The 120286-nt window shown below is 41.0% G+C and overlaps 8 protein-coding genes across 11 annotated transcripts; 3 read left to right on the top strand and 5 right to left on the bottom strand.

Moving 5' to 3' along the window:
• The first annotated feature begins 4856 nt into the window (after nucleotides 1-4856).
• On the top strand, nucleotides 4857-37072 carry evla (Enah/Vasp-like a). 2 transcript variants are annotated; one of them, XM_030718265.1, is made up of 14 exons: nucleotides 4857-4985; nucleotides 20077-20245; nucleotides 23705-23885; nucleotides 29413-29470; nucleotides 30418-30473; nucleotides 31359-32295; nucleotides 33651-33903; nucleotides 34029-34144; nucleotides 34377-34404; nucleotides 35130-35172; nucleotides 35283-35343; nucleotides 35585-35642; nucleotides 35744-35801; nucleotides 35947-37072. In XM_030718265.1, exons 1-14 carry the CDS (start codon nucleotides 4897-4899, stop codon nucleotides 35982-35984), a joined length of 2145 nt encoding a protein of 714 aa, XP_030574125.1. In that variant the 5' UTR covers nucleotides 4857-4896; the 3' UTR covers nucleotides 35985-37072. The 2 variants fall into 2 exon arrangements, with proteins under 2 accessions (XP_030574125.1, XP_030574124.1); XM_030718264.1 differs by lacking the exon at nucleotides 31359-32295 and having other exon boundaries at nucleotides 33704-33903.
• A 576-nt stretch (nucleotides 37073-37648) lies between these two features.
• Nucleotides 37649-42946, bottom strand: degs2 (delta(4)-desaturase, sphingolipid 2). The gene is made up of 3 exons (XM_030718266.1): nucleotides 42745-42946; nucleotides 39423-40165; nucleotides 37649-38815 (listed from the first exon to the last, which is right to left on the bottom strand). The coding sequence occupies exons 1-3, from the start codon at nucleotides 42824-42826 to the stop codon at nucleotides 38672-38674; spliced, it is 969 nt and encodes a 322-aa protein (XP_030574126.1). The 5' UTR covers nucleotides 42827-42946; the 3' UTR covers nucleotides 37649-38671.
• Nucleotides 42947-43779: 833 nt separating this feature from the next.
• yy1a (YY1 transcription factor a) lies at nucleotides 43780-47847 on the top strand. The gene is made up of 5 exons (XM_030719251.1): nucleotides 43780-44397; nucleotides 45356-45506; nucleotides 45707-45767; nucleotides 45948-46106; nucleotides 46375-47847. Exons 1-5 carry the CDS (start codon nucleotides 43899-43901, stop codon nucleotides 46555-46557), a joined length of 1053 nt encoding a protein of 350 aa, XP_030575111.1. The 5' UTR covers nucleotides 43780-43898; the 3' UTR covers nucleotides 46558-47847.
• Nucleotides 47848-49324: 1477 nt separating this feature from the next.
• tpp1 (tripeptidyl peptidase I) lies at nucleotides 49325-55198 on the bottom strand. 2 transcript variants are annotated; one of them, XM_030719590.1, is made up of 13 exons: nucleotides 55117-55198; nucleotides 54611-54685; nucleotides 54149-54288; nucleotides 53883-54033; nucleotides 53455-53576; nucleotides 52734-52903; nucleotides 52405-52603; nucleotides 52090-52278; nucleotides 51552-51621; nucleotides 51231-51351; nucleotides 50948-51109; nucleotides 50507-50632; nucleotides 49325-50280 (listed from the first exon to the last, which is right to left on the bottom strand). In XM_030719590.1, the coding sequence occupies exons 1-13, from the start codon at nucleotides 55125-55127 to the stop codon at nucleotides 50140-50142; spliced, it is 1677 nt and encodes a 558-aa protein (XP_030575450.1). In that variant the 5' UTR covers nucleotides 55128-55198; the 3' UTR covers nucleotides 49325-50139. The 2 variants fall into 2 exon arrangements, with proteins under 2 accessions (XP_030575450.1, XP_030575449.1); XM_030719589.1 differs by having other exon boundaries at nucleotides 54611-54688; nucleotides 55117-55127.
• A 1048-nt stretch (nucleotides 55199-56246) lies between these two features.
• Nucleotides 56247-64499, bottom strand: mis18bp1 (MIS18 binding protein 1). 2 transcript variants are annotated; one of them, XM_030718964.1, is made up of 16 exons: nucleotides 63554-64499; nucleotides 63250-63378; nucleotides 62839-63140; nucleotides 62623-62696; nucleotides 62372-62493; nucleotides 62181-62271; nucleotides 61567-61688; nucleotides 61278-61444; nucleotides 61117-61183; nucleotides 59787-61035; nucleotides 59515-59693; nucleotides 58995-59131; nucleotides 58764-58906; nucleotides 58583-58670; nucleotides 58426-58480; nucleotides 56247-56629 (listed from the first exon to the last, which is right to left on the bottom strand). In XM_030718964.1, the coding sequence occupies exons 1-16, from the start codon at nucleotides 64356-64358 to the stop codon at nucleotides 56529-56531; spliced, it is 3831 nt and encodes a 1276-aa protein (XP_030574824.1). In that variant the 5' UTR covers nucleotides 64359-64499; the 3' UTR covers nucleotides 56247-56528. The 2 variants fall into 2 exon arrangements, with proteins under 2 accessions (XP_030574824.1, XP_030574825.1); XM_030718965.1 differs by having other exon boundaries at nucleotides 58995-59128.
• A 2149-nt stretch (nucleotides 64500-66648) lies between these two features.
• LOC115772234 (serine protease HTRA2, mitochondrial-like) lies at nucleotides 66649-70849 on the top strand. The gene is made up of 8 exons (XM_030718288.1): nucleotides 66649-67321; nucleotides 68415-68619; nucleotides 68743-68937; nucleotides 69100-69132; nucleotides 69976-70084; nucleotides 70205-70274; nucleotides 70361-70456; nucleotides 70568-70849. Exons 1-8 carry the CDS (start codon nucleotides 66870-66872, stop codon nucleotides 70731-70733), a joined length of 1326 nt encoding a protein of 441 aa, XP_030574148.1. The 5' UTR covers nucleotides 66649-66869; the 3' UTR covers nucleotides 70734-70849.
• Nucleotides 70850-71100: 251 nt separating this feature from the next.
• Nucleotides 71101-86774, bottom strand: hif1aa (hypoxia inducible factor 1 subunit alpha a). The gene is made up of 15 exons (XM_030718286.1): nucleotides 86473-86774; nucleotides 77295-77485; nucleotides 76845-76996; nucleotides 76521-76605; nucleotides 75688-75797; nucleotides 74750-74952; nucleotides 74444-74550; nucleotides 74161-74308; nucleotides 73663-74003; nucleotides 73360-73568; nucleotides 73126-73248; nucleotides 72758-72999; nucleotides 72565-72664; nucleotides 72370-72460; nucleotides 71101-72280 (listed from the first exon to the last, which is right to left on the bottom strand). Exons 1-15 carry the CDS (start codon nucleotides 86502-86504, stop codon nucleotides 72117-72119), a joined length of 2298 nt encoding a protein of 765 aa, XP_030574146.1. The 5' UTR covers nucleotides 86505-86774; the 3' UTR covers nucleotides 71101-72116.
• A 5231-nt stretch (nucleotides 86775-92005) lies between these two features.
• On the bottom strand, nucleotides 92006-119826 carry prkcha (protein kinase C, eta, a). The gene is made up of 14 exons (XM_030718287.1): nucleotides 119218-119826; nucleotides 111030-111093; nucleotides 107252-107399; nucleotides 107138-107172; nucleotides 106955-107037; nucleotides 105013-105142; nucleotides 104788-104921; nucleotides 104545-104676; nucleotides 103143-103316; nucleotides 100899-101053; nucleotides 96448-96586; nucleotides 95642-95830; nucleotides 92719-92865; nucleotides 92006-92615 (listed from the first exon to the last, which is right to left on the bottom strand). The coding sequence occupies exons 1-14, from the start codon at nucleotides 119566-119568 to the stop codon at nucleotides 92466-92468; spliced, it is 2031 nt and encodes a 676-aa protein (XP_030574147.1). The 5' UTR covers nucleotides 119569-119826; the 3' UTR covers nucleotides 92006-92465.
• Nucleotides 119827-120286: the final 460 nt, after the last annotated feature.

Below are 120286 nucleotides of genomic sequence, written 5' to 3'. Positions count from 1 at the left end.
TCCATCCCGTGCTTGAGGACTGTGCCATCCAGCGACATGTATTCCCTGGACGATTTTGGGTAAGGCAAAATGACTCATCGGTAATCGTTACCTCTCTGTCTCTTCTCTGTGCTTTCGCAGTTGTGTGAGTAAAGCCAAGATTGGCTTTGGTGTGTGCGGTAATGATGTAGCTTCTCCACTCTGTAGTGTTTCTGTTTAAAGCCTAGCTCAGCTTTCAGACCGCAGAATCTGTTTGGTTCTTGAAGTAGGATTGTTTGTCTGCAAGAAAAACTGTATTTCACCAAGCTTGACATGCTGTTGAATGTGTTGAATTGGGGGGGGGGGGAGGAGCGAGGAAGAATGGGAGAGAAAAATCTCCTCTAGGAGTTGCCGACTTTCTCTCGTCTCCTTCTTTCCACCCCTCTGCCTGTGATTCTTTGTAGCCAGCTGTTGCAGAGAAGTCTTATTGGTTACCCTTTAGCAGTCTTTCATTGGTTCAGTTTTTTCCTGGCCGAAAAGGAATGAGTTTCTTGCTGCCTGTCATTGCATCTGCTCAGCTGCTCACGCTTGTTCACAGGACTGATCCCATCTGACTCGTTGCATGTATGTGTGTGAGTGTGTTTGAGAAAGGAAGTCATGAGGAAAGAGATAGAAAGCACTAATCTGAATGGCTGATTGAGTGAGACTATCAAAGGAGGGTATAGTCCAGTATAATGTGGCCCTGGCAGATTAGAGTGGGTCACGGTAATTTGTTGAAGCTCAAATACAGATGTGGAACCGAGTGGGACAGAGGAGATAACACTGATGGTTTACACTTGACCGCATGCACTCTAGTAATCTCCATCACAGGGAAGACCTCTCTGCATCTCTCACAGTATGTTCACTATATATGACAGGGCCATTCTGATTCCAGTGGGGCAGAAATAAACAGAAACATTGTAGAAAACATCACCTTAAAGTGTGAAATTAAAACAAATGTGTATTTTTTTTCTACCTTCCGGACAGGCCCATGCACATTCCCATTAATGGCATGGGATACAAAGAAAAACACAAGGTCTGCAGGGTTGTATGTTATTCACCGACTGAGAATAATAATAAATCTGGACAGGGTAATGCTCATTCTGTTCTTCCTGTGTTCTCGTTTGTGTAACCTACAAAGTATTTTCTCTCCAAACGGAAGCAGCAGATCCCTTTAAGGATCAGGATTAGTGACGCTGACGAGGACTGGAGATGGTGGAGAGAGGGGCAGGAGGAGGTAGAGTGGTGGGGGAAGGGTAAAATGGTGAAATGTGGGGTTGCTATCCATATTGTACTGTATGTGATCACAGTCAGTTAGCCTGAGGCCCAACTGGCATCTAATGGGTAATGAATAAGTGATGGTATTATGGAGGTCAATGTGCTGATTTTGCTCTCTTTGCTTTTCTTAGTAAAAGTGGATAATTTGCTGGCAGTGCATTTATAGCAAACAACAACAAAGTATCAGAAGATTAAGTCTGAATAGAGATGATATTAATATTATTATATAGTGTGAGTTGATTAGCAATGATGCAGCATTGCAGTGCAGCTTTGACAGCTCTTGATGAACAAAAATAAAGTGTCTCAGAAAACAGCTCAATAATATATAACAAAATAAATGAATCTAAAAATTATATGCAACCTTTGCATATTACAGATAATTATTATTAATTAGGGATGCACTGATATATAGCATGTCTGAACATTGGTATTGAGCTTGTCAACAAGATGACATTAACTTGTGGCAGTGGTCTTTTTTTTTTCTCTGCTCTCAGGGATTGTGTAATGAGCTAAAAGACTTTAATACAGTTAAGTTACTATTTCTCTGGCACAGAAAGAGGAACAACAGCAACTGGTATTTAAGGAGTAATGAATGTTGCGGGATTATAGGGGTTAATGTGGAAACGATATCGACTATCAGGCAGACTGTGCATGTTTTTTGATCATTTTTTATTTTTTATTTTTCGGAAGTGTCTGAGAAAATAATTTAGGCATTCTTGTGTGTATAGACACTACTTCTAATGTACGTATATAAAAACACACCAATCCTGTTATTTTTGGTGGGTTTTGAGATAAATCTATTTCGTAACAAAACAACAGAAAATGGTAGTATTATCATTATTAGAGGTGGGAATCACCAGACACCCCACAATAGGATATTATCATAATAATTCCCTTATTATTGCGATTTTCAACATTTAGCGATATGTGAGTATGATATGATACGAGTATTCCAATAACATATACTGTGATTTATCAACTTTTTTCAACTGCAAATTATGTCCTCAAAGTTAAACTTTTATCCAGTAAAATAAAGTTATCTCACTGGTGCAAAACGAGATTGTCAAGCAAACCAACACTGTCTCTAAAACCTGTTTAGATGTTGCTATAAGACGGAGTCAGTCTGCCACCAGCGTGATATCAGTCTGTAATTGAATGAGGTCAAGTTGGCAATTACGTGCAATCTGTTTCTCATAATCCAGCAATTAACTGTGATAAATCATCAAAAATCACACATCTGTTGCTTTCTACATAGACAGAAATTCACATTTAACGATTGCATTTGTGCTCAGCAACCTTCCTGTTCTACAGGAACATACCCAAAATACAACCAGCTGGCAGCTGAGCCGAGTCACCTGTCTGCATTTATAAATTAGATAGCAGTTATTTGCAATCTTTTGACAATCGCTGAGAGTGATTGCAGTCAATCCAAGTCACACTGCAACCGTTTGCAGAAAGGTTGCCTCCTATCAGCGACCTGTGCAGTTGCCTTGCAATCAGAAGCTGAGCCATTAGCTTGCTCTGAATTAGGAGGCAGCTTGGTCAAGCTAAGTGTGCCCAGTGTTTGGTTTTCAATTTAGCTGATTCAATGCAAGTTTTCTCAGCTAACGGTATCTCAAAATGGTGGTGCGTGACATGAGCCCTCTTGTTCATAGTATTCCCAGAATAGTTTATTTAATAAAATATCGATATTTGGTGTCCCTCTATCGATACAAAATTGCCACACAAAATACAATTCTGTCAATTTCCCCCCCCCACCCCTAATTATTATTGCACTATTATTACTATCTTATCATTTAAAACAAATAATTGCTTCGCTGTGGAATATATTTAATTATAAAATTAATCTTAAATAGGGCACCGGGGGGCTTAGCGGATGAGCACGTGACCATGTATGCCGCGTGGCGGTGCGGGCGGTCCAGGTTCACATCCTGACATGTGGCCATTTACTGCATGTCTTCCCCCATCTTTTGCCCCCACTTTCCTGTCTCTCTCCACTGTACACTATTGATTAAAGCTGTTAAAGGCCAAAAAAAAAGATAAATAGGAATACCCTATAATCACTGAGAATTTATTGTTTGTATACTTTTTCTTCTTTTATCTCTAAGCAACAATGTGACTTGTGTGAAAGCAATGGGATCACATACCCGTGTTACCATCATGATTGATTTTCGATGCACTCACTTTCCCTGCAGCAGTTTAGTTGTTTCCTGCTATCAATTTATAACTGTTAGTGAGGAGGCAGTATCCCCTCCTCGGGGCACAACAGAACCTCGTCTGCCACAGATCGAGCTTGTTAACATTTACCCGGCCGGCCACAGAAACGTCCTGCAGTCCAGCTGGGTCATCTGAGCCACATACGAGCCAACGGTAATTTTGCTTGGCATGGCCGTTACTGTGAGCCCCGAAAAACAAATCGTTGTTGACCGGCACGCCTGTTGAAGCGATCCCTACTGACTGTCGCCCCGGTTTCACCAATGACAACGTGATGCAGAGTGCCCTGTCACGCACCTCGATGGTGTGACTCTGTCGTTTGGGTGGTTTGCTGTCAGAGCAGCATATGATGTCAGCCATTGGAGCTGAGTCCCGTGGACCAAAGAGGTCAAAGGGTAATACTCTGTCATCCTAACACTGGGCTACTGTCAGCCTTAGGTTGTGTGTATTTGTGTGTGTGAACTTGAGAGAGGGATGGTTTATTTGTAGCCTGCAGGAGGGCACAGGGCGGATACAGTCCTCTGCCAGAATCAAACCGGGAACGTTCTCTAGCTCTGGTTTTATTACATCTGGATCGAATAATCTCTCTCCACTCAACAATAACGCTGATACCTTCCAAAACGCCCCCGCCTCTGTTTGCTATCTCACCCAGTGAATCTAAACCAGACCGAGTGTTAGTTTGTGAGTTATTCAATAGTCGTTAATGGACATTTAGCACACACACCTCCTCCAGTTAATGTGCGTGCTGCGTGAGTATTCACCCGCCGCATCTGTCCTCAGAGGTGGAGGACAGTCAATAATAGCTGACCACAGTATAGACCACTGGTTGTTAATTCAGCCTCAGCTTATTTGGGTGGCTATGGCAACAGCAGGCTGGAGTCAGGAGGAGGGGCGGGTGGCGATAGCAGCAGGATCCCCCACACAAACATACATACGCTCAGTAAACTGTAGTGTGTGTGGATTGGGGGGGGTGCTGGTTGAGACGGATATGAGGTAATCTCCCTTGGGTTTTCAGTATGACAATAGCGAAGAGGTTCAATGACAGACACACACTCACACTAGTCTGTTACCGACCGCTGGCTGGTCAGTGACTTCATCTCTGCCAGGCTGTCTGTCAGTCATCTCCTTTGTTCCTGGATGGAGGGATCATCAGACTCAGTTTGGATGCAGCACTAAAAGAACTCTTAACTGTGGGACGTTTTAAATCTCATTTTTGCCTCTAAGTGGATGTTTTTAGCTACTTGTGCAGCTGCTGTTCCTGTGTGCAAATTGTCGCAGGTTTTCAGGAGAGGATTAAACTGCTTTTAATGAGTCAGAGTTTAAATGTAATGTAGCAGCACGAGAGGGAGTTTGTGTTATAACCTGCCGCTGCCGTTGCTGCTTTGCTTTGTTTTCCTTTTGACCAATATGGACATACATCGGTTGCAAGCGCTGCGTTACTGCCTTCCTCAGAGTGTCAGTGACTCAGGATTGTTTTACAGCCACATCGCTGCCAGGTTTGTACTGACACTTTGTTCTACAGTGTGTCTAATCATTTCTACTTCCAGTAAGTGAGCCAGTGGAATTGAACTTAAATGCCAAAGATGGAAAGTAAGAAATAAAAACACTTAAGGATGAGTGAGAAACTCTTAAACACATGTGTGCTTGAAGTCTGATTGTTTGGTCGATGAGGTTTGATTATTATCCGCAAAGAAAGTGCTGCAATATTCCATCAGCACAGGCGGACAAATCTTTCCCTGCTGTATTTTAATCAGAGCTGAAATACTAATCTGTCATCTTAATCTGGCCTCAACAAACTGACACAGAATTGAGGTTATTTTGGATTAGTTATTGCGTGCTGGGATAATTTGATTTTGGTACAAAACTGGAATGAAGCAGCTCTTTGTTTTCACCTTGTGCATCAAAGTGTGAGAAGTTGTGACTGATCTTTTTTTTTGATGACCGTTTGCCTGATTGCAGCTTTTCAGTCAAAGCCAGAGATGCTGCCAGAAAGATGCGGCTCAGTGTGTGACACTGTGCCGAGCATCTTTTTGATTCTAAACACGCTGCAGCTTCACATAGAGCATCTCTGAATAGCAGCGCTCTGTAAGGTCTCTATACATGTTTAATTCACATCAGTATTAAAGACTGCACAGCTTCTGGCTAGAAAGGCAGCCTTTCAGGCCGGTGCCGTTCTCTTTCTCTCTCTCTGTTTTCTCCTGGAGGATGAAAGATAGATGGAAGACATGGAAAAATTGAGGCAAAGGAGATTTGGTCACTGCTGCTGTCCCAAATGAGAGCAGTAGGATCAAACAGCTATGCTCTGTCACAAGGGAGAGGAAGAACCAAAGGGGGGGGGGGGGGGGGGGGGGGGGGTTGATATAAAAATAAAGGACAATGAGGATTTTTATGGCAATATGTGCAGCCGCTGCTTAAAACCGAGCTCCCTTGTAATAGATGCAACTCCTGCTGTGTGTGCTACAACGCTGAACATTGATGTGGGCTGAAAATGCACACCGTATTGTGACTATTCTTCAAAAATCTTCATTAGTTTTGCATGTTTCTCCTGTTTGTACAGTAACGTCTAACTTCACCACGACACACAGGAGTTAGTAGCATGTTGTTGTAACTTTGTTGTTAAATGGATGTTGGCAAGCAGCCTCTATGTGCTTTTCCCCATTCCTCTGGCATTAGTAGTGTGTTATATCCTACCGCCAACCAATAAAAACAAGAGAGAATATTTTTTTTAAAGATTTGTTTTAGCCTTTATTTCTCAATAGGACAGTGGCGCAGACAGGAAAGGAGGGAGAGAGAGCAGGGGAAACAACATGCAGGAAATAGCCCGGGGTGGAATCAGACTCAGGCCGCTGTAGTGGCCTTGTGTCATATGTGTCACCTACTCAACCCAGTGAGCTAAACCAGCACCTGAAACTATATATTTTAAGATAAGAAATAGTTGCATATCTGTTTCCATTTTTTTCTGCTCCAGTATTCTGAAGGTTATATCAAAATTAACCTAAGTGGACAGAGGACTGAAGTGGCAGTTATTGGAAAAAATCTGGGTAGAAACATAAGGACTACACCAAGGACACCAAGTACATAAGATATACAGCAATGTTTTCTATTGTCATATTAAATAAAAAGGATTGTCCTGCATGCATGCATGTAATCACGGAAATGCAGGATTCAAACAGCATCCGCTGCTACTGCAGTGTGTTAGAATTAAAAACAGTGGCGTTCATACAGACTGAACAAGTGGGGCATTTGTCTGAGAACATAAATGTGCTTATGTTCTCAGACAAATGCAGTTTGCATTAATGCCATTAAGAGCACATCACTCTGCTCTGTCTCATTTAGCCTTAGTTGAGGTCCATTTTGCAATATTGCAGCGTATTTGTATATCAGTGGGGCAGGGGTCAGATAAGTACCATGCAGTCTAATAAAAATGGGCACAATGTGGACAACATGATGGGTCAGGGATGTTAAAGCCTATAGATTATGTGAATCGGCTGTGTGCTATTACTGTAAAATAGTCTTAGTTGGCTACTTAGTGGGACTGCGGTGCATTAGCGGAACAGAGTTCAAGAGTCTTTTAAATCCTCTTTATTCTGGTTTTGTGAATATGAAGGCACATTCTGTAATGCTCGATGATGATATCCTTCATATAAAGTCTTGCGCATGTTCATTCACACTGGGTAGTATAACGGGATGTACTTCAGCATATACCATATATTGCAGTGGAAGACTGTTTACTGCACACAAGGACCAACCATTTGTTTTGGGTGCATTCCTTGTATATGTTAAGATATACGAATGTCCAGTTCTGTATTTTTACTCTTGGACTCTGTGAAAGTACTTTACATTTTTCACCTTATTTAATCCTTATTTTTCTTAAACGAGGTCTTGGTGGCACCCCTCTGTCCATCATCTGTTTGTAAGAAGCCAGTTTAGCTCGTCTCCTTTAAGCCACACTTTTTTCATTTGGGCAGGGCTGTTGTGCTCACATATTATTAAGGATATCCACTCTCACTGATATCATACAGAGACAAGAGTAGAAAAAAATGTCTGAAACAGAGTATTTAGGGCAGTCTAAAGCCTGAGCTTCTGACTCACAGGGATTACTTGTGCAAACACTAACCTCATTTTTTAAAACTTTGGCCATATTTGATATGAGCTTCCATATTTATAAGAGCAAATCTGTGACAGCATAAAGGGTCCCTTTAAGAGTTGGATTTGGCATGCTAGTCAAAATGCAGACAGCAAAAAGACTGTAATTATAACTCTGTGACTGTGTGTCACTCTTATTTATTTTTAATGACTGTGCTCCATATAGTTTAGTAGCAGTGTCAGATTACACGCAGCAGTTACTACAACCCCTGCAATCTGGCTTCTATCTCGTATCTCACTGCGTCTTTTAAACAGACTAACTGTGTCTAGTTTGCTGGGTTAACAGTGACCCAACTTCACACTGGTTGTGAGCCATGGAGTTGGCTTGTGCTGTTTTTAGTTCCCCGGGCCTCCTTCCCTGCCTGTGCCTGTGAATGCTACTTTCCCCAATGGAGCAGATTAGAGGTCTTGTACGAGAGTTAAGTCCGGGTTAATTTAGATTTAAGACTGCAGTGAGGTAATGATCAGCCTGCTACGCTCTGCCTCTAATCCAGACAGACCTCTTCCTTCTGTCAGCCAGACCCCTTCACCCACTCAAACACAACACGCACGCACACAGAGGCATCCATTCTCTAATAAATGTATGGCTTTGCCTTGCCCTAAAGCTCTGGGGGTTATAATCCTCATGTTGAGCATAATAATAAAACCAAACTGGATTCTTACTTTACAACCAATCTCTGTGTCCCTGTTTCTGTTGCCGTAAACTGGCCCTTCTCTAAAAATATCTGTTGCTCAATAATGGTTTATGTACAGTACGGCTACCATAATATACTGTGTGTGGGTGTATAATTATGTATTTCTCTTCCTGTTTGGAAAAAAGGGGCAGCACCTCACATCACAGGACAGACTGCCTCAGTCTCAATGAGAAGAAACTGAGAACCGAGTTGGATTTCTGGGTAGTGTGTATCGTGTTAGTTGGCCTGGGTACGTCTCTCTTTATAGTTAGGATTAAACAAATTAGATGGAAAAATTTGCTACAGTAGCTGAATTGTTGGTCTTTGGAGTTTCTGACCTCCCCCACAGCCAAATTTCACATATGGGAGCAAATTCCTCTGCAGGAATAAAACATTTTTCACCTGAGGGCACTGCTATTTATTTCCCAAACATCTCCTAGACACCGACTGTATGTCTTTATTAGGTACAGCACCAACAAGGGATGCATAAAGCTGTGTAATTATCACTTCTGCTGCACATCAAGCCTCTCTGGGTGCTTTTGTCTCTCTCAGCTGGCTTTCGTTGTGCAGGAGGTTATGGGGTTTTTTTTTAAAGCTACTTAATTAGCATGAAATGAAACTCATTAATGGAACAGATTAAGCTGTATTTGTGTAGAGCAACTGTGGCACCTCCAAGTTGCAGTAAATGATAACTGGTGTGATGGTTGTCAGAGTAATTAATTGGGATTTATGGTGACATGAAAAGCTGGGGGAAAGCAGAGGTGTTGAAAATGGCCTTGAGTGTGGTAACATGGCATGTGCCTTCATTGGCCTCCCAAAAAAAAGGTGGATTCTCCTTATATTTAATTAATTTTAGATGAAGGGTTTCCTTTTAAAGGCAAATTCTCTAAGTGGACCAATTATGTGTATGCATCCGTATTATTAAACATCACCAAAGTTTCAGAAGAACCTTAATGAGTCAAAACTTCAAATACACAGTTTTGTTCTGCCTAAATTAAGCATCTGTCTGTAGACAGATTTCATTATGTTTGAGAGGCTCTGCGGATCATCTGCAGAGGAACGTTTATTTGAAGTTTGAGTTTCAGTCACGTTTCAGATTTCATCACAGCACAGAAGCAGCTTTAGTGAAGGTTACAATGATCTTCTTATGGCCTCTGACAGTGGACTCATATCTGTGCTTGTCCTGCTAGACCTCAGTGCAGCGTTCAATACTGTTGACCATAAAATTTTATTATAGAGATTAGAGCATGCCATAGTTATTAAAGATACTGCACTGCAGTGGTTTGAATCATATCTACCTAATAGGATCTCCCTCCCCTCACCCCTAACATGGCAGTTGGCTGCCCCTCCCTGAGCTGGTTCTGCTGGAGGTTTCTTCTTGTTTAAAGGGAGTTTTTCCTTCCCACTGTTACCAAATGTTTGCTCATAGGGAGTTTTCTGATTGTTAAGTTTTCTCTGTATTATTGTAGGGTCTTGACCTTACAATATAAAGAGGCAACTACTGTGATTTGGCTCCATTAAAATAAAATTGAATTGAACTGATTTGAATTAAAGCTTATATTCTATACATTACTTCTTTTTTTTTTTTTTACATAAAGACACTGATTACAGTATAAACACTAACAATAACAGCTTAATGCTGTGTTTTGCTGTAGTTTAACATGGACACTTCTTGCACTTCAAACTGCAGTCCTATCCTGTCATAGATTTTTTTTGTGCATTAGAATATGTAGATCTCTGCTGACAGCCTACTTCTGTGATGCTTCGGTATCCTTTGATAGTGTTTTTGACATTTAGTGTTCACAGAAACAAAGGCCTAACAATCCGATCCACAGTCATGAGCTGGCCGTGCAGGGTCGTGCTCAGTGACTCATCATTTGTTCTATTCGGGTCCCTTCCACTGTGAACCAGCAGGATGAAACAATTACCCCAGATACAAAAGCTAATTGCCATGATAACAGGAGCCCACCCCCTCCCCCCGGTGCTACCCAGAGAGGACGCCTCATGCACCCCACCACCACAACATGTTCCCCGCCTAAAATACATCCCATGAGCTAACCTTTAAGCTGCCAAACCTCAGAGAAATATGAAACTACTGTTTCTAATATGCAAACTCAACACATCATGTATGCACTTAGTATTTTCTGGACATGATCAGTTTGAGGAATCATTTCTGAAAATGGACCGATCTCTGAGGGGAAACGCTCAAATTGTCTAAGTATAGGATTTGTGTGGAGCAGGGTGGGGTAAGGGGGGGTTATATGTGTAATCATGTGTGCAGGGAAGTTCTTTTTAATTCAAAAAAGCCTGGGAGGCTTTTTGTGACATGAGGAAGCGCTCAGTGCAGCTGAAGCCTCAATATCTTTCTTTTTACAAGTTTTTTTTTTTTAAATCACTGCCATTTATACGTCTCTTGTTCTCTTCTGCTATGTTATTCTTTTTCTTCTCACCCCAGCCAGGCTGCCTTTGAGGTGAATTTATTATTCAGCCTCAGCCTACTTATTCCAGAAAAAACAAGGTAAAATGCTCAGATGGGATCTATTGGGCAAATCAAGTCAAATTTTTCCAGGAAAGAACTAGAATAGTACTTTACATTCAGAGTACTTTTTTCTCAGCACCGATACAAATACACTCAGTAACCACTTTACTAGTTATGCCTTGGAGGTACTGGGTTGGACTGCCTTTAGCTTTCAGAACTGCCTTAATTCTTTGTGGCATCGATTCAATAACATGCTGGAAACATTCCTCAGAGATTTTGGTCCATCTTGACATGATGGAAGAAGCCATCAGAAGATGGGGACACTGTGGTCATAAAGGGATGGACATGGTCAGTGACAATACTTAGGTAGGCTGTGGGGTTCAAATCCTCAATTAGTGCTAAGGGGCCTAAAGTGTGCCAAGAAAATACCCCCCACTCCTTTACACCAGCAGTAGCCTGAACCACTGATAACACGGTAGGATGGATCTATGCTCTCATGTTAGTTACACCAAATTCTGACCATATCATCCAAGCGACGCAGCTGAAATTGAGACCAGCCTGTGTGGTACCAACAATCTTGCCACATTCAAAGTCACATCAGTCATTTTTCTTCAGCAGGTCATCTGGGCCATGTCTACATACCTAAATGGTTTGAGTTGCTGCCACGTGATTGGCTGATTCATAAACGAGCAGCTTGACAGGTGCACCTAGTAGAGTGGTCAGTGAGTGTGTATTGACAGTTAATGGAAAATATGACTCTACAGGCCTTTAGCGCAGCATTTTTTAGCTGGATACTTTTATCATTAGCCTGTTGATGTGTTTTAAAAAACATGCAATATTTCTTTTTTATTTATGAGTTGGTAGTAGTCAAGTGCTTATGTATTTTTAAAGATGTAGTCAATAGAATACATAAGAGAGAAAATAGCAGGTTTAAAGCTTCAGACAGCTGGAGTGGCCTGGAGTCTGAAACTGCCCAAATGATCAATCCACTATAGTTCGTGGAAGCTTTTTCCACCTTAGTGAAATTGCTTTCATAATCCATAATCAATGCTTTTCATTTAACCTGCATGTAAAAGGTCACTTGCAATGATGACCCCACAGTGAAATATTACCTGACTCTGCAGGTCCTCTGAGCTCTATGCAGTTGAGAGGAATTAGAGACATTTGTGTTTTTTTTAAATTTTAACATGTCACATAAATACAGTGCAGATGTGACATTTTAAAAAGCAGACTGCTATATAAACAAAAACGACTGCTGCAGCCATATTATATGTCACAAAAATGTGCCAAAATAAAATCAGTCTTTCAGGAACGTACTCTCTGGTCTATGTGGGCTGTCTCTGTTACATAAAATGAGCCTGGCTCCTGCATTATAACTTGCTACTGCCAGCCCAAATTCTCCTTTAATAAACAGTGTGGAAAGAGAATTACCACTGTTTATATTACAGTTTTTGTATGCTACTCTTTGTGTTGTTTAGTCACTTTTCCTTTAGTAATGCTAAGGGAAAATCCCATAGAACATGTAGAAATGTTCACATAGTATGTTACATTTCACCATTCATGGGCAGAAAGATAGCATTGAAGGATTTTCTTTCCTTCTCATATTTCTTGAGGCCTGCATTTAAGATCACAAGTCTGCCTGAATCTCATTATCAAGCACTTTGCAGAGGGATTTTTAGCTCATCCAGTCAAAGGACTGATGATACACCTAATATAGTTTCTTACATATGGATATTTCCATAAAATATCTAATGTAAGTTATTCTTTCCATTAACTTAGCTTTATTATTTGTATAGCACTATTCTTCACACCTGCAAACCAGCCATCCTGTCACAGTCCTGGGTTAGTTGCCCACTGTTTTGAGTTGCGGATCTTGAGGTTATATTGTTTGTATATTCTCTTGTTAAGTAAATTTTGTTCTCAGTTCTTAGTTCTCCCTCTGTGTCTTCCCCCAGTGTAATGTTCCCTTCCCTCTGCTGTCTTGTCTCCCATGTTTTGTTCATTCATGTGTCTATTTCCTGAGTGTCCTGCCTGCCTTGTGTTTCTGTGTCTGGTTTGCTCTCCATCTCTGTGCCCTCGTGTCTGTCTTGTCTCTCTGTGTTTTGTCTTTGGTGGCCCCTCTGTTTAGTCAGTCTCTTCTCCGAACTGTTTATCTTCTGTTTCTGTGTCAAATTCCCATGTCTTAGTCCTGGTCTCTGTGTTTACTTCCTGTTTCACTCTGGTGGGTTTTTGTCTCTTGTACCTTGTTTCTATTTTGACATCTCTCATTTGTCCTGATTTGTTCCCACTGTGTTTCCCACCTTTTTCTTCTTCCTTTATTACCTTGTGTATTTATTGTCTGCGTTTCTCATTGCCCTTTGTTGCATTGTCCCTTATCCACTCTAGGTAGTGTGTTTTCTGGTTCCGAGTTTCCCTGAGATTTGCTTCTGTTAAGCTTTCCAAGTTTCCTTATAGCTAATAAGTAACCAGCAATAAAGCTTAAGTTTAAATTAGTCTTGAGAGTCCTTCATTCGTGTCCACATCCTGCCTGCCACGCTGCCTTACCCTGACACATCCATTTTCTACTGCTTGTATCTTCAGTCTTATTCATTCAGTCACTACCCACAGCTCGTGGCCTTAAATGGGGGTGGTAACGTAGATCGACCGCACCTGCAGCACACACACACACACACACACACACACACAAGTTCCTTTGTCCACAAAGCTTCTTTATAAGTTTTTTTAAAATAAGTATTGCTTTAGTATAACCTTCAGTATTCTGCTGTCCTCTCTACAACTTTGAACATCAGTTTGATTCATCACATTAATTTTAATGTCACTGATTTTGAGATTTAGCAATAGCTGACCTTTTTCAGATTATGCCATATCGCCTGCTCTCCGTTCATCACAAACACATAGTCACGGCCTCTCCTCTGTGTCATCTCTCACTCAGTCATCTTTGTTTTCTGCCTGAAAATCCACCAGGTCGCTTTTTTTAAGGTGAGCTATCGTCCTAGTTTTCAACTTTGAATTTTTATTCTAAGATTCTACTTACAGACCAAAATAATACTTATTCTAGAAAAAAAAACAGCAGTGTTTGCCTGGTCTGCTGTGCTTTTTTCCTTCGCTCACATATGGCACAGACATCCATCCATTTTATATGCACATATATCTTCTTTGCAAGCTAGATGGTCATAGAAACCTGTGCAGTTTTAAAGACAAACAAAAGCAAACCTGTAAATCTTGGGTTTCATGTTTACGTGAAATACCATAATGCTGGTCTGGCTGGTGATAATAACCAAAAATGTACACATTTGACCTATAATTTTAAAACGGACACAAGGACACAGTATGTGTATTGGCTTCTTTGGTCAATAATTTAAGATCCCAGTTTTAATACGCATTCTTCCCTACTGGTTTACCTGCAGGCTGATCATTTAACCTCAAAATGCTGCCTTCATAGTAATTCATTTATATTTTAAGTATATATATATATATATATATATATATATATTCCCCACTCACCCTGCGGGTGTCTTCTCAGGTCCTCTACCAGAGACCTGGAAGCTTGAGGGTATCTTAGCCATTCCCAGGACTGCGCTCTTCTGGACAGAAATCTCAGATGTTGTTCCAGGAATCTGCTGGAGCCACTCTCCCAGTTTAGGGATCACTGCCCCGAGTGTTCCAATTACCACGGGGACCACTGTTGCCTTCACTGTCCACATCCTCTCTAGCGCCTCTCTGAGCCCTTGGTGTTTTTGAGCTTCTCGTGTTCCTTCTTCCTGATGTTGCCATCACTTGGTATTGCAACATCTGTCACTACAGCCTTCTTCCTCTGCACTTGTCCACCACTACTATGTCCGGTTGGTTAGCCATCACCAGTTTGTCCATCTGTATCTGGAAGTCCCACAGGATCTTAGCTTGGTCATTCTCAGCCACTTATGGGGGTGTATCCCATTTTGACCTTGGGACTTCCAGGTCATACTCGGCACAGATGCTCCTGTATACTATGCCAGCCACTTGGTTATTGCGTTCCATGTATGCCCTGCCTGCTAGCATCTTGCACCCTGCTGTTATGTGCTGGATTGTCTCAGGGGCACAGCCTGCACCTGGGGTCTTGCCTGGTGTGGTAGACCCCAGCCTCTATTTTTATGCTCAGAGCTTGTTCCTGTGCTACCATGATTAGTGCCTCCGTGCCGTCTGTCAGTCCAGCTTTGTCCAGCCATTGGTAGGATTTTTCTATATCAGCCACTTCTTCTACCTGCCGGTGGTACATGCCATACAGAGGCCTGTCCTTCCGTGATGGTTCCTGTTCTTTCTCCTCTTCTCGCTCGGGTTTCTGCTGCCCGAGGTACTCAGTAAGCACATGATCCTTTGTGGCCATTTTCCTGATATATTCATGGATCTTTGTTGTTTCATCTAGGATTGTGGTTCTGACACTCACTATTCCTTGGCCTTCTTCCTTTCACTTAGCATAAAGTCTCAGGGTGCTGGATTTGGGGTGAAACCCTCCATTCATGGTAAGGAGCTTTCTTGTCTTGATGGCAGTGACTTCTATTTCCTCCTTTGGCCAGCTTATTATCCCAGCAGGGTAACTGATGACCAGTAGGGCGTAGGTGTTGATAGCCCGGATCTCGTTCTTTCCATTCAGCCGACTCTTCAGGACTTGCCTTACTCTCTGCAGGTACTTGGAGGTTGCAGCTTTCCTAGCAGCCTCTTTATGGTTTCCATTTGCCCTTTGGGATTCCAAGGTACTTGTAGCTGTCCTCAAAGTAATGAGGACTACCTTCCCTCTCTTTGTTAGCGTCTGACCACACTTCTCCAGTACAAATGACATTCCAATGTCATTGCTGTAGATCCTAGTGGTGTGGATCAGTGAATCGATGTCTCGTTCACTCCTGGCATACAGTTTGATATCATCCATGTACAGGAGATGGCTGACAGTTGCTTAATTCAGCAGTTGGTATCCGTAGCCAGTCTTGTTAATAATTTAGCTGAGGGGGTTCAGGCCTATACAGAACAGCAGTGGAGACAGAGCATCTCTTTGGTAAATCCTCAACTTGATGGTGACTTTTGCAATTGGCTTGAAGTTGGCCTCTAGTGTTGTTCTCCACATGCCCATTGAATTCCTCTTGTTAACAGAAGGTTTAAACAACAGGTTGCTGTGCTCACAGCCAGAGTTGTATCCCTGAGATGATCATAGTAAAGATATCCTCTCTCTTTGACATCATGAAGATCTTTAACTAGAAAAAGAAATGTCTGGAAACAAACATTTAGAGTTTGAAGCCTGAGCTTATGTTTACAGGGATTACTTGCACAGAGGCTGAGCTCATTGTTTGAAACTTGTTTAATATGAGCATCTTCTATCAGTCATGTTCTCCATATTGTCCTTTGTCTCTTTGTTCCTTGCCATATGATCTAGAGTGCACCACCCCCCCAAATAGTAGATCACACAGAGAAGCATTCAGCACACTGTCAGAAGTGGTGAAAGCTCCTCTGCGATGGTTCTAATTCACACTTTCATAGCCTAATAGTCCTCCTGTTTTTCCCTTTTTTTTTAAATTAACATCCCATGATGTGTTGATTGAGCAACATACTGTGTGTCAAGATCAACTAGACAAGACAGACAACGCTTTTTTTGACTTGTTAAAGAGAACTGAAACCATCCATACCTCTGGTACAAACTGCTCCAGAAATAGGGTCTGTTTTTGTAAGAAGATCCATCACAGAGATGCAGTCGCCTCCCTCTTCCCCTCCCTGGTTTTCCCCAGTGAGACTGTGGTGGTCTGTCAGGTCTCTGAAGTGGAGAGATGTGTCTGTTATGTGATTAGAGGGTCTGTTAAATGTATTTAGAGGCCCAGGAAACGTGGAGTTTGTACTTATCCCGCATCGTTTTGCATTTAGAATAGCTTCTCCAGATTATAAAGAGTTGACTCTAAGTGTAAACTTGGCTTAGCAGACACTGAATTCATTATATTTTCAAATTAAAACAGTGTATTTGTATCATTTTAAATGCCAAGGAATGTGGAGGTTAAAGAGGAATCACTGCATCATTCATTGTCATCAAATACACAGATAAACCACCTGCCCAGTATTGAGTAGCCCTCATCATGCGCACTGTGGAGTGTGGAAAACATAATTTCAGTTCTCTGCCGGTCTTGTACATTTGGCAACAATTGACAATTAAAGTTGAGTTGAAAACAGCTCTGACCCATCAGGGCATGAATATGGGATCCTTTTGGTCCTCTTGGTTGTGGGCTGAGACCTCTGTTGTTCAGGTTTAAACCCGAACAACAGTGGAGACAGTGGCACAAATTTGTGGCACATTCACTTGGATGCCAGGACTCCTGGTTTTCCCTGGAGATCATTGCAGTGCACTGACACGATGGGTGTTATTCAGTGGTTTCTATTTTAACTGATAAAACTTAAATTTTCTTTACTGAATTGCTTTTTGTTTCAGATTTGTGCTATTTTGGGGAAATTCGTATTTCCGTCATCCCGCTTGAATTTCCTGTTTCATTTTGAAGTTCCTGTTTGTCCCCAGATGGAGAATTTTTTTGTTATGTAACCATTTTCCTGGCATCAGCACTCACTTTTGTCTTAGTTTTACCCAGGCGTGTCACATGGTGATATTGTTCCTGGTTAACTCTGCAGCAGTTGTGCAGTGAGGAGAGATGGATATTTGACAGAAGGAGGGAGGTTGTAACCGTGGGAGTCCGTCTGTCAAGTGAGTTTTAAAGGGTCCTCCCTCAGGAACGACATGATGTGCTGCTCAGTTTGTTCAGACATTTTTGCACTAAAGTGATGCACTCTACACAGCTGTCACGTGTCAAGCAGGTTCTTTTATTTTGACATTCTTATATAAAAGGTTTCTAATGGATCGGAAAATATTTTGATTATATTTTACAACACTGAGAATATTTCTTATTGTCACAACATATTTACCAGAAAACATCACTTACTTCTTTGAATTGGAGTACATTTTCTGAATAATATAGGAGTTTGGTGCATGGGTGAATCCAATAGAAACGCTGCTATCTCATCACTGCTGAGTTATTTGAGGCTGTTCAGACAACCACAGGGGAACCGGAGAGCAGCTGATTGCAGGAAAGTAAGAGGAAGCCGGCTGAGACCGAACGTTGTGTTAGTGCTGCTCTGGGGGGTCTCTCAGGTGTCATGCTGCCTTCCTCCTGCAGAGCTGCACATTGACGGAAAGGTTGTCAGAGGAGGGACGCATATGTTGGCATTTCATTGCTGAGGTCCTCGGGGCCTTGGAAAAAACCACAGCTCCTAATGAATGCTGTGAAAGGCAACCTCATGTATCTCCTTAGTTATCTGTCATATTTAGTAGTAATTTAATTGTTGTAAAGTACCCTGTCTATAACATTATGCCATATAATCTATTTCAGTTCAGCGACACTTTTAAATAGGGAACACATCTGATTATTTTTGTGATTCTTTGTCTATTTTTTGTACTCTGAGTCATTCGAAAGTCTCATATTATTGTCTATGTTAATATAGAATTATATATTATTTAATTGTATTAAATCACATCCAGATGGCAGCAGATCATGACAAACAGTAAACCTAAAAGCAGCAACAGTTTTTTCATCAATCCATTTTTTTTTTTTTTGAAAGGACAAAAGAGGCTGGCGCACGCTGAATAATTCACAGCCTTTAATTGTGAGCAGCTGTGTCAGGGGCTGAGAACGTCGACGTTATTGCCGATTGATCCACTTGCCGGTCAAAGGTTGAGTGCCATTGAATGACAAGCTGTATTTAGTGTCACCCATAGACTGTATATAAAAGATGGGCATAGCCAACATGATAAGCTATTTCTGAAATTAGATATTATGAGCAAGGGGGTCAATCTGACTGAGAAGCAGGTCATACAGCAGGAACTGATCAACCACCAAGTAGCCGCTCGTTAAAGCATACGCTGCTTTATTGTGTGTCTTCTGAATGAAGCCATGTTATGTTGTATTAAATTAGACTTAAAACTAATGATTGAGATGATAAACTGATTAAGGAAATGTTTACTGAGTTCATACATCAAGTGAGAACCAGGGTCATTTTTCAATAAACTTCTCCACAGTCCGATTTATTTTACAGCTGTAGAGGTCACCCCCTGCTGGCCATTAGGAATATAGGTTTAAGGCACTTCTGCGTTGGAGTCACTTTTCAGACCCAGATGCAATCAGGGGCCTCTTTTATAAACTGCACGGGCTATGATACCTGTCTGTGATATGTGAGAATTTGCTGATTTCCCTGAAATTCCATGATTTTTCATGAACTGTCGCAGAGATTAAGGTGTGGGAATGGAGGTCACTGTGCACATCAGCAGCACTGTTCAGTTTTCTTTCTTCAGCCCTCACACCTTCAGCCTGTTAATGTGAGCCTGCCTTCCAGAGAGCATCGGTCCCTGAGGTGTTAAAATTGAAAATTAGAGACGCAACGACCATCTCGAAGTTCACCTCACCTGTTCTTTTCCTCTCCACTGGCTCGTATGTGCTTCCACGCTGTGGCAATTTTAGCACTTTTAGGAAAACATACTGCTAACGTCACGGCGGTTGCCACACATAAAACGCTGCGTTAAACTTTTGCAGAGCTGCATCTCCTGAAGCTGATAATTTTGTGATGTGACTTGTGTAAACCACATAAGTCAGTGGCCAAATGCGTCTCTGCGTTGAAGTAATTTCTTTTCAGTTCTGTGGTCGTGAACACGGTTATTTAATGCTCACTGGTAGCTGTGTGTCGTCTGACTTTTCATTAGCTTTTTACCAAATGAGTCTCCAGCTGGCAACATGCGTGCCGATCAAACATGTGTTTTTGACACAGTGTGTCATTACCCAGCACACCACACACACACACAGACACACACCCTTCTGCACTGATGCCTCTTTTTTTCTTTTTTGATGAAACTACACCACAGTAAAGCCACAAGGGAAAGGGGAATTTTCCATGGTTTGTAGATTTTAAAAACAGCAATGCACCCTTTACTCAGCACAGGCAATCTGTCAGATTCCTACAGTGGCCAAATGTTAGTCCTTAAGTGGTAACTGAAGAAAGGTGTGGCTCACCAGTCCCTGTGGCCCTCAGTTTGCCAGAAAATTATACAGTAGCTCTGTTTCATTGGTTTTATTTTATTGACTGCCGTCATATTTGCTTTTATGGTCAACACTGACAGTATAAAGGGTAAAATGAAGCGGTTTTTGTATGTGTATATTCCTTTATATTCCCGTTATAGGAAACAGTGTGATGATGTTTACCTGGACTTCTTGTGCTCTCTCCGTCCCTCTTGTCTACTAGTGAACAGAGTATCTGCCAGGCGCGGGCCTCTGTGATGGTCTATGATGACGCCAGTAAGAAATGGGTGCCCATCAAGCCTGGGCAACAGGGCTTCAGCCGCATCAACATCTACCACAACACTGCCAACAACACCTTCAGAGTGGTGGGCGTTAAACTGCAGGACCAGCAGGTGAGAGACGTGCCAACATTCGTGTCGTATAACCCCCAAACAGCTCGAGCTTGAACCACCGAACTTGGTGACTTTTCCTAAAATTTAATTTAATTAATTAATTTAAATTCCTGGAAACAACGTCATAATGAGTCAAGTTCAGTACTTTTGATGTTTCTGTGGTAACGACTTTTTGACAGGCATGGTTTACAAAATTAATGTTATTTACAGATTTTGTTGTTTAATTGCATTTTTATTACATTAACAATATTTTATGTAATTTTACTTTGTTAATTAAAGTAATTAATTAAGGGAACTGATTCAAATGATTTATTCTAATTTGATAACTACATGGAATTATGAATGACAAAATCCAAGATGGTGGATAATATGTTTATCTTGGGTACATTGATCCTCAAACGCCACGACTACCCTGCATGATTTGATTGAAAAACATTCTAATATGAACAAATAAAGCTTTAGTCCATTTTAATGGTATATATTGAAACATACATATTGATAGAAAAATCGCAGATCCAAGATGACAGCAACCATAACGGCAAAGATATTCCTAAAAATACTTTAGAATTTTTTTCTGACAGAAATACTAAAAATATTTTTGAGTGCGTACAATAGACACCGACACTTTATCAGACATGTTTTCTTGGATACTTCTGACTGTTAAGGGAGTATTGTACTATGACAATTTCAACCAATAAAACCATATTGATGACTTCATAATGATGTCATTTTCATTACAACAAAACCAAAGTAATTGTAGTGATTTATTATTGGGAATACATCATTCCCTGAAAATTTGGTGATATTTTAAATAAAACCCAAAACAGCCCAGTCTGGATAGAGTTAGATCACCTTTCTTCTCCATTCTGAAGCTCAGTTTGAACGTGCCTAAATACACTGAGTTGCTGCCATGTGATTGGCTGATTAGATATTTGTGTTAAGAAGCAGTTGTACAGGTGTATCTACTATAATGGCCAGAGAGTGTTTGTAATTTAATTTACTGCTGCTTCTTATACTAAACAAATAGATGCACTATTTTGAACAGGTATTACAGTCTATTCAATCAGTAACTGCTGATGCATATTCAGGTCTATCATCCATTTGATTGACCAGCTAATCAATATAAAACCTGGGAACTTTTATTCAGAGTGCTAACAATTCATCCAGGACAAGACTTCTTGCTTCATGCAGTTGTCATTGTTTACAAATGCACGTACATTTTTTTTTTTATTTTTTATAAAAGCTAAAAAAAACCTCATCAGATAATAGCTGATGGTTTCTAGATTGCATTTCAGAAAATGCCATCCCTCTTTTGCTCTGCACATGCGCTGTTTAACTGCATGCAACTAACACCTGCTGACGCATAATTGGTCAGAATTCAAACTACAAATACACATCAAACCAGAGAGCTTCAGGTACAAAAAAATCTTGTCCCTTTCTCACAGGTTCTACATATTCATATGCATTATAAAGATCCCATTCTTTTATTGGGTTCTTAATAAACTCAATCAATAGTAATTGCTTCAGAAATAAGGTCCCATTTAAAAAACAAGCACTTATAAAATAAAAAATATAACAGTATAACAGTTTTGTCCTACAAAGAGACAGCTGTACGGCTCAGACATTAGTCCACAGTGATTACGTTTTCATAGTAATTAAGCCTGCAAGAATATTATACATAACATTTCTTAGTATGGTTTCCCTTGCACTATAACTTCAGTGTTTAATCACCATTATAAGCTTGGAGCATCAAGTCCCTGTAAGCTTGCTTTTCTGTAGTTTGGCCACAAGTGTGCAGTATAGAGAGACAAACACCGTGCAGGATTGCGCAGCAGTTTCTTCTTCATCTGTCATTTGATATGGAATAAAATGCCTGAGATGTGTGATCTTGTTAAAGACACTCAGATTATTACCAGACAATTTAAAATCAGAAAGTCTCGGGTATTTTTCAGCTTAAGTTCAATAGATCATAATAACTCTTCCTGGAATTATATTGGATATTGTGCTGCATATTTTACACAGAGGGAGCAGCTGCAGACCAGCACTACAAGGACATTTGCATAGTTAACATGGTTCGCTAAAGTTTTAACAAAGATGCATTTAGTATTGCAGAAGAGGAAACAGTCCTTCTAGAAGGACTTTGTTTAATACTTTCAGTTCCTCAGTCACATCATCAGTTAAAAGAGAACTGCAGACAAAATAAATATCATTCATATCAATATCAGTATCACCCCAAATTAGACAATAACAACTTTCAGTCTTTAATAGAAGAAGTGATAGGTTTTTGCCTCTATATTTGTTTACAGTTTCCTACACACACACACATGCGCGCACTGCTCAAAAAAAAAAAAAATTTAAAGGAACACTCTTTATTCAGAGTATAGCATTAGGGAAATTAAACTTCTGGGATGCTGATGTGGTCAGTCAAGTAGCAGAGAAGGTTGTTAGCCAATTTAATCATCCCTGATCCAGATCTGGGATCATCTCATTAGGAGCACACCCTGATGTTGTCTGGCATGCATACAAGCACGTGGGGGACGTACAAATTACTGAGTACCATTTTGAGTTACTCCAGTGAAATGCGGCATCCTTTGTTTCACTTTGATTTTCGGGGTGTCTTTGAATTCAGCCCTCTGTAGATCGATAATTTTCATTTCCATCAAACAATGTGGCATCCTTTCATTCCTAACACATTACTCAGTCCGTATCAGTATAGATATCCAGCAGGGTTTTTTCCCATTGAAGTCTAATGTGTTTTCAAGGTGTTCCTTAAATTGTTTTGAGCAGTGTTTATACACAAGTCAGCAGAATTCCTCATAAAACATTTTCACTATATGCTGGCTGTGACTCTGTACATTATCCAAACTGCCAACCTCACCAGCTTTGTCCTCATTGATTGATAAAAAGAGAATGAACAGATGACACCGAGTTGATAGCTGTGGATCATAATGCCAATAAAGTACTTTACAAACTAACAACATAGTTATTCCAGCAAGGATGAACTCTTTATAATGTTAGTGGGGCTTACTGCCTTCATACAAAGCAGATAGGTGTATATTACTTAAGGATTTTGCAGGCATATGTACATGTTCAGCATTACTGAATGCTCATGTGCTCATCACACCCATCCACTTTCTGTTGAAACCCCATGGGAGGGAGGGAGGGAGGGAGGGAGGGTGGCCCTAAAAGAGGAGCTGATAAAGCTTTTTCAGCCAGGATGAATTGAAGGGCTTCACCAAGGCCAGCATAAGATAAATAAATTGAATTCTAAGTCATGCAAAAGTACGCTAGTAGAGTCCAGTAATAAAACATCAGGAGCTGGAAATTAGAGTAATAGGTCCCTTTGAACAATAATAAGTTATAACCTTGTCAGAACTGAGCCTTTTGATTGGCAAATATTGAGTTTTTGTCTTTTGTCCACATTCACGTACACTGGTGATGTTTCTTCTTCCATTAAAGGTGGTGATCAACTATTCCATAGTGAAGGGCCTGAAATACAATCAGGCCACCCCGACCTTCCATCAGTGGCGTGATGCTCGGCAGGTCTACGGGCTGAACTTCGCCAGTAAGGAGGAGGCCACCACCTTCTCCAACGCCATGCTGTTCGCCCTCAACGTCCTCAGCTCACCTGACGGTGGAGGTGAGCATTTGTCACGTGTGGAATACGCTTTTGATCACCGTTATCCTTGTTTCTGTTGATTTAACCATTCACTCCATTACCTTTTTATTATTCACATTCCATTCCATTAAAAACAAATATCCTGATTTTGTGTTTCACTTCCCGGCAGGCCGAGACATTCTCTGAATGCTTGATTCAAATTGAATCGCTCATCTCTCCACAGTGAAACGGGAGATGAAAGTTTTTGAGCCGTTAGCTGTTGGTGTTGGAGACCTCTAATGTTTTAAGTGGAACTTCACGAGGATTTTGGGTCAGACTTCAGTCAGCTGTCTTCAGTTGTTCATCTGTGATCAATTTACATCTATTTTTATCTCAAAGGAATGTCAGGTTACGGCAGTGAAATGATGCAGCTTGTTTTCAGCTCGTTTTCATTACCCAGACATTCTTCAGTGGAAAAGATTTCCACAGACAACATAAGCCTGTTTAAGATAAAATGCATGGAAAAAAGCAAGATAATATTTATAGCTGATTTTACAGTACATCGAAATTCACTGCAAAGGTCATGTCAGTAGTAGAGCTATACTAAGCTCTACTACACCCTGCTGGTTAATATTATGTACTGCATGTACATGGTCAACAGTAAGCCAAACGCTGTGAATTGATTCCCTGGACTGGATATTGTTTATTATTTTAAATTCATATGTATTTACAAATATATGTCCAATTTTCTTCTATCCAGTGTCACAGAAGCCCAGATCCGGTTCTGGATCGACTCCAACAATGTATTGCTTTAAGTTGGGCCAAGCCTCACTTTGGGTAAAATTTCCATGCAGATTCATCCATGACGATTTGAGCAGCAAATAAAAAGAAGTTAAAAAGCAAACACAGAAAAAACAAACTGATCACGTAATCTTCTTGGCAGAGGTAAAAATAACATCAAAGGACTGCTGGTTGCTGTCTGCACTTTGAGATTTTTTTACTGCTTTCTAAGCAAAAAAATAAGATAACAGCTCTGCACAGCTGAGAATCAGGATATTTTACTTGTTTGTACATCGAGACTGAATAAATTCAATTTAAACCTGAACTGGACTTGACGCTAAACTCACGCCTACTTCTGGCTTACTAAATAGCCTCTGAGCATCTCTGGTTACAAGCTACTTATAAGCTCTGTGTGTGTGTGTGTGTGTGTGTGTGTGTGTGTGTGTGTGTGTGTGTGTGTGTGTGTGTGTGTGTGTGTGTGTGTGTGTGTGTGTGTGTGTGTCTGTGCATAGATACAGTGGAGAGACCGAGAGAGAATATCTGTGAGTGTTTAACTGCGCTGTCATCCCATCCCATCCTTGTGACCCCCCCCCCATTGGTGGCTAAAATATCTCGTAGGGAGCCTAAATGTCGTACCCCATCGTGCTCATGTGGCAGCTCTCCTTTTTTTGGGTGCATTTGGATGTGGGATCATGGGCCTCAACATGCGAGGCATCTCTGTTCATGGGACACATATCTGTACTCACTCGGCAGTGTTGTTTGTGCTTATCCCTTCTGAAAGCTTTCATGCTGATACTCTAGTGTCACGTAGTACTGATAGCCAGTAGGCAGTGGAAACAGTGAACTTGGAAAGTTTCCCACCATGATCGCCCCAGAGGTTTCACCTGGTGTCCTCAGACAGGTTTCTTCAGCTATCATCATCCTCAGTAAGTGTCGTACTGCTGAGAAAAACATCCAGCCGTTGTGCATGTTGTCTTTGATGATGTCAGATTGTTGGACACATGGAGGGAAGTTAAATATACACCATTGCCTTTCCATTTGATGAGAATTGCATGGTTCAGATGTTAACTGTGCTTTGTGTTCCTTCCTCATGTTTCATGTTAAACATCCAACACGTTCAGTTATTCAGTTATTTGCTCAACTTCTGTAAATTCTTTCTTTGTCTGTCAGTTGTTAGATTTTCCCTCTGAACTTCTCAGGTTGCTCCAGTTAAATAACTTTATGAGTCTCACAATTGCATTGAGTATTTCACATAAATGGAACTGTACCTTCGATTTATCTTATTACCCTCTGAAGGAGTGCGCAGAAAAGGAGACTTTAAAACCAGTTACACATTGAGCCGGTACACCAATAAAATGTTACATTTACTTGATTGTGAAGTAGACACCAGAAGACGGGCCATTACATGAAAACAGCTGGACAGGGCTATAAAGTACACGGTGCTGGGCTGTGAGCACATGTCCCACTAAAGGATGTTGGGACATCACGCCTCCTTCATGGAGTCTGATTCTGACAGTTTGGTCAGAAACATGCACACGATGGAGGCCATTCTTTCCAGGGCTCTGTCAGTGATACTCCAGTTCCTCCCCTCACAGAGGAGATGATACTGGTCTTGCTGCTGGGTTGATGCCCCTGCCCAGCTCTCTTTGTGTAATGGCCTGCCTCCTGGTATCTCTTCCCCACTCTCCAGACTGTGCTGGAAGACACAGCATACCTGAGGTTTCTCTGACTTTGTGTTATATTGTGAGGATCAAGTATTTTTTTCTGAGCCAGTGCATTTGAATGAGTTACAAATCAGGAAAGGGGAAGCAGGATCTCATCCCGTATAATGACAATAAAGGCATTCTATTCTATTATACTTTGTAGAGGGACACAAAATATTATGATCTGTGATGAATTCGGTAAATGAGACTGGCCATCTAAGCTGTCTTACGAGAAAGCACACATCAAAATTATAATCGCAATATTACTTTTGAGTAATTTATTTGTGATGGTGGCGGAAATAATTGCGATGATTCATCTGTCTGTTTTTGTCACCTTGTGGCTACATCTTCTGTGTGGTAGCTCTTGTTTGTAATTTTGTTAACTTTTTATCACTCCAGTAAAAAGGCTACAAGCCTGGTCAGGCCCTCACTTCCCCTGGGCTTCGTATTCTTTCTTTGCCCTCACCATGACAACAGCTGGAAGCATATACAAAGCTTTGTGGCAACAGCAGAAACACAAACAAACCCACGTTTACACATATTCATGGACACACAAACAGCACCGCACAGCACGGCGTGATGAGTGTCTCTTTAACATCTGCATCATTACTGTTTGTTGAAGGGTTGTGAAGTGTTGATATTGTGTTAATTGGCTTGTGTTTAATGATTGACTCCCTGAAGTCTCACTTAAAGAAAGTGCGTACTGTAGTCGTTGGCATGTGCGTAAAGGAAAGTTTCGTCTGTGCTTATAGCTGCATCCTGGTAATCTTAATTAGTTTTCATAGATATGGCATTAAAAACATGAAAAGTGTTTTCTTCCATCAGCGTCCATCATAATTATTCTGACATGCGAGCTTAGCAGCACTTTCTTATTATTCAACTATTGTCGCCTCTTTCAGAGAGAGCAAAACGGTTTCCATGCTTTTAACTCTCTCTATATTTGCTAAACCCTCTGAATATTTGCTAGATTTAATGTGAAGCTTTGCTGCAGAGTAGATAATTACCTCGAGATAACAAGCTGAATTCATGGGAGTGCCTGAGATCAAAGGAAACAAGATGTCTTCGAGGCATTGCTTCCGTGTTCTGTGCATCTTGTTAAAGCTAAAGAATTCAACAAATCTTTTTAGATTTGGCAACATAAATGTTAGCTTGTTGTTTCCAGCAAGTGAATCTTGCATATAAAATTTTTCTTCACTCATACGCCAGATTACTCTCACTGGCCACTTTGTTAAGTACACCTGCTCTACTGCCCGTTAATGCACATATCTGATCAGCGACTCGGTGCATTTAGCCATGTAGACATAGCCGAGACAGGCATGTTCAAATCGAGCATCAAAATGCAGAAGATAAGTTGGTGAGAAGGCAACAGCAACTCAAATAAACACTGGTTACAACCAAGGTATGCAGACGAGCATCTCTGAATGCACAACACATTGAACCTGGAAGCAGATGAGCTTCAGCAGCAGAAGACCAAAGCAGGTGCTACTCCTGTCAGCTAAGAACAGGAGACTGTATACAAGGCTGGAGAAACATTGCGTGGTCTGATGAGTCTCAATTTTTTCTGCAGCATTTAGGTGGTAGGATCAGAATTTGATATAAACGGCATGAAAGCGTGAATCCATCCTGCCTTGTATCAACAGCTCAGGCTGGTGGTGGTGCTGTTATGGTGTTGGGGATATTTCCTTGGCACACTTTTTGGCCCCAAACTCCCAACTTAGCATCGTTTAACCACCACAGCCTACCTGAGTATTGCTGCTAACCATGTTCATCCCTTTATGACCACAATGTACTATTTTTTTTTTTTTTTTTGATGACAGGATAACACTCCATGTCACAAAGCTCAAATCATCTCAGACTGGTTTCATATCACTAAATGCATAGCTCATAGGTTTACCCTCTGGGCAGCATGCTAAACTTTCGTTAAAAACGGTCTATAACATCTGATATCAAGTAAGTGTTTTGCAGATTTTATACTGCATTTTTTTATATTTAGTTTTTCTGGTGTCTGAATCACCATCAGCTGCACTAACCTGTATGAAAGTGCCATCAATATTATTGATTTTATATTAATTGAACTCTTACTGAGGTGATTCTTTGTAGGGAAAGGAGTCCCTTTTTTAGTCAGAAACTCTTTAATGTAAAAAGGCTTTAATTTTTTTGAATCACAACAATCCTTTCAGTCCTGCTGTGATCCAGACTGAGCGTCTCAAACTGCGACTCTGCCTCATGTTGACTGCTCCCACCACCCCACCCGCTGCCCACATCCTCCAGACACAGTGAACGGAAATATCACCCGCTGGTGATCTTGATGTCACAGTGGGCGTTGAAGTTTAATGACTGGTATTCTGGTGATATGTGATAAGCGCTCCCTGTTAATAGCTGCTCCAGAATGAGGCGCTGACTCCTTCATTCAGCGCGGGGTGGGGGGGTCAACAAGCAATGTGCTAAACTGAGATGATCATGTGGCTGATGTTGATTATTCACCAGCTGTTAACAAGTATAGATAGATAGATACTTTATTGATCCCAAAGGAAATTAGGGAATAACCTTGTTAAATACCGGTGATAAGACACCTTTTGTTAAATGATTTTTGCTTTGGTGTTACAGACAGCCTGTGCTGTGCTGTATGCAGTATGTTTTGATTTTTTTCAGATATTTTTTTGTCATATTCCTCGTGCCGCTTTGATTCTTTTCTTCTGGGTTTTGCAGGTGAAATTCCTGTGGCTGGCGACTTGTTCAGCAAATATAGAGCTTGCAGGCCTCCAGGGCTGTGCCTCACATGTTGCTGTCTGTTTATTCAGCTTCTCTTCCTGCACTGTTTTATTACACTTCATTCTTCTTTTTTTATATGGCTTGTCTTAATATGAAAATGACTCCCTGTTGAACTCGGAAATGTCAAATGCTGTCTTTGTTTTTTTTCTCTGTGGTGCAGTCACAGTTGTCAGTTGTTTGGATTCTAGTGCTATAAAAAAGGGTGTAGATTAATCAAACCATAGTAAAGGCTTACATGTAACAGATGCTGATTTTTTTCTGAAGTTTAATTGTTGGTTTTTGTGGGGTTTTTTTTCTCATTTTGTGTCTTTCAGGTCCGGTTGTTCAGCGCCAAAATGGGCCCTCCTCAGATGAAAGCGAAGCACAGAGGAGGTACAATTTTATAACGAGAGCATAAGCAGAAATAGCCTGAAACATGCAAACCTAATGCTGGTGGAAGACAACATTTACAATACAATAAGCTACTCTGTAGCTCCAAACCTACTGTGTTATTGCTAAATATGTAAATATTAAATGGGACCTATTATGCCTTTCCTTATTTTCTGTCATATTTTTATATGGTGGATGCTCACATTAAACAGCTGAAGATTCAGATAATGTGGTCGGCATGTACAAGTGATCCCTGTGGGCCTGTGAGTCTTTCTAATAGTCTTTGACCTGAATGATGTCACTAAGAGCACATATCGCTAATATGGTCATCTCAGGCACACAGCACTGGCTGTGAATACAGAAGTCACCCACCTTATTTTACAACCTTCTGTTTATGAGGGCTAACCAAGCAGAAGAAAGTTGGTTTCAAGGTAGGGGACGGGAGCTAAAACAACTTGTTTCAGACAATGGATGAACCACGTCATTCGCAAAAATCAGAGACAGGTAGGATGTTTATGTCTCTCCCCTAGATGAGCTGAAGGAGGTGGCTGGGGAGAGGGAGGTCTGGGCTTCTCTGCTTAGGCTGCTGCCCCTGCAGCCCAGCCCCAGATAAGCACTAGAAAGTGGATGGAGGAACAATGGATAAACTGAGGGGCTCAATTAGCACCCAGTTTAGGATAAATTATGGATCATTTGCGATCATGAAAAGCTTCTCTAATAGAGTCTAAGAATAAAAATATGGAGTTTGAAGCATAGATAGTATAAAACATGAATGTAGCTCCTGGGTCAAATAATAGGTCCCCTTTAAATAAATTTAAAACTCCTTTAAACGAACTGCTTAAAAAGATTAATAGTGTTGTTATCAGAGACACGGTCAAGCTAAACATTTGGCTTAATTTATCACAACAAACTGCAGCTTTAAAGAGCAGTGAAATCCTTGCACTTGATAGGATGATGGAGCAACATCAGATGCACAAGGAGAGGGAGCGACGGACGTCAGGATCAGGTGAGGCTTAAACAAACACATCCACACCCTGATATATAAACATGCACTCTTTCTGACACTCTCGCTCACACTCGCACACAGACAGGCCGCCGTTGGAGACCAAAATGAATGGAAGGGCTCCATATCAAATTCACCTAGCTACACAATCATTTTAGACAAACACAAAAAACCTTGCAGCCTACTCAGGCTGTCAGTAAACAAACTTGCATGGAAGCAAATTTGCTCCGCTTTTTAAAAAATGATGGACGTTATCTCTGTTGAGTCAGGTAAAGCACGCTTTACTTTCCCAGAGCAAACAAGTGATTTCACCATTAATAAATAGCAGAGATTCCATACACCGATACAGCAGGCTCCCAGAAGTAAATAGGCTTCCCCAGTGTGGTTTGTGTTAGTGTTTCCCACCTTAGTTTCAACCACAACTCCCCAGTCCGTATGCCCTTATGCTTTTTTAACCCATGCACACATATAAATGTTCAAGTCTGCCTTTTAAATGCACATACAGACTTAAACATCCTCCTTTTGTCCCTGCTGTCACTGGCAGTATCAGTGCTCCCCTGTCCCTGCAACATGCTCTACTGCCATCTCTTTCTTCCAGCTACTGTTGGGGGGAAATGCCATATGCTTTCTGATCATGGCTCAGTCATGTTGCATTCTGCTGCTTGTTCTTTTTATGATATTTTGATTCTTTATTTGCTATTAGCTTCCGTTTTTTGGACTGCTCCTGATTTTCTCATCATTACTTGCTTGGTTGCTCAGTTGGTTGCTTTTCATTCTTCTCACGTTTATCTCTTTTCTGTTTTCCTTTGTTTGTTGCCCTCCTTCGTCTGCATCTCCTCTTCCTCTCTCTCCTCTCTCTCTCTGTCTTTCTCTCTCTGCCCGTCACAGTCGTTTCCACTCTCCAATATAAAGTGTCCACCCCTCCCATCCACCCAGACACTCCTCCTGAATACAGACAGTACAGAGCTAGCACACTGCCACCCTCCTACGTCCGTGTGGCCTCCTCCTCTCCTCCCTCCTCCGCCTCCATGTCTCCCTCTCAGGAGAAGGAGGCGGGGGCTACTAGGGACAAGGCCCAGCTCTCCTCCCAGCTCTCCACCTCGCTCGCCTCAGCCTTTTCCCCAGTCCAGGCAGGAGTGACCACCCAGGGCCGACAGGTCCGTCAGATCCCCCTATCTCCTCCCACCGCAGCCCGCCACCTACACCTTCAGCAGCAACAAGACACCATGCTTCCCCCTAAACACGGCACCTGGTCTGCCTCCCACATGCAGCAAATGTACGCCCAGTTGCCCCCCTCCTCGTCACCCCCAGTAATGATGGCCATGCCGGTGAAGCAGGGCTTGCCCCCGCAGCCAGTCCTCCCGGTGGCTCACCCCCTCCCACCTGTAAGCACTAGGATGAAGCCCCCACCTCTTGATCCCAGTGCCATGACAGGCCCTCACCAATACCCTCAGCACCAGCCCCACCCTCACTCCAATGGCCAGCCAGATGATTCCTACTCTCCTCATTCTCAGCATCTGCCACTCACACCACAGTACTGTGAGGCCATCCCACTGCCCCCTCTCACAAGTCAGACACCCCCAGGCCCTGCCCCCAGCCACCAGCCCCAGTACCCATCCACCTTCCACCCACAGCAGCAGCAGCAACAACAACAACAGCAGCAGCAGCAGCAGGTGTACCACCAGCAGGCCCAGCCCCCCACCACCACCTCTTCCTCCTCCTCCTCCTCCTCGCCCCCCTCTTACACTGCCATGTCTGACGGGGGCTCGCCCAAGAAGACCCCCTCCCCTGTCCCCCAGCCAACCCCCATGACCAGCAGCAGTAAGTATGAGGAGGAGAGCAAAGGAGGTAGTCCCTCAGCAGAGGGATGTTACATGTGTACATAGTGTGTGTGTATGTGTGTGTGTAGGATAGGTTAATGAATGTACCGCACCTGCACTGTTAGACAAGAACATGAAAACTATATGTGTGGTAAACACATCAGCAAGGCCAAACACGCCCACAGTCAACACACAGTTTTCTCACAGGGTGTCATCAGAACACATCTCAGCACTGCTAGGGCGTGAACATAGTCTACTTAATCTGGGTAAATCTGTCCCATTTATAAGGTGAGACCTACAGTACTGTGCAGTTGTTTTAGGCACTAAAAGTAAAGTGAAGATTCTTTAAGAAATATGCCACAGATTCCTTTTATTTTATTTTTAATTAGCTTCAGCCTCTGCCTTTAATATGAACAAGTTCTCCTTTTACCCTCGCACACAGGCTTTCACAGTACTTGGCAAGAGTCCTGGTGAGTCTGGTGTAACTTGCCACACTTCTTCTGTTGTAAGTTCTCCCTTTTGCTTCATTCTCTGTATAATTCACAACTGGCAGAGATCAGCCCCACAATGGAGGCTGTGTGTTTTTTGTTTTTTGCATTTTTGGCCACAGCGGCTTTTATTGACAGTGGAGAGAGACAGGAAATGGGGAAAGATAAAGGGGAAGACACACAGGCAAATTGGCGACAGGCCGGGACGCAAACCCCGCACCGCAGCGCGGCATGTGTATGTGGTTGCCGGCTTCACCACTAAGCCACCCAGGCGCCCATGGAGGCTGTATGTTTGGGATTCAGGTCACTGTGCTGAATATATTCCCTGATGGTGTTTTTTGATGGGTATAAATCTAAACTGCCTAAAACCTTTGCACAGTACTGCAAATGAGTCAGTTGTTAATAGTGCTATTAGGTTTTGGTCTGACCAGATATCTAATCAGCCAATAATGTAAAACACCTGGGTATGTGTGCAGAGCCTCGCTCAATGCAGCAGGACAATAGGCCTTTAAATTGTTCCTGACAAGTTCTTCACAATTCCCACAAAGTTGTGATAGCATAACAGCTGACAAATTTACATAATGCAGTGCAGGACCTTAAAGAATTTATTGAAGTCATTTCTGATAACTGCAGTTATCAAACAGTATGTATTTTAAGCTTCCTAAGGCTGCAGGAAAATTTAAAACTTTACTTTCGACCAGTTTACCAAGTAACCAACACTCACCATAATTAAATTAATCTACTTGCATACCTCTATCATGACACATATCCTCAGGTGATCTTCACACACCCTTCCCAGGGGTAAAAAAAATATGTATATATAAATCAGCCAATCCAACCATTAATCAGGCTTTAATCTTACCCCTCCCAAGTGCTCTCATCTCTGCAAGTAACCCGTCTTTGCTTTGTATTGCACCCCCTTCAGCTGCAGCTCCAGCTCCTATGGCTGGTCCTCCAGCCCCACCACCACCACCCGGTCCACCACCCCCAATGGCAGTGCCACCACCCATGCCCCCTCCACTACCCGCTGGTGGAGGACCTCCTGGTGGCCCCCCTGGGGTCCAACACCAACCCTCAGGACTGGCTGCGGCACTGGCTGGAGCCAAGCTACGTAAAGTGCATAGGGTGAGCCTCCCAGGTTTAAGGCGCAGATCCACTCCTTCTGGTTTCATTGCACATTTTAGGTAGACAGGTTTTACGTACCCCCACAGAGAAAAGAATGAAACCCATTTTTGTATTGTGTTCTTTAGGATGAGAGCAGCCCTCCTGGATCTAGTGGCAAAAGTGACTCCAACCGGTCTAGTGGTGGCAGTGGTGGTGGAGGGGAGGGACTGATGCAGGAGATGAATGCCTTACTAGCACGCAGGTAAAACAACTTCATAAATACATGCTTTTTTACCCCTTTACCAAACAGATTATGCAGGGACACAAAAACCTGTTCTGTCAGCTTTCCTTACAGTAAATATTTATCTCAAAAGGGGAAAAAAAGGCTTCTTGATAGCTTTCTATCAATTTTACAATCTTTCCGTACTAGTTACTGAGTTATCTTGATGTGAAGCTCTCTCATTCTCCTTTCCTCATTCCTTCCTCTCTTTTAGACGAAAAGCTTCTGAGAAACCCGACGAAGTAAGTTTTGTGCTTAAAGATGTAGTTCAGCATTTTTGGGAAATTCACCCACCTGCCTTAATGCCAAGAGCTGGTATAAATGGTTGATATCGCTCTCACTTCAGTCTTTTAAATATGAAACTCAAGCAGCTAAACTAACTAACAGAACCTGGGTTTAGCATTGAGATTAGTCTCACTGGGAGGTTGCATCCACGAACTGTATCGGTGCATCACATGGACACAGATGGCTTCTACAGTAAGTAGTGCTAACTAAGGTACAGGTAGCATCATAAAATTTCATTCACCAAAACTGCAACACTGTCTTACCCAACACGGGCCAGATCATTAGCAGTAAACAGCACCGACAAATCAGCAGCCACCTGTCAAACAAACCTGTCACGTCCATAGTAACACATAATTTAAAGCCTTAATCCAGTTAAGCTGGTGAGTTATAAAAGAAATTCATCCCCCATTTACTGAAGGAATAAATAACCTATAGAGACTAGGATGTAAACATGATTTTTAATGATCTAAATTTGAGCATTTTAATGTGGGAGTCTGTGAGAAATGCAATTTTTGGCATTTTGATATTTTCAGCCCTGGAGTTTGCCGTTTCTTTCTGGCATGATGGTTAGAAAGTGAAGAATATTTACAGAATACTAAATGTGTATTCCTGTAAGGAGGCATTTTAAATATTTGAAAAACTTATAAAATTGGTTAATAATCAGTATCTGTCTCTCCTGAAGGATGACTCAAGTGGTCGGGGGTCAGGTCAGCAGAACTCAACAGGTATTAACACAGATGCTATATCGGTTCCATAAAGCTACGCACATTACAGAATATTCTGCTGCGTGTTGTAGCCGAGTAATTTGATTGTAGGTATTTCTCTTCTTTGCTAGATGCTGTGAAGAAGCCATGGGAACGATCCAACTCTGCAGAAAAGTCCTCACTGGTGTCCAGGTCTGCAGCTCAGAGGATGAGGAGCAGTGAAGGGATTGTGTTGTGAATAGGAGCTAGATGCCAAACCTCTAACACAGGGGCATTTAGTTCAGTTTAGGCATAAATAAGTTTCACTGCAGTGGCACTTAAAATTTCAGTTTGCTTATTAAAATTAACTTTTATCAGTGCACCTCTAAGTATGTAGTTTGTTATACTCCACTATTCACTGAATTTTTATTCCGGTCAACCTTTTGCATTTCAGAGTGAGACCCATTGGCAGCACTAGTGAAGCAGACACAGAATTTGACAGGATGAAACAGGTTGGTTTTATTTCCCACATAGCAAAAAGCATTTTATGGCTTCACCCTGTGAAATTGAAAAGAAACCCACCAGTGTCTCTTACTCGTTTCCTGCTCCACAGGAGATTTTGGATGAAGTCGTACGCGAGTTGCATAAGGTGAAAGATGAAATCATTAATGGTAAGTAGTGCGGCCCTTATAAATGAATTATGGTAAAAAGTAGTGCAACCTCACGCCAAAAGCCTGAGTATGAGTGTAAGTCCTTTTTGCTGCAGGATGCCTTCTTTTTTGTTTGTTTTTTTAAATGGCTTTCATTTTCTTGCAGCCATCAGACAAGAAATCGGCAGAATCAGTACATCCTAATCTCATCCGAGCGTACAGATGGAGGAGGAGGAGGAGGAGGAGAGCGACGGAGGGAGCTGGAGGAGGATGGACATGCAGATGCACAGACACGAGGACCAGGGAATGTTCTCTCAATGTTTCTGTGACCTCATAACGCCATCATTCAAGTTGCAGAGATGTTGTGCCAACATTTAAGTCTGCTGGGCAGCAAAAGTAAATGAGAGACACGAGAGCGGGGATTAACGAGAGGGAAGAGCAGAAGAAACGTGGGGATGGATAAAGGAAGATTGATGTACTGATGAACTCATGACAGAGGTTGACAAATGAGCTTAAAGAAGAAGTGAGGAACGGACGGACATTTGTGCTGAGTTTGGTGTTGTGGTCCTCTCTGTGCACCTAGACTCAGTCAGCCCAGTGTTGCAACTCTTTGTTCGCTGTTCAGTCCAAGTCTTAAGAAGAAAATATTTTTGTTTTCTAAGTTTTTACTGTTTTATTATTTAAAAAAATGTGGTGATGATGATGCTGTTGATGACAATGAGTATTTTATTGATATTCTAGAAGGAGAAAGGAATCTTGCACACCCTATGTCAGCCTTTTATATTTTCTATTGTTTTTTGTTCTGTTTATCCCTAACTATTTGATGATAACAAGCACAATTTGGGCATAGTGGTGCTCAATACCCACCCGCCCTCAAGTGGCATATTCCCAAAAAAAAAAAACAAAAAAAAACTTTTTATGACCTTGCTCATACTAGCATTGTGTGTCTAACCTTTTCTCTCCAGAGTTAAGAAAAACATTGTTTGAACCACAATTAGCCACTTGAATTACCTCAATTCCCTTCATATTTAAGGCATAACAAATGAGCAACCATTCTTTTTTTTTAGCAATGAATCAGATAACACACACGCGCGCACACACACAAAGTCTGCTCTGCAACTCCGGTGTGATCGAGGTTTCTCTGTAACTGTTCAGATGTGCGAGATCATTGAAACTTGGGGATCGTTCACAAAACAGGCCGATAACTTTAAATGTGCCACCTGGTTTTACCTAGATATAAAACAATGTAGTATTATATATTAGTCATCCTGCGCTTTGTGATCCCCCACCCACCCACCCAAGTATGCATGAATCCCCCCCATCTCTATGAATAAGTTTATTTGGTTTGGGGAAAAAAAAAAAAGGAAAAAAAAAACATAAAAATATATATAAACGGTGGTACATTTATTATAGTGGTTTGTTTCTATGAAAGTTCCCCTTCTATATGAGATGTTGACCATGGTAATGGTAGCAATGTGGAAAAAAAATAAAGAGGGTTGCTCTGGCAATATGCAAATCTTACCTAGATAAGTGCAGAAGATGAAAGATAGGCCTTTGTGATGGTAGCTAAATGTGTATTTGCAGGAAGGGTTTGGATGAATACCAGTCGTCGCATTCTGTTCACTCTGTCCGCTCTCAACTACGTTCTCAAGTAAATTCATTCAAACAAAACAAGTGTGGGTTACACAGCATGCTGCTCTGTGTGTGCGTCACTGTCTTCGATCGCTCGTGGAATTTCTTAAACGTTTTAACCTTCAAGGCTTTTCAGGTATTTTTCAGCTCCCACGAAGACAAAAACATTAATACACTCAGTAAGGCTCAGTTTCACATTATAAAGACTTTTTATATAGTGCAGTTATTTAAATAGAAACTATATAAATAACATGATGCTGAAGACTAAATATACATTAAGTCACAGAGCCAGTGTGTGGACAAAACAGAAGCTCTGCTTAAAAAAACAGTAGTCCTGCTTGTAGTTTACCATCGTGATGGCTGCTCCTGGTGGATGGTAATTATCTTTATACAGTGCAACCTCAGTTGGTCATCACTAAAAGAAAGAATTTAATGTTGCAAAACTAAATTCAAAAGCATGGCCATACCAGGCGCCTTAACAACACAGACATATGTAGCTGCTGTACAACCTGTAGAAATACCAGTATGTTCATTCAACAATCCTAACGGTCTGAGAAGACACCAAGTATTTAGAGGTACTGTCTTATTTGCTGTTGCTTCCACTCCCTGTAGATATAATCTGTTTATAGTGATGCAGCTGCAAACAAGCAGAATGGAGCATCACTGGAGAAAAGGCTCATCCTACTGAAAGTTGAGTTTCAATACTCATTTTCCACTTTGGCATTGTTCTGCAAACTGCTAAGATACTCTAATCTGATAGATTGTGTCTCTGCAGAAACTCCTACAAGGTTTGGTGAAGTGACAGGGTAGTGGCGTCTCCGTAACACCACATGAAAATGTATGTGACCTTTATCGCAAAGTTATGGGTTGTGTTGTAATTCGTTGCTTTCAGTTACTGTTATGAAAAATAATTCTTCTTAGTGCTTTCTGGGTACAAGTAAATGTCATCATTACACAATGACAGCTGCTGTCCTTTTATACAGTAGCAGGAACACAAGTGTGAATAACATCCTGTTGTATAAGCTGAACTCTTATTTCTGAAAATATGCAACTGAAATATACACGATCACTTCCTTTACAGTAACACAAAACAAATTAGAAACAAATTATAAGACAAATGTCAAAGACTGTAATTAAACTTAAGTAACATTCACACTGTGTGAAGAAACTAAGTAGCATATATTGACTCTTCACTGTGGGTCAGTCGATGACAACTACAATTCACGTTCCTGCTTGGTGGACAACAATCAGTAGGAGCTCTATTCCTGTTTGTTCAGCTTGTACTCCCGTTTGATTCTGGAGTAGGGCCCGATGTTGTCGTCAAACACAAAGTCCCACAATACCCGGCTCCAGGAAGTGTGTTGAGGCAGGGAGTCGTAATACTCTGCTGCGATTTCCTTGACCTGGAAAAAGTTTAAAAATAAATAAATCAATGAGAACTGGAGGTTAGAAAAAGCATGAGAGGTAATGTGTCAAGCAATCCAGGGGATTAATTTATTGGGTCTAAGTGAACACAACACTGTATTTCACTGGAACAAATTCATGCAAATGGGATAACGTATCGTATTACACAAACCAGTACACGTCAGGGTGGACACAGCTTGACATATTCTGATTGAAATGTTTTACTAAACAATAAAAGGGCGACAGGGAGTGGGAGTTAAAATGTAACTGGACAAAATAGCCTTTTCAGAGTTCTTTAGACTCATAGTTAACAAACCTAGTGGCAATTAACTCACATTAAGTGCCTATATGCTCTCCAGTTAGAAGCAGCAGTTAATCATTTACAAAGCCTGTCCATTCATCTGATAAGTATTTGTAGTGAATGAAAAAAAAAGATTTGTGACATTTGTCAATACCTGTTGTATTTAGGTACTGAAAGACAGGAGAGGCCTATCTCATTGGCCACACCTCTTAGTGATGCAACTGTGCTCATTTTTCACCATTCAATACACTCAAGTCCAAAGTTTACCTGGTCAAATTCTATTTATAACAGTAACACAGTCTCACCTGCGGTAGTTTACTGCCAGGTATGCTGGGAAAGTCATGGTGCTCCATGTGATACCCAACATTGAAGGTGATCAAGTTCAACACTCCATAGTAAGAATATGTCTCGTGTCCTTTAAGGAACATGTAGTGCTCAGCTATGAAATGTCCAGAGATGGGATGCAGTCCCATACCCAAGACAGATCCTGCAATGAGGTAAACGATGGGCTTCAACCCCCATAAATAGTAGATAATTAGGTCTACTACAAGCTGAACTACTGCATTCTGGATCTCAAGCTGACCCACTGGCTTGGGGTTGACCACCAATGGACGCAGGGCATAGAAAAGTGGCTGGAGAAAGAGCCAGAGGATCTTCCTGGCTGGGGTGCTGAAGAACCATCCTTCAAACTCTGTAGGAATGTCAACATCCAGCTGGTCTCCTCCAAGATACCGGTGGTGGTCGATGTGGTACTTTTTGAAGGAGGCGGAATAGGGCAGCCCGATTGGCAGGTTGGCCCACATGGCAAACCAGCGGTTCCACTTTGCCAGCTTGTTCCCAAAGGCCACATTGTGGGAGATGTCATGGATAGCCAGAGTCAGGGAGTGGTTAATGCAGCCTCCAAAGGCGTAGGCCCAGAAGAAGATCCATTTCCAGGAGAGGTCATGGACCAGGTAGCAGGCCAGGAATTGGGTTAGGACCATGCCTGATACAACCCACTTCAGCTGGGGGTCTGGACCCATCAGAGACTTGATCTGTGGATATTTGGCTGAGAAGAGAAGCAGAAAGAAAGAGGGATTGAATAGTAGATTAAAGGAAGCAGTGAGGATGATAATTATAGCATGAGCATATATATATATATATATATATATATATATATATATATATATATATATATATATATATATATATATATATATATATATATGCATGCTATATATATATATATATATATATATATATATATATATGCATGCTATATATATATATATATATATATATATATTTTTTTTTTTGCATAAAATTTGCTTCACTGTAATTTTCCACAGGTTGTTCTCAGTGAACACAGTGAAGCATGTTATAAGGTACCTGCCCATCTCTTGGGAAAGCCATGCTGACAAAAGTCAGCTTTAATTGGCAGAGGTGTTTTTTATTTCCCACAGCAAAACAAAACTCAGGGAGAAACAAAAGGAGCAGTCAAAAATCATTTACAAAAAAAGAACAAAAAACAGTTTGTCTCATAAGACTTTCACAACAAGTAATTAGGTCATACAGGTTCAGATTTGTTGCACTGGCCCCACCTTATTAATGCAAGTCAGGAGCAGTTGTGCTAACTGATCCATCTACAATCAAACCATAACGATTCCTGCAGTAGAATATTCTATCATGCATTAGATCAATGATAGCTACATACCGTCACGGGATGTTGCATGAAAATCTGACTTACTTCCTTGGTTTCAGCTTGTGTAAGTCTATATAAATCATGTTTACCATGTTAACTAATATATTAAAGAAACTGGGGCCTGGTCCCAGTGACTTTTTGATATTTTGATAGTCTTTTCTATGGACCAAATCCCCTTGCTTCTATTAATATTTACCCAACAAGAATTCCCTAGTCACTCACTGTGAAAGAATCATTCATCAACATACAGGCATTACATCAACATTAGTAGTCCTGTCTAATCTATGGCTTGCTATGAGCTCAACTCCTGTGTGTTCTTCATTTTTTCCCTAATTGAAGCCGTTTATGGATCATACATTTTCAGTCAGCCTCCAGGCTATAAAGTTAAATCAATAACCAGGCATCATAAAACCCAGTTTTAACTCCTTAATGCCCCTGTGCAGAACACATGTTGTAAAGCCATTAGGATTTAGGATTTCAGCTAATGTCGGGGAGACAAGGCCTTCCATTTACCTTACTGTCAGATAATTTTCCGGTGTAGGGTTTCAGGCTCAGGTTTCAACTAGAAAGGTCAAGGCAAAAATTAATTCACGCATTATTCCGAGGCAGAAATGTTCAACACATGGTAGTTGATCATGTGCATGACCTCATAAGCTTCTGTAATGGCAGGCATTGGTGTCCTTTGAGTGTGCAAGATAATACTGAGTTTATGGCCAGCCAAGCCAAGCCTAAACCTGTAGTCTGCAGACATGGCAAAAAATGAGCCATTCAATTTATTAAACCGCTTTTCCATCAAGGTGTGCCACGTTACGTTAAAGTACAAGGATGTGAAGCACAATGACCTCTAACACTCACATCCCTCAACCCCATCCCTCTCCCCTCAATGCAGGGTAGACGATAGTTCAAATAAAAAGCTTTAATAATTCAGGATTTTGTGGCTTCAAGAAACCCACCACCTACTAGGTGTGTGTTTCACACCCAAGCAAGCACGAAACTACTGGGTGAAGCCAGGATTAAATACCTTTCAACATGTTAGGATGTTGTTAAGCCAAGCTTTTCTTCAGTGGACTTAAATGAAGAATCAAATAAAAAACTAGTTAGTAATACAGATTTTATATGCAAGGGAAACACCGAAATATAATACACAGTCTGGGTAAATATTCTGTTGGGTTATAAAAAAAAAAAATGTAGTTTAGATTAAAGGTTTTTCCAGACACCTTCTTCCCACTGTATGAGTAGCGTTCAGTGACTGTCATGATTAGGGAATGCCTCCTGTCGCCTATCAGTGACTTTGTTTCTGCTGTCACTGAGCTCGGCAAGTTAAAAAAAGACAGCAGACAGGTTTACACACACACATCCAAAACTGTTATCATTCAGCGAGATTTCCACTTAACCTTAATTTAGTATCTACATCACTATCACGAGGCTGAAATATTCCATTCCTATTTACAGCCAGTTTTGTTCGAAGAACAACAACAAAGAAGTTTTGGTTTAAAAACTATAATCAAAAGTAAATATTGTGAATACTGCAGCATGAGACGAAATTTCATTCACCCCATGCTGTACTCTTATTTTATTCTATCTGTAATACATTGCAAATACACTTTTTTTTCACTTTTTTAAAGTGATAAAAAAGAAATAAATACTGGTGTCCTCGCACCTAAAAGAGTAGGAGTATGCATAGCTTCCATCAGCAAGTAATAAAATGAGTCGACCCTGTGTTTATCACGAGTGGCTTATTAGGAGTTACGTTTTCCCTGCATCCATTGTGGGCTGATAGCTTGTTAAACAAGCGCTAGTAAACAGGTTTAACCGGCTACAGTTTTATAAGTAGGTATAGTCAGGGGGAAAAAACAAACAAACTCTGGCCTCAACTGTTCACAGTGACTTTTACACCGCAGCTTCTGGTGGTTAAAATAAATTAAAAATCTTCTGCCCTTTCTTACCCAGAATTTCCTTTCTTCTCGAAGTGTGCGGCTGATCAGTGTACACCCATTCAAAGTCGCCTCTTCCACCTGTCTTCCCCATGGCTGTACACTCTCCGTGTGAGGCAACCGGCTCTGTGTCATCAAACCTTCCAAGTATCGAGGAACACCCACCTGCACAGGTTGCGGACTGAAGGTGTAAGGTGTGATCTCAGGCCCCTCCCCCTAGCTGAGCAGGCTGTGCACCTGTATGCTGTCTTCCAGTGAATATTTTCTACCGTGTGGACTAAAACGTTTTTACTATTATTTAATTATTAGTTGTTATTATTATTATTATTAGTTTCTCGAAGAATGAGTAAAGATTTTAGCTGAAAAACACACACACACACACACACACACACACACACACACACACACACACACACACACACACACACACACACACACACACACACATACACACACAACTTGCACATTTTAACTGCCAAGCTGAGCATTTTTGTTTTACGGTTGGGTTTCAGCGTTTATACGTTTCTTTGTTTTATAGGGCTGCTTTTACAAAGCAACACATGAATCTGTTAACTATGTAAAACTACTTTTCACATTTCTTGCCTTTATGTAAATGTCTCTCTAACTCAGAAGCTACACATGCTCTGTGTCCACTGCACAAGCCATCAATTATATGTCATGTCTAAGCAAAATGCCAAGCTTTCACTCTTTTCAGTCTGTGAATTTCGAGAATTTGCTGTCTTTTGGTTTTCTGTAATTGTGAACTGAAATTTTATATATATATACACACACACACACTCACCCATTCATATGAGTGGGTGAGTGTGTCCAAACTTTTGACACTACTGTATATGGTACAAATAAAGATCCAGTTTTAGCTTGTATTGTTACATATTCATGGGATTTTAAAATTATTCTAATAATTTACATATTTACATCTATTTCTTTTTTTGTATGGCAATACTTTGTTTCACATGTTTCGCTTAGCCTGACCCAAATCTCGCGAGATTTCATAACTGGAACGTTGTGGCGGCGAGAGTACACTTGTGAGACTGTGGAGTTGTCGGAGAGAGGGGGGGCAGGTAGAGAGTAGAGAGGAGGGAAGGCTAGTGTAAAAAAAATTAAAAATAAATAGCAATAGGAAGAAGCAATATACGAAAGTTATCATGGCATCGGGGGACACCCTGTACATAGAAACAGATGGCTCAGAAATGCCAGCAGAAATAGTTGAACTGCACGAAATCGAAGTAGAGACAATCGAGACCACAGTTGTTGGGGACGACGGAGAGCACCAGCCTATGATCGCCCTGCAGCCTCTCGACACGGATGATCCTAACTCGATTCACCCGCACCAGGAGGTGATTTTAGTGCAGACAAGAGAAGAGGTGGTGGGCGAGGATGACTCCGAACTGCACACAGAGGACGGTTTCGAGGACCAAATTCTTATCCCAGTGCCCGCCGTGGAGGAGGACTATATCGAACAGACTCTGGTTACTGTGGCCGGGAAAAGCTCGTCAACAGGCCGGATGAAGAAGGCTGGGAGCGGAAAGAAATCGGGCAAAAAGAGCTACCTGAGTGGAGGGGAAATGGGCAGAAAATGGGAACAGAAGCAGGTCCAGATAAAGACTTTGGAAGGGGAATTTTCAGTCACTATGTGGGCATCGGGTAAGTTAAGTGAATTCCTGCAAGCTGGCCCCGCGCTTTGTTCTCAGGATGTGTGCTGTGTGACTGGGCCCTGCTGGGGCCCTGTCCTCCGCTAAAGTAGGAAACCTTTCCCAACTCTGAGCTACTTAAACTCCATTTGAAATGTTTTTGTTTTTATGGGAAGCCATGTTTTATGTGTCGATGGGCGCCGCCATATTTCCCCGGTCTAGAAAGTATGGCGGCCCGAAAAAATGGCGTTTATTTGGCCGGCGAAGATGGCGGCTAGAGTGGGAGCGAGTGCAGCTAGCTCCGCTAGGCCGCTGTGGCGCAGTTCAGTTAAGCTCACGAAATCGGTGGAGGCGGTGCCTTCAGGAACCCCCTCATACATTTCGCTTCTGTGCCTTTAGACACACATTTTGTAGTCACATGCTTTAATAATGCAGCAAACTATGCAGTCAACTTTTTTTTTTTGAAACTATATCCTGTTTCTAAAAAGAAGTTCCGAGTTTACTAGTGCTTTGCGTCACCCATAAAAAGTGAGATTTTTAGTCAACGTGATGTATGTCAAGTGATTCTAATCCAAGTTGCTATTCAAAACATTGAGCGGATTAAAAGGTGATAACTTGTGATTTTAAAAACACCAACTTAGATTTTGCTCTAAATTTGTGGATATGTAGAAAACATGTTTTGCTTTATTTAGTTGCAGAGTAAGGCTAGCGGCATGAAGTTCACAAACAAGGATATTTCAAATACCTTTTTCTGTTCTCCTCACATTTTATATTAAAGACTGTGACACAAATGCACCAGTTTGTAAAACTGTTTCTAGTGCACTTTTACAGTGAGAGGTGTAAATTTGCAAAGCTGGACCTGACATGTCATATTTTTCTGCATGTAGCAACTTAATGAGAGGAGAGAGAGAGCGCAAAATGCACTGCTATTGTTATGAATTGTTTTTAAACACTGTCCCACCATCTTTTAGATGACAAAAAGGACATAGACCATGAGGAGCAAATCGCAGGAGAAAACTCACCTCCAGATTATTCTGAATACATGACGGGAAAGAAGCTTCCTCCTGGAGGCATCCCAGGCATTGACCTGTCAGACCCCAAACAGCTGGCAGAGTTTGCAAGGTAAGCGGTGGCGATGTTGACGTCAGTGCAGCTGTAAGAGCAAACGTGTTGGCTTGACGAAAGAAAAACGATAAAATACGCACTATTGAAAACTCTGATTGCGTGACACTACACTTAAACACATATAAATGGATGTGGAGTGCTATTTTTAAGTAAAGAAATGCCAGTTTATGTTGCAACGATTTCCATTTCTGTTGCAGAATGAAGCCAAGAAAAGTAAAAGAAGACGATGCGCCCAGGACGATAGCCTGTCCACACAAAGTAAGTGTGCTCTGCTCTACATCGCTGTGCTTGTTGCTGATTATTGTGTGTTTGTTGCTGACACTGCTTGTGAGAATGTGCAGGTGTGAGAGATGTTTCAGCCTTCTTAGCTGACCTGATTCTAAAACTGCGCTTTAAATGCATACCATTTAGTTGAATTGTGCTTCCTCTCCCTCTCAGGGATGTACCAAGATGTTCAGGGACAACTCTGCAATGAGAAAACACTTGCATACCCACGGGCCTCGTGTGCACGTCTGCGCAGAGTGCGGCAAAGCGTTTGTCGAGAGTTCAAAATTGAAGAGGCATCAACTCGTACACACAGGAGAGAAACCTTTCCAGGTGAGTTCCTACACTTGACGCACCTTCAGTTTTTTACCTTTCTCTCAAAACTTGCAAATATTTACTTTGATTTTGTAGTAGGACATGAAAATACACACTGCAGTGTTTACTTTACTCTGCTGACTTTGTGTGTTTAAAAAGTGGTTATATGCTAATTTAGCCATTTCACCTGAAATGGCCACCATTCAGAAGGATATCACTTTATTTGTGAGCCAAAGTGAGACCTGAAGCTGCGTTAACACTCGCTCTCTCTCTCTTTCATTCCCAGTGCACATTCGAGGGCTGTGGCAAGCGGTTCTCCCTGGACTTTAACTTGCGCACACATGTGCGTATTCACACTGGAGACCGTCCGTATGTTTGCCCCTTTGATGGGTGCAACAAAAAGTTTGCCCAGTCAACCAACCTGAAGTCTCACATCCTCACACACGCCAAAGCCAAAAATAACCAGTGAACGAGCCACGCTTCAGGCGAACGGCAGCATAAAGCAAACACTGGAGGATTTGACCTGTGTCTCCACTCCTTGACAGCCAAATGTTCCGTGGCCTGCTTTGTTGTGAGATAAGAAGTCCCTTTGTATTGCCTCTAGGTAAAACGTTTTAAAGAGAGAAAGGCGTCTTCACGAACTTTTTGATATACACACGGAGGTTTGAACAAGCAACTTGTGAGAACTCCGACCCCCTCAGGCCTCTTTACCCTACTTTGGCTCTACCTGGATGGAACAACTTACAGTTTCTTCTTGTGAAGATGTTATTTCATGGATCTGCACCCAAGAAACTTATTTATACCTTAACACAACCAGTTACAAATTTTTTGCAATATCCTTCAAATTTGCATCAATCCTTAGCAATGACACATTTTCAATTTTGTACTCTTCCCTGAGTGTGCATATTGTACACTAATCGACATAAGCCCTCTTCAGACATGGGATCTGTTAAAGTGATGTCCTTCAGCCATAGGTCAATTTCATATTTATGTTCCTCAAAGTTTTATTTAGACACACACAAGAGTGATGGAGAGAGTACTTGCAGTACTTGCCATTCCTGGAAAACACGTTTTGACTGTGACAACAGGTTTCTCCGGATTGATTCTTATCAAAGCAGGTTGTGTGAGTCTATAAATGTGTTGCTCAGAGAGCTGCACACTGCCCCCGACACACAGTCTCAGAGAAAGAGCGACGTCTCTTCTGTTCATTTTTTTTTTTTTTTTTTTCTTATTTGAAAGAGGAATGTCTTATTATGAATTAGAAACTGAGTTTAGAGAGATTAAATGTGTTGCTGTGGGCACTTCCTAGTGAGGTGAGCAGCTCATGAGGTTAAACTGGAGGCGTGCACAGTCAGAGTTACTTGGGATGTCTCTCTGTTATGTGACTGCATTCAGATTTGTGTTCTAAGTTATGAGTAAATGATTCCAGGCCCAAATTAATGAAATTGCCATTTACATGAAAGTGCACATATACTTACGAAGCTGACGCATTCAGATGCCGTCAGATTAATGGAAGGGATCGCATGTCTGAAAGGGGCTGTAAGCTCTGTGGTAATGTATGTAGTCAGGTTGTCTCTGTAGCTCTTCTTGGAAGAGGTTTCAGTTTGTTTCACCTCCTCCCTTTCTTCCTCATGAGTGTGCTTGAGGAGATGATTGGGTGGTCTTTGCATATTTTCATTTTTTACAACACAATATTCCTGTAGATCATAGACATGTGCTTTTCAATAGTAATCAGTGATTAAAATGTTTCCCCCCTTGCACTACTAATGCAAAACAAGTGTCATTTTTTTCTCACAGTTAGAAATCATTCTAAGATATTTATTATTAATCAGCTGTTTTGGTGTCATTTAAAGACAAATCCCAGAGCTGCTATGAATATTTAAAAAAAAAAATAAAAGTCAGATGCCAGAACCACCTCAAGTGGCTCCTTTCGATGTGGATGAGTAGCAGATGGATGACTGCATTCTTCAGCCATCGCTAAAACCCCAGCCATACTTTGGAGGAAGCTCATTTCTGCCGCTCGTATCCACGATCTCATTCTTTTGGTCAGTACCCAAAGCTCGTGGCCACAGGTGAGGGTAGGGACATAGACTGACCGGTAAATTTATAACTTCACTTTCACGCTCAGCTTCCTCTTCACCACAATCGACCAATCAGTCTGTCCATCTCCCGCTCCCCTCACTTCCGAACAAGACCCCGAGATAAACTCCTTCACTTGAAGCAGCAACTCGTCCCTGAGCTGGAGTGGGCATTCCATCCTTTCCCAGCTGAGGACCATGGCCTCAGAATTAGAGGTGCTAATTCTCATACCTACCACTTCACACTCACTGTGAACTGCTCAGGTGTGAGCTGGAGGCCACCGGATGTCACTAAACCTTCCATTGTTATTTGACAGGCACATTGATGCATGTTTAGTACTTCATAATATGAATGTAACATGTTGAGGCCTCTCAGGGCAGTACTGAACTTACATTTCCTCTTTTGTTCAAATCGGAATTAAGGAAGTGAAACCAATTTTATTTTTTTTTGCATAGTGCATAAACACAACTGACAGTTTTATATCGTCTCACAACTTGAATTTTAGCAGGTACAAGGGTCACAAAGGTAATTTGTAACAACAGTTTGTGGTCCCATTTTCTTTGCGTGACAGGATACTAAAAACAGTGGAGACCAGAGGGAGTGTGAACATTTGCATTGAAAATGACATGGCTGCACTTTACAATGCAGATTCAAATTTTGCTAGTCTAGTTCGTTTGCTTCTTTACACCTTCTGTGATAACCCACTTCTCCATCTACACTTATTTTCCATGTATATTTTGCTTATTCTTCTTGATTAATTGAGATTGTGAAATAATGGCTTTATAGTGAACTGGCTAACACATTCACCTGACAGGTTGGAAAATCCCTGGTTTTTGAGACTGGGATGAGACACAAATCCCTGAGAGGGTCGTGCCACAAAGGCGTAAAAAAGGTGTAAAAAAAAAAATAAAAATCTGTGCCAAATCAAATGTGCAGCTCCAGTCCCTGTGGCAACCCACTGTGGATAAAGGAAGCAGCCAAAGAAGCTCTAAATAAGCTCACATTTCCAAATTGCCACCAACAACCCAAAGATATGTTTGCATTAAAAACAGCACATAAAAAAATTCTGTTTTCTGAAGTATGTGACGGTTTGTCTGCTACAAACTGCCTCATACTCTCAAATACTGAGGATAGCACTGAAAACTCAGCTGACATTGCAGCGTACATAATCTGGCTTTAATCAATCCACAAAAACAGCAAAGGCAGACTTTTCACATCAAATAAAACTGATTTGTGGATTCACGCAGTCAAAATATTAAAACAGTGCTGGTGGTTAGAATTGCTGAATCACTTTAAATCCACATGTTACAGCACATCCTGTCATTTCACAGCAGCAAATCGAGATTAAGATTTAAAAGGTCATCTTAATTGCACATCACAAAGTACGTTCCCCTTTTAGTCCACAGATATGAACGGCATTTTAAAAACTGCACGTAGATCTGAAATGGCACAATGACTTGTACCTAGGTTATCCCTGCCGAGTAGTATGGAAGTCTCATTCTTATCTATACGAAACAAATCTTTATCCAGCTACAGGCTAAATGTAATTGCATCCAACAGAGTTCAGAATCATCAACGTATATATTTAAACATTTAATTGCCATTATTTAAATTTTTTTCTTAGCCAACTGTACGCCCTCGCTGTGTATCTAGAGGGATGAATTTAAAGCCTAGAATATCTCAAATCTGTGTCATTTAAAATGCAGTGAAGAGCAGAAAATGGCAGCTGTAGCGTAGTATTAAAAAAACGATCACTATTATCCCTGACAAAAATATTTGAACAGTTTTAAGCCTTAAAATGAGAGGCGATGCAATTATCCTTAAATGATTTCAATAACCCTTCAACTTCAAACATATACCTGAATAAAACCAAAAGAGGCAAAACTAGAGCATAGTTATTCCACCCTCTTGCCTTTGGCATCGTGTGTGTTAGTGTCTTCTCTCAGAGCAGGCACTGGTGGGTGATTTGCAGCTAATCACTCAGGAGGGCAGCCAACAGTTCGGGATAGTTTGGTGTACCCCAGCCGGTAACGGGATCCCACGAAGGTGCCGCACAGAAACCCTTCCCTTGAACTTGTTCATCCAGACAGCCATAGTGGCAACCTTCAGTTACCTTGAGACAAGAGAGAATGGCATGAATGGCTTATTCAGTGCCTTATTCAATTAGTGTCATAACAGTAGCAAGGTAAACAAAACTCGTGATTTTTGGTTAAAACATTACAGAGTACTAAATGTTGTTGGGTTTATGTTATGTAATCTATACAAGTGGAACCTTATCCAAAGGTTTGCTAACAGTTTGGTTACTTTTCTACAGTGATAGTGTAAGTAACTCCACTTACATCAAATAAGGCCTTTCCTTTCAGCTTGTAGAGGCGGGGGTTGAGGAAGCCCAGGGCAGGCAGGCCCTTCCTGAAACGTTGATCATTGATGAGGGAAAGTATGCCTCCGACTACAGGGGTTGACGCCTGGAGGGGTAAAGCAATACATGAGGGATGCAATGAGCCACAAGAAGGCAGGCATTCAGAACAAGTGATTTAAGATAACCGCACTGCTGCAGGTGCTCCTGGAGCACACTGAAAGGTGCCGAATGTGGATGGCTACTCCTGTGCCCTGTAAATGCAAATATTTACAGAGCACAGGAACTCTAATAGTAATGACTTGATACCATATTAAACCTCCTATGATGTATATACTTTTATCTGTGAGTTTATACATTAGGCTAATTGTATGGTTGCTTTCTTTCTTTTTTTGTTACATTATCAGTTATTTCCTATACTGACCGAGGTCCCAGACACCCATGGGATAGGCACTCTGTTGCTGACCACCCAGTAATTATCAGATAGGGCAGCCATATCTGGGTAAGCCCTTCCGCTGGTATTGAAGTATGACTGAGGAGGGAGGGATGCTGCTACAGTCTTTAGATAGCTATCCACTGCAGCAGCCTGTGGGAACACAAATACACAGCATAAATAGCACTATTGGCATTGACTGATGACTGGATAAACAGATGAGATGGATCATAATCAAATGCCTCGCTAAAGAAGGATGATCTGATACCATTACCTGGTAGTCGGGAATCTTAAAGACATTGCTGAAGCCTCCACCACTGATGGAATCTGTGACTTCATACGTGACCTTGTAGGGGTTCTTGAATGCTGTTCCTCCTACTGTGGTCACATATGGGCTGGAAACAACAAGATCTTTAAACATACTCTGTTTGTTTTTTTTTTGCATAAACTATCTGTTGCAATTAATTAATCTTTTCAAACTGAAATATTATAGATTACAAAAATCTAATGCATGGCACCAGTGCTCTCAGAGGTCTAGTGTTATATGATAGAAAAACAGACTTTAGTTTCCCAAAATTTGGAGTTGATGTTTTACCTTGAGGCAGGAAAACTGGGCCTGAAGGTGTTTTCTTTACCCAAATGTCTGCATCCAGCACCACTGTCACCTGAGCATGACACAAGATCGGGGAGATTAAAAGTGACCTGACAGGTAATCATGCAGCACATCTTATTAACCGCCGGCAGCCTATTGGCTGTTGTGTGAAGCCGTGATAAAGAGCAGCAGAACAAAAAGGTATCATGTACACATGTTTTCCATGCCATCAGCTGTATTCATGTTTCAAGTGACATAATGATCTGACAATGAGAGTGAAGTCACAGTCAGGAGACATACTGCCAAGGAGACAAAGACTGTTATTTTCTTTCACTGATCAGGTTTCTCTCAGGCCTCCACAGAAATCCCCAACTGTTCAAATACTATCTTTTATATCAAGTACCACCAAAAGAAGGAACTTCTTTTTAACTGACTAAAACTACAGAAAAGCATCACAACATGTTACACAAATGTCCCTCTTATTGCTCAGATATTTGGATGAATTCTCCACATTTTTTCCCCGACCCACTCAGTTACTGACCAGAAGCAAAGAGCAGTGAGATTCCTCTGACGCCGGCCTTCATAAACTCTGTGTTGATGCGCATCATGTAGGCTGTAGACAGGCTGTCTTCATCGTCTCCGTAGCTGATAGTGTGAACCCAGGGCAGGTCAGTCATGTTGCTGAGCAAAACCATCCACTGGAGGAAAGGCTCCTGGGATTCATGGCGACCTGAAGCCAAAGGAGAACTTTTTATTTTGTTTTTACTTTTAGATTCATGTTCTTTCCTCTTTAATATGTTTATGCTCGCCTATTAATAATCTAAAAATAGAAAGATGAAGTCTCTCTTTCTCATACCTGGATTGGTGAAGACCCAAGTGGAGATGTTTGCCCCTGTGCTCATGATGTACTCTATATCCAGACTGGCCTCCAGACCAGCCTTTCCTCCTCCTTGGGTGCCTACAACTCGATCCACCTCTGACCGATGCTGGAAGCCCCGACCAAACATGGCCATGAACTCAGCCAAGTCGGCGGGGTGGTAGAACTGCTCCAGAAACTAAAAGAGAAAGCAGCTAGCTAAAGTGAAAAATTACACCAAATTATGGTCAGATTAAAGAGTTTGAGCTGAAGCTTATATGTCTAACTGCAACATTCCATCACAAAAAGATAACATGTCTGTATCTTACTTGAGCTACGGCTTGGCTGTTATTCTGAGCTGATCCCACATCAGCTGATGTTAGATTGTAGCGAGTCCTTAAGATGTCAGGAGTCACTCCGAGGTGAAACCCTTCCATAGACTGCTGATGCTTACTGGTGAGGTCCAGTCGCTTAGGAGGGAGGCGATGAAGTCCTCCAACTGCAGAAGCACACACATGTTCAAAAAAACATGATCGCACATCTATTCTCTTTACCGCTCATCTATTTTAGGGTCGCGGGCCAGATGGAGCCCACCCCTGCTGTTACAGGGTGGGAGGCGGGATGCACCCCAAGACAGGGGATGGGACGGTGGCATCACCTCCCAGCAAAAAAGGTTCCTGGTTCGAACCCAGGCTGAGGCCTTTCTGTTTGGAGTTTGCACGTTCTCCCCAAGCATGTATGGGATTCCTCCAGGTACTCTGGTTCCCTCTCACAAATGTCTAACAGCATGCATGTTAGGTTGATTGGTGATTCAAAATTGGCCATCGATGTGAAGTAGATGAAGTGTCTAGAATAAAGGACTGTATGAATATATGGTTAAAAAATGTGAATTAAAAGGTTTTTGACTCTGGGGAAGATCCAGTAGGCAGCAGAGACACCTGTGCGAGGATGGTTATTGATATTTTTTCAGACAGTTGTAGAACTTTATGACCTAGTACATAACAACTAAAATGCAACATAATAATTTGCAGCTTTTAAAATGGAGCTCACCAAAGTCAAGGTGTTCGTGAACATCATCGGGAACCGAGTATGGACCTGAAGACCTCACTAAAGAATGTCCAGCTCTCGTATAACGGTGGAACCTACTTCCTGGAAGCAGCCTCTCTGCAGTCCTTAGTACAAAAGCAAACAAACAGTCATTTATGTGAAGCAGAAAAACTGTAACTTCTAGTAAGCAAAAATTATTCCTTGTATCAGCCTTGATTTATAAATTTCAGTATAGTGCTGCTAAAAGTCTGATTTTTTTTTTAACCCAAACCCACATAAAGAGGAACTCTGTCACAAGATACAAGCATGACCTTTTTGTGAGATTTACACTGCTACAACACTCATGTAGCATAAGTAACTGTGCTTAAAACTGTGTCAAAAGAAAGTGAGGTGAGTAAGCAGAACAAATGTTGCCAAATAAATATGCTTACTCTGCAGTTACGGTGCACTGCAAAAAGTCCTGAGTGCGAACAGTCAGGCAGTTTTTAATCCCATGACTCTGCAGCCAGTGATGCACCACCTTCTTTGTGAGGTCAGAAGGACGCACAAGAGAGGCTACTTCCTCCAGGCTGAGATACTTACCTATGGAAGGCAAATGAGCAGAGGTTAACGTTTAAAGGAGGGGTTTTGGGTTTTTCTCTGTTTTTTGGATAATTTCCTAAAGAAGCAGGTCATGAAGGACAGTATAGATCCTTACCGTACTGAGCTGAGTCGGGGTCTGACACCAGCCTGAGCTTTTCCTCCAGCAGGTGGACATTCTGCTGCTTCAGAGCAAAGGTCAGCTTCAGCTCCTCTGTGGGATCAACACGATCCCCATGAACCCAGTCCTGTGGAATCCTGTGCAAAAAGGAAAATAGATTTGGAACATTAATTAATTAAAAAAAAAAACGGCCACAAATTAGTGACAGACATTGAAATTCACTGTATGAAACTGTCCAGCATGATAAAACAGGCTAATTAACAAACACAGAAGTCAATAAATAAATACATATGAATTACACCTTAATATACAGGGTATAGCTACTTGAAAGTGATATGTAACTTGTAGCAGCTAATTAATAATTCTTTTAAGTTTTCCTTTATTTTATAATGTGTTATCATAGTTCAGCAAATAAAAAGGGATATGAAAATAGCTGTTTAAGAGTATAGGTGTCCTCACAAGACATCCTGGTCTGATTCCAGATATCCACTCCAGACCACCGAGCTCAATAACAGGGGCAAGGAGAATACCAGTCTGCTGGAGAAAAAAAAGAAAAATGACAGCATGATAATAATTAGACCTTTGATACACCAAAATCCAACCCGGAAGTTTTTATCAGAAAAATAAAATCACAGCAGCTAGTGTTACTTCAGGTCTATAACAAAAGATTTATCTCTCCACGTAAAGTCTCATTGTGACTCGGGTATGCCTTCTCACCCAGAAACACAAATAGCATTTTTCTAATGTTGCATCTATTGTGAAAAAGGGCAGTGTTGTTTATAGCAGGACACTTTAACCTGCGACATTAGCAGCAGCTAATATATCCATGTAGGTCACCACTGGCGCAAAAATGTAAAACAAAGTGCGCTAAAACACTAGCTCCGCTAAAACACTTCACGTTATCCCACTCTTTCCTTCCTTCACGAGTTGCACAAATAACGTCTTAAGTTATCTGATGTACTCACAGTTTGTCCATGGTGTCCTCTACTGTTACAGTTTTCCAAACTCAGATGGCCGGGCTGGTGTAGGCGCAGTCATGTGACGTGCTGTCATGTGATCAGCAACGCTGGGGTTTTCGCGCCCCCTCCTCCCTCCCGTGAACTCTCCTTTACTGTAACGCGTTTGTAATGTTACCAGTATGTTCTGCTACCCTTTTTATTGCACGCAAGCGCCACAGCCCGCCAGAGTCAGATTGAAATTGGACTTCAGGAAAACTGGTCCAAATCTGTGTGATGGGACATCCTCAAGGTGCACCACAAAATAGAGGATGGCGCCTGTAGAAGGGGTCTGTGAGGTCATTTCTTTATATTTTGTTTCCGAAATATTAGGACAATGGCTGCTTTTTCACTCCTTTTCAGACCTAGCCTTGTACCTCACCATTTTCTGAGTAATGTTTTTGTTTGTTAGTTAAGCCATGGCTTCAGAGTATTAAAATGTAACCAGTGTTGTGTCTACACATAACAGACAACTTGGCAAAGAACCAATTTTAAATCATATCTTTAGTTACTAGCAGTCTGTCACAAAAACACATAATTTGTTCCCATTTCTTCAGTTGAATCTATGAAAATACCAAAAAAAAAAAAAAAGAAAAACACAATTTGACAGACTTAAAACCAACAAGGTGATTTCAAAAGTCCTACTAGCTGAAGGTATATCTCGGCATGGTGTGCAAAACAAAACTGGACAAGTGGATGATAAAAGAAGTGTCAGGCTTCAATAACTATTGACCGCAGATGAACATTAAATAAAAGATAATTCCTTAAGGGGAAAAAAATCCAGAAAAGACCTGAGAGATCCACCTGGCCCTTTAGTTCACGGAAGTCTCATCAGAAATGATCTCAGTGGAAGGTTGGCTGTCAAAAAGCCGTTCTTAAGGAAGGGAAACTGAGAAAATTACATAAGAACTGGACTGAAAATCAGAGTGACGGGAGTCATGAATCCAAATCATCATCAGTATGTATTAAAAGGGTCAGTAGAGAGGTTCAACAGTATCTACAGCCATCTATAGACACTGGGGAAAAAAACAAAACAAAAACACACAAATAAACCAGAATTAAGAATTGAAAAAAGGTTTATTACAACTAACCCTTTGGTTAAAAAGAAAAGACTGCACAAAAATGGTATATACAAGCATGTACTGTAAAACTGTTTTTACATTTGTAAATATTAAATTTACAATAACCCACGTTAGCCAAACACAAAAATTTTTTTCATTTTTGTTGAACATTTGAAGTGTTTGCTTCAAACTCAAGTGCTGAGGAAGAGTGATCCATCTCGGAGGGGGGAAGGGGGTCCCATCTGTCCTCTGCCAACTTGAATTCAAGAATTCCAGATTTGAATAATCTAAATAAACGTGACATTTCAGCTCTGACTTTGATCAGTTGTTATCTGAGAAGTAGAAATCCTCCTCTTCTCCGCTCTCAGACAGCGCCTCATCGTTTCCTGGGAACATCTCCCAAACCACAAAGGTATCGTTTTCTAGTGCAAGAAGGAAAAAAAAAAAAAAGGTGGTCAAAGACAAAAAAAAAACCAAAACACCCCAATGAACACCAACTCCACCTATAAATTTATAAACTCATTCCCTTATATCTACAGTGCCTTGCGAAAGTATTCGGCCCCCTTGAACTTTTCAACCTTTTGCCACATTTCAGGCTTCAAACATAAAGATATAAAGTTTTAATTTTTTGTGAAGGATCAACAACAAGTGGGACACAATCGTGAAGTGGAATGAAATTTATTGGATGTGTCAAACTTTTTTAACAAATAAAAAACTGAAAAGTGGTGTGTGCAATATTATTCGGCCCCTATACTTTCAGTGTAGCGAACTCACTCCAGAAGTTCAGTGAGGATCTCTGAATGATCCAATGTTGTCCCAAATGACTGATGATGATAAATTGAATCCACCTGTGTGTAATCAAGTCTCCGTATAAATGCACCTGCTCTGTGATAGTCTCAGGGTTCTGTTCAAAGCGCAGCAAGCATCATGAAGACCAAGGAACACACCAGGCAGGTCCGAGATGCTGTTGTGGAGAAGTTCAAAGCCGGATTTGGATACAAAAAGATTTCCCAAGCTTTAAACATCTCAAGGAGCACTGTGCAAGCAATCATATTGAAATGGAAGGAGTATCAGACCACTGCAAATCTACCAAGACCCGGCCGTCCCTCTAAACTTTCATCTCAAACAAGGAGAAGACTGATCAGAGATGCAGCCAAGAGGCCCATGATCACTCTGGATGAACTGCAGAGATCTACAGCTGAGGTGGGAGAGTCTGTCCATAGGACAACAATCAGTCGTACACTGCACAAATCTGGCCTTTATGGAAGAGTGGCAAGAAGAAAGCCATTTCTCAAAGATATCCATAAAAAGTCTCGTTTAAAGTTTGCCACAAGCCTTCTGGGAGACATCAAACATGTGGAAGAAGGTGCTCTGGTCAGATGAAACCAAAATCGAACTGTTTGGCCACAATGCAAAACAATATGTTTGGCGTAAAACATATCGTGTTCGTTGGCGTAAAAGCTCATCACCCTGAACACACCATCCCCACTGTCAAACATGGTGGTGGCGGCATCATGGTTTGGGCCTGCTTTTCGTCAGCAGGGACAGGGAAGATGGTCAAAATTGATGGGAAGATGGATGGGGCCAAATACAGGACCATTCTGGAAGAAAACCTGTTGGGAGTCTGCAAGAGAGCTGAGACTGGGACGGAGATTTATCTTCCAACAAGACAATGATCCAAAACATAAAGCCAAATCTACAATGGAATGGTTCACAAATAAACTTATCCAGGTGTTGGAATGGCCAAGTCAAAGTCCAGACCTGAATCCAATCGAGAATCTGTGGAAAGAGCTGAAGACTGCTGTTCACAAACGCTCTCCATCCAACCTCACTGAGCTCGAGCTGTTTTCCAAGGAAGAATGGGCAAGAATTTCAGTCTCTCGATGTGCAAAACTGATAGAGACACACCCCAAGCGACTTGCAGCTGTAATTGCAGCAAAAGGTGGTGCTACAAAGGTGGCCGAATAATATTGCACGCCCCACTTTTCAGTTTTTTATTTGTTAAAAAAGTTTGACACATCCAATAAATTTCATTCCACTTCACGATTGTGTCCCACTAGTTGTTGATTCTTCACAAAAAAATTTAAATTTTATATCTTTATATTTGAAGCCTGAAATGTGGCAAAAGGTTGAAAAGTTCAAGGGGGCCGAATACTTTCGCAAGGCACTGTACATATACCCTCAACACAACTGTAACCTCATTTTTGAGGACACCTACCCGTGTTGCCACATCTTCTCATTGTTCTTTTAACTGACGGTGTGGGTGTGAAGCTCTGAAAGTCAAAGGAATATGGTGCGTGAGAAAAAAAATTTCTATAACCTTCAGGGTCACAAAAATCCCACAAATGATGCCCAATTTGTTAGGAGGCAAGTACCTTTAAAGGAGGTGGGTCCTTGAAGGCATTAAACTGATGCTTTTTTATCCTCTTCTGCAGCTGATACACGTATTTGTCGTCATTGTCCCTTTGAAATCAAGGCAAAAAAAAAAAACTGCGTTAAAATGCAGTTTCACTAAACGCATCACTTTCAAGTTAGAAGAGCGGCTCAGAGGTTCACCTGTTTGGAGAGCCCATCATGCCTGGAGTGATATGCAGACACTGAGGAGTCTTTACTTCGGGTAAAAGTGTCGACATTGGGGTCAAGGCTCCCAGGTTCGATACCGCTAAGTGTTCCTCGTCATCAGAATGGAAGGAGGGGAGCTGCACATCGAGGCAACGTCGTGGGGAACAGTTAGCCATACATTTAGTGTAATGATTGCTCATAAAAACCTCTGCAAGGAAGACAAACCTCAAAGCATTTATTCTGCATGTACGCAGAGCTGAAAACATCGTCAACATCTTCTCTGGGCATCGTCTCCAGAAACTGACGCACTTGCTGTTTTCTCTTTAAGGTTCCCACTCGGGCTGATATCACAGGGTGATCTGCTAGACACAGAGAGAAGCATCATTAGTTGAGGCTAGCTAAGGTTTTTTATTAGGTTTTTTATAGCTAAGGCCAAATTATTAGAATTTTGTATCTTTTATTCTTATCAGACCCAAAAGTTCAATCATTGTAACGACACAAGCCATATGAAGATGCCGTTGTAGGCTCTATATTTAAATTTTAAAAATGTTTTTACTCATAGGGGAAACAGCAGATCAATAATGAAAGTGCCTGCTCGTTGCAGACATAAAACTGTGTCGTGTTTTAATTATACAGTATGATGGGACACAATAGTACTGCAGTAATACCTTTGAATAAATTATATACAAATTAACCAATTTGTTTTTTTCCACAGTTTACATCCCAAAAGTGGCCTTTCCCTCACCTGGAGCTTTGGGCGGCTCCACCTTTTCCTTTTTGGGTCTCGTGGCTTTTTTAGCAGCAGTGTGCGATGCTGCCCGGGATGTGTGCTGGCTGTTGCACTCCTCTGCAGAACGGGTTCCTACCATCCTTGCTACCTTTGCCCAGTAATTTGCCACGTGCTTCGTATAGAAGGACACGGCCCTGGTGCACACAGAACACACGTATAGACCCAGGAGCAAGCGACAAGGTTACGACACATACATGCGTTCACATTTATCGGGGAATGAAACTTACTCTTGTAGTCTCATAAGCTCCGCCTCGGTCCACTTGTCCTCATAGTGCTCCTGCTGTGTGTTGCTCTTCTTGGTACCGGGTTTCTTGCTGGGTTGTGTCGGCTCAGGCGAAGGCTTTGCGGGTGCTTTGGCGCATTTGCTGGACTTCTGTTTTTGTTTGCGCCTCGTCAAGTAACCCGAATCCTCTGACTTGTTGGATGAAGACACATGTTTTGGCTGTGACTTGATACAAGCATTTTTACTGTTATTACTGTAAACTCCTTTCCCTCGCTTCTTTCTCCTCATGAGTAACTCATCCTCTGATGACAGATGCTGTGATATTTCATCATTTACTGGAGGAGATTCTGGGGAATTTATGACAGTTTGTTTTCTAGTAGTTGCTCTTGCCAAAGGCCTGCGAGTGCCATGTGACCTGTGTTTTTGTGACTTCTGTGCTGAATACTCTTTGTTTCCCTTTTGCTCCTCAAAGCACTCCGATGACTTGCTTGATGAAGATTTGTGTTTTGAATGTGACTTTTCATGAGCGTTCCTGCTGTTTTTACTGTATCCTCCTTTCCCGCGCTTCTTTCTCCTCATGAGTAACTCATCCTCTGATGACAGATGCTGTGATATTTCATCATTTACTGGAGGAGATTCTGGGGAATTTATGACAGTTTGTTTTCTAGTAGTTGCTCTTGCCAAAGGCCTGCGAGTGCCATGTGACCTGTGTTTTTGTGACTTCTGTGCTGAATACTCTTTGTTTCCCTTTTGCTCCTCAAAGGACTCCAATGACTTGCTTGATGAAGATTTGTGTTTTGAATGTGACTTTTTATGAGCGTTCCTGCTGTTTTTACTGTATCCTCCTTTCCCGCGCTTCTTTCTCGTATTGGATAACTCATCATCTGATGCCAGTGGCTGTAATATTTTAACTGGAGGAGATTCAGGGGAATTTATGACAGTCTGTTTACTTTTAGTTAATTTTGCTGAAGCCCTACAACTGCTCTGTGACTGTTTTTGTGGCCTCTTTGCTGAAGACTTTCCATTGTCACTTTGCTGTTTTGGGACAGCGCCCATGTGCAATTCTCTTTCTTTAGCAGGACACCTTTGGCCAGATCTCATTATTCTACCAGCCCTCTTCTTGGGGCTCCCAAGTGGCTCCGCAACAGGTTCAAGGGAATCAGAGGGCTTGTCGTCTGGGTTAGTCTCGACTCTGTTACGTCTGTGAAGAGGAGCCTTGACCCTCCTCAGCGGTACTGATGCCTCTTTTTCACCTGGGACCAGAGAACACCGTTTCACGCAATGCATATTGTACCTCACAGAGCTATGACCATGAGCTCCATGAGCATCTTTACCTTCACTGCAGGGCAGGGTCGCATGGACGGGCTCCTGTGATGTCCTTGCAGACACTGTTGTATTGACCTGTGAAATATCGAAATGAGTAGGATATTTTTCACATTGTAAATGTAACTCAACCTGATATGTAATGCACACGAGGCCAACTTTAAGTGCTTACAGGATTGCAGATGGCCCTATCGTAACATTTATGGATGGTAACATTCATGAATGCATCTAAAATGACTCGGCCTCCTTTCCAGTACTCCAGAGGTGGCTTGATCACTCGACCACTTCGAGAAACTTTCATACTGGAGAAGGCGGAGGAGATGGGAGGGCAGGATTCAGCTGGAGAGAATTCATGCAAGAAAGCAAATTTACGTTATTAACACAAAAACACAATTTAATCAATTGCCTAAATCCACGTAAAAATGCCAGCAGGTTAGCTCGAGCGTTTCTCTTGTACTTACGCGTCTTAAAGGACTCCTGTCTGTGCTGCTTCACAGAGCTTTTGATGTGAGAGGCCTGAGATTTTTGCTTTGATTTGATGCCTCTCTGTTCACTGCTCCTCTCTCTTCCTGTGCTTCGGTTGCTGCAGCAAAACAAAATTTAGGCATTAAACAAACAAGCAAAAAAAAAAAAAAAAAAAAGTAGCAGTGTTTCTTTCCAGAAATTACAACCCGGTTATTCAAGAAAAATCCACAAACCTTGCTTTGAACAGTTTCATGTATTAACTATTTGCTTTCTACCTGCCAACCATATGCAGAAGGAAGCACGCACACGTCTTCTGATTGGCTGGTGTAGTTGCAGGAAAAGAAAATAGTTCCTATGTGAAAATATTCACAAGGCTGGGAGACTTTTTTTATTTTCGGAATAACCATGGCGTCTTTTCTGGAAAAAGGAGGGAGTTCTCCACAGGGTGGGTGCCATCTCAGTTTCATTATATTCAAGGGAATGCAGACATCTCTATACAACAACCACGTCAATGCCATCTAGACAAATATTAAATTAGTCAGCGTGTCGCTGCAAAAACTAACACAGTCATGTGTTGGTGAGAGCAGGGGTGTGAAATCAGTGTTCTTACTCTCTCGACTCCGTCAGCATCTTCTCGTATAACACCTTCCAGTTAGGAGGAAAACCTTTTTCAAACTTTTTCAAAAACCACCTGGGAAAGTCTGAAGAAATGAGAATTAAACAGGAAGATATGACAGCTCTGCTCTGTTTTTGTTTTTTTAATGCATTTTTAAATTTCTTCCCAAGAAGAATCTGGCTTACCGGATTCAACATTGAGTTTCATTTTCCCAACCAGGATGTAAACCTTGCCGGTGACGGTCTTTATCACAGAATTAGAAACCCTGTTCACAATGATGTTACTGTTCCACGGTATGTTGTCTTCACTGGGTGGAAAAGACAAGCAGAAACACACCTTAGTGTTAACAAAGAATCCCATAAAAATATTAGAAGAATCTGACATCATGTCATTCTCCTTACTAACAAGGTTCAAAATGATATCAACCAACACTTACCTGCAGATCCCATCAACAAACAGGCCCTTGCAGGTCTTCCTCAGGAACCACTTTTTGAGATAAATCACACTCTCCTGCCAAAGGGGAAAACAAAAGGACAATAAGGAACTACAAACTGTAGCTGACCTTCTTTTCCAATTTGATCTTGAAATGTGTCTTGAAACATAAGGCCTGCCATTCATGAGCTCATGTTTAAGAGGTATTTGTTCTACTCACACGTGGGAATTTTGCTTGCTTGGGCGATTTGTTGCGTTTGAACACGGCCTCTTGATTCTTCGGTATCGAGATCTGTGGCGAATTGAGTACGAGAGGGTCTTCGAGCAGAACGGGCTCCAGCGACGCGGGCGAGCTGGGAGTATTCTCCGAGGGGTCGGTGGCCGACTGGCAGTCAGTTAGCTCTGATACACGCTGGTTTACAGGAACCTCGCTTTCTGGGGTATTTGTGAACACGCTGTCCTCCCTCTCAGAAACACTGTGAGGTGTGGAGAGATGGTTGTCTCCAAACTGAAGGAAGTTATCTGTGGGAAAGGCAACATGCAGAGTCACCTGGAAAAACTGAAACTATGTCTACAAAAATACACTGCTTAAACCGAATGTCCTGCTTCTTTGACTTCACAACACACTCACCTGCATTAAAGAGGTCCCTCCTGATTTTATGAACTTCCTGCAGTTCCCTTTTGCTTTCTCTCGCCTTCATATACGCAAACACCTTAGCCGGAGACATTATAGGAATTTTTTCCAAAACACCACCACAGCCTATTCCCAAACAGAAAAAAAAAATCTTTATTATTATTCTATTAACTGATGGAGCAAAAGAATCTCTCAAATCCTGGATGAATAAAGTATTTCCTATCTTTAAAAGACTTGTGTGTTCATTTCTATCTCTAAATTCTGATGTAAGGAGGGGGAAAGGAAGGAATAAATATCTCACGTGTCTCTGCGATGGATTTTCTTTTTGAAAACATGGCTTCATGGATCACGTCTGGTCGGTCAGCGGAGTATCCTCTGATGTTCACACTGATGCTGTGGGTGTTCTCGCTGAAAGCAGGGGCTTTCCTCTCCTGAGGATGACAGGCTCCTTCGTTTCTCACCTCCTTCGTGCTGCTGCTGACTTTGTTAAACTCCTGCTGCTCCCATTTTCTCTTCCTCAGCCGTTTCACCATGGGGGAATAAACACTGGCTGGAGACACAGGTTTGTGGAGAGGAGCGCATTCTTCATCAGAAACGGTTTTCCTGCGGTCACTGTCCACAGGCTGAAGCTTCTGGGGAGTCCTGCTGGACATGATGAACCGATCCAAGTCACTGACCTTAGGAGAGTCTTTGTGGATCTGATTAGTCAGAAAGTGGGTGTGAGACACGGCTGTGGACTCCAATAAAGACTTCTCTCTTCTTGTGTATCCAGGTCCCATTTCCTCCAAGGGCTTGCGGATAAAGTCTGAATACGAATACAGGGAGTTTGTTTGTGGACTCTTAATAGGTGAGAGAGTCAAGGGCTGCGCTTCGCTGCCGAACCTCTGATTCTCATCGAGCTCCTCGGTCATCCAGATCCTCTGCTTCTTCTTCCTGGGCGAGTTTAATTCAGCCCCGAGCTGCTCTCTAACGATATTCGACGGATCGATGCCGTTTTTAGCGCACATCGCTTCCTTTTGCACCTTGGATTTGAGCCTAGCGAAAATCTTGGCCGGAGATTTGAGCTGCGGTTTCGTGTGTTGTAATAAATGAAGATGCGAGGCCATGGTTCCCGAGCTGAAGTTAACAGGTTATACATCCGAAACGTGAGCTAGCGGCAAGCCCGCAATTTTCAAATTTCTTACCACTGCCGCCTTTGGCTCAAACCTTATGACGTACTTCCACAACAAGTACGTCACTACCGTTCATCCATATAGTTTTTTTTTTTTTTCATCAAAAAGCTTTAATTAAAAGGTTGCAAAGAAATACGCCATCCTGTAACTTAGTATTATTTTTTTTTTATTAATAAATGTGCTGTCCTCACAACATGTGAGCCAGTATGCTGCTAGATAGCCAGCGAACAAAATGAAGATAGCGCCACACAAGACTTGCTTTTCTTGTAACTAATGGAGGTTCTCTTTTAATATCTTTCTTTTTTCTTTCTTTGTAACTAAAAATACAGAAATAAGAAGAACAATGAATTACAAACTGTTACAAATATATACTGTGCTACATTCGGAAACACTTCGGAAACTAAAAACACATATATAAATTCTATTTTATAATTATTTCGGCATATAAACTTAAATTGATGTGCTAGAACATTTGCTAGAGATTTGCTGTCTCTCAGCCAAGAAAGCTGGCTTGACTTTTTACCGTTGGAGAAAAGACGTTAAAGATGTACTATTGTGATGAGAGCACCACTCCTACTCCAACAGTCACCACAAAGAAAAAGCAACATACAGATATCTCACTCTGATAATTTCTCAGAACACTTCTTAAAACTGATTTACAAGCTGAGCATGGGAAAAATACATGTAAAACAACAAACAAATCGTTATATATATATATATATATATATATATATATATATATATATATATATATATATATATATATGTATTCTACTAATAATATATTCTATTCTGTTAGCCGTGTATTAATTTAACCATCTAAATATATTTAATGACCTAAATATATTTATGTGTGATGTAAAATTATAAGATCCTGCCCTTCTCTGTGTTAAGCTGACCTGGCTGAATCTATAGTGTCATGTTTTGTCTCCATATAATCTTTTAAAACAAGATATCCTCGACTGTACAAGTTATCTTGTGCGTGGACTGTTCTGACTGCATCCTGTGACCATGGTGGGTAGATAACAACAGAGCCGATCAGTGGCTTTGGATAACAGGTTTCTATAAATGATTCTGTGTTTGTAATTATTCTCAGTCAGGAGCCATGCAGACTGCTGTTGTTGCACTCTGTATTATTGCACTTTGCAAAGTTAAAACATATCAAAGATTTATATAACACTGGAGAAGGTATTCCCAAAATAAATAAGTTGGGAATATATATGAAATAGGTCAGGGATTCAAACCCGCAACCTATTTTTAAAAAGATGGCAGTTTGCCACTGCACTATCCAGCTGCTTATATGGATGCGTGTGAAAGAGAGAGAAAGAGAAAACAACATCAGCATCAGATAACCTTTCCTCAGTCTATAACAGTATTATTTTGTACCCTGTGCATTCATTAATTTCTATTTCATAGGCCGACCATATTTTACATTGGTACTGGTACTTAAGTTAATTACAGTAACGTAACATCAAAGCGTGTCTGGAGTTAGTGGGATTGGACAGTGATTGTCTAAAGCTGCTTTTACTGGCATAAAACCTTGATACCATGCAAATGCTCATGCAAATACACAGAACCTTACCATCTGTGTGAAAACCGCAGAGGCATCCGACATTTTTATTTGAATTTCGAGGAAGGGTGTGTGTGTCATTATCCATGTGACTTCTGTGGATTAAACAAAAGGAGCAATTTCACATTTACTTTTCCAGTGTATGTATTCCCTCATATTCTGAACTGATTAATTCATGGGATGCTTTTGCGCCCAGTAGGACTGAATTATCACCGCCATTGTTGGTTGTGCAGTAAACTTTTTTTTATTTACACAAACATACACTTTGAGGCAGTAACATAGAACATAGTCCAGAAGCATATGTAAGTCACAGCACACTGATCTAGAACATATTTTGAGAGCATTCTTTCATCCACTGATGTGGAGGTTGATCTTTGCATATTTATATTTCCAAACAAAATATTTTTGATAATATAATAAGATTATTTACAGAAAATCTTCTGTAAATGCTCTAATTTTCACTGACATCATATTCAAAGAGTGCAGTTCCTGTGTGTTTGTCACATGAGTTTGAGTTCGTTGCACAAAGAACACAGAAAGCATGGTAATGTTTTTATTTCCTACAGAGGGCAGTAATGAGCACAGAGGTGACAAAAATCCCGGGGAAAAAATCGCGAGAGAAGAAAGTGTCTATCACGCAGGCGCAAACTTGCATTAAACCCATTTGTAAGGTATGGTTGTATCGACGGAACTAAGTAGTGGGAGGGTTGTTTATTTTCGTCCTTCTGACTGGGCTGAGGAACAATACAATTTAAAGAGAGAAGTGTGAATAGCGGACTAAAGTGGAAAGCCTTCTCTTTCTGTACACACATTTGGATATAAAGTGCTTTTCGGCGATTCACAAACTCTCGACCCTGTGTGCAGAGTGATGCAACATGGCAGCAGCGGCTGTCAATAAGTGCTTTCTTTCAGCATTAAGGACTCATAGTTGGTGTCAGAGCCGAGGACTTAACTCTGTAGCCGAGAGGACAGTCAGGCATGTGTCCTCTGCTGTGATATGTAACCACGGGGTCGCTGAAGGAAACGCGAGCCTGGACAGGAGAGCTCCGGCTGGGCAGAGAAGGAGAAGTGGTGGTCGGGAAAGCAGCAGCAGTTTTTCTTTGCTCCGCTCCCTGTCGGTGGGTTTGGGGCTCTGTGGTGCGGTGCTTCTGGACACTCAAAAAGAGGAAAAGGGGGACAAAGGAGTGCTGATATCCCGGGGATTTCTGCCTTCAGCTCATTGCGCTTCTCCCTTTAAACCTGACAGCCCTCGATTTAAGTACAACTTTATTGCAGATGTGGTGGAAAAATCCACTCCAGCTGTGGTGTACATTGAAATCGTGGGCAGGTGAGTTGACCGTAGAGGTGCCATTGGCAGTTAAAGTGAGTGAGTTTGTTTTGCCACAAATGTCTTTGGGTCATACTGGCTGTAACTGTTTCACAGATGGGAATCGAGATTTCTGACAGCACACATCGAAAGTAAAAAGGGAAAACCCCTGATCAGTCACGCAAACTGAAAATGTAACATCTGACAGGCCTGATCATGCACCATATAGCACCAAAAAAGCCATCAGAAAGTTAGACCACTTTTTTGTGTACTGGATAGACTTTTTTTTTTTTTTTTATTAGTAGCTGATTTAGGTGAAACCCTGACAGTCAGCTCCCACCTTTACTGGCATTTTGGTGTCACAATAAGCAGATTATGAAGTGCCTTCGTGTCTTTAAGAAACAGTCTTGCTGCCACAAAATAATATTTCTACAGCACTGTGTAAAACTCTTGAGCCACTACTCATTTCTGTATATTTTGTTTCTAAGAAGCCCGACTTTGTTGTAATTTTTTTAAAGTGTTCTTGAGCAATGGAGATCTTTCAACATTTCTCTTTGGACATCCATGAAAAATGCCATCGATAACACAGTTTGATAGGCACCAACAAGGTGATTCCCAAAGAGATATTAGCTTGGCATATCTTTGCATCGGTCATGGATTGGTCTCCCCAGAGTGCAGACTTCTACATTATTGAAGCAGTGTGGGATCATCTTGACAGAAAGGAACAAAAGGCAGCAAACATCCAGAGAAGAGCTTTGAATGACCTTCGAGAAACCTGGAGAACTGTTCCTGAAGACTTAAAGAAATGACAAGAAAGCTGCCTGAGAGAGTTCAGGCTGTGTTGAGGAATAAATGTGCTCATACCAAATGTTGACTTTCAAACTGGTTAAAACTGTACAAACTCTGTTTTTACCTGTATGTATTTCCACATATGTTTGTACACATTTGCGTACATTTCTGTACCCTTTTTACATTTTCTTATCAAAATATGAAGAAATTAGGGGTGGCTCAAGACTTTTGCACAGTGCTGTATTTTCCTGCCAGGATAAATTATCCCTGATGATCCATGTTGCTTCCAGGCTCAGTAACATTGGCTGCGTTTACTTCTTTACAGACTCCCTTTCTCAGGAAGAGAGGTCCCGGTTTCAAATGGCTCCGGTTTCATCATCAGTAGCGACGGTCTCATCGTCACTAATGCCCACGTCGTAGCCAACAAGCGAGGCGTCCGTGTGAAGCTCACCAATGGAGAGATGTACAATGCTACTGTGCAGGATGTCGACCCCGAGGCAGACATCGCCACCATCAAAATCTCTGCGAGGGTGAGCAAGAAAATGTGGGCTAATCTCCATTAGAGGAGCCAGACTAGGCTGTTTGCTGTCATCACAGATATAGAAGCATAGGGCTTTATTTCAGCCGCTCTCTCTCTTTACCCTGACATGCAGAATCCTTTACCCACGCTCACACTCGGACAGTCGTCAGACGTTCGACAGGGAGAGTTTGTGGTGGCGATGGGGAGCCCGTTTGCATTACGAAATACAATCACTTCGGGGATTGTCAGCTCAGTACAGAGAGGCAGTAAGGAGCTGGGCCTGTCCAACTCTGACATGGCCTACATACAGACAGATGCAACCATTGATGTGAGTGTTTTTGTAGTAAAAATTCATTTTACTTTTTGTGAGATTTTCTTAAATATTTGTTTAAAATAATCACAGACAGTTCAGTAATGGTCAGGAGAAAGTATTTTCTGTGATGTCTCCTATTATGTTTCTAAACGCCACACGTGACTGATTGCTTTACAGTTTGGAAATTCTGGAGGTCCCCTCATTAATCTGGTGAGTCACAAGTCCTGTTTGTGTCACACACACTCTTTGTGGCGCAATACAACAGCAAGACCAGTGCTTTGCAGCTTGTGAGCAACTGATTCTTTATTTTATTGTCTGCTTGAAGTGGTTATTACATTCATATAATATGCAGTGCTGGAATTTAAGTGTTCTCCACTAACGGGTCGTAAAATCTGACCTGACTTCAGTCAGCTCTATACAAACACATTCTGCTTAGGCTAACACCACAGAAACAGTGCTAACACGTTGAGTGTTTACTGAACACACCTATTAAGCACTCAGTGTCCTGAGCCCAGTGACTCAGACCTAGATCCGGCCTAGTCAACAGTTACAACGAATTCTGGACCATTTTCCTCACAGAACACATATTCACATATTCTCAGGATGTTCGGTTTGCTTCACAATAGCTTTGATTTGTTGCTAATAAAAACAAGTAAATAAGTAAACAAATTTAGTAATTCTAGTTCTATAATTTCATAAATGCAACAAAAACATGGTGTTCTTGGACAGTGATTTCTTAAAAATGGCTCTCTTCTCAGTAATAATTTCTAACCCTTAAACTTCTACTGACCTTAAGCCCTCCTGACATTTGCTAAGATACCATCTTGAGCCTGATGGTACTCCATTTACTTTTCATAGTGTTTAGACACAAACAGTAATTTTTGCCTTATTTATTAAAATGTGTTGAAGTGTTTGTGTGGCCAAATGGCCAAGTCATCTCTGTTAATAATGCTCCAGGTGTTTGAGTATTGTTTTAATGGAATTAAGGCAGCCAAAGCACAACAGCCTCTCATATTTCAGCATGTCTGAGTTCCTTCTCTTTCCTTTTGTGAGGATGGGGAAGTCATCGGTATAAACACCATGAAGGTTACTGCTGGGATCTCCTTTGCAATTCCGTCTGATCGCGTCAGGCTTTTTCTTGATAAAGCAGCAAAAAGAAAAAGTAAGAAAACACCCACATGAAACCTTTTCTGTAGATTTCTACTTCATGTTAATATAAAAATGCGTGCAAAAAACCCACACTCTCTCATTGGGTTCTCACATCTTCTCTCACTTCTCTAAGGCTCTTGGTTTCGCGAGGCTGAGACAAAGCAGCGGTACATCGGTGTTATGATGCTGACGCTGACGCCGAGGTAAATGCCTGCAGCGAGCCATGCCTCGTCAGAGCAGCGGTGCGTGGTTTTATCTAAAAACAGGTGTTTTTTGCATGTTCCTGTAGGATCATTGCAGAGTTGAGGATGAGAGACTCATCCTTTCCAGATGTGACTCACGGCATCCTGATTCACAAGGTAATCCCCGGATCCCCGGCCAACAGGTAAGCAGAGTGAGCCACGAGATGTGGAAAGGGTAAAGGATGCTTGTGAGATGTCTGTACAGACTAAGTATAGTGACATAGTGTACACTCAAAATGATGTACTTGTTTCAGAGCTGGCATGCAAGCTGGAGATATTGTGCTGGAGATTAACGGGGTCAAGGTGAACACCTCGGAGGAGATCTACCAGGCTGTCCGCAGCAGCGACAAAATCACTATGCAGGTGCAGAGAGGACAAGAGTTGCATCGCCTCCATGTAACTCCAGAGTATATAGAGTAACGCAAATGCCAATAGTTTGTCAGCCGCTGGACAATGAGGTGGTTAGTTTGCGTACACCAGAAAACTGTGAAACCTTACAGTGTTTGCTGTTGAATAAACTGGATTTTAATGTAAAAGTTTTCTTATATTCTTCAGTATTTCATTGTTTGTGTCAGCTCACAGTGACTGAAGGCATTTTTAGCTGTATATTGAGTAAAACGTTACATGTTTAAACTACTATGGCATGCTGCCACTTAATATGATAAAAATTGCCAATACATAAATACATCCAAGAATAATGTACCTCTACTTCTTTATTACTCATAGTTGTGTCTTGTAATGATTTTTTTCCCAAAATGCATTATTTGTAAAATAAAACCTCAGAGCCTGAAAGGTTGCACTTTATTAAAGCCATTTAATGTTAGGACAGCAGAAGGAAGCAAGAGAGACTCAACACTATGCCAAGGATCCATGGTATTAAACTGACTACCATTACATGAGCACAGAAGTCACAATTGATGTTATGAGTAACATATGAATTGATGACAATGATTTAAACTGCTTTGAGTATGTCACACATGAAGACCAAAAAAAAAAAAAACATGAATTCCATTCATGAATGTTTAAAATGCCAATCCTGCATGAAAAGTAAACGTGAAGAGGTTATTCAGATTTCATTGAGCACAGTGAAGCCATAAAGAGTAAAATAAAATTTCCCTGGTATATGTACAGTAACACACACTTACAGTAAAGTAATAAAGTGACATGTACTGGACTGCTACACAGTTTCATGTATTAACCTCAAAGACTGATCGCTAATAAATTGAGAACATTCAAACCACCTTAGGTTTAAACAATATATTCATACTTCTGGACTAAAGACATCTTATTAGGTACGAGTACTACAACATACAAGTATGGGAGGAAAAATACAATTGTTCAAACCCCATTAAAACTACTTTAAAAAGGCTTAATATATTGCTGGTAATATTTTTCTTTTTAAGAAAATATAAATTGTGCGACTGAAGCTTACAATACACTGCTGGCAGTAGCGCCAAGTTCCGTGGTGACTGGTGACCGGCTGGGAATGGGTCATCTGTCAAGGCGCCATGTGCTGAGAGACTCCCAGGAAGAGGGGAAAATAATAATCAGGAAAAGACAGCTGGACATCACATGATGCCTGAATCGCTCGCACTAAAACCCAATTGCTGCTATGGTGTTTGTCACGGTGGAATGCTGCAAATATCACAAGATGTGCACAAACAGCAGCCAAACTATAATAAACTCATATAGATATATAAATAAGGGGCAGTGGGAGTGGGAAGTCTTGAAAGGGGATTGACAATGTGAGGAACAAATTGTAGTGTCCAGTCTAGTCCAGCAGTAAGCAGGCTAAATATTGACTCAGTTGATGTGGTCCAGAGCACGCAGCAGCTCCTCCCCCTGCAGCAAGTACTGACGACCCTGTAAGGGTGCGTTCACCTCGCAGTCGTCACGGGTGAGGAGTGGCAGGGTGAAGGGAGAACCAGTGCCCTCCGAAGTGCTGCCAAGAAGGCGACTCGCCAAATCTAAGACAGGAAAAGATCCAGTTTAACCTCTGATGTTTAGTTTCAAGGAATTCAGTTAACACTTAGGAAAAAAAATGCAGTTCATTCACCTGAAGGCAGCAGAAGTATGGTCCTAGTTGTGCCAGACTCTGAAGGCTTCAGCTTTTTGCCGTTTTTTTGCCCTTGCTCCTGCAAAGTTCCCTGAAGAAGAGGGGAAAATTTTTTTTTTTTAAAAACTCAAATATTCAAGCTCTCACTTCCAGACATCAGATTCTACAAACCATGTTTGTATGCTGAGGACTTACCTGTCCAATAATCTCCTTTAGGTCACAAATTTTTCTTTTGCGTTGCGCATTCTGAACTGCGAGGGTCCTCAGCGGTACCTCTTTCTCCAACTGTGGGGCCCTGCAGCATAGGAAAAGCAGGCCTTAGCTAGCCTCCAAAAAGGTAACAAACACAATTTGGCAACAACAAAAAAAAAAAGTTAGGGGATGTTACCCAGTTGCCAAGATGGTGGCAAGATGAGGAGCATCTACAGGCTCTGCAGGTGGTGCTGGGGAAGCTGTGCGACTGCTTGGTGTACTGAAGGGGGAGCTGGGATAGCTGTGGACCGGAGTACTCTCAAGTGACTTGACTGAGCCGCAAGACAAAGGCTCTTCTGGAGGCAGGCTGAGCAGCTGGAAGTCGTCATCCATGGGGATGTATGGAGCCAACATCTCCAGATCAAAGTCTTCCATTTCCTTATGAGAGGGGGGAAAAAAAAAAACATAAAATTAATCAGAATACAGAGAACTCGAGTGTGTATTTGATTCGTGCTGAACTTGATTTAAAGAGAGTCAACAAAATACATTTCCTGGCTTTATTACCTGTGTTTTGAAGGGGGTTTTGGGCTCTGTATCAATAGCAAACAGCTTCTCTACCAAGTCCAGTTTGAAGTCTGAGTTCATATCTGAATCCATGGGGTAGCAGAAGTCCAATGGGCTACCAGGCTAAAATGAAGAGAAGTTGAAGGTCATTTTTTTTCTAGTTAGATATTCGGTGGTTAAAAATGTTTACTGTCAATGTCTAATGTTGACAAAAAAATAGTAAGTCGGTTTTACCGCTGGGGGACTGTGGCTGGTTGTTGTAGTGGATTGGGCTGGAGCATAGCTCTCAGACTTTGAATCCTCAGAGTTTGTGCTGGACACATTAAGAGGCTCGCTGGGTGGCAGAGGGGAAAGAGGCAGAACCAGCTTGTCATTTGTGGAGGGAAGCATTACATCATTGTAGAGAGGGACATCCTTCAGGAGATGGATATCTGATTCTGTACCTGAGGGGAGAAAGTCAGAATGGTTTAATTTAACAGGACATAAACTCTGAGTTATGCTGTGGAGACGTTTAAGAATGTTTAGTAGCGCACTAACCGGGGCAGCTGAAATCCAAGGAGATGATTGTGTCTCCAGCAGCGGGTGCCAGCATGGTGAGGGCCTCAGGTTGTTCCTTTAGGTGGTCATACAGGCTATGCGACAGCTGGGTATCTGCCAGATGAGTAAGGATTTTGAGTACATTCATCTTTGGGCCCTTCACCTCCTCCTTTTCCTCAGTCTCCTCTTCCTCCTCCTCTTCCTCTTCTGGCTGGACTGGAGAGTGATCTGAGGGACTACTCTCAACTACAGCTTGGTCTTCCTCCTGCTGTTCCTCCTTTACTGGCTTCACATCTGCAGTCTGCTTCACTGACAAGATCAATTTCTCCTCCTGGATTCCACTGTAGCAGATGAGGGACACGGAGTTATGCACTTGTAAAATTACTGCTAGTATACAATGTTTAATGATTGTCACTTAAGAAGAACAAAAACTAAAGGATAAGAGTTAGGATTAGGGTGTTTCCTCTGAAAAAAGTAACTAAAGAGCCTTCGAAGTACCTGAGCACAAAGTTGACACAGACAACACACTGAGGCTGGGAGTTCTTGTTGCTGTAAATGACAGTGGCTTGTGTTTCCACCCACACAAAGCCCCCTCTCTTAGCCAACATTCGGTACTGGCCTGTGCAGACCTGGCCCTTTGCAAACACTAAGAGCAACAGCAGGGGCAAAAAAAAAAAAAAAAAAAAAAAAAAAAAAAAAAATTCAAAAAGTTGAGCAAACATAACATCTAACATCTGTTGTAGAGTTTTAAATTAGTTTATGTATACTTGTTTATGCTTACAGTTGTGGTGAGTCTTGGTAAGATGGTCCGAGTCCAGAGCATGATAGTACTCATACACAGAACGATCCAACAGGTCCTCTGGATCATAACCCATTAGATCAGTGATCCTAGAGAAACAAAGGATTTATTCAGATTAACCTTCTGTAGTACCCACACTGAGCACTAGGTGGCTCTGTGTCATTACATTAGAGAGCATTATCTCTGAGTACCAACAGCAAGTACAACCTCAGTTTAAGAAGATGACTTAAATTCGATCCCCACGTAAGCTCTTAAGCACATAAGATTTACTCCCAATGCCAAACTTACCTCTCGTCACAATATGTGAACTTCATGTCCATTGTGTGCCGGCTGAGAAAGGTCTTGGTGTCCAGAGGGACCTCAATGTTGGAGGGGTGTGGGATGGGGTCACAGATCAAAACCAGGTAGGGCACAGGTGGCTCTTTTTGTCCGTTGGTGCTCTCCTCAGCCTGGCAGTCATAAACACGCACGTGACCTGTGCAGTGAAGCACCTACAGAGGGACAACAGTAATCATTTAGAGACCCCAAGGGTGGTAAAGCCATTTCAGGTGATCATTATGTCTGTCAAGTCAAAAATATTAGGACAGTCAACCAAATTAATTGTTTGGTGTTCTGGCCACGTGTACTACAGTTGTGTGATGGTTACAGTAGGTATTCTTGTGTTTTGTGAGACCACAACTAAAGACCTTTATTTATTTTTTACATTTAGTTTTAGAAGTGTTCCAGAAAAGTCCTGCAAATTTAGATGAAGCTGCTACAAAATTAGGTTTAGATTTAAAGTCTCTTAACTGTCCACTTCCTTCACACTTTAACTATGCTTGAAATAATATCTTCTACCATAACTCAGTGCTGCTTGTATCATTCACTTTCTAACACCGTAAGCTACACCGCATGTTATTCCCTCTCGGTCATCAGCACATACAAAAATTACTTCACATAGAAAGCTGCTTATTAGTCTTGTTTTCATTACTCCTCACCGCTCTTGGCCCACAATAGCCATCATCACATGGATTTATTATTGCCAGCAGAAGTGGTCCAGCTGTCCTAGAATATGATAAGCTCAAAAGCAGCCAGGCTTTATTAAAATGTTGTTCTGTGAAATGTGATTGACTCAGCCAGCAGCTGTGGTGTTGACAAACCGAGAGGAACAACACACATGGGAAAAAGGCAACGCAAATAAACACATTATCATATATTACTGCAAGTGTATTTCCACAACAGCCTACCTTCCATGTAGCTGATTTGACATTGACAGTGCGGCCCCTGCTTGTGAGGGTGCATTTCATCCGGAGAAAGAAGCTGCGCTTTGTGTTTGGTTCCTTGGCTTTCTTGGAGCCTGAAAATTACAGAAGCAAGTATGGAGCCACAGTTACAAAAAGGGGGAAGCAGCGTTTTGTGTTGCCATTTCAAGGGCGATCACTTTCATTTACAACTGCCTCTATTTTATGCTTCCATATTTCAGTGTTTGGCAACTGCCAACAGTTCATATTTGCATTCAGGAGACACCGGGCTGTAAAGTGCGTGCAGTGTGGTGAGCTGCAATGCTACCAGCCGTTACAAGTTCAGATAATATCAGTATGCAGCGAGTGCAAAGTTAAGCAGAAAAAGCATGAATGGCTTAAACTAGTTTTAATAAATTATGCTATGACACACTGAGGTAAACAAAATTTGTGACGCAGGTTATGGCCAAGTGTGCCACAAAGAGTAAATAGCTGACATGAAGCAGAACTAAATTTTGTTGTGCAAAACAGGAAATGCACCAACATTAAATGAAAAGATCACTGAGGTTTACACACACACACACACACACACACACACACACACACACACACACACACACACACACACACACACACACACACACACACACACCTCCGACCTCAGATCTAGGCAGAGGAAATGATCGCTTGTTCTAACAGCCTCTTAGAATGAATTTGCCAGCTCAGATTGAACTGGACTCCCCGCTAAATGGAGCACTGGTTGACCTGACACAGTGCTGTGCTTGTTTATCCCTCCCTCCCACTCTATTGTGGAAATCATAATGAACCCCCATGCTTACCTGTTCTGTGGACCAGCATCTCCCTCAGCTCCTCTTGGTCGCAGGGATGTGTGAAGTCAAACACACTGTGTCCAGTCAGGTCAAACTGCAGGAGACAGAGAAACAGTAATGCTTAGAAACAGTTGAGAAATATGGGATCTAACCTTTTTCTATCATGAACCATTTTGGAGCAGCTATTTGTACAAAATTAACTGTAGAAAAATATTGTAATGTATAATATAGTCACAGTAACTCCTTGGCCTGAATTGTGCATTTTGGTCTCCTCCTTTTATCAATCTCTTGCTCTATTCTTCTTTCTGAAAAAGCAGATTAAATCAAACCAACCTGTGCCAGCCCGAGGCACTTGTTGACATTCTCGGAAAGATAGATCATATCTCCATCTTCAGAAAGCACCATGAGAAAGCCCTCCAGAGCTTTTAGGTAGGAGCTGTTTAGCTGCATATCAAGCTCTGCATCTTCCTCTGCCATTGGCTCATCTAGAGGAGATAACAGAAGGAGGAGAGAAAGGGCAAGAAGAGGGAGGTAGGTGAAAAAAAAGCAAAGCAAAAGACGATCAGGCAAATGACTTGGTAATGTTTAATTCTTTGTTTCAGTTTTTCATCTCAAAGGTTCCCCACTGTTTCTCTCATATCCTCAACATGTCCTTCCTAAGCTTATTACGATCAAATCAAATTTACAATCTGGATTTGTAACCAAAACCTTATGAGGGGCTCCACGATTTAAATGAACAGAAATGTGCACCATTCTCAGGTACAATAATATACAGATACTGACCGGTAGAAAGCAGTTTTCTCATGCGCAGGTAACTGATTGTGAGTCTCATGATTGAGGCCTTGTCCAGGCTGGAGCTGACACTGTGGGGCAGGGGCAGCTGCTGGGCCAGCTCGTAAAACACCTCCGACTCCTTCCCACGCCGGCATCGTGCTGCATCCCTTGATTTCTCCTTCCTGCGCTCTGAGCTCACTCTGCGGGAGACAGGTAGTGGGTCAGCCACAGCTTGAACACATACTGGGTTTGTTATGCACACTGCTAGACCTGACATCCCTCCTTTCTGACTCAACTGTGTCTACAGTGCCTGGAGAAGGCTGCGGCAGCTGGAGTCCGCAACAAGCAACCTCATGGCCAAGCCACCGTCTAGACCCCCCCGTCAGACTCATTTACATGCATGGCTATCTGCAAGCATCTTATTGGATGTTGACCAAAAGAAACGAGTCCTCCCACTCAAAGTGATTGGCTGGGAGGGTAGTCATAGATTCTCCTGTCTCTTGGTGCGCAGCCAAGCTACAGTGCAACATTAATCATCGTGACGTTTACGAGCCTGGTTCAACCAATCTACGGGGACAAGAGATGACGATACCTGCACCAACAAAGGGAGAACACACAGGCACACTAACACACTGACAGTACATTTTTTTTAGTAGCTCATGACTGCTGCTGATGACTCTAGGTTCAGTTTTGATCTTGCATTTATCCAGGTAGTGATCCACGGTCTGGCTAATGAACTCTAAACTCTAAACAGAAATCACAGGAGCTGATGGCATTTAAAAATAAATATATTTAAAAGGAATAAAATAGCAAAAGTTACTATGAAAAAAAATTCTTGTATTGTTTTATTTTCAGCTGAATGGAAAAACTTTTCAACTAGGCACTGATATGCTGTCTCATTTGTACTGTTGTGCAACAGAGTTTCTTGCATGACCACAAACATAAATAGAAGGGATAATCATCATCTCAGTTATCAACCAGACTGCTCTACTTCAACCCAAATGCATTTAGATGACACTGGAGCAGCATGACAAGGAAATGGATGGAAGTTCAAAAGTCCTTGGCTATGAAATGCACACCTAATTGAAATTGATCTGTTACGCACTTACAGCACTGACCAAGGCCATGCTGTTATTTTCGACTCTCCAACAAGAAAGGAGGTCAGCTAACTAAAATTAGCTTACTGTATATCAAATCACCTAGCAGGGTGTCAGGATGGGGTTTTTTCCATCAACTATACAATATGTGCAAACTCCTGCGCAACATAATTAGTCCTTTGGGGCAAAAAGATTTGCGCAACTGTAGGTAAGGAATTTATCCCCCAGGAAGTCACAAACCTGGTGCTGAGAGCAAGAAGAGAGGTCTGTAAACATGTGAGGATTTTGTGTGCAGATGATTGTTTAAGTATCTCCCAACAGAGCTGCACTCAGAAAAATTAAAATATGCCTCCCTCTTTTACACTGTGTGTGTTAATGCAAAGTTGCTCTGAGTAATTATCTGAAACATTTCTATCCTGCTGGATGTTCAGGATCCAATGCCCCCATGCACAAGCCATGAAGGTCACTGAGTGGTTTGAGGACTAAATAATAAAAAATAATGTGAACCACTTGCTATGACCTTCATAGTACCTATTAAACACTTACAGGAGATCTGGGACCAACTTGTACAACAGGGCTCTCCACATCTTCACCTAACCACCAAATAAGGGAGTATCTTTTCCAGCAGAGTTTCTGAGATTTGGGGAATCAATGCAAGTTCATGGTGGCCCAGAAACCTTTGTAAGACACTTTCTTGTATTTTTTTCACCCTTTTAATCGGTTACCTCTTCTTAACTGCAGCAACTCAAAAATTATATGATGAATTATATGATGAAGTAGGGTTGCTCAATTAAGACAAAGATCATAATCACAATTATTTTGGCCAATACTGAGACCACAAATATTTAACTCAATAATTGCATTTGTTGTAGCAAGCGTCTTTTGAAAGAGCTTTTACTTTGGTTTTACCAATCTTGATAATCAAAGCCACTCTTCCTGTCAGCTTGGCTCGAGCTGAACTAAACCTGCTACAACCTGCAAGCGGACTGAGTTTGGACTTTTAGAGAAGGGTAAAAGTGCACCGCTGTAATGTAAAGACATGAAAATTTGATCATGGTGTTTTATTCACTGTTCTAACCCATCATGGGTTTAAGGTGGAGGAAAAAATTAAATACTATTTTTTAATCCAAAGTCTCTTCCAGTGACCTGCAGCATCAGTGGAATTACACGCTAATACTCCTGATTAGTTTTCCGCCACTCAGAGTACTGTTGTTCAGTGGATTTATCTATTTGTACTGCTATTGTAAGGAGCTCCTTGCATTCAGTAACACTGTGGGTCAGTTATTTGAAGTTACAGGTGCTTGAAAGAAATCGAATTACAAACCAAACTCATTACAATGAAAAGAAGCTGCGTCAAAACACCTGGGACAAACCACGAGCAAGCAGGCAGCTGCCCACATTTAAAAGAAGGTAATCCGGTGTAAATCCAGCTCTGCAAATGCAACGTTTTTTTGTTTTTTTTTTAGGTGTGTGTTACATCAAGGTTGCTTTCACTCAGTTTCTTTGACTAATGCCCTCGAACGTCAACATGAATCAGGATTGTCTACCAAGAAATGCATTTCCAACCATGCAGTCTTTTCTCAAGCTTAAACCCAGAGAGTATTCAGGACTTTAGTGGACAGCGAGTTAATCATCTTCTAAATGAGCTGCTCGACTGCACAGGTTATGCTAATGCAAAGTCAGCAGTGGGGACAAGGAAAGAGAGAAAGAGAGGGGTTCTGCTAAAATAGCCAGAGTTTGGAAATGATAAGGCTAACTAGATTTACTGAAGAGACTCCATCTGCCGTATCACTGCAGAACAGAGGGACGCTTGACACTGAGCATTTTCCATTAACGTCACCATATACTAGAATATCACCCCTAAGCCTGATAATGTACACAAAGACAGTTGCAGCATCAGAACAATCACAACATGGCAATCTACTCAAACCAATCATCAAAACACTAAAGATCAAACTAAATCAACATCAAGTGACAAAAAACAGAACACTGGTTTATATGTGTAAGAGATTTTTGGCGGTGTATTAATTAAGAATAATGTTTATATGTACTGTAAACACATTTCAAGCCAGACAGCAGTTACATACACATTCACCATTACTACTGTCAATATCAAGGACAAATATTTACAACATTCTCTGTAAACCGTGTGGGACACAACCAGGATATCTGGTCATAATAACAGCAGTTCTGGCTGCAAGTATAACATAATAACCTCCAGTCTACTCAATTAAATAGTTCGATTTATCAGAACAACCTAAATCAACACATATGATTAACAAGGCTTTACACACAGGGCACACACTGAGAAAGTGCATACAAATTGTGGCGGCACCCTGTTGTATCACATGTCCTCATGCAAATCCTGTTCACATGAAGCCGAGCAGTAGTACTGCACCACAATACAATTCTACTGAATAGAGAGCAATTACAAAAGGAGGTCATTTACCTAAGGCTTCATTTAACAAGTAGTTCAGTGCCTAAGCCACTGTGTGCTACTTATGAAAGCTTTAAAAGCACCACTGATAACAATTTAGCAGAGAAGTAGTAAACTTATCATAAACACCAGCAGAATGTTTCTAAAGTTTCCCATTTTGACAAATGTCTAAATCTACTTGCTCATGTACTTTTCTAATTGAATTGTGACGCTTAATTATGAAAACTAAAACCGCAGTTATTTGATAACCCACCTCCAAAGTGCCCGAGTTTGAAATGAGCTTTTATCTTTTCCTAGGAACACCCAGTTCACTTGATGTTAAAACAAAGGTCATCAGACAGGCTGGCATTATGTAACAGTATTAGTACGCATGGTCAAGTCTGCTCAGCTGCCCTCTACTTGACCCACTGCAGTCACATTTGTAGTATTGCTCACTTTAGACTTGTTTGTGAATGAGCGCCATTACATAAACAAGATGCATCTGACTTTTGGCCGAGTGGAGTGGAGATTAATAGAAAAACAAAAACAATCCACAATAAAATTCAGTGTGGCCAATGCTAGCAGAGTTGCCTGTGTATTTTGTCACGAGGGGGTGTCCTATTTTATTTTATTTTTAGACAAACTCAGTCCTGTTCAGTGTGAACCAAACTATTATATAATCAGGTTTGGAGAAACAACACTACTCAATGTAGGAAGGAGAGCAGAGGAGGGCTCAAAATAACCCTTTTTAAAGTCAAATTAATAACTTGCATAATAGCCATATGAAATAATATTTCTGAAAATAGCAAAAATACAAACCCATATCAAAACTCCTGTGTTAAGCTGTTAGTGTGATATTAGCATACCGTTCTGTAAAAAGTATTTGGACCCTTCCTGATTTCTTAGATTTTTGCATACTTGTCACTCATTTTTTTCCAACTCAAACAAATATTAGACAAACTTAATAAGTAAATACAAAATGCAGGTTTTTTAAATGATGACTTTATTTAAAAACTGATTTTAAAAAAAAAAAAAAAAAAAAAAGGAAAGAATTGAAGGTTTGGCATGCCCTAGTCAAATGCTAAATGACAGATGCTTTGGCATGACCTCCATGCTGGAAAACCCTCCCATGTGTCTGAATTAAACCAATTCTGCAAAGAAGAGTGGGCCAAAATTCCTCCACAGTCACGTGAAAGACTCACTGCCAGTTATCACAAATGCTTGACTGCAGTTCTTACTGCCAAGGGTGGCACAACCAGTTATTATGTTTAGTGGCGGTTACATTTTCACAGGGCCAGGTAGGTTTGGATAAGGGTTTTTTTCCCTTAATTAAATCATCCTTTAACAAGAGCACTACCTAGCAGGGCAAATTATGCCCGTCACACTGTATTACAGCAACAACAGTGATCTTGATCTTGACTCCAGTGACTCCCATATACAATCCCAACCTTGCTTTGTCATAAGCCATCTACCCATTAAGTTTGGTGAGTCTAGACCAAACGATTCTCGAGTTATTGAACGGAGACTTCAACGGACCCCAGACACCCACCTGCCACAGGTGTTCATATAATAATATGTCCTGTGTTTCGACAGGTGTATAAAAACTCAGGTTATCTTTGTCTAACATTAAAATTTGTTTGTTGAGCTGAAAAAAATTAAGTGTGACCTAAGAAATCAGGAAGTGGGCAAATACATCTTCACTGCAATGTATTTTAATGGGTTTTAAATGTTTTGCACACTGCAGTGGATTAGAAAACTGACATTCTGCTCAATAAATAACCATCTGAATACGCAAAAACTAACATTATACTGAATGAACATTTGTGCTGATTGTACTAATATACACTCACCAGAAATTTTATTAAGCACATCTTACTAGTAACTCATTAAACCCCCTTTTTACAGTCAGAACTGCCTTAATTCTTTGTGGCACAGATTCAGTAAGGTGCTGGAAATGTTCCTCAGGGATTTTGATCCACATGACAGAATCACAGTTTTTTCAGCTGTCAGATGTGAATGTCCCATTCCACGACATCCCAAAGGTGCTCTACTGGACTGAGATCTGGTGACTGTGGACGTCATCTGAGTACAGTGTACTAATAGCCATGTTCAAGAAACCATTTTGACATAATTTGAGCTTTGTGACACTGTGTGTTGCCCAATTTTGGTGAGCCTGTGCAATCTGTAGCCTCAGTTTCCTGTTCTTAGCTGACAGGAGTAGCAGCACCTGGTGTGGTTTTCTGCTGCTGTAGCCCATCTGCTTCAAGGTTCAGTGATGCTGTTTCTGCATACTTAGGAATGCAACAGTAATTCAGCCAATCAGCTTGAAGCAGTCTGGCCATTCTCCTCTGACATCAACAAGTGCATTTCACCCAGAAAACGGAAGCACACTAGATATTTCCTTTTTTTCCAGATAATTTTCCACAAACCCAAAGATGGCCCAAACCCCAGTAGATTAATTAGATATCTGCGATAACAGCAGTTGAACAGGTGTACCTAACAAGTGTACTTCCGTTGATATTCTAATCATGTCATCTGAGCAACTGGTGAAGACCATGAGGGGAAAATATAAAAACTATAAAGAACTAGGCAGTGCAGCGGTTAGCACTGTTGCCTCACAGCAAGAAGGCCCTGCGTTTCAATCTGGCCAGGACCTTGCTGGGTGGCGTTTGCATGTTCTCCCCGTGTCTGCATGGGTTTCCTCCAGGTACTCCGGCTTCCTCTCACAGTCCAAAGACATGCAGTTAGTGGGGTTAGACTAATTGGTGATTATAAATTGGCCGTAGGTGTGACCATGAGTATAAACGATTTGTCTGTCTCTCTGTGTTAGCCCTGCAACAGGCTGGCGACCTGTCCAGGGTGTAACCTGCTTCTTGCCCTATGACAGCTGCATTAGGCTCCACTATTCCACTGCACTCTCAATAACAAGAGGCACTTATCTGAAATTGGGCTAGTCTGACTCACGAGATGTGGATGTTAGAAATCAACCTCAAACCATTCTAACTTCCTTTGGCCTCCCATGGTTTCAGTTACAATGCCTCATCTCTGAAATGTTCTTGGGAAAAAAAAGAATAATACATTATTACCCATACTTGGAATGACGATGTGAAAAACAGTCATCACAACTAAAGCATATAAAGCCTAAAGTAAATGTTTTTTCAATATACATATTCTTGATAAAATGCTTTTCTCTGTTTGCACTTGGATTTACATGCCAACTTAATCAGCTATGAAGCTATGATGACTGAGGTTGAAGACTTACCACAGATCCAAATGTTGGATAAATGTGAGCCTTCAGCACACATTTAATTCTCTAGGGGGAAAAAACCCCCATAAAAAACAAAAACAAACACACCCTTGTGCTTCATATTATCAAGTAACCCAATTTCTCTTTCAAGTTTAGACTAGTCTGCTACTTGAATGCCTCAAGGGAACCTGGAAATTACAAGCTAGTGAATTGCTACACACACACACACACACACACACACCCACTTGGCCACTCCTATTGACGTCAAGCCCTAGTGATTAAGAGATGAGACAGAAGTAATACTACAAAGGCAACTCACAGACACCAGCCAAATCTGCATCAAACCAGACTGCACATTGGAAATTTTTTAATGAACTCAAACTACATATTGACCTTTCACCTAAACTCCAAATTAGCAGAGAATAGATGAAGCTCCTATACCAACTGAATGCAATCCACACAAAAACATCCTGACAGGGGCACTTGCCTGAAAATGGAGTATTAGTTAGTTAATTAGTTTAAATACCTACAGGATAACAAATTTCACAGTTACCTTCCTAGTTGCATTCAGGTGCAAAAAAAAAAAAAAAGCGCACCAACAGCCTGGACACCAACACCAACACCTTGGTGTGCTTTTTAGGTTTTTAGGTTGTTTGTCAAAACCATATTTAAATTATTTTTAAACAGTTTGCATCAATGTTGAGATGCTGGTGTTTCAAAAATGATGACAACCACCTGTTAAAAAGAAGCGGGTTACATTTTCAGAGACCCATTTTTTTGCATCCTCTATTCATGTGACAAGTTTTCTTTAAAGCTGACTGGCTGTATATATACACACACACAGGCGCTTTTCTAAAAACAAAGTTATTACTATTTTGCCAGCAGCTTACCCGCAGGTTGTTTCCACTTTCATGAGCATCTTGTGTTTTCATCTCAGGATTCACTGTTTATCAGACTATTTTTTTGGTCTCATGACTTCTGTTACCATTATAACGATCTTTTCCCTCCATTTGTTTTGTGGCAGAATCTGAGTTTTATACACAGAAATACAAGCTCATCACCTGTATGCACATTTAGACCGTCTAACAAAGACAGAAAGGCCCAGATCAGTAACCCACTTGCTGCAGAGTGCGGTCAATACTAATACCCACATTTTCACTCAAGCACATCAATAAAGGCAATGAAGTTCTGCTACAGTTTGTAGTCGATGCAGACTGTCTGGCTGGATTAACAGTTTACAACTAATCCCTGTGCATTCAAATTGTCTTGAAATCATATAAGTTTCTGCAACAAATAAAACGTATTAGTTAAACTGGCAAAATTTTAAGGACTTCCTGCATAAAACATAGGTTCTGGCGACCAGACCTGTGACAGAAATATTTTTAACCACTTTTAAGCTTAGATATTATTATTGCATACACTGATTTGTGTTAAGTAAAATAACAGACTTGCTTTATCTACCTGAGGACCAATCCTGATTATGTGCAGGTCACTTAAAAAGGCCCGTTTGGGGCCAGAAAAATCCTCTTCTTCTATCACACAACTTTGCGATCTGATAACTTTTAATGATCATATCTTGTTATTATTAACCTAACCATTAATGAATGAATTCCTTTTCATTTTAACTTGTCTGATTTCTCTCAAAAATGGTTTACCAACTTTCACTTTTTCTTCGGGGGTACCCACAACTCCAAATTGATAATGCTAACTATTATTTATAGTACCATAGATGCTCCCAGTCTCTCCGAAATAGGATAATCATCCCTACTTCTGGTTTCAAAGCTTAGCATAAATCCGTACCCAGAAATCCCAAACCAAGGCCTACTTCAAAAAAGCCTCAACATTTCATCAGAAACCGCACACCACACTGATCACATGAGCTCTGGCAGCCTTTCACTGAAGTGTCAAGGTTGGCACTTAAAGTCCAAACAGTACACCAGCAGTGATACACTATTAATAGGCTATATAACAAGCTAAGTGTCACATTCAAAACAACTGTAAATAACGCTCATGTTGCGTGCAGGAAGTCTTAACAATGCTCAAATAAAAACGTCGCCGGCTAGGTGAAACACGTTTAACGCACATTCAAATAAAGTAAACACGCTCAGTCCAGGTAGATAGTAAAGGTATCGACTAGTTGATGCTGTTGAACAGTTAAGTGAACAATATTTTATTTTTTTTTATAAAATTATGTGTTGGTTTGACCTATATTTGAAGGCTAGCCGCGCTAGCCGCTTGCTAACAGCGCCGCTAGCCGACACATTTTCTCGAAACACACCAAACTAGCACTTAACCTTGACGAAAAAAAGGGCCACGGTGTCACAGAAGTAAAAAACAAACAAACAAACGCTAACTGAAGACAAACATTTCCAGCTATCTTCTAAACCGGCCCCAATGCGTAGCATTATTAGCCAGCGGTGCTCTCACCTTTTCTTTTCGGGTACGATTCCTGTGTCCATTTCAGGACGAGAAGACCTGTGTGGAGTCTCTCTATCGGTATAGAGCTGTGTCCGGGCCCGTCGAGAAATTAACCAAAATCCCACGTATTTGTACTGATACCAATCCGTAAATCCTCAAGCGAATTGCATAAAAGTCCGCTCTTTGTGAATTTCGGCTAATAAATCAAACTATCGACCGCTAAAGGGAAATCCTCCGTCGACTTTGCTTCAGAAATACTGCCACGCTGGAGAGCCGCTCACTCGCAGAGACAATGTTGCACACAGCGAAGGATCACTCCTCTGCGGGGACGCGCAGTCACACGCTTTTTCCATCGAGGACGCGCACAGGAAATCCGAGCGACCCACCGACAAACGACAGATTGCTGCAATTTTCGACTACAGTTATAGTGTGTTTAGTATAAGAGCCTTCAACAGCAGAACGTAAAGTGTTTATAGCTATACATAATTTTGAAGTGCATAATCACATGTAACAAAACATATTTGTAAACAGGCATTCGTAAAATGTACAGTTGTTCTCAAATGCTGTTCGTGAACAATCAAACAGCGTCACAGCAGACTATTATGTAGTATTTATTCCTACACAGTAACCTTAATATGCAGCTGTATGTTAACATACAGTTACATTTGGGGGTTTTTTAGCACCCAGCCAAAGAGGTTGGCTGACCAAAACGAAAATCACTGCTGTTTTAACGTTGTTTGCTTGATTTTACAATATTTGAGTTTCTTTATAAAAACATAATACAGACTTTGTTTTATAAATTACCATAAATAAGGAAATTAATAAACTTCAGAGTCATTGCTTTTATTCTGCGTTCATAATTTACTGCCGTGTGGCCCCTTGAACACTTCTTTTGAGCCAGGATGAATTCTGAAATGTTATTAGAAAGTTTAACTTTCTTTTTTTTTTGGAGGGGGGGGGGGGGGGGGGGGGGGGTCATCCAGTGCTCAGCGCAAGGAGCTCAAGGGCAGAGGATTTTAGACTTCACACTCTTCGCAGGCTCGGAGGCGGGTTTAGTAAATTTCCTGTACTGGTTTGGAGCTTTCTATCCAGTCAGGCCCCTCCTACTTCACCACTGTGGGCTTCACGTGATTCAGCTTTTGCTTTGCTTTGGACAGGAAGGAAAATGAGGGCAAATGAAAAATAAAATAGGTATGAAAAAACTTTAAAATAACTTAAATAAAATTATGTACTTTTAAAATCTAACTATAATAACAATAATGTACAGCAAATATATTCACTGTCAATTGCTTTCACAGTGTATTGTAGTCCTATTGTAGTACCCTACTGTGCAAACACTTTTGAGTAACCCTCTTATTTCTTCATATTTTGTTTCTAAGGAGACAGACTTTCCTGTCACTTTAGATGTGCTCTTGAGCAATAGTTTTCCAGGTTTTCTGAAGGTCTTTCAGAGTTTTTCTTTGGACACTGGCTGCTTTTTCACTTATTTTCAGTCCAGTCCTTCTACCTGACCATTTTCCAGGGAATGTTTGTTTTTTTATTTTTATGTTTTTTGTTTGACACTGACCTATGAATCACTTGAGCATCAAAAAGCACCTAACTCACGGAATGAACCAGTGTTGTGTCTACACATAAGTGACAACTTAGCAAAGAACCAAATTTAAATTGTATTTTTAGACAATTCTGACTGGCAGCCTGTCACAAAACAGTTTTTTTTCCCTATTTCTCAAGATTAAACTACAAAAAGTTTGGTAGACATAAAATAGCATTTGTGCACCAACAAGGTGATTCCTAAAGAGCTATTAGCCAAAAACTTGGTTGTCCTTAAAATAAATTGAGGAAATTGGATAAGTGGAGGACAAAAGAAAAAGAGGCATGAGACCAGCAGAGAGGTAACAGTGAGTGTCTACAGCTATTTTAAAAAAAACAAAAAAAAAAAACATGGTGGATGCTCTGCCATGGTTTGGGGTTCCATCTCTGCCAGTGGTGTTTGGGATCTTGTCAAAACTTATGAAATTCTAAACACATAAAAGTGGATTCATATTTTGATCCACCATGCAATCCAATCTGGAAAGCATCTGATTGGTAGTAGCTTCATTTTTCAGAATGACAATGATCCCCAAAGCACTGCCAGTGCAGTAAAAGCATACCTGGATAGAAAAACACACAAACACACAAAAAACACACACTATCAGTCATGGATTGGCCTCCCCAGAGCCCGGACATCAACATTATTGAAGCAGTGTGGGATCATCTTGACAGGGAATAGAACAAAAGGCAGCCAACATAGAAAAAAGAGTTTTGAAAGTCCTTCAAGAAGCCTGGAGAACTGTTCCTGAAGACTACCTAAAGAAAGACAAGAAAGCTGCCAAAGAGAGTTCAGGCTTTGTTGAAGAATAAAGGTGGTCATACCAAATATTGACTTATAAGCACAATAGAATTTTACAAACTCTGTTTTTTGCCTTATGTACTGCATTTCCATTTATGATTGCACATTTCAATTCATTTCTACACCTATTTCCATTTTTCCTAGCAAAAAATAAAGACATGTAGGTGGCTCAAGACTTTTGCACAGACCCCTACAGCAATGCTAACTTCTGAAATCTTGTTTGACACATACCATCCGTTTTATAATAAATAATAATAAAATACATATAATGAAAATGGTAGACATTTTAAAGAATAAAAGCTCAACTGAAACCAGAAAATCCACGTCTGGAAGTAACTTGAACTACATTGAAAACAAACATAAGGAAAAGCACAGTATAATGATTCTGCTCTCAACCCCTAAATAACAGAAAAGATCACTCACACTTTAGTTTATTCTTTGTTATATTGCCTTCTAATACTTCTTACTGAACACATGCTGGTTGTTACATCTGGTCATGATAGTTAGGCAAAGCCTCGGTTGTCACTTCCCGTTAGGTGATGGGTGTGTGGCACAACACCCCCAAGTTAAACTTTATCTTGACAGTTCATATTGATTTTGTCATGACCATTTGGGAGTGTGAAACTGTTACTTATTACACCAGGCATAAAATGTATTAAATCCTGAGATAACTAATCAAACACAACAATGATCTGACAATGATCCTGATTACTAGACCTACAAACAAGAACGAACTGAGGAAATTAGTTAAGCGTTTAGCGCACAGTGCTGCACAGGACTGTGTTTTGTTTTTTTTGTTTTTTTTTATATGCCTACCACCTCATTTAGATGTTACATTTTTTATTCAGATGCATTTTACTAAATCATGCTGTGCCAACACTAACTGAGCTAACAGGTTTACAGTAATTGGCCTAACTCGTCATGCCCGTATTCAACATGAAAGTCAACAGTGACTTTTCACTTTAAAGATAACTAAGCTGTAGGTCCTGTTTACTTATCTACTCACTGTAATTACACATTATGATATCAGAAAATTGAGTGGGGTGTTAGCCACACCTGTTTTTGTACTCTTGAGCACATAAACAGTGCAAGATTAGCCTTTTACTTATGTGCATGGAGTAGGCAAAAAAAGAGGGAATTTCCATAAGAATGCATTAATTAGATACAGCTGAGTGATAACACCATTACCACAGCTCTGAAAGAGAGATATTGAAATACACAAGGAAGATTGCATTATCATTGTAATGTCAGGCACCATCTGATAGGAAGCTGCTTTCTGAGCAGATGTCTGAATCATGAGTCATGATCTTATATTAACCATAAGCCGGGGTGCTGAATATGACACCCGAGATGTATTTTCTTTTCTTTCAGTGACAAAAATGAAGATATAGATTTATGGATTTCTACAGGGAATTATTTATGTGATGTCTGTGCAGAGAGATTTTTTTCTATCATCTACTTTGGGGTTACCAATCAAACACACAGGGCAGCAGGGTCAAACACTTATTCAATCAAGCATTGCGCAGACACTGCTGGCAGCTATCAACAAGTCTCAGTGATGAACACTGAAAGAGAGCTCGTAAATCTTTCCTCACACTGAGACACTACCCGGGGAAAGCTGCCAAACAGGGGCACAACTATGGAGAAACACAAAGCAAAGTTGTTCAATCCAGAGTACCATGCTTTATGTAGCACACATCGGGCCTCGTTGTTAGGGAAAGCTTAACGTAGATTAGTTGGCTGCTGTAAAGTCCACATCAAGGCTCTTCTAAATAATGAGTGAGAGGCTTAACAGGGTTTGAACCAAAATAGGAAGAGATTTACAAAACACCACTGGCTCAAATGTATAGACAGGGAACCAGTTGTGTTTGCCCAGAAAAGCCTTGAATGCAGTTTTGCATTGACTCCCCAAGTGGCTAAAACATCATTGAAGGGATGGAACGCTGTTCTTCCAAAAGCTATTCCTGCAGTTGGTGTTTTGGTTTTGTTTGATGGTGTTTCTTGGTGTTATAGTTATTACTGCTTGCCCTCAGTATGTGGTTAAAGCAGGTTCATCAACAAAGAAGTTTATTCTGTGCTCAGAAAGCATAGCAGTTTTCAATTTGAGGCATTTCTGAGTCTTAAGCTGCTAATGTACAGTATTTAGAGACAGAAACTTCCACAGGACACCCAGTTGAAGAGATAAACAGATGTCGAGACCCAAAGACTTCCTCCTTCAAACTAACAGGAAGACTGTGTCCTGGAGGGTTGGGCTTATTCATGTCTGTGCAGGTTCCGCTGCAAGAGATTTGTCTCTGCACAAGTTTCTTTTCTTTGTTATTATTTTGTTTTCACAGTCTCACTCCATAGTGCCAACAGCATGCAGTGTACACTACTGTATTTACATGAATCCAAGAGCCACAAAAAAAAAAAAAATCATCGTTCTTTCCCCCTCGTGTCTTCCGTTTTTTTTAGCAAAGGCGACAGTGATGACGCAGTGTGGTTTCCTGTTTATTCTCTGCTGGTTTGACAAAATACACTGCTGAAGGTCCCCACTAGATGATCAGCCAAAAGTTACTGAACTGTAGGGTTAAACTTTGAACTCATAGTTTCAATTATGTGCGATTTTCTTATATTTTTTATGGTTAGAAATAATTTAAAAAAAAAAAAAGTCACATGAATATCTTTATCCAAGGCAGGCTGCCCACAGCGCTGGAAGCTTTCAAAGGCTCTGGTAACTGCCAAACAACAGACTAACAGTGTTGCGAAATCTACAGACTTCTGGATATTTCACAGTTGTCATGAATCACCTCAGATGAAATCTTGCATCATCATCTACATGCCTGGCAGCCAGATTTACATGGAGAATCACTGAGATGGATGCCAAATTTTTTGTTACAGGGTGTGGGCCATAAATAAAGAACACACATCCTCTATTATCCAAAACTCATTCCAATGAAATTCTATTCTTTAACCCAATTTCAACCTTTTAATTTAATTTTGACCATGATATACTGCTCAAGCCTTAGGGAAGTTTAACTTTAAAAAATGGATGGACTCCACGCTCCGCTGTTTGAGGGTCTGTGTGAATTTGTGTTTTTCCAGAGAGGAGACACACCACTCAAAATATTCCATCTGTGCACTAAATCCTTCCAGGATTTGTGTCACTTTGACTTTTCTGGGAATCTCTAGCAGACTTGGATCCAGATTTCTTCCCATTTCTGAGCAGTGCAGTAGTAAAAACTGAGTCACACACACAACACCATTGTGCTGCCAAAAGTGCTTTTTCATTTGAAGTAAATAGAAGCAATCTCATCACAATACAACAAAATAATAAAATACACATTGTCCACATAGCCACTTACATGAATGTGTCAATGAAGCCAAAACTAAATGTAATTTCAAAAGCTGGCCACATGCCATCTGGGTCTGAATTACAAGTGCTTACAGTTGAGGTGCAGCTCCGCTCCATGTCAAGCTTGTTTTGGATGGCTGTTTGGCACTTTGCACATTTGTATCTGGGAAGTGTGACAGCACCATATTTTACATACCAGTGGAAAATGTTTTAGGCCAATGCACAGACACTGAAGAGTGGGGCTGAGTGCATGACTACTGGCTGATCAGTCTCAGAGTCTTAATTCTCCAGCAGTTCAGGTGAAGTAAAGGAAAAGTTTCGAAACTCCTCCTGATTGATGGAAGGGATCACAGGATCATCGATGGGTGTGAGCGTGGGCTCTTCCTGAGTAAAATCTGGGTCAAAGTTGTTGACGTCCTCTGGGGTTTTCTGGAGGACAACAATAAAGCACAGTCACACAAAGTCAAACACTGAGCAATGTCTGGTGAGTACATGCTTTATCATTTCCCCCCAGTAAAGTCATGCGTCTTACAATCCTGGGCTTGAAGGGTGGCTCAATTTCTTTACAATTCAGCTTCTCCCAGTCGATACCAGCGAAAAAGGCGTGGCTGGTCACTGCGTCCTCTCCACCGTCTGATGCCACACAGCCCAGACGCCGTGCCGGGTTTTTGGTCAAGAACTGTGAAGTCAAAACGCAGATGAATTAAAAGATTCACATTGTTATCATCACACTGTTAATATCTGCATTGGCTTCAGCACATTTTAGCTGACAACTTACAGTCAGTTGGATTTTTTATTTTTTTATTTTTTACTGTTTCTCTGGGCATTGCACAGTATGACCTTGAGGTGAATTTGCTGGGACGTCCACTCTTGGGAAGACTGGCAACTGCCTTGAATGTTTTCTGTTGGTGAATAATCTTTCTCACTGTAGAATGACAGACTTCAAACTGTTCAGAAATGTCCTTATATAACCCTTCCTCAAACTGCAACTGCACAAACTTCTGCTTTTTACAGGTGCTCACACTTGATGACCAATTAATCAAATGCAGTTTTTCACACTCTATTTTGGCTTAGAATAACACAGTGTAATATGTCATGTTTTATAGTTCATATGAGACTTACTAAAGTTTAGATGATTTCTGTCATGTCCTCATATAAAACCTTAGACCTTAAAGAGGGTGTGCTTTCTGTTTCTCATGACTGTATGGTTGATGGCACATCATTCAACTAGATCAGACTAGATTTATTTGGAGGAATGCCAAACAGGGCTCAAGTTCATCCAGTTAATCCCCGCCTCTCAACCGACAAATAAAAACAAAACAAAACAAAACACAATAGCCTGAATTGTGTTAGGCACCTCCCACAAATGTAGGCTAGAGTTCAGTTAGTTTCCGTAAAGTGCCACTGAGGTGTCGCAATTTCCTGGTGTTATATTCAATAAAACAATATTGAATCACCTATTGAACTTTAACTGTTTCTCTATGATCAAGGTCTGGCGGATGGTGGATGGCTTAGGAAGAAGCTCAAAGAAAAAGAAACATTAAAATAGTTTTAACTTGCCCCTTGGGGGGGAATAGAAAAAAAATGCTGTTTTGGGAAACTGTCTCGGCTGGCTAGTCTGCATGCACCTCAGGGCTAACGGTGACATTCAGACTGGGCCACAACAAACTAATGAGTCTCTGTCGCCGCAGTGACAGTGTTCAGATTAATCTGAAGACACTGGAAAGATTAATAGGTCTCAAACACTATTAAGTAACAGAGAGTTTGCCTAAACAAAAGTGCATGCCTCAACAAATCTAAGCTTACAGAGAATGAGGAAGCAGCTGTGGAGCCAGATGAGGCAGTGCCAAAAAAGTCACGAGCTGCCCCAAAAGTAACGAGCTACAACGTACAATAAAAGCGATTCATAGAGTCTAAGCAAACTCTGATGTCTTGCCATGTGTAATTTTATATAATGCGCAGTATGTGTGTAGCTCTGCTGTAGTCAGTGTGTCTGCTAATAATGCCTCTAACATGATTGATTGGGAGATGCACAGTTTATGTTCTGTTTAAGAAAAAAAATGGAAAATCCTGCATGTCCCTTTCATTTTTGTAGATTACTGCTAATACAAAATCATAGTTCTAAGGAAACTGACTCAGAAGAGAAGCATGTAAGTGTTACAGCAGTTACACGCAGGGATTTGCAGCTGTGATCAGTTAATGGAATAAAAAAATACACACCAGTAGGTGAGTACGGTCCTTGAAGTGGAATTAACTGCAAGTATGACAGACTAGCAGGGGTGAATCAGTTCAGGAGCAAACGGACCACAAAACTGGAGAAAAATTATTCCACTAAAGTTGATGCCATCTTTCCATGGCTACACGTCAGTCGTGCCATTCTCAGAGCCAGAACTGCCATGTGGGCATTACTGCATGAAAAAGCAATTCTCTGCTATACTAGCAGAAAAGCTGTAGATGGGAAGGAAGGGAATTTTAGAGGTGAAAATTTTCGCCAATCAATCAGCCCGCTGGCAGAAAATCAATTCCACACTTCCAGCTCCTGAAATGAAAGGTTTGCTGTTCTGTAACAATATAAATTGAACAACTTCAGATTGTTGATGCTGAGCTGGCCAAAGTGATCATTTTAAAGATGCCGCGCAGATGATCAAAAATACTTTGTTTCAAGTCTATGTAATAGTAGAATTTGATTATTAGCATCTACCAGCCTTCAGGTATTTTCATCGTGACTCTCAAACTCGTGACATTTCAACAGCCATCCTCACCCAACCTTGAACAACCTGACAACTGAGCTCTTCGAACTTGCTTTCAAGAACAAGGTGATCCTGGCAACAGATCTGCTCCCGGTAAAAATAGAGCAGCAGCGTTTAAAATCCACTCACACCAATCAGTAACGTGTGATAGTGGGAGCAATGACAAATCAGCAGGGGGGGGAGACTGATTTGGTGCTTCCTCAACCATGCGGGAATAACAACAAGGACACGAGGAGAACAGCGTGAGAAAGAAGGAATGGAGAGGAGATGCCGTTGTTATTTATAGCTTATGTGCTGTGGCTGGGCAGTGAACCATGCCTTAATATAGTTATGTAAAAGACTCTAGCCAAACAGCTGGTTGGTAGACTGTAGGATTGCTGCTCACTCTGCAGTCAGACAGTGTCATTCAGTCTGAAGGACACCAAAAAAAACCAACAATCCAGCTACTGATACCATATCCAGGGGTGGAAATGCTTTCCTGTTTTTCCTCCACTATGACGTCACAAAGCTGCTGACAAATTGATTTCCTATATTGTTACTCGAGTTAAAATGAAAAAAAAAAAAGCGGCACAGACGTTTCCTGCAATTGTATAAAGTGAACAAAGTGTGGTCTGAGATGAGCGAGACCTGGCCTTCATCCACCTTCATTTATCATTAAATTTTTATCGCTGGTGACTGATAAGATATTATTGTTGGCAGACTCACAGCTTTCAGTATATTTACTGCCTCTGTGCTGAGCCAAGAGGCATAAACAATCTCTTCCTTGAGGATAGATTCAAAGAGGTCATCTTCATTTTCTGCCTCGAAAGGGGCGTGTCCGGAGAGCATCTCATACAGCAGCACCCCGAGGGCCCACCAATCCACAGAGGGCCCGTACAACATCTCCTGCAGGATCTGTGGAAACACGTGAGAGCACACCAATGAAGCTGACCATTATGCGTTTTAGAGAATCTCAAGAGCAAATTTAAAACCACTTTATGAAGTTTAGTTGGATTAGTGTATTGCCAGAGATGCTACACTGGGGAGTAAGTGTTGAGGACAGCAAAGGGGCCCTTTCATAAAACCAGAAGCACATTCTGGGTTGAAAAAAAAGCTCTCAAACACGGAAGATGCAGACCATCTTAATTCCTCATTATGAAAACCAAACACGCCTCAGAGCACGCAGTCTGAAGAGGGGAATCAGGGCTTGTCAAGTCAACAAGCTGAGCTCACAGGTGTGCTGCCTTCCAGTTAGTCAGGAGAGAGCACGAAGTGCCGGGCAGTGACCACAATGTTTGCTTTTAGTGAGGTGGTGCGATGGAAATGAATCATATGAACTCGGAGAACCTGAGCTGCAGGAAGCTAAAGATGGTGGAGTGTATTCTTTGGTGTCATCTTAAAAATGGAAATATATAAACACTGCTTCATTATACGAAAATGTTTTATTATAAATGTGGTGCTAAAGTAGCTGACGCTGTTATTTTGAGTGCCAAGTATGTTTTCTTCTGTTTAATATCAGGGTAGAAACTGACCTCAGGAGCAATGTAATCTGGGGTCCCACAGAAGGTTCCCGTGGCTACGCCTTCAAATATGCCCTCCTTACACATCCCAAAATCTGCCAGCTTGCAGTGACCGTCTTTGTCAAGGAGAACATTGTCCAATTTTAGATCCCTGAAAAGAAAGGCAAATGGAAAAAGGAACAAACAGATGAGTTATTTGCTCTATTACCTTGTTATACAGCATATATAAATTAAAAGCTTGTAATAAGCCACCAAAAATCCAATTCAAGCCACCAGCTGCTAAAGTGTGCTTAGACTCCCGTCGCACCATGGTGCTCTTGTTTCTAATTATATGTGAGGAGGGTAGAAATTTGTGGTGCGACAAAAGGAAATAGCACTGTGAAGGTGGTGACACTTTTATAGCAGCGGGAGACACTGACTGAAAACTCCCTGACCCTTAACCGGCAAACAGTAAAAGATCAATAGAGCTGGGGTTGCGCTCCTTTGTGGAAATTCACACGGCCAATTAGCTGTTCTCGACATGCCTTTTTTTTCTAGTGCACTTGGAGGCTGCATGAGTGGCTGGTGCCCTCCTGGCACCATCCAGTTTGATTCAAGCACCACACAGAGCCATTTGTACCCCCCCCCCCGATGACCAAATTCACTTCACTTGGATGCAAGCAAACCCTCGCATATTTGACACAGAGGGAAAAAGTGTCAGTGTTTATTCTGTTACCAAGAAAACCAAAACTTTTCCCATCCAGTTTCTCCGTTCTATCTTTCTGCTGTCTTCGTGGAGCAGACGTCGCTTAAAGCAAAATGAATTTGATGTCATCACACGCACAAGAAAGAAAGAAAGAAAGAAAGAGAGATGCATTTTGTTTTGTTGTGACTCCCACTTCACAGTATGCCTTCCACATTAGTGGGATAAAAAAATTTTAATTATCAGGAGGAATATTTTCCTCTCTGCTGACTGTGCATGGGGGTGTCTCCATAACCAAAGACTGGAAAAATCTCCTGCCATATTTTAATGTCAGCTGACATAGAGATTAAACCTGCTGAGTGTGGGCGCTGGAGATAACCTCTAATCTGTGATCAGGTGACTTCACTTCAGACAGTGTTACACAGATGGCCTGAAGCCAGCTGGAGACAGATGCTGTTAATACATACATAACAGGATGACAAAAGCCACACCACAGAAAGCCTCAGTGTAAAGACTGCTGGTCAGGGACTGGTTTGGTTTCATTAATCTGTTTTGCTCTTCTCTACCTTAAGCCGGTTGCGTAACTCTGATTGCATGGAGCCTAAAACAAGGCAGCTCTGACACTCATGCGCATCAAGATCACTCGGCCACAAAGCACACATACACTGTGTCAAACTGCGTAGGGGCTGATACAGCCAAGATAATACTGGGAAACTGGAAGCCAGTGAAAGTATTTTTAAGTGGGTGGCTGATCTCTTCCAGTTATGTGGCCAGTTCTGCTTCTTGATAATTGTTTGTATGCTGCCAAGTCATTTCCAGGACTATTAGTGCTAGCTATTTTAGTATGAATGTGTCCAGTGGGAAATTTGGCCTCAACTCACTTAGCTACACAGAACCACACATCAGTCACTGCACCTAATGGTCCTGTGCGAGCTCCTTCACCCACAGACCTCATCACATGGGAGAGACAAATCTGACTTGAGCCAGTTTCACACATGAACTCTGGGCAACATCAGGAAAGTGAACCTGAAATGTAGTTCAAAGCTGGCTTTCCTCAGATGCAGCACCCACAGGAAAATGTTCTCACTACTGCAAATTCTCTCTTTGATTTAAGCTGTAATGTAAATGATGCATGCAGGAAAATGTAAGGGCTGCAGCGCATGGGTGAAAGGGCCTGAGCTGTTTTTGATGGAAGTAGGTCAATCAAACAGCGTGACATCTGCAGGAAAAAGAAAAAAAAAATGCTGAGGCGCAAAATGAGTCACTGAGTAGGAGATGCAGTTACACCAATACAAAAGATTCCAAAGAAAAGAGGAGGAAGTTCAAAAAATATAATGACGCACAAACAGTTTTGTTCATTGTGGTTCGGGGGAATAGGCAGATCTAATCAAACTATCTTATACATCAAGCTAAGCGTATGATGTATGCCACAATGTAGCTGTGTCTAAAAATCTGTTCTTTTTCATATACATTTTGCTCCCTCTTGAAATGGTTTGTTCTTTGTATATGTGGGTCAGAACAAAACAAAGAGACACCCAACACCTCTCTGGTGCAGTTCAAATAGGCTTCACAAAGTCTGTGTTTATTGCATGGCTGTTGTACGGGATTACATGACACCGAGCATTTTACCCCTTGTAGACTTAAGTGGCTCTCCTCATGAAACCTGCTCATTGTTAAAAGCAGCCAGTGTGGATTCAGACTGCAACACTGAGTTTTCAAATGGCTAAAGCCTCAAAATGATACCCTTAGGTCTGTAAACTTCTTTTTAAAGGACAAATACAGGAACCACGCGGACACGGTGTGGCATCCACTGAGAAGCTTCAAAGAGGACAAAGACAAGCATCTTACACTACGCAAAGACTGAGGCTACAATTTGATTCTTCCCACACTTGTCTCATGTGCAAGTTATCATTTTGGATCCTTTTTTAAGTTATAGCACGCAAGGTGCATGCACCCTCTTCAGCTAGCAGTCATGCTATGTGGTGCATGCTGAAAGGAGACACACACGGACTACTAAGTATAACTCAGAATTTACCGATGTCCTCTTTTCCTTTTCATTGCATGCTGGCAGGTAGCCAAAAGATTTTCCATTCAACTCTCTTTGAGCGAGCTGTCCGAAAATAAAAAGGTCTCTATGAATATATGTGACTATTAGAACCTCAGACGAGTCTCAGTGAGCCATCTATTTATAATTCTTGTTAAAAGCTGCTGTTCCATCACTGAGTCTGACATGTGTGGACACATTGTAAAGAACTGAAAATTCACACGAGTCTGAAATGAAACAACAGCACAATTCAGGATGAGACATCTTGATAATGGAGGCTTAGATTTCAGGAGAGACTGAGGGCTCACACACATACTCACAAATACGTGTTTTGCATTTGCAAAAAGATTCAACCACGAGCAAAACTCTTGCTGAAACACATGTGAGCAATTAAAATAGAGGGGCCTTTAAATTTATTCAGATGTATGAATTTATAGGATCTAAATTGATGCTAAAGGAGGGAATAATAAGGTTACTTCTCCAAACTAAAGATGTAAATGAGAACAGAAGAGCAGAGGGGTGTAGTATGAAGCAATATAATGGCTTAAAGTCTTCTGTGTCATGAAAGTGACTCTCTTTGGCCATTCATCTCCTTTCACTTATCCGATTCAGGGTTGCAGGGGAGTTGGAGCCTATCCCAGCTGTCATAGGAGAAGAGGCAGGGTACACCCTGGGACAGGTCGCCAATCTATTGCAGGGCTAAGACAGACGCAGATAACAATTCACCCCCAATTTAAAATTAAATGCATGTCTTTGAACGTTGAGAGGAAGCCGGAGTACCCTGAGAGAACCCACGTAGACATGGAGAGAACATGCAAAAAAGACTAAAACCAGACTTTCTTACTGCAAGGCAACAGTGCTAACCACTGCACCACTGTGCTGCCCACCTCTCTTTTTACCTGGCTAAATCACCGTGTTAACTTATGCTAAACACATAACCTGGACTGGAGCTGGTTATACAACTTTCTTTATGTGAACGCACACTCAGCCTGAAACAAAAAGCCTGGCTTGACAGAGAAAGTTGATCAATATCGTGATACCCGTGATTGTCATCTAGGATTTTAGGTTTTGTCGAGCCAGCTAAATTAAAGAAAGCCTGGCCTCATTTGTGGTATACCCCTCAAATCACTCCTGTGTGTGTGTATGTGTGTTGGCACAGCAAAACTCTGCAACATTATAGTCCTTGATATGATGTTATCCCTTGTAGCCTGAAATTTGTGTTTTGCTTTATATAAATCAAGACATTTTTACCATAAATTGATGCAGAAAATACAGAAACTGAATGAATCACAGTGCAGGAAATGGAGCGCTTCCTGAACGGGAAGCTCCAGACCTTGTAATTAATGCATCCCACACAATGTTCAAATTAAACCTGCGAGCATGCTGGACAGCACATTTCCACTGGATGCTTCTCAGTGGTAATGTTCTCAAACATAAGAATTGCAATGCTCTGACATTATATTACTGTGTTCACTTGATTAATGTATTATATCTGTAGTTTCCCCTTGAAAATACATTTTTTTTGTATGATGTCCAAAAGAAAAAAAAAAACAGTATAATCAGTGTTTCTGGAGTGTTGAGATTTTTACACTCTTTATATTAAAGCTAAGACACTTTTTTTTTTATTTTTTTTTTTATAATTACAGTGAACTATGCTAGTAAGCTTTGGGAATTTTTCTGCACACGTGTTTTACTCTCTCTATCACAGCAAGTTTGATTTGCTTGATGCGTTCAGACCTGTAAATGATGCCTTTGCTGTGCAGGAACATGAGAGCGGAGGTGATCTCCGCCGTGTAGAAACGTGCTCTGCCTTCTTCAAACTTCCTGGACTTCTGGATGTGGAACATGAGATCACCACCGTTCACAAACTCCATCACAAAAAAGAGACGGTCCTGCAATGAGAGTCAGGAGATGACATTCACACATGTGCGCACAACCACAACCGCCTCTGCCCTCATCCCCACCCCCACCGGCCTAACAGAAGCTCCCATGTTATTAAGGAGCCCAAGAAGCAAGCCACCACAGGCATGCTGAGACTGCTTCAAGGATGTTACACGCCTGTTTCTCATTAACTTCACATTGCCTGTATAATGTGTTCCTGTGCAACCAACTGCAGCTTAAAGTTAGAAAAAAAAGAAAGAAAAAAAAAAAGCTTAATCTAACCCATAAATCTTTTGCTCTTTCTCATTACAGGCTATGGTCGATAGGTGATCTAGAAAATGGGGACCTGGGGACAATACTGCAGTAGGACATGATTTAGAGATCTGCCTCCTGAAGTGATCCGGGCACTCAGGCACAGCTAACTCTGTTTTACTGGCCTGTGGTTTAAAGAGGTCTTTTTCCCTTTCTTTTTAAAAAAAAAAAACAAAAAAAACAATGACTGCATTTATAATGTCCATTAAGGATGTGCTGCACAGGCAAAGCAGGGAGCACTCTTTGTGTGGTCCAGTAGTGCAGCTGAGTGCATCTTTAAAGAAGTCTTTCTCTGTTCTACTGTCTGACTACAAGTCAAAGTGTCTTGTGAGGCCACTAAAAATTTGACGTGACAGTTTACTTTGCAATAGTAAACCCTCCAAAGACAACTGTTTCTGCTCAGACATTTCCTGGATCAGCTCTCTCATTTGTCAACAAAGTGGTTACTGGGATTTCCAAAGTTTCGTTATCCAAAGAGTTTCTGCGAAGTCTTGGAAGTTGGCAAACATTCAATAGTCCAATTGTCTAATATGTCTAATGTTTCCTGGTTAGGATTTAGCTGACCTGAATTACGCATGAACACAATCCCACTATTCAAACCCTCTGCTTCTCTTACATTTAGAGAGGCAACATAACAACCCTTCTAAAAAATATATATATATACATTTCCTGCTCAGCCACCTCTGATTGGTTTAAAATTTATACATGTGTAATGAATGCTGGGAAGTTTTAGCTTCATAAATATTTTTCTAGCTGCAGGTATGAGAATGGGGCCATGGTCCTCCGCTAAAAGCACCATGGCCCCACCTTAAACGGGTGGAGTGCCCCCTCCTGGTTAGGGATGAGTTGCTGCCCCAAGTGGAGGAGTTTAAGTTTCTCAGGGTTTTGTTCATAAGTGAGGGAAGCGGGAGATTGACAAATGGATTCGGGCTGTGGGTGCAGCAATGCGGCCGCTGCACCGGTCTGTTGTGGTCAAGAGAGAGCTGAGCATAAAAGCAGAGCTCTTGATTTACCAGTCGATCTCCTTTAGAGATGGGGTGAAGAGTCATTCAAGAGGAGCTCCAAGGACCCGGCCCCGGATAAGTGGAAGAAAATAGATGGATGGAATAACCCTATTAACAATATATAAAAAAACCCAGTAAATTTTACACTTCTGGTATGATAGGTGCTTTCATGGCTAAATGTAATTTATTTATTTTTGGTCTGCATTTGCTCAGGAAACAGGTGCAGACGCTACATAAAACAGGTGTTCTGGTGCAACGAACACTGCTGCGTGGATTTGTGTGGGTCTGTGCTCACAGAGTCTTTATTTGGTGCTACTGAACTTTGATCTGAGGTGAAACAGGTCAGTGACAGTTCAACCAACCAAAGCAAATTAGAAGCATCCTGTCTGAGCCAGAAAAACAGCTCAGCCAGTCAAGCATCTTGTCAGCAACAAGCAGAAACAAGATTGAGGAACTGCTGCCACCTTCTGACCAACTGATGCATTGACTTTTTTTTTTTTTAACAGCACCATATTATTCTAGATTTAGAAACAGAAACCAAAGGTAGTTCTGTAGATCATGTACTGGTAAGCAAAGCAGTAAGAATGAAAATAGTGCTACATTTCTAAGAAAGATCTAGGTGTGATGCAAATATCTTGAGCCAAAACGTCACCTGTCCTTTTTCAGCAGAATCATCATCATCTTCAACAATTTAAGAGGGAATGAAAGCTTAGCATAAATAAAGAGGGATAAAATGCACAAATGGATTTAACTGACGCAAGTGTGCACACATGTTTTCACTGACCGGTGTCTGGAAGCAGCAGTACAACTGTGTGAGGTATGGGTGACAGCGGGCCAGTGACAGCACCCTCTTCTCTGTCATGGTGCACTCGACGTCATCATCCTGCAAAATGATGTCTTTCTTCAACACCTTGACCGCGAAAACACTATCTCTGCCATTTAGTCTCGCCAGCATCACCTGCAGAGTTACACAAACATTGCAACAGGAAAATCCACGTGAGAATGTAACAATTTGTTTAACTGCTAATAAAATGCAATAAATGTAGCTATGACAATATTTAGCATCTTTCCTGGAAACAGCTACTAATCATTCAGAGTGCTAGTAAGTAAACTTTTAAATGTAATGTAATGTAATTGCCCAAGCCTTTTTAACATAACAATTACACTTATATGGTAATTCGGAGTCTCTCACATTGTAACGATGTCTAATTAAACAGGACTTCCTCAGTATCTCTGTTGGGTTAAGGTTTAGCTGCAGTAATCTATAGGCTCTTCAGAGTCATCATACTGCTGTGCTTCAGCTGAGCAGCCATCCTGATAAAATCCTGTGAGATATCTTAATAAACTCACACAAAAACTCCACAGATCATGATGCTCCCTCAACCGTACTTCACCTTAGGGATAATGTTGATATGCAGCACTCATTTTACACCATAGAGAGTGCTACATGATCTCCAAAAACAAATCAGCCAAAAACATTTTCCTAGTGGCACTGTGGACTGTCAGAACTTAAGGCTCTAATGGGAAAAGTGGGCAGCCATCGCGCAGCACCTGAGGTAAGTGTGTGCCTCGGTCAAAGGCACAGTCACAGGGTGTGTGCAATGACGGGAGAAACGCAGCTCCAGGAGGATGCTAGCACAAGCATGCAAAACCCACCCAGATGGGTTTTGGCCTTCTGGGTGGGTTTTGATGAGGCAACACTGCTAACCACCAAGCCACCCCGCTGCAGGGCGCCCTTTAACCATCTGCAATGATATGCAAACGTTGGACGCATAATTAAAGACGTTAACCAATTTCAGTGATTCTTTGGAGCCTTCAGCTGTTAATTTGGGAGAAGCATTTGAACTACACACTCTCACACCCATAACACATCAGAGGCATTTGTCGAAGGATACTTTGACTTTAGGATTGGAATAGAATGGGATTGAACCACGACCTTTTGATCTTTTGTTTAGCCACTGCTGAAAGGGTTCCCTTATTTATTATACAGAGATCAAAATTTGGTTTCTCTTATTAACACTTGTATATTTTTGACTTTGATATATTCACAGATATATTCATGTAAATATTATATTATTCAAAAGTTACAGCTAAGCTCCTCTAATCCATTTTTGTCTAGTATGATCCAGTGCTCATCATTACACAAGTGCACAGAGCACTTCCTGTCATCTTATTTTCATTCCTACCTTGCCAAAGCTGCCCTTGCCAAGCACTTGAAGGAATGTGAAGTCTGAAATTCCTAGCCGAGGTAACCGCTGCTGATTTTCTGTACTGTCCATCTTCTCAGAGGGAGCCCTCGTCTGATCTGCATTTTTGACCTGTCAGAACAACAACAACAGAAAAAAAAAAAGACATTTACTTCATCAGACTTACATTAATAATTAGGATTGACAGCTGTTGCCTTATTCTGGAAAACTCAGCCTTTGTACCACTGATTTCCGTTTGGCAAGTCCTTCTGCCTGCAGACCCATCTCTGCGAGCCTGTTGGCCAGTTCCACACTGTTCACCCCACAGTTGGGTGCAACGTTGCCTTTGCAGCGGATGTGGACGTTCATTTTGCAGACTGAAGAGAGAAATCACAGAAATGGTGACACTCAATGAAAGGCAACTTTGAGATCCAGATTTTGAGACATGAATATTGATACGGGTCTTACTTTTACAGTGCAGCCCCTGTCTGACAATGCCCCACAGCAGTGAGCCGCAGTGGTCACAGAAGGTGGGCGACTTGTAGTTATGTGTGTTGAACTTGTGAGGTACATTGATGCTGAAACCTTGGTTTATAGGCTGTAGAAAGAGGACACACGGTCATTACAAACTGTAAACAAACTATTGTGCGTTGCAACAATATCATCCACAATGCATATTCAGTTCAGTTCAGTTTTATTTGCATAGCCCATTATCACAGAGAGAAGAAAGGACTTCACAGGCATAAAAAACATTTTTAATAAACAAGGTCACTTATGTTAAAACATTCAAACAAGCAGGCATACAAATAACACAAAGGTAAAAATAAGTGCCCATTTCTTGCCCTCAATAGCGGCGAACAGCTGATTGAGACGTGGCGTATCAGCTCGGAGTCGGCTGATCAAAGGAACGTTGATCAGCTGGCGTATTACCGTAACTCCGCAACCGTTTGTCCTATCGAAAAAATGCAAATGGTTCCTGAAAGCCCAGAAATTGCGCGTCACAGCCATATAGGGGTATTACGGTATTTGTTGCCGGAAGTCCGCGAACGGCGGCACTTTTGAAGTATGTCGTGTCACATGGGACACATTCGGTGTTAATGCCAGGTTAAAGAGATGTGTTTTTAAGAGTTTCTTAAAATCCTCTGTAGAGTTTGCTTCCCTAATATTTTGAGGTAGACTCTTCCAGAGTTTGGGGCCATAAACTGGGAAAGCTGTATCCCAAGTTTTTCTCTGTGAGGAGTATCGAACATGTTAGCAGTGGAAGATGTAAGAGATATAAAGTGTCTTAATTTCAGAAATATAAGAAAGCTCAAGACCATTTAGGATTTTATATACAAGTAAAATCAATTCTGTGAGATACTGGAAGCCAGTGTAGCTCTGCTAAAGCTGGACTGACGTGTTCTCTGTTATTCATTGACCTTGCAGCACATTTCAGCTGCCTACTGATCTTTTTGGGAAGTCCAGCAAAAAAGAGCACTGCGGTAACCTAGTCAACAGGAAATGAATACATGAACAAGTTTTTCAGAGTCATGGTGATTCAGCAGGGGCTATATTTCTGGGAAGAAAAAAAAAAGAAAAATCAATGTGAGTTTTAAAGCTCAGATCAGAATCAATAATAACCCTCCAAAAATGTAACTGGTGCTTTTACTCCATTAGATCCTAACTTGTGAATTAACAGATCATGTTTGGTTTTAGGGCCAACTGAAAGAATTTCCATTTTGTCTTTGTTAAGTTTTTAAAAGTTTGCAGTCATCCATCTGTTAATGCCAGTCTGTGGAGTCATGTGGCTCCACAGAAACATGCTCAGTTTCCTCTGCGTAACTATGGTAATGGACGTTATGCTGTCTAATAAGGCTGCCAAGGAGAAAAGTAATGGACCCAGACAGCTGCCCTGTGGAACTCCACAGAAGTGTTACAATTGGCTGATGCCTGACCTCAACAGTGGATGAACAATTTCCTGTAGTGACATATGATCAAAATCTTTCAACATTCTAATAATGATTAAACTTCCCCATCTTCCATTAAAAAACATGATTTGCTTATTAATTTTTTCACAGTGGCACTTTGCTTCTTTTTGTCTGTCAGATATTAAGGAAGAGAAACTTGTAATATTCAGCAAAACTGAGCTAAGTAGTTAAGCGTTCATGTGAGGAAAATAATGCTATATTACAATGTTCTGCCTCAGTGACCAACCTAGACAGAATATAGAAACAGGAAACCGTACAGCCTACTGTTCACTGCAGGTGTTAATCAGATGTGTGTGTGTGGGTGGGGGACGCCTTTATGTCTAAATGCAGTTAAAATAACAGTGAAACCTTCAGACACGCTGATTATTTTGTTATTTAACTTTAAAGACAAGAACTATTTAGCAGTAATCATGCTCCTTAGCTTGTCATCAAACTGCTCTTACCTGTTCTTTTGCCGTTTTCTTCATGCGTGGACAGACAGTGACGACCTGCTGGTGGCATCGTTTGTGCACCACACAGGTACACACTGGAAAAAGAGACACCTGCTCAATGTCAAACTCAACTCTGGCCTGTGTGTGTAGGCAACTGTGGCAAAAAGCGGAAAGAGAAAAATAAGGTCTGCTCACCTTGACACTGGTAACCCTGCTTTCCAAAAACACCCCTATAAAGAGAAAAGGGAATATAGTTAGATCCAGTTTACAGTCCACACAGATACATGCTGGCTTGCTCAACTTTCTTACCAGATGAACTCTTTGCAGTGAAAACAGAAAGTGGGCTGACGGAGGTAAGTGGACATAAACTTGTGCCCATTGACCTGGTGGATCTTTCGTCTTACGGCTCCCTGCCGCTTCCTTGTAAACTGCTTGAAATTCTTCACTACGGCCTCATCTGCCAAAAAGACAAGAACATAAGTTTGTAAAAAGAAAAAAAAACAAACAGAAGTGCCTGAACTCTACACACACCATAACTGTTTTGTATTAATAGTTTGTAATTCTTCTGGTTCTTTTTGAAGTTTTATGAGATGTTATTTAGATGTATTTGACATGTAATGGTCATTGAGATAAGGGACCTGGGTGCTGTGTCTGTGTGGTTTAGCTGGAGTGTCTGGGTTATTATATTGGAACTGTCAGCTGGATTTATATTCACATAATTTGCTCCTTTATAATGTGAGTTTGTGTATTTTACGGATGGGAAAATTTGGTAAAGTGCATCTCTTCTCTTAGGAGATTAATGTTTTCATACATGGTCCCTGACAAATAAATACATATAATACAATACTGTTTTGTTTCATATTCAGCGCCCTTATCATGTTATTTTGGGCCACAGCAGGTAACTGCTTTCACATTACAATTGACATCATTGTTTCCATGAATGCCAAGATGGCATCTTTGATTAACTTGTTTTGCCCAACCAGCAGACCAATAAATAAATAAATAGCCCAAACAAATAAAACAAAAAAAAAACAACTTATCAACTTGTCAAGCTGGAACAAATAAATGTTTGGAATGTAATAATAAATCTAACAAAGAATTTTCCATTGCTAAAGATAAAAAAAAAAATTCTGATACTAATTTAAAATATGATTTTTTTCATATCAACTAATCCTTAGATCCACAACATGTGTCATACTCACAATAATGTTTTATTTCTTTGAAGTAAATCAATGAACCTTCACTTACAGATGAAACGAGACTTTGAAAGGAAGACAGAATAAAGGAGGCTTTATATAATCATTGTGATTATATGAGTTAACTGTGTAACTCTGTGTTTAGATTGAAGTAATGAAAGTCAGTGAAGAAATGTATGAGATGAAAAACCACACGGAAACCTTTCTGCTGAGTCCACACCCCCACCCCTGCAAACAACACATAGATGTGTGGTATCTGCATGAAAAGGGGGGCGTTAAATTCAGACCAAGGGCCTCTATATACAGCAAAGCCCTGTATACACACACCACGCATGTACTCTCCCCAGTTTGGCTTTTACATAGAAGATACTTGAAATGTACACTCTTCATACTCATGAAACAACAAAACTACAATAAATACACATTAGCTCGGGGAAAAAGAACACTACAAATGCAGAAATACGGTAAAATATGTATGTATGTATGTGTATATATATATATATATATATATATATATTTTTTTTTTTTTTTTTTTTTTTTCCCACCATAGTTCTGCATTTGTAGTGTTTTTTACAGGTGGTATTATAATGTCCTAATTTACATTTATTTATTTGATTGGAATTTGTTGACATTCACCACACTCTTATTCTCTCGGTTACGGTCTCGTCATTGAATATATCTAGAAAGCGATTCTGCAGCCAGACTTTTTATACTGGCACACTTCAATGACAATGATGCCAGTGATTTGTTCATTACTTCTCTTAATTTCCTTTTTTTGAAAGAAAAATTAAGTTTTAATTTTTTTCAAATTCATTCCAGAATGATTATGTTCACAGATTCATACAAGCACTGTTTTCTATTTCAAAGTGATTTCTATCTAACATTCACACACATTCACACTCTGATGGTTGCATCGGCTAGCATCTTGGGGTTCAGTATCTTATCCAAGGACACTTTGGCATGCAGACTGGATCAGCCAGGAATTGAACTACCAACCTTCCAATTAGTAGATAACCTGCTCTACCTCCTGAGCGACAGCCACCCCAGCAGTGGGCCAAGCATTGATCCTTGGAGAATACCAAACTGTTTTTTTTTACAATATTCCCCTAAACACACAGTTTAAAGAGCTTGCTGACTTAAGTATGATTTTATCAGTCCATAAACTCACTGTGGATGAATTTTGGCCTCTTTTTCTGCAATGCTTTAGCTTAATGAGGTTTGTGGTTTGTGGGCATTTGTTTATGCACAGCTGTCTTACAGTCCTGGCACAGCATTTTAATCTCGTTGAGGTCTAAACTTTGATTGAGCCATTGCAACACTTTCATTCTTTTCATTGTCAGTCGTTTCATTGGGATTGTTGTCCTGTTACATAGGTTAGGGTTAAGATAACTATCAACCCCTAACCCTAACCCTGGCTTCACCTTTGACTCTAGAATACATTACAGAGGAGTTCCTGGTCGAATCAGTGACTGCAGGATGCTCATGTCCCATGGTTGCCAAAACAAGCCCGAATCATGAGCACTCCACGAACGTGCTAGACAGTTGGTATGACATGTTTGTGCTGATATGCAGTGTTTTAGCTAAGATGTCTGGCCTTAATCTGCAGCACTACTCTGAACATTATAATGAAGCATCCTCACTTTGGTCTTATCTGTCCAAAGGACAAAGGTCAGATGCAACTTTTTAAACCTAAGCTGAGCTACCACGTTCTTTTTCAGAGAGAAAAGGCTTTCTCCTGGCATTCTTTGAAACAAGTAATATTTGTTCAGTCTTTTTCTAATTGCACTGTTGTGAACTTTGACATTTAACATGCTAACTGAGGCCTGCAGTCTGAGATGTAGCTACTGGGTTTTTTGCAGTTTCTGACCTTAGGGTGAATTTGCTAGGATCTCCACTCCTGGGAGGATGGCAGGCATTATGGTAACGCAAATCCAAATGTTCCAGAGCAGAGCTGGTCACATTCACTGATGATCAATTAATCAAGTTAATTTGATTAGCAGCACTTGGCCATTTAATTCCTATGAGAGCAGTAAAGGTGTACTTAGTTTTACACAGGACTGCATAAAGTCCTGTGAAAACATTCTTTTTCATGACTGTAGGCTCTTAATTTTCTTGGAAATTAATTAAAGTCAAACTCAAACAGCTTATGTGATGTGGCATAAATTGGACAATGATATACAGCTCAGTGTAAAAGATGTTGATTATTATCTATATCGCTGATTTCAACCACCCTGACCTATTACAAAATATCAGCTTGAGACTCTGAGAACTTGATGTTTTGTGGTTGTGTGAAACTTCCTAGAGGCTGACCAGATGCGAACTTCAGATTCATTCATTTCCAATTATTTTTTAGAGGTGGATTATTTCCATCAGAAAAGAACATTATGAGAACCCTTGTTTAGGTTTGTTAAGACCAACATCAGAAAACCAAAGGAACAACGCAGAATGCAGCCCGCTGTCGTTTTTAATCAAACTTCTGCTTTAACAGACCTGCAAGATCACTTCCCACTTGTCTCATTTAAATGGCCTCGTGTCATTGGTGAAAGAGTTAGTTCTTTGATGCTGACATCTAAAAAAGGCAAACATTTTTCTCTTCATTTTTCACAAAGCATACATGGCACATTACAACCAAGCATTCGCATTCACATTCACATTCACATTCACATTCACGTACATGCATATGCGCTTCAGAGCCCTTGCGCTAACAGACACTGGTATTTAATGACTCAGATAATAATTATTCAAAAGAGCAGGTTGCCTTTCAGGCTAGAATAAAGGTGACAGTGACTAACTGGGATTGTTTAAATAGCTGACGTTGTTGTGTTGTGTGTCGGACGGAGAAGTGCAGTGTTATGCGGGCACAAAGACTTGACTGTGCGTAGTGGCCATACCGTCAACAAAAGATCCGGTGAGTGAAATATGCACATACACCTTGCCCTCTGGTTCCAAGTCCATCTGCAGATTCAAAGATATGACACAAAATTCATTCAGTAATTTTAGTTACCTAGCAAAACCAAAAACACATCTGCTACACATATATATATATATATATATATATATATATATATATATATATATATATATATATATATATATATATATATATATATATATATATATTGTCCCTTTAGAATTATAAGGTTCTATCTGACATTTTTGACGAAATTGACTTATTCGTTGACTGCTAAATCAACAATATGTAAGAGATTTATTTCAATTATATACAACTTTGGCCATTTTATTCACAAAACCAAAAGGTTCTATCTGCAAAATCAAGCTTTAACTTGGTATTATAAGGTTCTGTTATTTAGTATCTCAAAACTGGTCAGAATGCAGATAGAACCTTATAATTCTAAGGGGACGATATATATATATATATATATATATATATATATATATATATATATATATTAGGGCTGCATAAAACGATTATTTTAATAATCGAGTATTCTATCGATTATTCCAGCGATTAATCGAGTAATCGGATAAGAAATACTTTTTTTTATTAACAGTTTATCTGCATATTTTAACTTCCGTACTGCAGTTTTTCGCCTGTGAACAAACAGCGGTGAATGGAGCAGCTACAAAGTTCTCTTTTCTTCACCTTAACACTTGCTGATCAGGTGCTTGATGAAGGACCTCCAGCTGTTTCACAGATTTAATGATTGTTACTAAAAGAAAAAGCTGCTGTTTTGGACGCTGGAAAAACGTTTCCTTTTTCACTAATTGAGCTCACCGTCACAGCTTCGCCTCTTTGCGCTTGCGCAGTTAAAACCGCTGCCTGCTATGAGTGTTTTGAAAAACTAGTGGCTGTGGGAGCCATGGCGCATGTGTGAGTAATGGTGTAATGCTTTGTTTTCACAAGCATTCTCGAAAATACGTTTCTACTGCAGGTCTATATTTAGTCACTAATAAGGGATTAAAGTATAAAAAATATTTTGAAGGAGCCCCTCGGTCCTGGGGGGCGGGCCTTCCGGTACCGAACCATCGCTAGTGCTAATGGCCCGCGCTCGCTAGCAAACCAGTTCTGGTAGCTACAGCTGAAGTAAAGACAAAAATAGCAGCTGAAATTCTCAGCGAGCACAACACACACAGACACACAGAGAGCAGTGGAGGCGTGGAAATGCATGTCAGCGACAGTTGCCATCCGTCCCGTAAAGTACGGAACACGGCATGTTACGGAGCCGTATTCCACGGAGTCCCGTAACATACGGGGTTCTGTATTTTACGAGACAGGTGGCAACTCTAGTGATGATCCACTCTGTGTTAAATGAAATCCATCGCAGCGACGGAGAGCTTTTTAGAATGTGTGCTTGTGTATACGTGAGTGATTCACACTCCAGTCCAGTAGGTGGCGGTAATGCAGTTCTATGTTGGTTTGCCAGCCCCCAATAAACCCACAAAAAAACGTCAGCACTAATGCTGCTAATGCTAGTGAGGAGCGCCGCTTACACCGAGACAGCTGAGCGCTGCAGAGTTTAAACGAAGCATCGACACAGTAAATTTGTGTCGATAAATTTTTAGAATCGATTTAATCGAGTTAATCGATGAATCGTTGCAGCCCTAATATATATATATATATATATATATATATATATATATATATATATATATATATTAGGGCTGCATAAAACGATTATTTTAGTAATCGAGTATTCTATCGATTATTCCAGCGATTAATCGAATAATCGGATAAGAAATACTTTTTTTATTAACAGTTTATCTGCATATTTTAACTTCCGTAATGCAGTTTCTCGCCATGTGAACAAACAGCGGTGAATGGAGCAGCTACAAAGTTCTCTTTTCTTCACCTTAACACTTGCTGATCAGGTGCTTGATGAAGGACCTCCAGCTGTTTCACAGATTTAATGATTGTTACTAAAAGAAAAAGCTGCTGTTTTGGACGCTGGAAAAACGTTTCCTTTTTCACTACTTGAGCTCACCGTCACAGCTTCGCCTCTTTGCGCTTGCGCAGTTAAAACCGCTGCCTGCTATGAGTGTTTTGAAAAACTAGTAGCTGCGGGAGCCATAGCGCATGTGTGAGTAATGGTGTAATGCTTTGTATTCACAAGCATTCTCGAAAATACGTTTCTACTGCAGGTCTATATTTAGTCACTAATAAGGGATTAAAGTATAAAAAATATTTTGAAGGAGCCCCTCGGTCCTGGGGGGCGGGCCTTCCGGTACCGAACCATCGCTAGTGCTAATGGCCCGCGCTCGCTAGCAAACCAGTTCTGGTAGCTACAGCTGAAGTAAAGACAAAAATAGCAGCTGAAATTCTCAGCGAGCACAACACACACAGACACACAGAGAGCAGTGGAGGCGTGGAAATGCATGTCAGCGACAGTTGCCATCCGTCCCGTAAAGTACGGAACACGGCATGTTACGGAGCCGTATTCCACGGAGTCCCGTAACATACGGGGTTCTGTATTTTACGAGACAGGTGGCAACTCTAGTGATGATCCACTCTGTGTTAAATGAAATCCATCGCAGCGACGGAGAGCTTTTTAGAATGTGTGCTTGTGTATACGTGAGTGATTCACACTCCAGTCCAGTAGGTGGCGGTAATGCAGTTCTATGTTGGTTTGCCAGCCCCCAATAAACCCACAAAAAAACGTCAGCACTAATGCTGCTAATGCTTGTGAGGAGCGCCGCTTACACCGAGACAGCTGAGCGCTGCAGAGTTTAAACGAAGCATCGACACAGTAAATTTGTGTCGATAAATTTTTAGAATCGATTTAATCGAGTTAATCGATGAATCGTTGCAGCCCTAATATATATATAGCTGAATAAAACATTAAAACATGAAATTCTTAGTCACAAAAATGGAAACAAAAAGTTATTGTCATGCAACATGCTGGATTGAGCAAATATGACAAGTTGTACAACAAAAACAAAAATATCAGTAGATAGTCTAATCTAATCTAAATAGAACTAAATTCTCAAATTTCCCGATGGTACTCTATAACTGAAAAAAAAATTTTTTAAATACATGCACATCTTTCATTTTCAAGACCTACTATGTAGGCATGCACATTGCTCTGGAGGAGTTTGATCATTCAGGTTAACATTAAAATATATTGAAAGGCATTAAAAATCCAACAAGCGCCAACTGTACATTCAAACAAATAAAGGTTATGAAAAACGGATTAGCGGCTCATTTCACGTGAGTAGTCTTGTGAGGCCAAATTGCTGCGTTCGCATGGCGACATCGGTACTCTGATACAAGACCCTAACCCTTAACCCTTACTGTCACAACTGCCACAGGCAGACAGGGATCAGGATTAGGATTGCCTGAATGAATGCTGCAAGTATTGGAATATACATTAAAATGATACATTGCTGCATTTTAATGCCTCTTAGTCAATTTGAACTTTTATCTTTAATAGTTTTTGTGATATTTATGTTCAGACATTGCCTCAGATTTCAAAGGGTGAGGAAACATGCTGGAAGTGGGTTGACCGACTGTTTTTTAAAAAAATATATCTTATTTGGTACATGAAGCTAAAATTTCACAGCAACCATATACTTATGCAAACTTTGGACCATAAATTTTGTTTTAGACAAATCAGAGACGGTTGAGCAGAATGACCCATTAAATAGAAAAAAGGCGTCAGATCAAAGAGGGTTTGGATTTAAACTACGTATGAGATGGAAGCTGAGATCTGAGCTTGAGTCTTTCAGCTCTGTTATATGTAAGTTGCACCTATGCTGTGACATAGTTTGTCATTCTTTGGGGTGTAAATAATGCCAGAGGAATCTGGACACTGGGACAGAAAAACTGAAAAAGCAGGTCCAGCAGGTGTTGCTGCTTACAGCAAAGCTAAGCTGCTAATTGTGTTTTATCATCATCATCATCATCATCATCTGCATGCATAAAATGGCCTCTTTGAAGGTGGACAGAGACAAACAGACTGAACGAGATACTTCCTGCAGCAACCACTGGATGGAAATTTATGTCACCGTATGGCTGAGCAAAGATCTATTTATGCACATAAACCCTTCCTGGAAAATAATGACAGCAGAGCAAGAAATGACGTGGAAAGTACAAATATATAAATTAACTCTGAAACTTACTCAGTGTAAAAGTTTTAACGTCAAAAAAGAGAATTTCAGTGAAGAAGCTTCGATTTTGTTTTCAGTTACCTGCTCATATCCTGTGTTTCAATCTACAGACTAGACGGCAGGTTTGACTTGTTCACTCTGAGGACTTTTCCTGTGTGTGTGTGTGTATGTGTTAACTTTTCTGCTTGGTCTGCCGCTCCATTTAGCCAAATATTAATCATAATAATCAAAAAGCAACAAGGCATTAACAGCTTTTGTTCTCCTTGAGCATCAGCTCAAGTGGACCGCTGGAGACTTACTAAAGGAGAAGTTCATATTTTAGATTTTATATACACATTCAAAGAGTTGTGTTGCTGAAGAAAATTACATCTGTGATAGTAAAGTTTTGACCTGTAGCACACATAAAGGATGGCTTCCATTTAAAAAAGGAGCTATTGCATGCTGGCACATGCACTTTTTTTTTTTAGACTGACCTTAAAGCCATCTAACATGCTTGTGGGAAAGGGCAGCAAGATGTTGTAGTTAAAAAGCAGAACAATTTAATGCTATAGTGCAGAGAAGGAAGCTTCTCTTTTTCTTTTTTGGTAAATGGGGCCGGGTTTTTTCAGTCAGGCACAACAGACAAAATGTTGAGGGGGCCACTTTTAACCCACTTTTAGTTTCACAGCTTGAAACTCTCAAAAACCACTGCATCGAGACATCCACAAATACTTCAAGACTGATGAGAGCAAACACACATATAACAAAGACTAAAAGATATTACAAAGTAGTGCTGTGTACTGTCAGCGGGTGGGAGGCAAGGAAAACTGGCCTTGTGTGTGTAAATGTCATGTGTTAAATGCCTCTAAATGCCTTTAGGTTTAACAGGAGGAGTTGAGTAACTTCCTGATGAATTCTGCTTAAGCTGTACTTTGAGTCCACTAAAAGACAGCAGCAAAGACATGTAGAGCTGTGTGGAGGTGAATGTCCTGGAGTGTGTGCACAGGGAGGGGTGAGCACAAGAGAGATTGGAAAAAAAAAAAAAAAGGTAACACAAAAAGAAAAGTATTGTTTTTTTTAATCACAAGCCAACTGAGAGTAAGTATTTTAGCAGTGAACCCCTTGAGAGCTGATCAGCTGCCTGGTGAGAAGACTGATAAACAGAAGTGTGGGCGTGTAGAGGCTTGCGCCTTATGTGAAACAAACCAGGCAGGCGCTTCTTTTGCACAACAAAGCCCGAAAAGCCTTCACAGTTCAGATCTAGCGGATAACAAGTAAGAATTTGTGTCTTGAAGTGAGAAAGCCAACTACACTTACCAACTACTTCTTCTAAAACTACCACTTCCCCTCCATGCACAGGGTCTTGGTGAAAATGTGTGCAAAGCAATCATGAATGCTCCACTTCTCTCAGTCATTTTGGTTCTCATGTGCCTCTGGAGTATGCTGATTCTCACAAATAAATATATGCTTTTTTGCAACAAAAATCCGTAATTCCCTTATTAATACTTCTTTGTAATTCTGGTGATCTGTTGTGATGAAGTGCGTTTTTTAACCACTCTGCAAAAGCAATACTGATGCCAAATGTGAGGTGCTGCTGTGAGTTACAGCAATAGTGCACTACATGGTAATTTGCGTTGTTCTTATTCATTTATACAAAACCACGAATTTATTGAGGCATTTGCATCTAATGTGCTATGATGTAATGAGAGAGTGGTGAGACACAGTATGGGCTCATCCTTCTCCTCGCCTGGACAGGCTCAGGTTACATTCACAACACCTGCAGTGGCTTACAGTCCTGGAGGGATGAAAGTAAGTCTGAAGAGGGAAACTCCCGTTTCAAGAGGCCCGTTTGGTTTTTCTGTCTAGATTGCCTTATGTGAAGTGCCACATTGGTTTTTATTTAACCTTTGATGAGGTCGTTTTTCCACAGCCAGCTCTGGATATATGGTATCATGGCAACAGCATTTCGGACAACGTTTCGTAAACTGTAAAACGTCTGAAAGGAGACGTGTGGAAGCTGTGAAAATACACGTCTTTAGCGGCAGCTTGAACGCTGGTCAAGCCTGGGTAATCTGCTGCATTTGCTTGCACACTTGTGTATTGTGAGTTAGCAGGTGTTTAAAAGTAGAATTAACACCCCTCCACACACACACACACACACACACACACACACACACACACTGCAGTGCTTTGTGCGGTTTCTGTCTATACTTGTTGCTGATCACAATCCTAAGACAATATGTGCAAGACATAAGATGCAAGTTCACTTTATTGCTGCCTGAGAAATGAAGTGACCGTGTCAACCTTGTGCTCGCACTCCATTTGAACCTGCTCCTCCTCCTATAGAGCAGCAGGGAGCACCTCAGTTTAGACAAGATAGTGTTAATGTTTTGAGACAGAAAAACATACAAAATTAGTCACACACTGAGGCGTGTAGTGAACATCGCCCCAAGCTTAATGACATGCTTTGTTTTCTAAAGCTGCTCTAGAATACTGTTCATAACGTATAAAAGCTCTCACGTGAAGTTAAAACAGAGCCTAATGAGAATGCGACTTCCTCTAATTTTGACTTTTTGATGTTGGCTTTTTTACTCTGAATCAATCTGGAACTACATTTTTAATCAGTCTTATAGCTGGGGTTTAAAATTGCTTTAGTACGCATAGAAGAATTGAAGGAATTTGGCAAGGTTAAAAAAAACACAGTATCTACTTTTTTTTTGAATCATAAGGGTCCATATTTTTATTCTGGGTCTTTACAATTGATGTTGCAGGCCTGGAAATGATTAGAAAGAAATCTCTGTAAGAAGTTTGTTGCAAAAGTGGAAATCTAGCAGTCAAAGTAGAGCTGGCTCAAAAAAAAATTGATATGGCAATACATTCATTTTGCCATATCAATTATTGATACACTGCTGCTAAATACTCATATTTTTATTAAAACGTGCCGATGCTCTAAACAGACGCCAATTTCCTCCTGCTACTGGGGATGTTTATCACATGAATGAGGGTAAAGTTGGCAGAAGTTGTAAAAAAGAAAAAGTCATTATCGAGGGGAAATGGTGAACTCATGAGGCAATTCACTAACCTGATGCATTATTGAAAATTAAATATTAATGGCACTAACATGATAGTACAGTGAACATACCGTACATAAAATTCCAGCTTTTCACCTTTTTAAGGAAACTTTTTCCTCTTCAGTTACACAGAACACTGTATTATGATTGTATGTTATTGTGGGCAATATATGATGAGAACATTGGACTGGATTGGGAGTTACGCTCTGATTCCCATCCATCATTCAACTCTGTCTGAATAACGCGTTTTTACAATGCTTTGGATTGTATTTGAAGCTTTGTCCATGTTTAACACGAATATGCAATTTCAGCATTACATATGTATGAAATAAAGGGTCAAAGGTTTACGACCAGTAGATCAAGTGGATCAATTACAAACTTATTTAAGAATTATTAAAACTGAGACAGGTCCTAAAGCTTGCAAAGGTTTGTTTCTTTGTGCCCGTTCTCTCATAAATGCCACAATAAAGCTACATCAGATGGCACAGGAAGAAACTTGGGGTCAGTTATTGCTCCAGCACACAGAAACTGGTTCATGTCTGGGTATCTGGCAGCTGTAAGTGAAGATCATACTGGAAACACTCAGTCTTTTTTGTGTCCAGGCTTCAGTTTGATTGATTCTGGCTGTTTGTTCTTTACTTTTTCAAAGCATAAAAACAAACGATATGTTATATTGGGATAAATGTCACTATAGAATCATTGGATCAGAGGCATCTGAGTTGAGCCAGGTCTAGTTTGTGTATTTTAATACTTATATAATAATTATAGCACACTGCTCTCAGTATCAGTGTGAGAGCACAGGCCTGCTCTCACACTGTGTAGCGGGGTGGGGATGTGCGCCCCAGGGCATCCTGAAAGATGAATCCTCCCATGTTTATGGTTGAAGGTTGGAATTATATTTAATTAAAGAAATAAAACTTATGAGCTTTAAAGGACAGTTCCTTTTCTTTTTTTAAAAACTCACCCATCCCTCAAAAGTCTCCCCTGTGTTAGAGGTTTCGATGAAGTCCTCGAACTTAATGGTGCAGTTGGCCACAAAGTCATCATATCCGATTGGAGTGTCGTGGAAAACTGCCAGCTCGATCTGTTTGCCGTCGTTCACATTGAGGCAGAACTCCTCGTTGTAGGTGGGCATGTTGGTTTTCTGTTTGGTGTGAGTCTGTCCAATTTTGTAGTCGTCCACCTTCACTACAATGTAGGGATCCATGGCTGGAGGAGCCTTGCTGAAGATGACAGTGTGCCGCAGGGAGAAGGTAGTCGGTTTCAGATCCACCGCCTCGCCGATCCGGAGCTTTAGATACCCGTTAAACTTCATGTTTACCAAGCTTATATATGCGCAAAGTTAAAAATACTAAAAAAAAAAAAAGAAGGAAAAAAGGCGAAGAAAATTATTTAAAACGTTATGGAGAAAAAGGCATTCACGCTCAACTTGATGTCAACAAGTACCAAATCAGCGGTAGAATCACTTCACAGTTCTTGGTGTCAGCTCATCCTGTCTTAAAGTTTCTGTGCTGACCTGCACCCCCCCATTAACCCTCCCTGCAGCGCGTTTACTGTCAGCGCCGAAAACTGCGGCGCAGTATCGCCGCGAACCTGTTTCAGAGTTTCAGTAAATAGGAAGCAACAACATGCCGAGGAGGAGGAACAAGTTCCGCATAACTTACTACACAGTGCACGCACAGCAGGTCACTAAACACACACACACACACACAAACCCTGTCACTGTGTGCTGGTGTGTCACATGGTTGCATTTGTAGTTCATGTTTAGAAAAATGAGTCTGGTACTATATTGACCATGATGCAACACTCTCTTTAGTGGTGAAGGTGATGTGGTGGGTCACCTGTCCTGTCCTCAGTGGTGAAATACCGCCCCTGGTGGCTGTTATAGTGTTCTATAGAGTCCGAGTTTCTTCCCAAATATCAAAAATACAAAACATTTATAGCAACGGCAAAGATGTCAAAAGTATAACTTCAAGGGCTTCTTCAAGCTTTTAAAACATTTAAAGAGATTCAAGAGTTTGTTTTTTGTTTTT

The sequence above is a fragment of the Archocentrus centrarchus genome, chromosome 22, assembly GCF_007364275.1.
Source record: "Archocentrus centrarchus isolate MPI-CPG fArcCen1 chromosome 22, fArcCen1, whole genome shotgun sequence".
Lineage (NCBI taxonomy): Eukaryota > Metazoa > Chordata > Actinopteri > Cichliformes > Cichlidae > Archocentrus > Archocentrus centrarchus.
Note: the sequence above shows the minus strand (reverse complement) of the source record. Positions and strands in the feature narration are given on the sequence as shown.

What these genes read in the sequence shown, in the direction of transcription:
- evla (XM_030718265.1), top strand. Translation starts at nt 4,897, where the DNA reads ATGGACATACATCGGTTGCAAGCGCTGCGTTACTGCCTTCCTCAGAGT. An exon ending in AATGCCTTACTAGCACGCAG is followed by an intron (nt 34,145 to 34,376) that starts GTAAAACAACTT and finishes CCTCTCTTTTAG; the next exon opens with ACGAAAAGCTTCTGAGAAAC. An exon ending in AATTTGACAGGATGAAACAG is followed by an intron (nt 35,643 to 35,743) that starts GTTGGTTTTATT and finishes CCTGCTCCACAG; the next exon opens with GAGATTTTGGATGAAGTCGT.
- yy1a (XM_030719251.1), top strand. Translation starts at nt 43,899, where the DNA reads ATGGCATCGGGGGACACCCTGTACATAGAAACAGATGGCTCAGAAATG. An exon ending in AGTCACTATGTGGGCATCGG is followed by an intron (nt 44,398 to 45,355) that starts GTAAGTTAAGTG and finishes ACCATCTTTTAG; the next exon opens with ATGACAAAAAGGACATAGAC. An exon ending in CAGCTGGCAGAGTTTGCAAG is followed by an intron (nt 45,507 to 45,706) that starts GTAAGCGGTGGC and finishes TTTCTGTTGCAG; the next exon opens with AATGAAGCCAAGAAAAGTAA.
- prkcha (XM_030718287.1), bottom strand. Translation starts at nt 119,568, where the DNA reads ATGAAGTTTAACGGGTATCTAAAGCTCCGGATCGGCGAGGCGGTGGAT. An exon ending in ACAGGGGCTGCACTGTAAAA is followed by an intron (nt 104,922 to 105,012) that starts GTAAGACCCGTA and finishes TTCTCTCTTCAG; the next exon opens with TCTGCAAAATGAACGTCCAC. An exon ending in ACTGCTGCTTCCAGACACCG is followed by an intron (nt 101,054 to 103,142) that starts GTCAGTGAAAAC and finishes CTCTCATTGCAG; the next exon opens with GACCGTCTCTTTTTTGTGAT.
- mis18bp1 (XM_030718964.1), bottom strand. Translation starts at nt 64,358, where the DNA reads ATGGCCTCGCATCTTCATTTATTACAACACACGAAACCGCAGCTCAAA. An exon ending in TTTGTTGATGGGATCTGCAG is followed by an intron (nt 62,494 to 62,622) that starts GTAAGTGTTGGT and finishes TTTTCCACCCAG; the next exon opens with TGAAGACAACATACCGTGGA. An exon ending in ATGATGGGCTCTCCAAACAG is followed by an intron (nt 58,671 to 58,763) that starts GTGAACCTCTGA and finishes TTGATTTCAAAG; the next exon opens with GGACAATGACGACAAATACG.
- degs2 (XM_030718266.1), bottom strand. Translation starts at nt 42,826, where the DNA reads ATGGGGAAGACAGGTGGAAGAGGCGACTTTGAATGGGTGTACACTGAT. An exon ending in GAGAAGAAAGGAAATTCTGG is followed by an intron (nt 40,166 to 42,744) that starts GTAAGAAAGGGC and finishes TTCTCTTCTCAG; the next exon opens with CCAAATATCCACAGATCAAG. An exon ending in CTGGCAGTAAACTACCGCAG is followed by an intron (nt 38,816 to 39,422) that starts GTGAGACTGTGT and finishes AACTTTTTCCAG; the next exon opens with GTCAAGGAAATCGCAGCAGA.
- LOC115772234 (XM_030718288.1), top strand. Translation starts at nt 66,870, where the DNA reads ATGGCAGCAGCGGCTGTCAATAAGTGCTTTCTTTCAGCATTAAGGACT. An exon ending in GAGGTCCCCTCATTAATCTG is followed by an intron (nt 69,133 to 69,975) that starts GTGAGTCACAAG and finishes TCCTTTTGTGAG; the next exon opens with GATGGGGAAGTCATCGGTAT. An exon ending in CCCGGATCCCCGGCCAACAG is followed by an intron (nt 70,457 to 70,567) that starts GTAAGCAGAGTG and finishes TACTTGTTTCAG; the next exon opens with AGCTGGCATGCAAGCTGGAG.
- tpp1 (XM_030719589.1), bottom strand. An exon ending in GAATCAGACCAGGATGTCTT is followed by an intron (nt 54,289 to 54,610) that starts GTGAGGACACCT and finishes CTTTTTGCACAG; the next exon opens with GATTCCACAGGACTGGGTTC. An exon ending in TTAAGATTCCCGACTACCAG is followed by an intron (nt 51,110 to 51,230) that starts GTAATGGTATCA and finishes GTGTTCCCACAG; the next exon opens with GCTGCTGCAGTGGATAGCTA.
- hif1aa (XM_030718286.1), bottom strand. Translation starts at nt 86,504, where the DNA reads ATGGACACAGGAATCGTACCCGAAAAGAAAAG. An exon ending in CTTGGATTTCAGCTGCCCCG is followed by an intron (nt 73,569 to 73,662) that starts GTTAGTGCGCTA and finishes TTCTCCCCTCAG; the next exon opens with GTACAGAATCAGATATCCAT. An exon ending in GCCACCATCTTGGCAACTGG is followed by an intron (nt 72,665 to 72,757) that starts GTAACATCCCCT and finishes CCTATGCTGCAG; the next exon opens with GGCCCCACAGTTGGAGAAAG.